The 144,179-nt window shown below is 39.5% G+C and overlaps 5 protein-coding genes across 7 annotated transcripts; 2 read left to right on the top strand and 3 right to left on the bottom strand.

Moving 5' to 3' along the window:
- Window positions 1–34,521: 34,521 nt before the first annotated feature.
- On the bottom strand, window positions 34,522–51,709 carry LOC128508860 (macrophage mannose receptor 1-like). The gene is made up of 6 exons (XM_053480349.1): window positions 51,642–51,709; window positions 38,707–38,764; window positions 36,246–36,620; window positions 35,134–35,466; window positions 34,900–34,991; window positions 34,522–34,635 (listed from the first exon to the last, which is right to left on the bottom strand). The coding sequence occupies exons 2-6, from the start codon at window positions 38,741–38,743 to the stop codon at window positions 34,528–34,530; spliced, it is 945 nt and encodes a 314-aa protein (XP_053336324.1). The 5' UTR covers window positions 38,744–38,764; window positions 51,642–51,709; the 3' UTR covers window positions 34,522–34,527.
- Window positions 51,710–77,813: 26,104 nt separating this feature from the next.
- On the bottom strand, window positions 77,814–86,545 carry si:cabz01076231.1 (calcium-binding protein 2). Its single transcript, XM_053480163.1, has 8 exons — window positions 86,472–86,545; window positions 85,723–85,761; window positions 85,012–85,147; window positions 81,144–81,174; window positions 79,976–80,119; window positions 79,729–79,838; window positions 79,140–79,287; window positions 77,814–77,842 (listed from the first exon to the last, which is right to left on the bottom strand). Exons 2-8 carry the CDS (start codon window positions 85,758–85,760, stop codon window positions 77,814–77,816), a joined length of 636 nt encoding a protein of 211 aa, XP_053336138.1. The 5' UTR covers window position 85,761; window positions 86,472–86,545.
- A 2,105-nt stretch (window positions 86,546–88,650) lies between these two features.
- Window positions 88,651–100,703, top strand: LOC128508572 (butyrophilin subfamily 1 member A1-like). Its single transcript, XM_053479935.1, has 6 exons — window positions 88,651–88,811; window positions 88,940–88,996; window positions 99,180–99,542; window positions 99,669–99,965; window positions 100,332–100,439; window positions 100,538–100,703. The coding sequence occupies exons 1-6, from the start codon at window positions 88,805–88,807 to the stop codon at window positions 100,588–100,590; spliced, it is 885 nt and encodes a 294-aa protein (XP_053335910.1). The 5' UTR covers window positions 88,651–88,804; the 3' UTR covers window positions 100,591–100,703.
- LOC128508573 (E3 ubiquitin-protein ligase TRIM11-like) lies at window positions 100,586–105,766 on the top strand. The gene is made up of 3 exons (XM_053479937.1): window positions 100,586–100,714; window positions 101,737–101,784; window positions 102,011–105,766. Exons 1-3 carry the CDS (start codon window positions 100,687–100,689, stop codon window positions 102,613–102,615), a joined length of 681 nt encoding a protein of 226 aa, XP_053335912.1. The 5' UTR covers window positions 100,586–100,686; the 3' UTR covers window positions 102,616–105,766.
- Window positions 105,767–108,409: 2,643 nt separating this feature from the next.
- Window positions 108,410–120,089, bottom strand: LOC128508823 (uncharacterized). 3 transcript variants are annotated; one of them, XM_053480297.1, is made up of 9 exons: window positions 119,971–120,089; window positions 118,300–118,406; window positions 116,241–116,325; window positions 115,388–115,586; window positions 115,203–115,271; window positions 113,528–114,489; window positions 112,501–113,339; window positions 112,216–112,416; window positions 108,410–109,386 (listed from the first exon to the last, which is right to left on the bottom strand). In XM_053480297.1, the coding sequence occupies exons 1-9, from the start codon at window positions 120,060–120,062 to the stop codon at window positions 109,163–109,165; spliced, it is 2,778 nt and encodes a 925-aa protein (XP_053336272.1). In that variant the 5' UTR covers window positions 120,063–120,089; the 3' UTR covers window positions 108,410–109,162. The 3 variants fall into 3 exon arrangements, with proteins under 3 accessions (XP_053336272.1, XP_053336273.1, XP_053336274.1); XM_053480298.1 differs by having other exon boundaries at window positions 112,567–113,339; XM_053480299.1 differs by lacking the exon at window positions 115,203–115,271.
- Between the last annotated feature and the right edge of the window lie 24,090 nt (window positions 120,090–144,179).

The following is a 144,179-nucleotide window of genomic DNA, read 5'->3' as shown; positions in this document are numbered from 1 at the left end:
TGCTGCTTGTAAAAATGCAGCATTTAAGGCAAAGTGTGGGAACTCTTTGTATTGATCTCTTCCAATCACGGGTGGGGACGAACAGGAGTGAACCCAATAGCAGACAGCTCATTCTTAAAAGGGTTTATTCCAAAGATGTTTAACGTATGGATGAGTAAATGAATGACCAGACAGAGTGGGAAAATCCTTAGTGATCATTAGAGGGAATCACCACAAATCTGGATGTAGAGTGCGAGCTACAAAAGATCGTGAATATGTGAATGAAGGCAGAGTCTGCGTGATCGCGACACCTGATCTTTGGTCAGTTAATCGAAAAGAAGAAAAAAAAATCCTGAGCGGTTGCGATCTGCTTGACGTGTAAACAGAGAGATTGAGTTGCGAAATCTAGCTCTCGTCTGTAGCCAGGCCCTTACCTAACCAGTCTTCTGATACGCTATAATCCACCACGCTCCTAAAGATCGCAAAACTCTGGACTTCTTGTAATTCCCAGAAAGGGGGTAGGGCTTTTTTATATTTAGCTCCAAAGCTTTGGAATAGCCTTCCAGACAGTGTTCAGGGCTCAGACACAGTTTCCCAGTTTAAAAGTAGACTCAAGACGGATCTCTTTAATCTGGTAACTTTCAGCTGCATAACACACATGATGTTATATCATTTCTATCCGTTATCACCCAAATGAGGATGGGTTCCCTGTTGAGTCTGGTTCCTCTCAAGGTTTCTTCCTATTGCCATCTCAGGGAGTTTTTCCTTGCCATTGTCGCCGTCACCCTTGGGTTGCTCATTAGAGACATTTCATTCATTCATTCTATTATTATCTAGACACATATTTCTTACACATACAAAAAAAAATTTATTATTATTTTTTAATTAATTTCTTTTATTTTTGTGAAACTGCTTTGAGTCAATGACCATTGTTAAAGGCGCTATATAAATAAAATTGAATTGAAATTGAATTGAATTTTACAACAGCGCACAAAAGCTTGAGCCGAGGGAACCACCACCTCCTCCTCTTGGGGTGGAAATAAGGGAGGCTGGTAGCCCAGACTGCATTGGAAAGGTAAGAGACCCGTGGATGCTGTGGGTAGGGAATTGTGAGCATACTCTATCTATGGTGGCATTCAGTTTCAGGAGCATGGGTCCTTGAAGGTCATACAACGAATTGCAGTCTCCAGGTCATTGGCTCTTTTGGTCTGGGTGTTAGTCTGAGGATAATAACCAGAGGACAGGCTGGTAGTGGCTCTGACTAGTTTGCAGAATGGCATCCAGAACTGGGCAGAAAACTGGGGTCTGCGATCAGAGACTATATCTACAGGGATGCCATGAAGGTGAAAGATGCGTAAAATGAGCAGCTCGGCTGTTTTTTTGGCAAAGGGAAGTTTAACCAGGGGAGCAAAGTGGATCAATATGGGAGCCCTGTGATGAAGTCTTAGGCAATGTGGGACCTGCTGATGGATTACTGCTGGTCTTGTGGCAAGCACAGACGTCGAAGATGAGCACAAACCAGCAAGTGTCATCTCTGATGGAGGGCCACCAAAGCATTGCTGTACCAGGGCGAGAGTGCAAGCTCCGCCAGGGTGGCAGGCTAATCGTGAGATATGCCCTCATTCTAGGACTTCGGGGCGAGCTACTGGTGGTACAAAGAGTTTGCCTAGCTGCTACTTGCCATCGGATAGAGACCTCTGGGGGAGCACAGCTCCCACCCTGGAGTCTGAAGCGTCTACCTCCACTATGAACTGGAGAGCTAGATCTGGCTGTGTAAGAATGTGTGATGAAGTGAACTGATTCTTTAATTTGGTAAATGAATCCTCCACCTGATTAGACCAATGAAAAGGGGTCTTAGTAGAGGTCAAAGCGATGAGTGTACCTGCTATGGTCCTGTAATTTTTAATAAACCAGCAGTAGAAGCGCTGAAGATCCTTTCGCGTGGATGGGTGGGGCGTTGGCCAGAATCAACGGCAAGACTAAATATTTATAGTGACCTGATGGGGTGTTAAAGGCTGTCTTGCACTCATCTCAGGCATTACGGAGGTCGAATTTACTAAGGGTGAATACATTGGCTCCCTGCAGGTGGTCAAAGGCTGGTGACATTATGGCAAGAGAGTAACAATTCTTGATGGTTATCTTGTTTAGCTGACTTGAGACAGGACTACAGACACAAAGGACTCCATTCTTGAATGGTGTTCTTGACCTAGTTGATGCGGAGGTTGTGACGTGTCAACCAGGGTTTTTCCAGAACCAAGGGCAAGTGGGCATTTCTCATGATCAGGAAGGACGTCTGACATCTCAGGTGCACTAAGGTAATCAACTCTGGAAGCGTGGAAAACCTTGGGTGGAGTTATGACCTGGATGTACTGGGTTGGTTGTGCTGGCTCATGGAAGTAAGAACCTCAGGACCTTTCCTTTCCTTCTTTAGCAGAATTCTCCAACCTGTCATCTGATGAGATTCAACAGATCATCTCGTCATCTAACCCCACCACATGTTCATTAGACCCAATCCCTTCCACAATGCTCCAGGCCATCTCACGGGACCTCCTTCCCTTCACCACAGCCATCATCAACCATTCCATATCATCTGGTCATGTTCCTGCCGCTTTTAAGAAGGCGAGGGTTATTCCCATCCTCAAGAAACCCTGCCTGGACCCATCAGAAGTTAACAACTATCGCCCGGTATCACTGCTCTCTTTTATTTCCAAAATTCTTGAAAGAGCTGTTTATAATCAAATGTCTCTTTATCTCTCACAGAACAACCTTAATGGTCCAAACCAATCTGGATTCAAAGTAGCACATTCCACAAAGACTGCCCTTCTGTTAGTCACTGAGAAGCTCCATGCTGCTAGATCTGCTAAACTGTCATCTGTCCTCATCCTCCTGGACCTGTCAGCTGCATTTGACATGGTGACTCACAAGATTCTATTATCTATTCTTACAAGCCTTGGAATTTGTGGAACAGCGTGGCAATGGTTTACTTCTTACCTAAAAGATAGGTCATATGAGGTAACATGGAGGGGATCTACATCTGCCCTACATAGACTCTCTACTGGTGTCCCGCAGGCCTCAGTACTTGGTCCTCTTCTGTTCTTCCTCTATACCCGGTCTCTTGGTAAGGCCATATCATCGCATGGATTCTCATACCACTGTTATGCAGACGACACCCAACTTGTTCTTTCCTTTCCTCTTTCTGACACTCAGGTTTCCACCCGGTTCTCAGCATGTCTGGCAGACATCTCATTCTGGATGGCTGCTCATCAGCTGAAGCTCAATCTCAGTAAAACCGAACTGTTGTTTATTCCTTGTGACTCAACCCCAGGTCAAGACCTTGTGATATCCCTGGACAACAACCAAATCACTCCTTCAGCCAACCGCCCGCAATCTTGGGGTAACCGTGGACGATCATTTGTCATTTTCCCCACACATCGCTAACCTTACTCGCTCTTGTCGATTTCTTCTTTACAATATCAGAAGAATTCGCCCATTTTTTTCTTCACAGGCTACTCAGGTGCTTGTTTAGTCCCTTGTTATTTCAAGACTGGACTACTGCAACTCACTCCTGGCAGGCCTGCCTCTGTAGATGATTCGTCCTCTGCAACTAATCCAGAATGCAGCAGCTCGCCTCGTTTTTAACCTTTCCAAGTTCTCCCACACCACCCCACTCCTCCGCTCCCTGCACTGGCTTCCTGTAGCTGCCCGCATCAAATTCAAAACACTGATGCTTGCCTACAAAGCTAAAAATGGCCCAGCACCCACTTACCTCTCTGCGCTAATTACACCACGCACTGCACCACGTTCCCTCCGATCCTCCAGCACTGCTCGCCTCATCCCACCATCTCTCAGGGATCGAGGGTGGCATTCATCCAGGCTCTTTTCTGTTCTAGCACCTAGGTGGTGAAATGAACTTCCTCTAGATGTCCGTACATCAGAGACTTTGACTATCTTTAAACGACGACTCAAGACGCATCTGTTTCTCAAATACTGGGACTAACCCCCCCCCCCCCCCCACCAAAAAAAAAAAAAAAACCCTCTTCCCTGTTAAGTACTCTTAGTAATATTATAACATGTGCAGTGTTTGTACACCCCAGCATCATCTGTACCCTGCAAATGGAAGAAGTAAAAAAAATTAAAATAGCCTAAACCAACACTGTTGAACAAAAACTGTTTTAAAACAAATATAAAAAAATTGGTTTCCCCCATTTCACCAGTTGCGCAAGCACATGCACTGCCCTTCTCTTCTTTGTAACACTGCCACATGTGTGCTACAACGCAAAACATAACTGTCTCCTTGTCATTACTATATGACATGAATTATGAAATATTAATGTAAAGGAGGAGCTTTACTTTCATATGTGTACTACTATTGTGTTGCATGTGATAAGCGTTCCCTAATCACAAAACCAATCTACCTGCAAAGGGGAAAAAATTTCTGGTGTTATACTCTGTAAAAATCAGCACAAGAATTACCCAAACTCAAAAACCTCTGCTGTTGCACAGTACTGGGGGTACTTTCCTCACACTTGGAGGTAGTCATTTTATTATTTGTATATTGCAATTAATTACAAGTACAGCAGAGTCTTGGAATATATAGTAAATAAAGCTAACTAAGCAAAATAGTACTGTGAACAGAAACCAACAATGCCTAAGATCAACATTGTAGTACAAAAGAACTCAATGGTTTTAACAAAATTAGCAGAATATATAACATTGTCTTTTGTCTAACAAACTGTAAGACATTTTCTTGAGAATTGCGGTGACCGTAGACACTGCACCTTACAAAAAATCTTTAGGTGTGAAGAACATCTTTGATGCATTCTTTCTCGTCAAGCTGCAACTTGCCTAGAACAGTTTCAGCTTCAGACAGTAATCTTCTATAGTAAACTGGGGCATATGACAATTTAAGAAAGTAGCACTTTTCACGACACTATTACCACCGAACATTTATCAGAATGTATCAGCCAAGAAACTCTTATACAAAGTATTTACAAACAAGCACAAGCAGGTTAAGCTGTGCAGTCTCAATGGCTCTGCCACTAGCTCTTAACTCTCTCTGATGATCATCAATCCTCAGTTGGACATCACGTGAGGTCCATTCATGAATTGGTTTACACTTTAGGGCGTAAGAGATCAGGGCAATGTTTGACAAACATGAGTGCGACTTCATTATTTAAGTTCTTTGTTTTCTTTCCCTGTCTGCGTAGGCCCTCAAGTGCCAAGTCAGCTGCCTTATTCAGCCGTATCCAGTAATCAACTGGATTTTCTTTGTGTTTGGGCAGTGTAGCATAAAAGTCAGCGAGTGGGAGACACAAAGAAACCTTACTGAAATAATGAAGGAGAACATCATAGATTTTATCAGGTGTTTGTTTAAGATCAATCGCTGGATCACTACGCAAGGCAATCTTGACAACATCTCTAGCTTTGCCCATTAAATGGCTCATAATTTATTCACAGGAATCAAATGTTTTCCTGAGGTAAGATTCAGTCAAGTCAATCTAGTCCTGGACTAAATGCTTGTCAGTGATATCACTTTTAAATGTTGGGAATTCACCGCCTGATTAAACATGGACTGTCACATGAGGTGAGTATTATCTGGTAGGTTCACTATGAGTAATTTGGGCAGTGGGAGTAGACTGATGGTCACCGGCTGTGTTCACTACACCAGCTGACATAAGCTATTTAACAACGGATTTACCAATTTGAGCCCCTAACTGTCCTACCATGTCTGTGAGATGGGGAATAGTCAACATTAGTGGCTGGTGTGGAGGTGCGAAGATGCTCCCTTTTAAACCCACTAACAGGTGTACAACCCAAGCTATAACCCAAACCTGTATATAATCATCGGCTATGGGCTAAGAATGTCTCACATTCCTACTGTCAGCAACGCAATCTAACCAAATTCCCCTTCCTTTTGGTAATGGATAATTTAAATAGCTATCCATTGCCCTTTTTACAAATGGTTTTTGCGTGAAACTGTACTTGCTTTGTGTATATTAATTCTAAGATCTTAATTAAAAAACGATAGATCACTTTGAAAAACAAAAGAACATTACCAACTGAAATTAAAAGTGGCCAACTAAACGTCATAAAATTTATAACAATATACACCAAATAACTTTTTTTGTTTTTGTTTCTCTGACCCCACTTTGATCTTGAAGTGTAGACTAGAAGAGTCTGTAGACTTGTATAGCAGCACAGTATCCACGGCAGTATCCAGTAATCCAACAGTATTTTCACTGAGAAATAAAAATGAAATACAAAATGGCGGCTCCATACTCCATAAAACTGCCACAAACTTAATTTGGCAATAAAACCCGGACAAAAATATCATAATATTGTAATATAGTTTTCATGAAATGACAAACATTTACATTAAAACAAGAGAAAATTAAATATTCTCATCAGCAACTCTCCGTACAACTTACCCTCATCAATACACGGCAGCATTGTGAGGAGGGCAGGGGTAAGGCGAACTACGGGAACACAGGAGGTAGAAAAAGGGGCGATGTGCATGTTTGTAATTGCCACAGAAAATGAATCAAAATAACTGCAAAATGTGTTCTCAAAATTATGAAATTCACAAATATTAAATAAAATCTTTAAATAAATAAAAATTTCAACAAAGTGCAATTCTAACTCCGTTACACATGTTTGCCGGTACCTGACCCAGGATGGACAGTTTCCTGTTCAGTCTGCTGTAATACATGGAAAAAAGAATTGAACAAGATCCCAAAGAAGGAGTGGAGAAACTTGAGGAGCGATCTAGTGGACTGGCATCCACAGCATCTCAGAGGAACCAAGGAGTTCATCATGATGGCTGATGTGGTGACAAGGGACTGCAAATGGATCAAGACAAAGTAGCAAGACACTTTTGCTCTTGACGTTGACCGAGAACTTTGCTTGTTAACAACTTTAAATTATCTTGAAAGACACCTGGAACTAGACCACTTTGTAGTGGTACTGGTCTCGATAATTATTAAATATGATTTTTGTGGGACAGTTGAGTTTGACAATGTCTACATGGAAGCATCTAAGACCATAACTATGGTCATGTTGGGGGATGACATTTTATGGACAGATACACTGACAACCCTGCAATGTGCGCTGGATGCTCTTCCTGAAGCTGAACTATGGCTAGATTTTTCTTGTCTTGGTATGGGCAGGCCAAACTGAATTCCAATATCAATGCTGTTAAACTGTGAGGACCTGTATGTACTCGAATTCACTCACAAGGATCAAAAGACATTGACTGAAGAAGGGACTGAAAGACTTGACACACTATCCTTATTCTATAGGGACCGTAACACACTGTTTAAATGGCATAGATGTCTACAAATGTCTTTACTGTATATGTATCATGTAGGGGTTGAGTTCTGTTCATGAATGCACTGTCAAGCACAAAAAAGCTGGCAAGATGGAAATTTTTTCATTCTGAATTAGCCATACTGATTTTTGCCCATCTCTGGACTCATCATATTATACCCATTATAAACAGATGTGGCCATTAAGAATGCGCATGTTTTCCTGCGAGATGCCGCAATTTGATGTGCGACATGCCGCGACTTGCCGCAAGCAACATTTGGGAATTTAAATAAATGTGTTGTGCTTCACTGAATATCCGCCAAATGGTGCATGGAAGGACTTTATCTAACCGCCAGACCAGGTACAACGAAGAATTGTGTATAATTAGGTAGCCTAAAACAATATTTTTTCCAATGCTGAAGCAAACATTAATTTTATTTTGTGATAAATGTGTATATGTGCTACATATTATTTTTATTATAATTATCTGAGATGCCCAAAATCGTGCTTTAAAAGTTTCTTATATAGTTTTTGTAATGTCTTAACAGGAACAAAACAATGAAAGACATGGCAATGCCTCAGTTTAAGTGGTCTTACAAATTAATTTATTTTCCTGCTATTCCTGATACAGTATATCTGATAGTGTTAACAATGCGAATGTCCTGATTTGTGAATATGCCAACATATCTTATTTAAAACGTAAAAGTGTGTTGACACCATCAGAAAACATGAATGAACTATATATATATATATATATATATATATATATATATATATAAATTCATATTAAGGAAATATTATTTTATGAACACGAAGTGCTTCGGGCTTTTTATAATAATAATCAGCATGTTTTTAGCTGTTTGTGTCCAGCATTGAATAATTATTTTATCCATTATTTGACCAGGGCGGAAAAGAATAGCTGGAATGTGATTGTGAATTTATGACCGAAATAAAGCTGTTCGTCTTTTGTAAAGTACTTTCACCTTACAAAAGGCAGCGTTTTTATCAAAAGGCTGATAAACTTGTGTTGTACACTATATACAGTTACTGTAATCCCTCTTCTCACCTTTCATGTAGGTCTGCTCTGTCTTGTTAAATCGTTTTAAATCCCACAATTTTGCGTATTCTCCCATCAGCGAAAACAGTTTAATAACTTCACACCTACCATAAATGAAAGGTGGGAAGAGGGATTAAAGTAACTGGGTTATGTGGGTGTTCACCTCAGAGCGTGCTGTCGTGTTGTATTCGGCGAATAGTCTAAAACAAAATCATGTTTGCTTTAGCATTGGAAACAATATTGTATTAGGCTAACTTTATTGAAGATTATACACTTATACGGTTTGTTGTACTTTGTCTTTTTGCACACATGTGCAGGCATCTTTAAATTTGAACAGAAAATAATAGTGGGCTGGTAGGCACGTTATTTTTTCATGTAACTTAAACGGCTGAATGAAGATAAATATACATGGTACATTGATAATTGTGATGCTTTACATTTGAGCACTCATGTGTACATCAGAGGGACAACCCATGTTACATGTTTTGGAGATAAAGTCAGAGAGGCTAGATTGAGGTGGCTTGGACATGTTCAGAGGAGAGATGGCGAATATATCAGTTAAAGAATCCTGAGGTTGGAACTGCCAGGCAGGAGGTCTAGAGGAAGACCAAAGAGGCGATTTATGGATGCAGTGAGAGAGGACATGAAGTTAGTTGGTGTGAGAGAAGAGGATACAGAGGAGAGGGTTAGATGGAGGCAGATGACCCCTGAAACGGAACAGCCGATAGACAAAGAAGATATTATATGCCGATGCAGCAATCATTGACCATTAAAATGTTGAATTTGTATTAAAATGCCACTTATATATATATTCGTGTTTAATTAATTTGTTAAATCATCATGTTCATCCATGGGTTTACTGCATAAACACAGAAAATTTTTTTGTTATTTACATTGAGTTTATTTATGCAGCACTTTTAGTATTCATAGCAAAAGCAACCCAACAGTGTGATTAAAGTACTCAACATAACACAGAACTTTGACCCAGCATAAACAATCAAATAATGTGTTTACAGAAACCCAGCATGTTTTAGTGTACTACTACTAATGAATGGAGAAAGCGCAGTTAAAGCCCAGGAATTCTGTGTACTGTTGCGTTGTATTCAGCGAGTAGCATATTTTAGTGTTTGTTTAATTTCATGTCTGTATTTTTATCGATCAATCTGCTCATACCTGCGTACGCGTTTATCAGCCTTTTGATCAAAAAGCCGCACGTGCAACTCACTTTCACTTTACAAAAGCAGTGTTTATTGTTTAGTGTACTGTATATTTAAAGCGCATGTACACAATAAAACAATTATGTTTAAGGCTAACATATCATAAATTTTTGTATTCTTGGTGTGTTACAATAATAATAGGAATAATAACAATAATAATAAATTAGGAGCACTAATAGTAATAATAATAATACTGAATGGAGAAAGCGCAGTTAAAGAAGTATCATCATTAAAGGAGAGAAGAAAATGAAGAATAAATATATATCAGTATTTACAGTTTAGCTCGACACGTTTATGAGCTCTGTCACTTGCTGTCAAGAGATAACACATTTTCGGCTTCAGTAGACACACAATACTTCAGACTGAAACACGACTGCCCCTACAGGTAATAAAGGGCATTTTCACAGCTTGCCGCTGCGGCAAGTTGCGGGATTCCTTTTCTCGAAACGTGCGTTCCTAATGGCCAGATCTGTATTCATTATATTTGCATATTTTCAGGGGCGGGCGTGAAAAGAGAAACAACCCAATAGCAGAAACGGATTCTTTAAAATAGGTTTTTATTTTATGCACCAGGATTAAATGAACACAGGCTGGAAGAGCAGTGTGAGTGTGTAAGTGAGCATGTGTGTATGCGAGAGAAAGCTGGGACGTATGTGAAAGAGATCTGGCGTGTGTGGTCGGCAACGGGCATGAATACATTGAATACACTAGAAAAGAAAATATCGGGCACACGAGCGAGACACTGCGGCGCTGAGTGACGCCCTCTGCGTGCTTATCAAGCAGAGGGATGATTACGTGATAAGATACAGGCAGTGGCGGACTGGGACAATAATTCAGGCCGGGAATTTGACTCCACTCCCAGGCCACCTCTGCTGCTGCAGTCACCACCACCCTATTCATGTAATCTACTGGACTGATAAACTTGTAGGCTAACCCTATTATTGTAACAGGTAGACTACCAGATGCAATATAAATGAATAAAAAAAATAGCCCTTAACAACTCACTAGGAATACACCATTTATACTACCAAACCAATGACAAATAGAAAATTGGCTTTTTAAAAGAGATAATAAGAGACACATTCACATGTTGAAATATTTACATTTTATGTATTTTCAGTGCTCAACTCTAGTATATCAAATGCATCAGAAACACAATCACAAATAAACTTAACAAAACCTATGACAGCATAAGTAACAGATAATGTTTACTCAATTATGGCATTATGTGGAACAGACCAGTAAGAGTAAACAGTAAGTAATTAGCACTACTAGTACACCAGTAGGCATTTGAATTGGGTGATACTTAAAAAAAAATTCTAAATCCTTAGACTGTGGACAGGCAAAATAATCAAAAGAGATATCAAGGCTTTCACTGTCTCCTTAATCTTTCCCTGAATCCTTCTCTCTCTCACTCTGCACATGTAGTTGCTCTGCAATATGAAATAAGCGTGTTCAATAATCTGTACTTATAATTGTGCAGCCATCAGTTGTATGTCCCCAAAATCACAGTCCTACTACTGATCTTATAAACCATAAAAAAGCACATGTTGTTTAAAAAGTATAGCCTGCTGCCTGCATGTTTAGTTTTGCTTATCTTTAACTTTACCTGAAGGTCCCTGCTCTGACTCAAACGCTGAACTGTCCACCACCTCTAGCTCAACAGCAGGAGCATTTGCAGCACTAGTGTTACTGCTGCTTCCTTCATCACCTTTTCAGACGAAACGAGACTTGACACAGCACAGCAGCACTTACATATTGTTGCTCGTTTGTTGGTTTAGTTTTATCGATTGTGATGATCTACGTAAGTGATTTGGATGAAAGTGTTCGTCTGCCAAATTATTATAAATCTAATGTAAATGTAATCTTGACCGACCTGCCTGATTTGTAGATTGAGAGATCCGTCAATTAATTCGTAGTTATACACCAGTCTATCACATGCCAGGCTGATCGTCTGCACAGCAGCAGCCGGCAGGCCAGAACGACCGTCAGGCCACCAGGAAATGTCCCGGTGCTCCCGATGGCCAGTCCGCCCCTGGATACAGGTGTGCTGCGATTAAAAGCGGAGCGCGTAGGGGGAAATCCCTGGAATGGATTTAAGCTTGTGAGTCTAGCTAGCTCGTGACAGTATGCTACCTGGAGTTCTGGCTGCTGCGTTGGGGTGTCTCCGGTGGAAATTGTCAATAAGAGGAGACTGAGACCTCCGCCTCCTAAGAGGGAAACAGGGGAGGCTGGTAACCGAGGAAACATTGGAAGGGAGAGAGACTGTGAGGGATCGGGAGAGGTCTGAGGGAACCAGCGGGGTCTTTTTTGCTGGCCTTATTCCTGGTACAATAATTGCAAGCATTTACAAAACGGCGTGTGTCTTCACCAGGATTAAATGAACACAGGCTGGAAGAGCAGTGTGAGTGTGTGAGTGAGCGTGTGTATGCGAGAGAAAAATGGGACGTATGTGAGAGAGATCTGGTGTGTGTGTGTATGAGAGAAATAGCTGGTGTGTATGTGTGTGCGTGCGAACGGTCCAGGAAGTAATAGAGGAATGCCCTATCACACAATGAGGGGACACGGCGATGACGTCGGGGGATCCTCCACGACCCCGGAAGAAGCACGCGCGAAAGGATCCTCTCTCAGCTCTAGCTGTTCTTTTTCCCGGCGCTGTTTTACTGCGCAAACTGAGAGAAGATGCCTAAGTCTTTCTATTTTCCTTTGCTGGGGCGTAGGAGGCTGGCAAGTGGCGTGAGTGTTGTACCGCGAAGGCAGAAGTGTGTGGGGAATGCGTTTGTAGCTGTGGAGCGACGGGAAGAAGCCGTTGTGGGTCCCAGGTGAGTGTCGTTGGGCTGCAGTGCAGCTGCGAGCACAAACACATCCATAGCGCTAGCTTACGTAATCCAAAACACAGTCAGGGTCATACACGAAGATCAATCCAAAATCGGGCAAGGTAACCAGGAGCGAAGACGAGCGAATTATCCAGAGCGAGTAAGCAGAATACACTGAAAACACTAGCAAAGAAAATACGGGGCACACGAGCGAGATACTGCGGCGCTAAGTGACGCCCTCGGCGTGCTCATAAAGCAGAGGGATGATTATGTGATTAGACACAGGTGTGCTGCAATTGAAAGCAAAGCGAGTAGGGGGAAATCTCTGAAATGGATTTAGGCCTGTGAGTCTAGCTAGCTCAGGACACATACACTCATTTATGACCTTCTTTATACTCATGTTACATATACTCGTTTATACTTATCTTTCTTAGGCTCACTTTGGGCATGATATACTTTTTGTATTTATCCTTCCGTATTATCCTCTTGTGTTATGCCCTGTGTTGGCAGTGTAGTATGGGTAGGGGGAAATATGTAAGAGGTAATCAGGCCTATATGGTTGAGTGGCCAGACGGAAGCCACTCCTTAGTAAAAGGCACATGGCAGCCCGCCTGGAGTTTGCCAAAGGCACCTGAAGGACTCTCAGACCATGAGAAACACAATTCTGAGGTCTGATAATGCTCTCTGGCACTCTACTATATGGGCCTGATTGGTGGATTGCTGCAATGATAGTTGTCCTTCTGGAAGGTTCTCCTTCCTTGGGAAAAGTTTGCCTATAATAGGTAAATAATTTGGTAAGGAAGGAAACAAGAGAACTAAGGGAGGGGTCAAGGTGTGCATTCCTCCCCTTGAAAATTGTATATAATGAGCCTGCATGTAGCTGTCAGACAGTCTGCTCTTGATAATGCTTGGATTTATGACCTAAGCATTACAAGTGCAGCACTTTTTTTGCTGCAATAAATCCTGCTTACTTCATCCAGATCTTCGCAGAGTTCTGAGTCGTTCTTTGGTTCTTTTTGACTAGAGATACAGTGTTTGTTTAATATTTTTAATTAAGGTAACATTAGCAAGTGGAAGATAACAATCTTCCACGTAATATATGTGACAAATAATGAGTTAGCATAGGTTATGAGCAAAAGTTTTTCACAATTGACCAGACTGCCAGAAATAAAAGACTAAAAAGAGAGTAAGGCAGTTCTTGGAGTTGCAAAGTTGCATGCAAATTGAGTTTTTTTGCAAGGTAAATGTAACCTTTGTTGTGCTTTGTGGTGCTGTAATGTCCACCCATCCATCGCAAACAACTTGGTGCACTGATTTTCATGTAGGTTCACAATTCTTTTTAATTATCTGCTGTAACTTCTTGTTGTTTTTCAGGAGGCATAATCTATTTTTGTTGATTTAGAGTTATTTCTGTAAGAAATCGTGATGTGGCCTGAACAGTACTGTAAAACAAAATTTAAATTAGGTGAAGCACTTTCTAGGTAAAGTTTCAATTTAACTGTCTAACCTGCTTTATTTTCAATCTCAACCAGACTCTGCTGGAGGCTTGTGCTGTTCTTCATGCCGAGGGACTCTTAATTTATCATTAAAAATGTATCATAATGGAATTAAGTAGAAGATAGAAATAGTTTATTTTCTTAAGGAGTCGTGTGGGTGTGTGATTCAGGAGCACTAACTGTGTTTACAGCGTACTGTAAGTATTTTAGCATAACTGTCACATCTCTGAAAGCAAGACACATAGGATTAATTCCATGTTTATTTTTCATATGTGTTATATGAGGGATCAAAATTTTTTTCAAATAAATAAGCAATTGGATTGAAAAATGGTAATGCTCGAACAAGCCCCTGATTAATAAACCTGACATGTCAGATCATGGTCCATCTCAACTGTCCAGCTATAGGTCAATATCCAATTTCCCCTCAAATTTCTTTAAGATCCTAGAAAAACACTGTGGCACAACAGCTTTGTACTGTATATGAACTATGTATATGAACTTCATACTGTATATGAACTATGTATATGAACTTCACCAAAAAAGGACTTACATTCATAAATTGTATGGATTTATATAAGGCGCCGTATAGGGCTTAAATCAAACTTCACTTATGCACACACATATGAAGCACTTGCATACACATACTGTAAAACACTCACTCATACATATATACTACTAACTGCTCAAACAACTACATATAAATGCACACACACACATACATACTGTACTTTCCGCGCACACACATATTGGAATTTTGTAGAGTGAAGGTCCCTCATCAGACATTTCCTGCGCAGGGTGTAGGGTGTAGGGAGTAGTAATTTCAATGTATATGAACTTCATTCTCCTTGATTAGTAGCGTTTCTTAAATAGACTGTTAATGGGCAGTTTAGAAGACGAGTGATTTATTTATCACCACAAAACTGGGTGATATGGAGGGTCGAAACAATGTTTGGGATTCCTTTGAGTTAGTTATTGTTCATATTAGCGAAGGCGAGGAAACACATTTCACAAAACAGTAATTGTTTCTGTTGTAGTATCCGACATATTAGCCACAGATTCCGGTGTTCCGGGAAATTCAGTTTCCCTACGTTTCCCCGGTCGCGGGCAGTGCGCGCGCAGATTCGAATCATGACGTCACACGCTACCAAACGCTGAGAAGGCGAACGAGGATTTTAACAGTTTTTCTCTCGTTTTAAAGTGTTTTTACGAACTTTGTGAATTAAACAGATAACCTATACAAAATAATCGAGTGTCTTTTCGCTTTTTTTTGTATATTCGAAGATAATTCAGACGTTTTAAGCCGCTGCAAAAGGCTGGTTTGCTGGGCAAGTACTGACATCACGACTACTTTTATTACACGTACATTGGCTGTGTGATGATAGATGTGATCCTGATTCATTCTAAATATATTTAAGGTTATACTTTAATTTATTATACTCAAGGGTAGAGTGTCTACTCTTTTTTTTACCCACTCAAACATCCAGTTATATGGTGTACAAACAACCAGGTACAGCGATTATAGGAAACCACACTTATAGTTATTCATCTTATTCACATCTATCTATCTATCTATCTATCTATCTATCTATCTATCTATCTATCTATCTATCTCAGCACCCACATATGATGGGGAAACATGATATCCTGAAATCCATGATATACTGTATGGATATCCATGATAAAACAGACATACATAATTGGCACAGCACTTATTAAAATAGCATTTTTACATTAAATAATGTATCTGAATTGGTTATTTTTCTTTAATTTAAAATTTTAAATTTTTCTTTAATTAAAAACTTGAAGTTTATTACAAATGTTAACTGGGTGAATTGATTTCCAGGAGTCTCTTGTTAAAAAATGTGTTTTAAAAAAAAACATCATCTCACTGTATTACCTAAGCACACCTGGGCATCAGGAAAATGGGTTTCCCTCCTCCTACTGGCTTTCGAAGTATCATGTATGTCTGAAATTACCTCAGAGACATGTGTGCCCGTAGCAAAGATAAAATAGTGATCAGAATGGTTTAAAAAACACTGTCTTTTCAACTAAAGTATGGGAAACAAATTTTCCTGGGCATCAGAAAAATCTGTTTCCCTATTCCTACTGGCCGTAGAAGTATCAGGGATGTCTGAAATTGCCTCAGAGACATGTGTACATGGGGCACAGGTAAGACAATGCACAAAATAAAAAAACCAAAAAAAAAAAAACCACTTTCTTTCAATTGAAGTATGGGAAACATATTTTCCTGATCATCAGGAAAATCTGTTTCCCCCTCCCTACTAACTGTGAAAGTATCAGGGATGTCTGAAATTGCTTCAAAGACATGTATACATGGGGCACAGGTAACACATTATGCACAAAATGTTTAAAAAACACTGTCTTTTAATTTAGGTATGGGAAACATATTTTCCTGGGAATCAGAAAAATCTGTTTCCCTCCTCCTACTGGCTGTGGAAGTATCATGGATGTCTGAAATTGCCTTAGAGACATGTGTGCTTAGGTAATACAGTGAGATGATGTTTTTTTAAAAACACTATTTTTAACAAGAGACTCCTGGAAATCAATTCACCCAGTTAACATTTGTAATAAACTTCAAGTTTTCATATTTTGTGAAATTAAAGAAAAATAACCAATTCAGATACATTATTTAATGTAAAAATGCTATTATAATAAGTGCTGTGCCAATTATGTAAGTCTGTTTTATCATGGATATCCATACAGTATATCATGGATTTCAGGATATCATGTTTCCCCATCATATGTGGGTGCTGAGATAGATAGATAGATAGATAGATAGATAGATAGATAGATAGATGTGAATAAGATGAATAACTATAAGTGTGGTGTCCTATAATCGCTGTACCTGTGTGTTTGTACACCATAGAACTGGATGTTTGAGTGGGTAAAAAAAAAAAAAGAGTATGGTGGTTATCTATGGAGTTAATTATGTGCCAAAATTTAACAAACAAACACAATCTGCTTTGCAAAGAAAAAAACGACTTTCTCACGAATGCAGCGTTTTGCAAACAAACACAATCCGATTTGCAAAGAAAAAAATTCAACTTTCTCACAAATGCACCCTCCATATTTTCTTACAAATGCACCCTCCGTATTTTCTCACAAATGCATCCATCCGTATTTTCTCACAAATGCACCCTCCATATTTTCTTACAAATGCACCCTCCGTATTTTCTCACAAATGCATCCATCCGTATTTTCTCACAAATGCACCCTCCGTATTTTCTCACAAATGCATCCATCCGTATTTTCTCACACGCGCCCAACCTATTTTCTCACAAATGCAATGGAGCAACTTCCTCTTCCAAAACAGCAGATGGCGCTATCGGTCAATTTACTCTTTTCTCCCGAGACCTCAAACAACGTGTTTATATGGTTTACCCTTATGTTCCAGAGGAATATGAGTGGGGAACAGTTTTGAGGTGTCCATTATATATCCAGACAGCCAGACATATTAACACTCCACTATCTTTAGGATAGAGCCCTGTAGGGGGATACAGTTATATCAAACCACAGCTGCATTTTAATTAACTATTGAAGGCTGAAAGAACTGCCATCATGTTTGGCTTTTTATATCCATACCAGACGTATGCGACATGATGCATCAAAATCTTTTATAATTAGTGATTATATCTACATTTAAATAATCTTTAACAAAGTTATAAGGGGGGAAAAAGCTATAAATGAACAGTAAACATACTGAATTACAGACAGAATTCTATTACAAACCTGCTTGTAAAAAGATTCATAAATTTCATGCAGTCTAATACAATGATTCTTGCATCTTACTGTATTTACACCTCGCGCTGCAACAGCTGTTTACAATGTATGATTGTACCACAGACACAGATTATTTAAATGTAGATATGATCACTAATTATAGTTAATAATTCAATAGTTAATTAAAATGCAACTGTGGTTTGATATAACTGTATTATTCCCCTACAGGGCTCTATCCTAAAGATAGTGGAGTGTTAATATGTCTGGCTGTCTGGATATATAATGGACACCTCAAAACTGTTCCCCACTCATATTCCTCTGGGACATAGGGGTAAACCATATAAACACGTTGTTTGAGGTCTCGGGAGAAAAGAGTAAATTGACCGATAGCGCCATCTGCTGTTTTGGAAGAGGAAGTTGCTCCATTGCATTTGTGAGAAAATAGGTTGGGCGCGTGTGAGAAAATACGGATGGATGCATTTGTGAGAAAATACGGAGGGTGCATTTGTGAGAAAATACGGATGGATGCATTTGTGAGAAAATACGGAGGGTGCATTTGTGAGAAAATACGGATGGATGCATTTGTGAGAAAATACGGAGGGTGCATTTGTGAGAAAATACGGAGGGTGCATTTGTGAGAAAATACGGATGGATGCATTTGTGAGAAAGTTGAATTTTTTTCTTTGCAAATCGGATTGTGTTTGTTTGCAAAACGCTGCATTTGTGAGAAAGTCGTTTTTTTCTTTGCAAAGCAGATTGTGTTTGTTTGTTACATTTTGGCACATAATTAACTCCATAGTTATCGCGAGTAGACACTCTACCCTTGAGTATAATAAATTAAAGTATAACCTTAAATATATTTAGAATGAATCAGGATCACATCTTTCATCACACAGCCAATGTACGTGTAATAAAAGTAGTCGTGATGTCAGTACTTGCCCAGCAAACCAGCCTTTTGCAGCGGCTTAAAACGTCTGAATTATCTTCAAATATACAAAAAAAACCCGAAAATTACACTCGATTATTTTGTATAGGTTATCTGTTTAATTCACAAAGTTCGTAAAAACACTTTAAAACGAGAGACAAACTGTTAAAATCCTCGTTCGCCTTCTCAGCGTTTGGTAGCGAGTGACGTCATGATTCGAATCTGCGCGCGCAATGCGCGCGACCGGGGAAACGTAGGGAAGTAGGGAAACTGAATTTCCCGGAACACCATGCTTCAGTTTTCTTTTCGCAAATCATCACCTGCGTTTTCTGCCGCTGCAATATTCAGACATTATGTGGACAGTTCTGAATACGCCATGTGATTGAGCAGTGATGATCATTATACTGTCCTACTCCATCTTCTAAACTGTCCAACAGCAGGCTGATTACAAAACAGTACTACCGTTCAGGGAGAATGAAGCGAAAAGTCCGTCTACACCGAAATAACTTCCTCTTAAACTGAAATGCCTTCGGGTTACACTAAGAATCCCACAGGTGAATGTGCGTGAAAAGTTTGTGTGTGTGCGCGCACGGAAAGTATGTATGTGTGTGTGTGCATGGAAAATCTATATGTGTGTGTGTGTGTGTGTGTGCGCGCGCGGAGAGTATGTATGTGTGTGTGCGCGCGGGAAGTATGTATGTGTGTGTGTGTGTGCGCGCGCGAAAAGTATTTGTGTGTGTGCGCATTTCATATGTAGTTGTTTGAACAGTTAGTCGCATATATGTATGTGTGAGTGTTTCATACAAAGTGAAGAGAAGAAAATACAAACCTTTTCTCTCTTCTATCATCAGCGCCAGTTCTTAGATTATACACCTGACTGCATTCATGTACTGTGTATCAATTTTTTTTAGGTATTATCTTTTGTAAATTAACATTTTAATTTTTTTCTTTTGTAGTGACTTTAATGTTACCTTAGCCCTATTATTTCACCATGTTTGATTGTTTGTATCCTTATTTAGTATAATCCATGAACTGGGTGCTGTAAGATTAAAATGACTTTTTGGGATTAATAAAGTACTCCATCCATCCGTCCGTAAAATTATTCATTAGCCACAGTAACTGAGTCAACTGTTGGTATACTATGATTTGTCATTTATACTTTCGTCTTTTTTTCCCTCAAGTATGGAATAGCTTTCCAAGTAACATTCAGGTCATAGACACATTCTCAGTATTTATGTCTAGGCTGAAAACCTATTTGTTTACTCAAGCCTTTTGTGAATAACTGACAGCTTAACTCACTTAGGCTTGCTTCTAATTTGCCCGAAGGTGATCTTGATCTCTTCTGCCCTCTAGACCTCCAAGATCAATTCTGATGCCCTCCTTCTGGTCAGAGTTCTTATCATGCATGGGTACCACTCACTGCTGAGATACATGTGATAATTGTGGACATTTCCATTTAAAAACAGTTTTGCTATGCTTAATGCAAATTATCTAATAGTTTTAAGACTAAATTTATCATGACTAGTTTTGTACCCAAGTCTACATTAGTCAAAATTTTATAATTCTTTAAGGCAAGTATACAGAGTTTCGGTTAATTTTTTTTTTTTTGAAGTTTGCTTTCTTTATTATATAAAACCATAACATTTTGTCATCATTGTTAGTGCACTTAAATAAAAGTAGAGTCTTATAAAGGTTATGTAGCTTATATTGGTTTATTCTATAGTTTTTAACATTAATCTGACAATAAATGTGGCACACCCACTTTTTCTGATGCACACCCAGAGGCTGTTTTCTGGCTACGGTAATCATACACATAATAAAAATCTATAAGATATAAGATAATAAAAAAATTCTATATTTAATTTAAATTTTAAATTTGTACTGTAATTTTAGTACTGTGATTATGAATTTGTTTAATGACATGAATTTATCTGTGACCACATGAGCTGCAGCTCATTAATTCTTGAAAAGATGAACTAAGTCTATAGTTATAGCACCCCTTGCAGTAAAGCCAGCAATTGCACACCCCTTAAAGAAAAGATAAAGACAGGAATGCTTTCTGTTCTCCACATGAAGAAAAATAATATAAAATTTGGACTGTTATTAAAATGTATGTTTTTTTTTTTAAATATGCACAAATATTCCAAACAGTACCTTACATATAGAAAATATTTTACAAATACACACAAGTTCTATGTAAAGTTTAAACAAATAAAAGAAGAAAAAAAACTATGATTTTGTAGCAAACATTGGTATGATGCAACGTCCTGTCCCTGGTCGTTGTAGGATGGCCTAAACTGGTAGAAATATGTGACAGAATATGTATTCAAATGCATTTTTATACGTCTACAGTTGTCTGGGGATGCCTGTATACTTTTATACTCATTATATTCCCCCTCCCCCAGCAAACATTTGGACAATTGATGACCATTAATGACCGCTGCTGTAAATCAGATAGTGTCAAACGGGTCCATTCAACTTTCATTTTGCTTTGCGGCAATGAAAATTGCTAAAAGCGCTATACAAATAAAATTGAATTGAATTGAATTGAATTTTGGAACTATTTTTCAACCTTGACGGGAAATGTCGGAAGAATGCCATTTTAACGGTCATCAAACGTCCAAATGTTTGCCGGGTTATGTCAGCAGGTATTTCCCAGGTGAATTATTTAATTTGAAATATTTTCATGCACACAACATTGCAAAAAAAAATAAAAAATCTTTAGGATTAAGTTTAACATTGTGCGTAGTGGGAGGGTGTTTGACTTCTGTTAATTTTATTTTCCCTTCTGGGAACTAAAGCTGTTAAATCTTAAAGTTGTGACAATGTCTGTCATTGAAAGTAATAATTTTACTTTTACATGGAAATGTGTTATGACTACATTATAGAAATTCGTTTCTTGTAAATGACATTTTCATCTGTCTGCAAACTCCAGGTTACATTTGTGTCCTTTGTAAGGCCATGATCCTTTAGTTTCTGCACAACCTGAAAAACAAATCAAGATTTCGTTGCTGTACAATACAACATGGCTAATTTATTCTACACTACAGTATGGTTGAATTCTGAATTCTGGTCATGCATAAAAGCAAGATGGAAACTTAGTGACTTACAACCTGTCTATTGGGGGCTTTTTTGTGGATTTTTGCTTGTGGTTGTGCTTTAAAATTTGAAGTATATTTAAGCTAAAAAGGTGTGTCTATGGTCATAAAGACTACAATACAGCCATCACAAGCAACTTCATTCAAACTGTAAACTTGCTATCCCGGGTTTACTTGCTAGGCTAAGAAAATAGTACATATTCTTTTTAGGTCCTGTACACTTCAGCCAGACCAACAAAAAATGCTAGTGCAACCTACTGCTATGGCGAAATGCTCTGAAAGGACACAGGTGCAAGTAAAAACTGTTTAATGACTGTAACCCTGCAAAACAAGCATGGGAATCAAAATTGACAACGAGAAACAGACAACAGACCCTAGATCTGCAAACAATATTTAAATTACCAAGATAAATTAATAATTTGAACAGCAATACAAGGTCATACCAGATGTAAGAAATTAATAATCCTAAAGGCTTGTTAACATCAGAAGAAACTCACTGGAGCATATACTCTGAGCCGATCATTTGCAACTGAATTAACCTTTGGTATAATTTGTTACAGGTGCATCTTGTTAAAACTTTAGCATGTGTGCTGGGAAGTGTAGTTTGTGACCTCCTGATTTGTAAGCTGTATTCTCTATTCTGTTTTGGTGTGGGGATTCTGCTGACACACTTGTTCTGACACCTTTCCTTTCATTCCCGCTGATACTCTTTTATCACACAACACACCTGAGACTTTTCTCCACCCTTTCTAACCTGCCTGTACCCGCTGCTTCAACTCCTTTCCACATTCTTCATTGCTCTGGACCGTTGACCCTAAGTACTGTATTTAAAGTCCTGCGCCTTCTTTACCTTTGCTTCCTGAAGCCTCACCGTTCCTCATGGGTTCCTCTCATTCACACACATTTATTCCGTCTTGCTGCGGTTAACCTTTATTCCTCTGCTTTACAGAGCATACCTCCACCTCTCCAAATTCTTCTCGTCCTGTTCCCTGCTCTCGCTACAAAGCACAACGTCATCTGCAAACATCATAGTGCATGGAGACTCCTGTCTAACCTAATCTGTCAACCTGTCCATCACCAAAGCAAACAAAAAGGTGCTCAGAGCCGATCCTTGATGCAGACCCACCTCCACCTTAAACTCTTCTGTCACACCTACACATTTCACGGTCTTACAGCTCTCATACATGTCCTGCACCACTCTAACATACTTCTATGCCACTCCAGACTTCCTCATACAACACCACAGCTCCTCTCTCTTTGCAGTCACTGATCTCTTTTAGATTACAACGTCGACACAAGATGTAATCCACCTGAGTGCTTCTGCCTCCACTCTTACATGTCACCCTATGTTCCTGCCTCTTCTGGAAGAAAGTATTTACTACTGCCATTTCCATCATCTTTGCAAAGTCCACCACCATCTGTCCTTCTACATTTCTCTACAAGAACAAGCACACATTACTGTATATGTTAATTGAAAATGCCACTTTATACTAATCTTCATGCCTTTGGACTTTTTTTGCAGTTTCAACAAGAGGACTCCATGCACACAAACCCGAGGCAGGAATCAGACCTTTGACCATGGAGGTGTGAGGCCACAGATCTTTTTTTTTTAACCTGAGCAATGAAAAGCAATGAAATACTTGTTGTATAGTGTATTCTTCATTTATTACTGTTCCAAGGAAGTGAATACTGGGGTATGTTTTTTTTTCTATTTAATTGCAAAGAAGAAAGTTTTAACCTAATAATAACCAAAATCTTTTCCATGGCTTATGAATTTGCTGAAGAAGTGAATTGTGCATGAGCAGACTGGAGTGTTACTTTGTCAGAGATTGTATTTTGTTTTGAAACCAGTGACTTATTTTTACATTTAGTGACTTACCTTCTGTAAAATGGCAGACTGAACAGTAGGATTAAACACACTTTCATCTCCATTAATCTGCAGTTTCAGTACTTGATTTCTTACTATAGATTCTGTAGAAGAAATGTTTATCGGAAAAAAGGCAAAACATAAGCTTGCAGAATACTTTGGAGGAATTTAAGTCTTCCACAGACATGATGCTTTATGACTCTTTCAAAGGACTTATGAGAGTTACCAAAATATTTAAAGACTCACTCGATTGACAGAAGAAATTGTAGAGGCTGTTGCATGGTCTATCTACAAACATGCTGTTATTGACAGAAGCACAGTTGTCATTGCGATCAGCATTATTTGGGAAACCAGGTTTCCACTGAAGTCCCACAGCATTGGTCCCATCAGACCAAATCCATGTTTTCCTAAATAGGCCAAACCAAGAAGTGCCCTGGAGTAATGCTATTTCTTGTAACTGGGTATTTTCTGTGTTATTGGCTACAGTAGCCAAATCTTTGTGATATTTGGTGCAGTAAGTCCGGCCTCCCCACCAGCTCATTGTAGGAGAAGAGACAGGAACATGTGCTCCTGAGCTAGCTGTGGAATAGTAAATTGTTAAATGTATCTAAACAGTAAAAGACAGCATGAATTTGACAAATAGAACCATAGTTAAACACGTAACCCTATATTTTGCAGGGCATGAGTGGGCTTCTGTGAGCACTCATCATCTCTTATCAGAATGTGGATAACACCACACAAACTCATGGCAAATGCAAAATGCAGTTTAATCCGCTGCATGAATACAGTACATACAGACAGATGCAGAGATAAAATTGGCTAATACAAATTAAGTAATAATAACAAACTAAGATCTACTGTATAAGAGACTGTATAAGGTACAGAACATGGCGAGGGGAACTTTGATTTGTAAATGACATTCTTAGGTTAACAGAATATATAAATAAAGATCTCACACAAAAAACAAAAATCAAATTTCGGATATTGGCTTACCATTGTAACATATGAAGGGTTTCAAATCTGTGCAGGCATAATCTTCCCAGTATCCGTTTGAGTTTATGGCAACACAGGTTTGATTCCCACCAGCATTATCTGGCTGTCCAGGGGCAAAGTGGCTTAAAAGGTAAGTACATGTAGCACAGGTCCAGTACCATTCGTTATATCTATTGTAAAGTCCGATCCAGCCGGTTGTCGTCAAAGCATTTCTTGCTGCCTCAGCATCCAACTTTTGCCAGTCATAATTAGTCTGCACAGTAGCCAAGTCAAGATAGTGTGCCCTGCAGTAAAGCTGTGCGTTCGACCATGTTGATGGTTTTGTGATCAGGACATAGTCATTACTGACTGCTTGCAAGGCAATTTGGATAATACCTGTAGCAATATGTTATTTTAGAATGCATACGTATTGTAAAATTTACATTTATTTAATTATACAAAATAATTAAACAAATCAAAGTTTTTTTACAGTGTATATATTATTTATTTATTATTACTTATATAAGTTTTAAAATAAATAAATAAATAGTCACTGTTAACTTTTATGATTATTATTTATTATTTTTAAACGAAAACCCCCTTAAATGAAAGAATGTGAAAAAATTTCTAAACATTTTTGACATATTTAAAACTAACTAAAGCTGGAGATTTGCATAATGTTTGTGATATTGTAACATACTTTCTATTAATAAGTAAAAATATTTCTTTTATATATTCAGAATAAATCTAATCAATTGACATAGAATGTAATTCAAGCTATAGAATGACTCACACAAAAAACATTGAACATGACCACAAAAACATGAGCTCAAATCTTATTAATAAAAATCCTCTCACCAGTAATATGCAGTAGCAGAAGAAGACTCCGCTTCATGATGGATGGGATTTGGAAGCACTGAAATAAATAAATTAAAAATAACTCATGTTCAACCACTTGGAATTTGTCCAGAAATTACATTTAAATGCTTATTTTTATTTGCATTTTAAAAAACACATATAAGGGCCATATTAAGGTCTTGCTATTTGTTTTTGTTAATATTTTCTGTAATCTGCTGAGCAGAAATGAAAAATCTCAAAAAACAAAACATTCTGCCCAGTATTGTGTAGGTTTCTCTTGTGCCACCTGGGCAGCTATGGACCCTCTCTGCGCATTACTTCACAATACCTCTGTGGGTGCTGAGGTGTCTGGCACCAGGACATTGGGAGAAAATCCTTTGCGTTCTGCGGGTTGCGTGGGTGGGCCCTATGTAGATCAGACTTGTTTGCCTGGTGCATTCCAAGGCTGCTCAATGCAAAATTTGGAGGCTGGGTCCCCAGTCTTAGGCTTTACCTGCCAGGCCCTGGGCATGGTGGGCTGTGGTGCACAGGTCCTGGCACATTTTCACATTTTTTAACCAGGCAGTTTATAATCGATAAGCACTGTTGTTCTGTTAATGTCATGTGGTGGTGTTGAACCATGGTTGGAACATTTTGTCCTGGGAAAATTTGTAGTGACGTAGGAATATATGTTTGACAAAAAATGAATCATGTAAAACGGTTTGTCGAAATACAGAAAGTCATGTAAAATTGCATTGCAAATAATGCATTTATATAATTTTGTTTGCCAGTTTGATCTTTTTAAGAACAGGCTCTTCATAACAGCTTTGGAACAAGCTGTGTCTTGTTCATTAGACTTAATTGCACACATTTGAATTAAGTTATGAAAAATTAAATGAATTATGTGTATGACAGCAGTTTGCATTGGATTTGGGTAAACATTAGAATGTGTAAAATTATGACACTGCCGTGTTTATTTGCTTGGTATTAACAGACAAAAGATAGTTAGCTATTGGATTTGCAGAATTGTGGTTTCACCCAGAGTTCAAACAGTCAAAAGGGAAAATGGATATGCGGTCTTCCATACACAATGTTTTTTGGTTATTTATGTTTGTTGTGATGCATTCTTAAAATTTTGTGCCTCAATTCTACTGTAAATAATTTCATGTTTTACATAACAAGCACAACAATCTCACAGTGATGAATAGTTAGAGAAAAGGAAATGGTGTGAAGTACTCTAAAGTAATGATCATTGTAAAGAATTTGCTCAGTTGCTCATGCCTGACTTTATCTTACTTACCTTACTTTTTCTCATATCTCAATATGTTACTGTATATATTTAACCCTGTTCTGTTCTCTGGTATTTGGATTTTGTGATTCCTAGTTTTCTCATTGGCTGACCTTCTGTCTGTCCCTGTTTATGACTCAGTGTTACACCTTGGATGAATTTGCCTGTGGTGTTTAATGTAAATAAATGCTAATCTGCATTTGCATCTTCCAAAGCTTTTCCTAGTCTTGGACTATCACTTAAACCTTAGTGTATTCTGGCTTGCACAGTGATTGTAAACATTGCAAACATTTTCCTTAATGGACATTGGAACTCAATCCAGCTACTGGGTGGTGTGTTAGGCCTATACATACAGAAAGAGAATAAAATAATGACAAGCTTGCCATAAAGCCAGTCAAATCCGGTTTTAGTCTCTTTGTGTTCTAAATAACAGTTGGTTTACATTTTACTCCTAGGCTTTCATTCGCCATGTACTATAAGAAACATTATGTCATCTTTTTCTTTTTTTTTTGTGCTGCCATTAGGGATCACCACATCGGTCCATTTGTCTCCATCTAACTTTGTTTACTACAAAGAAGATGTGTCGTACCACACCTTCCCTTGTCACTCTAACATCCTTCCTGTCTTCCCTCATCATATACATAAAACTCCTCTTCCTCTCTTCCTCCTGTCTGACAACTACATCTCTAACATTCTCTTCCTGATATACCCTTCATTCCTCCTCTGCACTTGTCCAGCTTAATCTGCCTCTCTAACTTTGTCCTCAAACCATCCTACCTGCACTGTCTCACTAATATACTTATTCCTAATACTGTCTATTCTTGTCACTCTCAAGCAAATTGCATCATCTTCAGTTCACTCATATCTAAGTCATAGTGTGCTCACACAAAATTAGAAAGTGTTCAGCAACCATGTCACCTGTTTTACAGTAGTCATATATATATATATATATATATATATATATATATATATATATATTAGTCATATATATATATATATATATATATATATATATATAGGATAACCAGTGTCCTACCTTAAGCCAGTGTATTTTGACATCCTGCTGTTGTATGTAAGAAGTTATCACTTACAGTATCAACAGTATCCACTGTCTGTACAAATCTTTAGTGGCTCCTTGCTTAATGTTTCTGCCAGATCTAGAATGTTCTTTTATTTGCTGTGTCAGATTTTTAAATCTTACCTCTTTATAGTTATAAACGTATAGCATATACTGTAATATAATACTGTATATATTGCATAATGGTTAAATCCTTTTTTATGCGCCCCGGCCTGCTTCTGTGTGATATTTACATTTACAATTGTGATTATTGCTAATGATAAGAAACTTGCTTAGATTTTTCAATTACAATTAAAATGTAAATTTTTCCATGTGTTTTTAGATTTCACAGCAAGTTTGTGAGAGTGAATCTTCCTTTGTTAAAGCTCAATAGTCTAAATATTTCATTGTGTTTTTCCTTTTAGGATCGTACTGTAATGCAATAATCAATCTTATAAGATTCAATAAAACTGAATCTTTTCGTTTTATTTTGTATCATGCTTATACTATACTGTGTCACAGTTTTTCAGGTCATTTTACATATGTTATTACAATCTTGAGTTTGAGTTAACACTTTATTGACCATGTGTATTCATAGTGATTCATGGAAAATGTGTGAAATATCAGGATTTTTTTTTTTTTTTAAACTTGTGTTGTTGCTTTATTTGAAGGTGTTTAACCTTATAGATTAAGGAAAAATCTGAAAATAAGTGTTTCTCTGCTAAATGTTAAATTCTGTTGTTTTATTAAAGTTGTTTGTAATAATTTAGATTGTAAAATAAAAGCATTTTGCTGCTGAACATCTAGTGCCGTTGTAACAACTGTTGCCGTAATTTGTTAAATTGTATAAATTTGTAAAAAAAATCTGTAAAAAAACAGTGTTTTACTGCTAAAATTCTAGTGCTGTTTGTTTAATAAAGGTGTTTAATCGTATAAACTTAGGAAACATTTGGTAAATCACCATAATTTCAGCAAAAAAAAAAAAAGCAAAAAGTTTTACAGTGTTCATTTATTTAAAGTGTACCCAAGACACTGACTTGTTACCAGAACAAAGTGGATGATCAGGTTTTCCTGACGAATAAGCAAACCGGATTGTAACATTCTATTGGTTCTAGGTTTCTTGCATTTAGGGCATACCACCAATAAAATTCAGAATATTGTCACCAGCTAAAAAATTCATAAATGAAAGGAAAAGAAATACATCATGAAAAACAAAACCAAACAAGCATCATCAACAGTAAAGGCAAAAGTATAACGTCAAATCATACCTGAAGTTTAATATTTTGAAAATTGCTGTTTCTTTAATGGCTCAGGAATGGTTAGGTCTTGGTCGCAGCCTTTAACTTTTTGCGAAGCTTAACTGACTGCTGAGCTTTTATAATAACAGATGTGGCATGCAAACTAGTTCTCTCCTTGAACACACATGACCGTGACTGATTTCCATTTCAACTTTTTCTGAAACTGTGCTTTAATCAGTCTCAAAATCAAAGAGCATGTACATGATTTTTTTTTGTACATGCAAAAAATCCTTGTGCATTTTTTAAGTTCAAAGCCACAAGGAGATTTATAAGCAATGTAGTTCAGAATGCAAATAAAATTTTTCCAAGAAAAGTTTGCAGTCAAAGTTTTATGATAAACGAGTTTGGGAAGCCAGGCAGTGAACCACGAACCTATTTTTGGTATAGCTTTATTTTTAAAGCTGATTAATAGTGAAATAAAAAACTAAAGAAATAACCCTATAGTTGGAATTTACTTTGGACATTAGGTTAAGTTATGCAAGTGTGCACACAGCTGATTTCATTGTATTTTATTTTCATAGAAATAAATGTATATCATTTTATATTTTATCACTAATTCGCTGGCGTGAGATGCAAGTTTAACTAGACAGTTATTAGAATTCTGTTGATGTACTAGATATGGATAAAATTTTGTGAGTAATACAGTAGGTACCCAATTGGAATATTGTTTTTACCACCGGTTTGCTGGCTTTTACCGCTGAGTGGCGCTATATAACTACAGACTGATGCCGCAGGCCTTAATTCATTCTCTTAAGGGTTAAGGAGCCGCAGCTCCTTTAGAGCCGCACGTAGTAGCAGATAAAATCAAGTGAAATATTGTAGTTAAACGAATTCATAATCACAGTACTAAAATTACGCTTGTGTTTTTGCGTTATTATAAGAATAAAATGCAGTAAGCTGTTATGATCATCATAATTTTCTTCAATAAATAATGACTCCCGCTACGCTGTACCACCGCTGGCAAAACATTATGAAATGCAAGTAAAACATTAAACGAATTTACAACCACAGTACTAAAAACATAGTAATAAATATAAGCTTTTCTTATTTGAATCGAACTTAAATAAAGTAAATGTTTACCTTTATATCTAGTCTTTAGATTATATCATGTGTAACACTAGCGTATAGCCAGAAAACAGACTCCGGGTGTGCATCAGAAAAGTTTGGCCAGATTAATGTTCAAAAACGGTATAGTAAAACTATATAAGCTACATAGCCTTTATAAGACACTGCTTTTTTTTAAGCGCACTCACAATGATGCAAAAACATTTTAATTTTGTAAAATAATGAAAGCAAACAGGGTGCGCTATTCTGTATTGTTTTCGGTGAACTTGAGCGCGTCAGAAAATGAACTGAAACTCTGTGTATACTCGCCTCACATACATGAAAAATATACAGAGTATCATGTATCATGCATGCGCTTCTTGTTTTGATCACAACTGAGCCAATGGTTTTATTCTCTCTTGTGCTGCGGTATTGTGGGTAATCGTCTCCCCTGCTGGGTCTTAGTGCGCGTCTTTTACTGGTATAATCAACATCTGTGCACGCGTGTACTGTTTACTTTAACACTGTGACCACATGTGTGTGTGTGTGTGTAAAACATCTTTTAGTTGCGCGTGTACTGTTTCTAATAACAAACGTGTGTGCGTGCATGTAAAGCAAACACACTCTCTTTCTTTCTCTGTGTGTTTGTGTGTGTTTGTGTGTGTGTGAAGCACCCCCTCTCTGCTTCACACACACTCTGCGCTTCACAAAAAACTGCTCTGTCACAATTCTTTTCAAAGTTAAAGTGCGGGTTAATTTTTTAAATTTTTTTTTTTACTTTACAGCAGTGATTCCATTAGTATGCGCTCACACGAGTGTCATTAGCGATGTTCCTTTTGCTTATTTTTTTCGACAAAACAGCCTTCCTGTTAATGTGTTTATGTGAAATCCAAATAAGAGAGGTTTACTGTGTAAGAAAGTCTCATTAGAGGGTTAAAATCCATATTCTCCCTCAGCCTCTCTTATGTGTGTGCACGCGCGTAATTTGACCCCATGCCGGTTCACACTCTCTCTCAGGACGGGAGGGACACACACACACACACACACACACACACACACAGCGCCTGCGTGCATAAACGAAAATGCATATCTGTCGGAATTTATTTTTACTTTTTTAAAAGGTAAAGTGCAGGTTAATTTGTTTTATTTTTTTAACTATTTTTAGGTATTTATTTTTTTAAGCTGTGGAACAAATAAAATTGAGTTTCTATTACTTCTTATGGGACAATTAAATTTGGTTTACGAGTGTTTTGGAATACATGCCCGCTTTCGGAACTAATTATGCTCATAATCCAAGGTTCCACTGTAAAATTAAAACAAGAAAAACTTTTTAAAATATTGTTGATTTCATTTGGGCTGTAAAAACTGTTGTCCTCAATAATGTAACGGATGAGGACTCATGTCCATCGAACTGATATACAGTATGCTGGAGAAACTTCCAGGTGGGAAAAGACACTGCTTTGTGTAGTTCAAAGACAAAAAACAGTCTTCACCAAAGTGTCTAATGCCGAGTGCAGGATGCGTCAGACAGCTGCGTTATATTATAGTATAAGCGTATTATACTAAAGAACACCAGTTAAAAATAACCAAAATAAAAAACCTCTGCTGTTTTAACCATTACAGAGACATTACAGCCAGCTGTAGTTTTTAGACCATAAAAACTACCACTACAGATAATTTACAAGGTGAGGCTGCGTTGGGCCGGTGTTATGGGTAGAGCCCCTGAGAGTTTCCTTAAGATTAAATTATAAAAAATATATAAGAATTGAAAGCAGAAGAGTTTTTTTATTTGCATCAAATTTAAGCAAAGTAAATGTATACCTTTATATCTAGCCTTTCATAAAACTATATAATAAAACTTTATAAGACTACATAGCCTTTATAAGACTTTACTTTTATTTTAGTGCACTCACGATGATGCAAAAATGTTAGAATTTTGTAAATGTTTGAAAGAAAACAGGGTGCGTTGTTCTGTATTGTTTTTGGTGGACTTGAGCGCATCAGAAAATGAACGGAAACTCTGTGTATACTCGCCTCACAGAGGCGAGTATACACGTAAAAAAGAAAATACTTATAGAAAGCGAAATATCTGCTTTTATATAAACTAATGTAAAAAAAAATAGACGAATTTAGATTTGTATGAAAAGTGGATTTTTGGCGCATCCACTACTGCGCAGACTACGAGATGACATGATTACCTTCATCATCACAGCCGAAACCAAAGACATCACTAATTTATCAATGAATTTTTAAAATGGTCCGAGTCAGTCATCATTAGTCTACTTCTTCCAGTGTGCTCTGGAAAACTTTATGCGTGAGCGCTAATTAGACTACGTAGAGAAGGATCACAATGCCGAATCAAAACTCCAAGCCCAAACCTCATTTAAATTAAATAAACAAATTTTATAAGTAAAAAACAACAGCCCACGTTTAGAAAACGTTTAGAAATTCTTTCCGACATGAGGCTGGGTTGGCCAGGTGTTATGTGCAGAGCGCCGGGGAATTTCCTGAAGCTCAAATCTCCAAAATCGTTGGGGCATCTTTAATAACGGATGGAGGTTTTAAGCTGTATATACTTGCTGTATGTTCTTAAACAACTCTTCAAACTACACTTATGACACAATAACAGTAATATTTCGAACATTTTGCAGGCTGCTATTTGGAGAAACGAGAGAATAATAAATAAACCAGTTATTGGCTCAAACTAACCCCAACCAGGTGTTCATTTGTAAATGACCCACTACATGTCATATGACTCAACATGAGCAACACAACGTGTTTTAAGTACTCGAAATAACCCAGAACTTAAATATCAATAAACAAATACAGAGATACGTTATATAACAGTTTGTTCTTTGTACAAATAAAATTGTGAGCTAGTGAACTTGATCATCTGTCTAAACAACATTTACCCAATTTTTTTTGATGCATTATTATACAGTAAATATCAACAGCTCTGGTTTAGATTTGTCATGTTTGTTGTATAAAGGACTCATATGGAAATTACCATTATTATTGTATTTCTTCCCAAAAAAATTTTTGACTTAATTATATTTTAAAACTGTGGTGAGTGAAAATGTCACTTTGCGCCACCTGGCGGTCATTCATAATAGGTAATAGGCATTCCGATTGGGTACCTACTGTACATAGTATGAACTGAGACAGCTGTAGAATTGTCATTGATGGTTGATATGATGCCCAACGTTAAACAAGTCTTATATGACCAGTTATGGCAGTTGTAGCATCACTGGTAGCATAATTTTTTTTTCTGTAAGTTCACCTTACTTAACTACTGTAAGGTTTTTTTCTTTCAACAATATTTTTATTGATTTTTAACAGAAACATAATATACAAAGCGAACAAGTAGTTTGCATTTCAAGGCACTCTTGTACAATAACATGAATTTATCTGTTACCACATGAGCTGCAGCTCATTAATCCTTGAAAGAATAAACCAAGTCTATAGTCTATAGTTATAGCACCACTTAACAGTAAAGCCAGCAATTGCACACCCCTAATGCCATTGGCGCAGGGCAAACGGTGGTAAAACCATTATTCTGGTTAAGTACCATCTGTACAGGCACTACAGATAAAGACAGGAATGCTTTCTGTACTCCACATAAAGGAAAATAATATAAAATATGGACTATCATTAAATTGTATAGATTTTTTTTTAAATACACAAATATTCCAAACAGTAACTTAAATATAGCAATTATTTTACTAATACAATTTCTATATAAAATTTTAACAAATAAAAAAGAACAAAAGACTACATTTTAATTATATATATGTAATGATTTTGTAGCAAACATTGGTATGATGGCAACGTCGTGTCCCTGGCCAAAAACGTGTCCCTGGTTGTGGTAGGATGGCCTAAACTGGTAAAAATATGTGACAAAATATTTTCTAAAAATGCATTCAGATGCATTTTTATATGTCTACAGTTGTCTGGAATGCATGTATAGCTGTTACTTTGACTTTTAGCTAAATATTGTTCATTATACACCCCACCCAGTTTCAGACATTGCAAAAAAATATATATAATAAATAAAGATAGTATTCAAGTTCAACATTGTGCGTAGTGGTATCTAAAAAAATAGAGAATTTTGTACAGAAACCTTTGGACAGTTAACCCTAAACCATATCTAATAGGTATTAGTTGTTTTGCATCCAAAACTGCAATGTATGTAATGCATTAATGTTAAATGAATATGACAATTGCTATATGAAAAATATGTGAGCAATGGGAAATTCAGGAAAGCAAGTTATAGACAAAGTGTATGTAATATACTCCTTCACATCATGAAAATATCTTCTTAACTTAATTTATGTATAAATTGAGTTTAAGTTCACAGATAGTTTCTTAAATTTTATCCTCATGCCATCCTCCTCATATTGTCTCAGGGAGTTTGACCTCTGTTAATTTTAACTACCCCTTCTGGGAACTACAGTACGTAAATCTGTTAAATCTTAAAGTTGTCCGTCATTAAAAGTAATAATTTTACTTTTACATGGAAATGTGTTATGGCTACATTATAGAAATGCGTTTCTTGTAAATGACATTCTCATCTGACTGCAACCTCCAGGTTACATTTGTGTCCTTTGTAAGGCCATGATCCTTTAGTTTCTGCACAACCTGAAAAACAAATCAAGATTTTGTTGCTGTACAATACAACATGGCTAATTTATTCTACACTACAGTATGGTTGAATTCTGAAATTTAACTGGTCATGCATAAAAGCAAGATGGAAACTGAGTGAATTACAGTGAGTGAAGTCTATTGGGGGCTTTTTTGTGGATTTCTGCTTGTGGCTGTGGCAGTCTGGAGTGTTACTTCATCAGAAAGTGTATTATTATTATTTTTTAAACCAGTGACTTATTTTTACATTTAGTGACTTACCTTCTGTAAAATGGCAGACTGAACAGTAGGATTAAACACACTTTCATCTCCATTAATCTGCAGTTTCAGTACTTGATTCCTTACTATAGATTCTGTAGAAGAAATGTTTATCAGAAAAAAGGCAAAACATAAGCTTGCAAAATACTTTGGAGGAATTTAAGTCTTCCACAGACATGATGCTTTATGACTCTTTCAAAGGACTTATGAAAGTAACCAAAATATTTAAAGACTCACTCGATTGACAGAAGAAATTGTAGAGGCTGTTGCATGGTCTATCTACAAACATGCTGTTATTGACAGAAGCACAGTTGTCATTGCGATCAGCATTATTTGGGAAACCAGGTTTCCACTGGAGTCCCACAGCATTGGTCCCATCAGACCAAATCCATGTTTTCCTAAATAGGCCAAACCAAGAAGTGCCCTGGAGTAATGCTATTTCTTGTAACTGGGTATTCTCTGTGTTATTGGCTACAGTAGCCAAATCTTTGTGATATTTGGCGCAGTAAGTCCGGCCTCCCCACCAGCTCATTGTAGGAGAAGAGACAGGAACATGTGCTCCTGAGCTAGCTGTGGAATAGTAAAATGTTAAATGTATCTAAACAGTAAAAGACAGCATGAATTTGACAAATAGAACCATAGTTAAACACGTAACCCTATAGTTTCTAATTGGGATGAAACATATGTTGTACGTATACTGTACACAGTCAAAGGCAATTGCAAATTTTAGGGAAAACATATTTGATCACATATGTACAGTACCAAATATAATCTCATTACTCACGTATAAAATACAATCATACAAACTAAGGTTTGCTTAAAAAAATTTAAAACTCATATGGATGAAATGAAAGGCCCAGGAAAGCGAGGTGCTTTCTCGCATAAGACCAGTGAGCACAACACCTACATGATAGGCAGAGATTGACCTTGGCCCAGATAAGCAATACACAAACAACGAACAATGGGCTTTCACCATGAGGTACTTTCAACAAGGAGGAAGCCAGGCTGGAATGTGATGGTGTGAGAGGCTACTGTAGAGATGCAGGGCATGAGTGGGCTTCTGTGTAGCACTCATCATCTCTTATCAGAATGTGGATAACACCACACAAACTCATGGCAAATGCAAAATGCAGTTTAATCCGCTGCATGAATACAGTACATACAGACAGATGCAGAGATAAAATTGGCTAATACAAATTAAGTAATAATAACAAACCAAAAATAAGAGACTGTATAAGGTACAGAACATGGCAAGGGAAACTTTGATTTGTAAATGACATTCTTAGGTTAACAGAATATATAAATAAAAATCTTACACAAAATAAATCAAATTTCGGATATTGGCTTACCATTGTAACATATGAAGGGTTTCAAATCTGTGCAGGCATAATCTTCCCAGTATCCGTTTGAGTTTATGGCAACACAGGTTTGATTCCCACCAGCATTATCTGGCTGTCCAGGGGCCCAGTGGTTTAAAAGGTAAGTACATGTAGCACAGGTCCAGTACCATTCGTTATATCTATTGTAAAGTCCGATCCAGCCGGTTGTCGTCAAAGCATTTCTTGCTGCCTCAGCATCCAACTTTTGCCAGTCATAATTAGTCTGCACAGTAGCCAAGTCAAGATAGTGTGCCCTGCAGTAAAGCTGTGCGTTCGACCATGTTGATGGTTTTGTGATCAGGACATAGTCATTACTGACTGCTTGCAAGGCAATTTGGATAATACCTGTAGCAATATGTTATTTTAGAATGCATACATAACATTAAATTGACATTTATTTAATTATACAAAACTTATTCTACAGTGTATATATTATTTAAAGTTGTATGTATTATATGTATTATATTAATTAATAAATAAATAGTTACTCTTAACCAATAATGATTATTATTCATTATTTTTAAACAAAAACCCCCTTAAATGAACTTTTTTGACATATTTAAAACTAACTAAAGCATGAGATTTGCATAATGTTTGTGATATTGTAACATACTTTTTATTAATAAGTAAAATATTTCTTTTATATTGTGGCGTGGGCGGGGCGGCGGCTGACGACCAGCATGCCTTGCGGGGATGTCGGTGTGTGTTCACCATGTTGGGGAAAGGTGTTTGGGTTGGTGGCTTCGGCCCTGTTTGTGTGAGGGGGGTGTGACGTGTGAAATGTGCTCCAGTTCAAGCTAGTGGTGAATTGGATGTAGGCTCCTGAGTAAAGGTGCTGCTCATGCCTTACATGCTGTGTGCTTAATAAAGTACTCCCAGCCATTGCATTGGGTAGCAAATAAGCTCACTCGTCTCTCCAGCATTCTTCCCGGCGTAAAAACGCTACATTGGTGTCAGAAGTGGGATGGAGAATAACGGGTTCGAGCGCACAAAGGAGGACCTTCGGAAGCAGAAAATCCCGGCGCTGGATCTCGGGGCGGAGGCTGGCACTGCGCAAGCGGCGGAGCAAAATACAGCTCCGTGCGCTGTTAGCCGGCAAAGCGAACTGCCGCTGCGCGAGGCCGAGCGCGCTGAGCCCATATTGGTGGCACATCGCGGCGGAAGAGCCGACCGACCGCCCGCAGCTCAGTGGCGTTCGGTTCGTGAACCTAGCCGGGGACAGGGCTACCCGTCGCGGCTAGGCAACGAGCAGCTCTCTGACGTTTCGCGGCGAGGCGACGGCGCGGGTGATCGTAAGGTGGCTGGCGCCATATCGGCGGCACATCGCGGCGGAAGAGCCGAGCGACCGCCCGCAGCTCAGTGGCGCTTGGTAGGTGAACCTAGCCCGGGACAGGGCTACCCGTCGCGGCTAGGCCTCGACCCCGCTTCCAAGATTCCGCGACGACGCCGAGGCCAGGGACCGCTGCAAGGTTCTCAGGCCTGAGGGACAGCGTACACCAGCAGCCGCTAAACTAGCGCCGGGTGGACGGTTGGGGAGCCCCGCGGGGCTTTACATCGACTGTGTGCCGGACGGCGTCTTACTGCGGGCGATCGTGGACACCGGCTCCACTGTTTCCCACGGGTTGTGGAACTGTGAACCGCTCATCGCCAGGCAGAAGGGGCGAATGGGCGTGGACACTCACGGCCAGCTCGGCTCTCCGATGTCATCTATCGGGTGCGGTTGGCAGGGCGGGCACGAGTTTTGCCCCACCGGGACCGTCTTGCGCCTCCACAGCCGCACGCCGGGGAACCCTCGAACACTGGAGGCCGGACCGCCTCAGGACTACATTCGCGTTCACCCCTCACCTGCCAAAGGACGCCGGCGTTCCCACCGCCAGCGCCGACCGCCTCCACGCCTCCGAAACGGAGTTCTTCATGGTGACCAGGGACGGTCACAGCTCGGGTGGGGGCAGTGTGGCGTGGGCGGGGCGGCGGCTGACGACCAGCATGCCTTGCGGGGATGTCGGTGTGTGTTCACCATGTTGGGGAAAGGTGTTTGGGTTGGTGGCTTCGGCCCTGTTTGTGTGAGGGGGGTGTGACGTGTGAAATGTGCTCCAGTTCAAGCTAGTGGTGAATTGGATGTAGGCTCCTGAGTGAAGGTGCTGCTCATGCCTTACATGCTGTGTGCTTAATAAAGTACTCCCAGCCATTGCATTGGGTAGCAAATAAGCTCACTCCTCTCTCCAGCATTCTTCCCGGCGTAAAAACGCTACAATATATTCAGAATAAATCTAATCAATTGACATAAAATGTAATTCAAGCTATAGAATGACTCTGTGTACTTACACACCTGACCAACACTCACTATAAAACATACTAAATCTCAGACGAAAAACATTGAACATGACCACAAAAACATGAGCTCAAATCTTATTAATAAAAATCCTCTCACCAGTAATATGCAGTAGCAGATGAAGACTTCGCTTCATGATGGATGGGATTTGGAAGCACTGAAATAAATAAATTAGAAATAACTTATGTTCAACCACTTGAAATTTGTTCAGAAATTAAATTTAAATGCTTATTTTTATTTGCATTTTAAAGAACATATATAAGGGCCATATTAAGGTCTTGCTATTTGTTTTTGTTAATATTTTTTTGTAATCTGCTGAACAGAAATTAAAAATCTCAAAACACAAAACATTATGTCCATTATTGTGTAGGTTTCCCTTGGTACCTGGGCAGCTCTGGACCCTCTCTGAGCATCACTTTACAATACCTCTGTGGGTGCTGTGGTGTCTGGCACCAGGACATTGGGAGCAGATCCTTTGCATTCTGAGGGTTGCGTGGGTGGGCCCTGTGTAGATCAGACTTGTTTGCCTGGTGCATTTCAATGCTGCTTAATCAGACAAGGATATGTGGAATTTGGACGCTGGGTCCCCAGTCTTACGCTTTACCTGCCAGTGTCACACACACCCGTTCCGCGTAAGTCTTCTGATCATCCCGGGTTAGTTCGTGATAGAATGACTGAGCCACGAGCGGTAAACCCAGCGGATTTTGCACACCTTTGCGATGTGGTAGATCGGCATGCCGAGCTAATCAACCAGCTAAATGAGATGGCAGAGCTTCGACAGGAAAACTCTTCTCGAGGCTGTTGATAGCACGGCTAACCGGCCTCTCGTTACGGCGGCCGCAGCTCCGACTTCTGAAGTTTGCCTCGTTTTACCGGATAAATGGGATGGCACAGACGGGAGATGTAGTGTTTTTCTAACTGCATTAGATCTGGTGTTTGAGTTTAATGCCACCAAATACTCCACCGATCGATTGTGCATTGCTCTTCTCGTCTCGCTGCTATCAGGGCCACGGCAGTCCTTGGCTCTGATTTAGACACCGCCCATTCAAAGAACGAGTTCCCTTTCAAAGGCTACACTCGATGCTGCGTGAAAACGCTATGGGAATATCTTTTCGTGTTGCCGGTTGTGAAGCATGTGTGTACCAAACACGCCAAATTTTGGCTTATATAACCTCGGTCAGGTGACGTCATCTGATTAGATGCACCTGCAGGTTATAAATAGGAGTGAGCCGGCAACATTCCTCAGATCTTTTTCTTCACTGCATTGTGCGCGTGTGTGTCAGCAAGCATAACAAAAATACAAAATAAGCAGAATTAAATCTATAAAACTCACCAGTTAGTATGGCGGAGTTTAGAACTAGATGTCCCCCTCCTTGTAAAAATTTCCTTTCGGAGGGCGATATGCACACATTCTGCTTCGAATGTTTGGGTGAAGGGCTTAATGGAGAGTGTGAGCACTGTGATCTTCTCCCCATGAAGCTGCTTCGCGCGCGTCTCGCGTTCTTTAGGGAACCACGAGCCGTGCTGCACTCATGGGGATCACAAGCAGATCTGGCCGAGGAGCGAGAGACGGAGTCCCTCCTTTCTCTTGCCCTCTCCCCCGATCCCGATGTCTCTCCTTCCACTTCACGAGCGCACTCCGGTGCTGTGTTGAAGAGACTCGTTCTCCTGCTTCTGTGGAAATGGAAGTTGCTTCCTCAGAACGCTCCTCAAAAGATAAAAGAGAATATGAGGAATTGCTTGAAGTTATAACGCGTGCAGTCGAACGACTGCATATTGACTGGCCACAGGAGCAGGCTCACCCAAAACAATCTAAATTAGATGACAGATTTCTGTCGGGTGGCCAGGAGATGGAACCAAAACACCGCTCTCTCCCATTTTTTGATGACCTCCACAACGAGCTATCTCGTTCTTGGAGAAATCCTTTTTCTTCCCGTATTTTTGTACCATCGACTTCGAACATCGTTGATGCAAAAGCACGAGGTTATGTGGTGATGCCCCAGATAGAAGAGACGCTTGCGGGCTATCTCTCTCCTGGAACATCATCCTCATTAAAGAAACCAACACTTCCCTCCAAGCCGTGTAGAACTTCTTCTACCCTGGTAGGGAAAGCGTTCCAAGCAGCAGGTCAGGCCGGCGCTTCCTTGCACACCATGGCGGTTTTGCAGGCGTATCAGGCTGATCTGCTGAAAGATTTGAGCACGAGCGGCACACTGAATCATGACGCATTCAATGTATTACGCCGGGCTACTGATTTATCCCTGTGTGCGACTTAACAGACAGCCCGTGCAATCGGCCGTTCCATGGCCTCCTTGGTGACCGCTGAAAGGCACCTGTGGTTAAACCTGACAGGCATCAAGGACAAGGATAGAAGATTCCTCCTTGATGCCCCTGTCTCACCTTTCAGCCTATTTGAATTCCGTCGCCACTAGGTTCCGAGAAGCTAAATTGTATGAACAGGCTTTTGGGAAATTTCTCCCACGCCGTGCTCAAGAGTCGAGGCCCTCGGCCACCCAGCCTCGGCCAGATCTGAATCTCACCAGGCGAGAAGCACAGAAAGAGAGCGTCAGCAGCCGGGCACCGCCCCGTAAGGACTGGGGTACAGCTCGTCGCCCCCAACAGGCTGCCTCCAAAAGATCAGATTGCCGCACTGTCTTCTTTTCAAAGACTAAGTCCTGAAGCCTACGTGCCCAGGACTGTGGGGGTGATTCCCCCTTGGGGAACGGCACTCAACTCTCTTTCCTATAAGAGCATGCCCCCCCGGACACCCCCAGGGGGTCGGTGTTCAGTTTCCGCCGACCTCCAGAGATATGTTAGTGCCTCGGTTTTATCCTGCTATATTCCAGGATGCCGAACCACTAACACCCCCCCGCGCACTAAAACTGGTGCCCCTTTCGGAGAAACTGGCAGCGTGGAAGCTACTGCCAGGCATATCTCCCTGGGTGCTAAAGACTGTAGAGAAAGGCTACAGGATTCAGTTTGCTCATCGCCCTCCGCATTTCAACGGCGTGGTCTACACTTCCGTGATACGGGAGAGAGCGCATCTGCTAAACTACGAACTCCAGGCGTTGCTGAAGAAGAGAGCCATAGAACAGGTTCCTCCTCCAGACAGGGAGTCAGGCTACTACAGTCGCTACTTTCTGGTTCCCAAGAAAGGCGGGGGGCTGCGTCCGATTTTGGATCTTCGCGGGTTGAACCGCTATCTCAAAAAGTACAGATTCAAGATGTTAACCATCAATATGATTGTCTCGCAAATCCAACCAGAGGATTGGTTCGTGACGATAGATTTAAAGGACGCATACTTCCACATAAAAGTTTTGCCACAACACAGGAAGTTCCTGAGGTTCGCTTTCGGGGGAGAAGCTTACCAGTATCAGGTCCTTCCATTCGGTCTAGCTCTGTCACCCCGCACATATACAAAATGTATGGATGCTGTCCTGGCTCCCTTGCGACTCCAGGGCATCCGTATTCTCAATTACATAGACGACTGGCTAATCCTGGCCCAGGTGTGTGACGCGGCGGGCTGGTCCTCTCCGCACACATTTATTAGATTTTATAGTCTGGATGTTCCTGTCACTCCGGGCTCACGAGTCCTCGAGTCAGCTTCCCAGACATAGTTCTGAGACCTCTCAGCTTTGTGCGCACACGCTACACAATGCGGGGTCCAGACACTCGCAGTGCGGCGACATTGGTACTCTCGTTTCCATAGCGTTTTCACGCAGCATCGGATGTAGCCTTTGAAAGGGAACGTCTCGGGTTACTTTGTTGTAACCCTGTTCCCTGAAAAGGCGGGAACGAGATGCTGCGTCCCAATGCCGCACTGCCCACGTGACCGGACGTCCGTTCAGACAATCAATCTGAGGAATGTTGCCGGCTCACTCCTATTTATAACCTGCAGGTGCATCTAATCAGATGACGTCACCTGACCGAGGTTATATAAGCCAAAATTTGGCGTGTTTGGTACACACATGCTTCATAACCGGCAACACGAAAAGATATTCCCATAGCGTTTTCACGCAGCATCTCGTTCCCGCCTTTTCAGGGAACAGGGTTACAACAAAGTAACCCGAGACTTTCACCCATCAGTTAAAACTTTGAACATCCTGCAGGCGAGGTGGAGACTGACACAGAGCTGTACCATCTGCGGCAGGGCAGATCATCCGTGAGTCGCTACACCGCCGACTTCCGTACTCTCGCAGTGCAGACCTCCTGGGGAGACGCCATGCTTTGGACATCCTACTGGGAGGGACTGGCTTCTAGGATTAAAGACGAGCTAGCCAGAAGAGAGCTTCCCGCCACACTGGAGGGATTGATTTAGCTTGCCCACAGATTGACCAGCGCCTCCTCCCTCGCCTGAAGCCAGCCCCGAGAACCCTGCCGCCAGCACCCACTTTTGCCTACACCACTCCACGAACATCGACCACCTTCACTCCCACCACCCACGGAAACGTGGGATCTCCACCTCCTGCCGTGGTTGACACCGGAGCTAGGGCACCCATGCAATTAGGACGCGCCTCCCTAACGCCGCTTCCGAGAGGGGCTGTGGGCCTATTGTGGGTCAGCGGCGCACCACAGAGCAATCTGTCCCCTCCGTCCGGGAAACGCCCAGACCTGGTAAGGAGGGAGAAAAACTCACTGGGCCCTCTCCAACTCTCCACCACGGTCACCAACACCAGCCCTCGTCTCACGGTTCAGGTATCCAATTTGGTCAAAAACGGGTCAGAAGTACTGCGTTCATCTATTCGGTGTTATCCCAGCCTGTTCGTATTACATCTGTAGACGGTCGGCCCCTTTCATCTAGCCCCATCACCAGCCAGACACAACCGATCATCCTTACCATCAATCAACATCAAGAACAGATTTAATTTAATCTAACCTCCATTTAATTACCACCATCATCCTTGGAAACTCCTGGCTTCTGCAGCATGACCCTCTGATATCCTGCAGTGGGGGCTGGCCTGCAACGTACTTTGCCTACCGGCATCGGCTGGGACGTGCTCTAGGAAGTCCGAGGCCCCCGACGTCGACACCAACGCCATCCCTCCCGCCTACCGAGACCTGGCTAAGGAGTTTCTGTAAAAGACTCATCGCCCCTATGACCTGGCGATCAACCTTCAGCCAGGCTCGGTTCCACCCCACGGCCATCTCTACTCCCTCACACCCACTGAGACACGGGCAATTGAGGACCTCATGTCGAGCGTCCTCCGCCAAAGTACCATCCAGCCCTTCTCTTCGCCTGCCGCTGCGGGGTTCTTTTTTGTAAAGAAAAAGGGTGGTCATATTCATCCATGTGTCAACTATTGGGGGCTAAACAACATTACCATCAAGAACCAACACCCACTGCCTCTTACCAACTCTGCCCTGGACGTTCTCTCTGGTGCCACCATGTTCAATAAGTTGGACCTTCGGTGCACCTACAACTTGGTGCGTATCAGAGAGGGTGATGAGTGAAAGACGGCCTTCATCACCCCCACTGGACACTATGAAAGCCTAGTCATTCCATTCGGACTCTGCAATGCCCCCGCCACCTTTCAAAGTTTCATCAATGATGTGCTTCGGGACATGTTTGGGCGGTGGGCATGTACCTGGACGACATACTATAATATATTCACGGACAGTTGAAGAACATACCCAACATGTCAGGGCGGTTCTTAAGAGATTGCTCGCCCATCAAGAATTGTGGTTTCACCCAGAGTTCAAACAGTTAAAGGGAAAAAATGGATATGAGGTCTTCCATACACAATTTTTTGTAAATGTATGTTTGTTGTATTGCATTCTTAAAATTTTGTGCTTGAATCCTACTGTAAATGATTTAATGTTTTAACACGCACAACAATCTCACAGTAATGCATAGTTAGAGAAAATGGAAAGGAAATGCCCTAATAAATGCAAAAGATGTGACGAAAGACTAGTCATTGTGTTATTGTTTTGCTGTACATTATAGTTCTCTGCAGTCTGCAATGTTCATTGTGAAGAATTTGCTCAGTTGCTCATGCCTGACTTTGAGTGCAATTTGAGTGCAGGGTATTTTGAGTGAAAACCTCCTTCCATCAGCAAGGACATTAAAGATAAAATGTGTCTGGATCTTTCAGCATGACAATGATCCCAAACACTCTGACTGGGTAATGAAGTAGTGGCTTCGTAAGAAGCATGTCAAGGTCCTGGAGTGGCCTAGCCAGTCTCCAAATCTCAACCCCATAGAAAATCTTCGGAGGGAGTTGAAAGTCCGTGTTGCCCAGTGACAGCCCCAAAACATCACTGCTCTAGAGGAGATCTACATAGAGGAATGAGCCAAAACACCAGCAACAGTGTGTGAAAACCTGGTGAAGACTTACAGAAAACGTTTGACCTCTGTCATTCCCAACAGAGGGTATATAACAAAGTACTGAGATGAAATTTTGTTATTGACCAAATACATATTTTCCAACATAATTTGCAAATAAATTCTTTAATAATCCTACAATGTGATTTTCTGGATTTCTTATTTCTTATTTTGTCTCTCATAGTTGAGGTATACCTATGATAAAAATTACAGGCCTCTCTCATCTTGGTAAGTGGAAGAACTTGCACAATTTGTGGCTGACTAAATACTTTTTTGCCCCATGTATATTTAACCCTGTTCTGTTCTCTGGTATTTGGATTTTGTGATACCTAGTTTTCTCATTGGCTGACCTTCTGTCTGTCCCTGTTTATGACTCAGTGTTACACCTTGGATGAATTTGCCTGTGGTGTTTAATGTAAATAAATGCTACTCAGCATTTGCATCTTTCTAAGCATTTCTCAGTCTCTGACTATCAATAAAACTTTAAGGTATTCTGGCTTGCACAGTGATTGTAAACATTGCAAACATTTTCCTTAATGGACATTGGAACTCAATCCAGCTACTGGGTGGTGTGTTAGGCATCTAAATACAGAAAGAGAATACAATAATGACAAGCTTGCCATAAAGCCAGTCAAATTATTTTTTAGTCTCTTTGTGTTCTAAATATCAGTTGGTTTACATTTTACTTCTAGGCTTTCATTCGCCATGTACTATAAGAAACATTATCCTCTTTTTGCTTCCATGAGGAATCACCACATCGGTCCATTTGTCTCCATCTAACTCTGTCTACCACAAAGAAGATGTGTCGTATTACATCTTCCTTTGTTACTCTAACATCCCTTCTGTCTTCCCTTACCATATCCATAAAACAACTTAAGCAACTTGCAACATAAGCAACTACATCTCCAACATTCTCTTCCTGATATACCCTTCGTTCCTCCTCTGCACTAGTCCAGCTTAATCTGCCTCTCTAACTTTGTCCCCAAACCATCCTACCTGCACTGTCTCACTAATATACCTATTCCTAATTCTGTCTATTCTTGTCACTCTCAAAGCAAATTTATTCTTTAGCACACTCGTATCTGTCATAGTGTGCTCACACCAAATTTTAACCGGTTTTACAGTAGTCATGAAAAAACATGTATATATATTGGATAACCAGTGTCCTACCTTAAATCAGTGTATTTTAAAATCCTGCTGTTGTATATAAAAAGTTATCACTTATCAACAGTGCCACTGTTGTCCACTGTCTGTACAAATCCAAATTCAGCAAGACAGTCTATCTAGTGGCTCTTTGCTTGGTGTTTCTGCCAGATCTAGAATGTTCTTTAATTTGCTGTGTCAGATTTAAATATTGTAAAAATAAGAGAAATTCATTAAAAAAAAAAAAATAAATAAATAATAATAATAATAAATTGTGTATGTGTGAGAAAAATGTGTCTAGATAATAATGAGATAAATGAATAAAATGTCTCTGATGAGCAAGCCAAGGATGATGGCGACAGTGGCAAGGAAAAACTCCCTGAGATAGCGATAGGAAGAAACCTTGAGAGGAACCAGACTCAACAGGGAACCCACTACCTACTGTAATACCGCATATTGGTTAAATCCTTTTTTTTTTATGTGCCTCGGCTTGCTTCTGTGTGATATTTACATTTACAGCTGTGATTATTGCTAATGATAAGAAACTTGCTTCCATTTTTTGATTGGAACATTGAAACGTGGGAGAAGAGGCATCCAGTAGAGAGACAAGTCCATCACTATTAAGTATGGAGTGTAAAATAAGGCTATTTGAATCCTATTATTATCCTATAGTCATATTATTGTGATTAACAAGGGAACTCCTTAAACTTTGGATCATTTTGAGTCCAAGTTTTTGCTATGTAGAGATTCTACAGTATTGTCTCAGTTATAACCTTTATGAGCCTGTCAGTGGTAAAAATAAGTTGTTTACACTGATGTACTGTACATGCTTGTCCTATTGGATAACCCTGCCAAGCCATTTTATAAATGCTGGTTGTAGTGGTTAAACTTGATACTAGACTGACTACGAATTTAATCTCACTTAGTAAAATAATTTTTTTTTTCCTTGAGTTTCCCTTTAACATATGCAGTATTGAATATGATTTTAAATACTTTTATCTATTCTCAATACAGCTGTCAAACTGTTTTTCGGGCAACAGTGAAAAAGAATTTAATATCTCTGTGTGTTCTTATCTTCTTTCTTCCAATCCACCCTATTGCACCAAGGATCCAGTTGTTTACTGCTGATTTGGAACAGGATTGCTCTTTCTTGGATACAGTGGACTGTCCATTTTGCTGCAAATTTATTTACATTTAGTGGTATGTTTTAGATTTTACTTACCTATCCGACAGGTTGAAATGTGTTTATATTTTGTTACAAATTATAGAGGCATTGTAAATCCAGATAGCATTATAAGTGTCGCAATCTGTCATAGCATTAATCTTCGTCTCGGGGTACTTTGCTGTAACCCTGTTCCCTGAAAAAGCGGGAACGAGATGGACCCCCAGGGTTGTGTCGTGTGCGCACAGTACCCCCCAGGAGTCCTAGACATAATCCTGGGATGCTGACTCGAGGACCCGCGAGCCTGGCATCCCCCTATGAAGCCTGACCGATGTCTTGCGAAAAGGCAGCCTGCCGCATGCCATGCTTGGAAGCCCCTCTTGCCGGAGCAATAGATGAGGCAAGCTTCCTGGTCGAACAGCCCTAATCACTAGAGGCGAGGTATGCCACGCGCCTCATAGGTTAGAGCACTAGCTTTTTTAACCCGTCATGTCTAATGGCGCCGCCCTTGGGCCACAGTCGCACGAAGCTAACGGCGAAGGACAGAAGGCTACGACTGTGGGAGATAGTTGGGTAAGAATGCAGAATTTATTATTTTTTTGCAGAAACTTCCAGTACTGGAACAGTTTGGCAGTGGACTGGGTCTACATGTTTTATGTCCTGGAATGTAAAAGATTCTGAAGGACAGAATTTGTCCTGTCCTCCTAGGCTAGGGCACTAGCATCTCCAACCCAACTCGTCTAATGGCGGCTGCCCTTCGGCCGCGGCCCCAAGACGTATGAAACCCTGCTCTAAATTTACGGCCCTGGCTAATGCGGAGGAGCACTGTAAATTAAAGAGCATGAGTTGAGCACAGCGAATGAAGTCTTACTGCTCTGGAGCTAACAGCGGAGGACAGAAGGCTTCAACTGTGGAAAATAGTTGGGTAAGAATGCAGAACAGCTTTTCCTAGCCAGTTGGTAAAGCCTAAGCACACTAAGGGGTGCTTTCCACCAGCCCCATCAGTCAGGACGTAGGCAAGAAGCGGCTACGTATGTTCTGAGTGTACTAGGGCAAAAGCCTGAGATCAACTTTCTTGCAGAAGCTCCAGCACTGAAGCGGTTGGGCAGTGGACTGGGTCTGCATGTTTCGCCATGTGCTAGTATGTAAATGATCCTGAGGGACAGAATTTGTCCTGTCCTCAAAGCAGAACCTAGTGCGCTAGTCTTTTTAGCGGTGCGAGCTTAGTCTGCCCAGGCAATATTTACAAGTCTGCCGTAGTGTCCGCGTTAGGACATCATAACCTCTTGATTGCTGGAGGGAGTATTTCAGGGCCAGAAATAGAGTCATCGTTTCGGGGCAATTGATGTGCCACACGAGAAGATGACCTCTCCAGTTCCTTTGGGCTGGGCGGCCATCTAAGGCCGCACTCCGGCCCCTATGGGAAAAACGTCTGATGTTAGCAACTTGCGACGACAGGACGGACCTAGAGTGGGACCCAGGGTCAAGGACGAGGGTCTGAACCACATAAAAAGGGTACGAAGCTTCCGGCGCGTAACCCTTATTACCTCTGGGGATTGGCCGTTGGATGAAATCCCCAGGCACTAAGCCACCACTGAAACCACTCTGGGAGTGGTGACGTTACCACCTCACCTAGATTATACTCCTTTAAAGTATGCTATAATGAATTCGGCGCGACAGTGTTCGGTGTCCTGAAACACGGCAGGAGGAACCCGAGCACCTAACACTTTGTCATGAGGATACTGGTTTTCCACAGTGCTTCGTGCTTAAGAGACTTAGCTGGCAGTAGGTTCCCCGCTGCCAGCCTATCTAAAGGTGCACGAACTTTGACACCTCGGCTAGATGGGTGTGATAGATGTTCGGCATCCTGAACTTAGAAGAAAGGGACCGAACACCTAATGATTCACTGGAGACCGTTGCTCTCCGAAACACCCGGGGTGGCGGAGATTGAACCACAGCCTCCTAAGGATGCTGGTCATCCTTATTGCTTCGTACCTAAAGAGACATAGCTGGCAGTAGGTTTCCCGCTGCCAGCCCTATCTAAAAGGTGCAGCTCTCAGTAGGTCAGTCTGGTATGCCTGCAAAGCCATTGTGTGCAGGGCTGCACCAGGCTCTCCCACCAACGAAGATGTTAGTCTACACGCTTGGTGGGGAGTGTGGATTTTTCCCAAGAGGATGAGCTCCCAGGAAAGAGATAGCCCGTGAGCGTCTCTCTGATCTGGGAGATCATCTTAAAGGACCGCGCTTTCATCCATGAGATTGGAACAAATCAAATGTCAATAGCACAAAAACACAGGATAAATACGGCTTATTCCATGAAAGAGTTAAACTCCAGCCGCGCTGGAGAAGTGGAAGGTAAAAGACTCATGATCCGGCGAGAGAGCGAGAGAAAAGGAAAATACTGTCTCGTGCGCCTGCCAGATTTGCACGCAAGAAATGCGCTGCGGGTCGCGGTTTCGCTTTAAGACAGCGAACCCGAGCGTGCGGGACTTTAATAGGGAGAAAATCGCAATACTTACCTGCTCCCTAAAGCCCGAAGATAGCTTGGTCTTCCCCCAAACACTTACAAGTTTTTTTCTCGATTGTTATATATATATATATATATCTTTTTTTTGTGGATTTTTATATTTTTAAATACTCATTGCAGTAAACCTACTGTTGAGGAAACATCACATATCACTCTTGTGATTATTTCTCCCCATTTCTAGTTATGTTGCCAGTAGTTAATGCCACTAAATGAATGTAATTGCTTGCTAACAGGTTTGGAGTGTTTAAAGTATTTTAAAGGAAATGTTAGCTACATTGTGTATAGTAATGCTTGTGTGTGTGGGGGTAAAGTGGAGTGCATGCATGACAATAAAGCTAAACTCAGCCATCACGTTTTTATTTGCAAATACGTTAATGTTTTTACTATTGTGCATGCAGTATGTGCTGTGCACTTTAGTATAGTTTTCTATGAGTTCATATAGTTAAATTTACTTTATAGTTTACTGAGAAAGCTAAAAAAAATGTGAATTGTGCTTATTGACGATAACTAAAATGTCTCAGGGAAATATAGTGTGTATATGAGTATGTATTCTCCTACAACAATAGTAACCCTGTTAAGTGCATTTTTGTGTATTGTTACATTTTTGAATACTCATTGCAGTAAACCTACTGTTGAGGAAACATCATGTTATTTCACCCAATTTCTAGGGGCGAAACACCTGCACTGTATAATTAGGGTTCTGAACTAAAGGGTAAAGTTATTTGTTCACCTACATTATTCAAACTATTATCGGCCTTTCGGTTTGCTTCCAACAAGGGGTCTTCACAGCAGACCATCTAGTCCTGCACAGGATTTACAACAGATACCCTGCCTGACGCAACCTACCTATTTTTTCTGGGCTTGGGCTCGGCACTGCATCAAGTGGCTGGGAATTGAACCGGGGTCTATCGCATGGCCAGCAAAACACCTACCATTGATCACCAGTGCCCCATACCTATATTATTAGAACTATACAGTGTAAAAACAAGTAAAAACAAATCACCACATTGTACTTTATTTGTAATAAAGTTCCCAATCCAACTTGAATTAAAATATTAGGAAACTTGTTTGAGAATGTAAATTTTTCCATATGTTTTTGTGAGTATAAGTTTGTGAGAGCGAATCTTCCTTTGTTAAAGCTTAATAGTCTAAATATTTCATTTTGCTTTTCCTTTTAGGATCGTACTGTAATGCAATAATTAATCTTATAAGATTCAATAAAACTGAATCTTTTTGTTTTATTTTGTATCATACTTATACTATACTGTGTCACAGTTCTTCAGGTTATTTTACATATGTTATTACAATCTTGAGTTTGAGTTAACACTTTATTGAACATGTGTATTCATAGGGATTTATGGAAAATGTGTGAAATATCAGAATTTCTTTTAGAACTTGTGTTGTTGCTTTATTTGAAGGTGTTTGATTTTATAAATTAAAGGAAAATCTGTAAAATAACGTTTTTTATCTGCTAAACTTCTAGTGCTGTTTGTTTAATAAAGGTGTTAAATCATATAAACTTAGGAAACCTCTGTTAAATAACACTGTTTCTTAAAAAAAAAAAAATTAAATTAGTAAAAAGTTACAAGTCTTTTAATAGTTTTAACGGTGTTTATTTAGTTAGTTTAAGTGTATCCATGACATGGACTTGTTACCAGAACAATGTGGATGATCAGGTTTTCCTGACCGAATAAGCAGACCAGATTGTAACACTCTATTGGTTCTAGGTTTCTTGCATTCAGGGCATACCAAAAATTTTATTTAGAATATTGTCACCAGCTCAAAAACTCATAAATGAAAGAGAAATCCATACATCATGAAAAACAAAACCAAACAAGCATCATCAACAGCAAAGGCAAAAGTATAACATTAAATCATACCTGAAGTTTAATATTTCGAAAATTGCTGTTTCTTTAATAGCTCAAGAATGGTTAGGTCTTGGTCGCAGCCTTTAACTTTTTGTGAAGCTTAACTGACTGCTGAGCTTTTATAATAACAGATGTGGCATGCAAACTAGTTCTCCCCTTGAACACAGATGACCGTGACTGATTTCCATTTCAACTTTTTTTGAAACTGTGCTTTAATCAGTCTTCTTATTTGAACAAAAATCAAAGAGCATGTACAGTAGATGATTTTTTTTTACATGCAAAAAATTCTTGTGCATTTTCAAAGTTTATAAGAAAAAAGCCACAAGTGGATTTATAAGCAATGTAGTTCAGATAGCAAATAAAATGTTCCCAGGAAAACTTTCAGTCAAAATTTTATGATAAATGAGTTTGGGAAGCAAGGCAGTGAACCACGAACCTATCTTTGGTATAGCTTTGTTATTTTTAAAAGATTTTTAAAAGTTTACTTTTTTATTTAAGCTGATTATCAGTGAAATAAAATGTTAAAGAAATAACCTTATAATTGGAATTTACCTTGAGCATTAGGTTATGTAATTAATGTGGAGTCTTGTAAGTGTGCACACAGCTGATTTCATTTTATTTAATGTTTATATTAATAAATTTATAATATTTTATATTTTTGTTATGGCAGTTGCTGGTAGCATAAAAAGATTTTCTGTTGACCATACTTAACTACTGTAAGGTTTTTTTCTTTCAACATTATTTTCATTGATTTTTAACAGAAACATAATATACACAATGAACATGTAGTGTGCCTTGAATTGTACAAGCTAGATTTGTAAACACTTTACATATACCCCTGCCTTTTTGTCTAGGAGCTGGAAGTCTAGGTTTTATATGCAAAGGAGAGAAAAAAAACATTGAAAATATACAGGTGAAAACAAACCAATAATATAAAAAGGCAGATTAAACTATAAATGTAACTTGAGACAATGAGAAAAATCAAGAAAGGGCCTGAATTACAGCATGTAGTGGAGGGGGCAGGGGAAGCAAAGGACACCAATTGACATTTAGCTGAGGTTAAACACTTATTAAATGATGCAACTAGGGGGTGTGTTTCAAGATTGTAATTCAGTATGTGAGGCATGGTTTGGAAAATGTCTTGGGTTACTTTGCTGTAACCCTGTTCCCTGAAAAGCCAAGAACGAGATGCTGTGTGAAAACGCTATGGGAACGAGAATACCAACGCCGCCGCACTGCAAGTGTCTGGACCCCAAGGTTGTGAAGCGTGTGCGCACAAAGGCTGAGGAGGTCTCAGAACTATCTCTGGGAGGCTGACTCGAGGACCTGTGAGCCCGGAGTAGCATGAACATCTAGACTATAGAATCTCACAAATGTGTGCGGAGAGGACCAACCTGCCGCATTACACACTGCAGGAGAAACCCTCTTGCCAGCGCCATAGATGAGGCAATCCCCCTGGTCGGATGAGCCCTGATTCCTCGAGGCGAAGTGAGACTACGCGCCTCGTAGGCTAGGGCAATAGCATCTCTTACTGATGTGATGAAAAATGGCTGCTCTGACTTACGCCACTGGCTAGTGTGGTGGACGTAAATCTGAAGAGTGCGTACTGAAGATAGTAGGTGAAACCTATCCTGCTCCGGAGCTGTAAAAGGCTGAGGACAGAAGTCTTCGAGGAAAACTGGGTGCATGGTCAAGAATGAAAATAGTTCAGGTGAGGATGCTGAATAGCTCTGACTAGTCCAGGGGCAAAGTCTAGGCAGAAAGGGAAGCCTGCAGATCTCTCAAAAGTGATTAAAAGAAAAAACATCTTGACGGTTAAAAGCCAGACAGGCGCCGACTCTAGTGGTTTGGGAGGGGTATCAGCCAGACCCCATCCGTCAGAACATGACAAGCCGAAATAGCGGCTACGTACATTCCGAGGTTACTAGAGCATAAGCCCTTGAAGAACTCCTGCACTGAAACAATTCGGCAGTGGACTGGGTCTTCATGTTCCGCCATGCACCACTTTCAAATACCCTCTCCTTGAGGGCATACGTTCTTCTAGTGCATTGAAAGTACCAGGGCTCCCAACTCCATATGCCCTGGAGTGTAAATCGCCTTGAGGGACAGAAACTCGTCCTGTGCCCAAAGCAGAAACTGGTGCGCTAGCTTATTGAAGCAGCGCAGCACAGTGCGCTCTGGCGATTATGAGGCAAAATGTACATCGCCCTGGGGTCCAAGGACTCGCCCTGTGCCCAAAGCAGAAACTAGTGCGCTAGCTCATTCAAGCGGCGTGAGCACAGTTTGGCGATTATGTACGAGACTACCCTAGTGTCGTCCACTCGCACTAGGGCATGGTAGCCTCTCAACTGCTGGAGGAGGTGTTTTAGGGCCAAAATAAAGCCATCAGTTTGGGGCAATTGATGTGCCACGCGAGAAGATGGCCTCTCCAGCTCCCTTGGGCTGGACGGCCATCTAAGACCGCACCCCAGCCCGTGAGGGAAGCGTCTGTCGTTAGCATCTGCGACGACAAAAAGACGCACGTAGAGTGGGACCCAAAGTCAGAAACCAGGGTCTGAACCACATAGAAAGGGTATGAAGCCACCTGGCGCGTATCCTGTATTTGCCTCTGGGGATTGGCCCTGTAGAATCCCCTGGCTTTTAGCTATAATGTACATCGCCCTGCGGGACAGGAACTTGTCCTGTGCCCCCAAGGGGAACCTGGTGCACTAGCTATTCAAGTGGCGTGAGCACAGTCCGCCCTGGCGATTATGTACAAGACTACCATAGTGTTGTCCACCCGCACTAGGACATGGTAGCCTCAACTGCTGGGGGAGGTGTTTCAGGGCAAAATAAAGATCGATTGTTACAACCAATTCCTTGAGAGCAATCACTTTGACAGTCAACATTTTAAACCTGTCTTATTTTGGATAGCAGTTCAGCCCGTGAAGATCCAAAATCGGACGCACTACCGACTGTAGAAGCCTGATTCTGTGCCTGGTAGGGAAACATGTTCTATGGCTCCTATACCCAGGAACATCTTGTAACTCCAGATGCGCCCTTTCCGGTTTGCCGGAAGTGGAGACCACGCCGTTGAAACGCAGAAGGCGATGTGAGAACTGGATCCTGTGGCTCTCACTACAGTGTTCAGTACCCAAGGAGATATACTTGGCAGTAGCTTTCACGCTGCCAGTTTTTCCAAAAGGGGCGTCTTAGCGGTTAAAGGGGGGGGGGGGGGATGTTGCAGGGGTGTTAGCTCTTCGGCATCCTGAACATGGCAGGGAAAAAACGAAAAACTAACATTTCTTGGAGACCGGTGTTGAGCAAGAACACCAACCTCCAGAGGTACCAGGGAGAACACTTTATCCCTGAGAGGAATTCTACGTGCCCCTCCCTGGGCAGAGCCACCCCCACGGTCCTGGACGACCTCAGGACTTCTTCTTCGTGAAGGAGACAGTACTCCTGATTTGCTGATTGCAAAGCGTGGCGCGCTGTACCCCAATCTTACCCCAATCGTACCCCAATCTTACGAGGGGGTCCCCAGCACATAACGCTCTATTTCGCTCTATTTCTATTTCTATTTTAGTGCCTTGCGAAAGTCAGACCCTTGCAAATGGCCAGAGTGCGAGATGGGACATCGATGGGACATCCTTCATTCCCCCGTGAGATTTAGCCATAAAAACAGCCAATAGCACGGACCGTCTGCTTTGTTGCACAAAGAGACAGGTCTGTGGCTCAGCGTAATTCCAGGAACGACGTTGTGGGGCCCACCAGTGCTCAAGTCTTTCAGCAAATCAGCCTAGTAAGCCTGCAAAACCGCCATGGTGTGCAGTAGAGCACCAGGCTGATCAGCTGCCTGAAGCTCTTCCCCACCAGGGAAGATGTCAGTCTACACGGCTTTTCAGGGAGGATAATGTCCCAGGAAAGAGATAGCCCAAGCATCTCTTCTAACTGGGACATCATCATATAACCACGCCTTCGCATCAACAACATTCAAATAAATCGAAGATGATGGCACGAAAACACGGGATGAATAAGGCTATTCCATGAAAGAGTTAACTCGTTATGAAGGTTGCCAAGAAAGAAGGGAGAAAGAGAGCGCCGTTCATCCGAGGCTCCTCCCCCCGGCCACCCGACAGCAATCTGTTGTCTTTTTTTTTTCCCGAACACTTGGGGAAATCCCGCCAAGTATGAAACGCGATCGCGTGATCCTACCTGCAGAAGCGAGAGTGTGTCTTTCCTAGACATTCACAAGAAGCTTAAGAAGTGGACGGAAAATTTTCTGATCCTGCGAGGACGCGAGAGAAAAGGGGATTCCTGTCTCGTGCACGTCTGCCAGATTGCGCTGTTTAACCCAGGAATGCGCCGAAACAATGGTGTGGAAATCACGCTCCGAAATAGCGGAGGGATGGATCTCCTAACAAACTTCACCATATCGGTGAGTTAATACTTTTAAATTCGCTTGCACACATCACACACAAACACAATATTTGGTCCTTTGAAGACAAAAATGTTTCCGGTTCACTTCTATTTATAACCTTCAGGTGCGCTTCATCAGATGATGTCATCTGACCGAGGTTATATATGCCAAAATTTGGCGTGTTTGATACACACATGCTTCACAAGCGGCAACACAGAAAGATGTTCCCATAGCGTTTTCACGCAGCATCGAGTGTAGCCTTTGAAAGGGAACTGTTAATATATTGCATCTCACCTGCACTATTTACCCCAGCGTAGGTGCTTCCGGTGAAAGTCGGGAGGCGGGTATGCAGGTACAGTTGTTCTTTGTTTAGTGTGTGTTGTGTATCACAAGAAGGGCACCTCAAATAAAGTAAGTTAACCATGAAATGCTAAGTGTCGTGTTTATTTCGTTTATAATGGTAGCAGAAGATGGTTGATAAGGATGGCAGCTAGGCATTATGTCCCGCCGAAGTTTAAAGAAGCCAGACTGTACAAGTGCTGGAAATCAATATCTGGACATGAGTTACCAACCTGGGCAAAAGAAAAGGAGCCATTGCAGTTGCTTTGGGGCTTGAAGAAAGAGCCCATGAAATTGCGATGAAAATACCTGCAGAAGATTTGGACAGTGATATCGGTATGGTGACATTAATGGCAAAGCTTGCCGCTGTGTTTCTAAAAGAGGAAAAGAATCGGTCATATGAAGCGTATTCTATTTTGATGGCATAACGAAGAACAGTTTAGTTTCCATGGCGGACTACATAATTGACTTTGAACAGTGTTACAAAAAGTATAATATGATGCATCCTGATGCTTGCCTCGACAAAAAAGCAGACAGCTAGCTACTAAGTTAACGTTCTCATTCATGAAGTCAGCTCTCAAAAGGATTTTTGGAGGGAAATCTACAGGATCATTAAATGGAATACAGGTGAACCAAGAATCTGCATTTTTCACAGAACAAAGACCGCAAGGCAGAGGGAAATGGAATGTACGATGTCGCAAAGTGGACTACAAAAGCAGCCATTACAGGGGACTAATCCACTGGATAAGTTTAATAAGAGATCTAGATGTGCTATTTGCCATTATACATTTCATAATAAACTAAACAAGTGCGAATAACTGAAGAAGCAAATGTAGAAGAATGCAGCATCACATTTTTCACAAAGGCCTCCATGTCAGACGCTAAGATATTCATGACTGAATCACTGGGATCAGCGATTATTGACATGGCTTGTACTCATACTGTACTGTGTGTGGGGCGAAATGATTAGAAAACTATATTGACGGCTCTACCCCAAAACAAGTGAACTAACCGATGTAAACAGAAGCTCCAAATTACAGACCACTCCGGTTCAGAGATGGGAATCTGGTGTATTTCACAAGAAATGTGAAACTACCAGCTAAATTAGGATTGGCAAATTGCTGAACCTGTCAAGGTTGACATTCCACTCCTGCTGATTAAAACGTCATTGAAGAAGACAGGAACCATTCTGGACATGAAAAATGATGTGCAGTGATGTTCAAACAACCCATTCCTCTTGAGTTTACTAGTTCTGGATATTACTGTGTAGACATCAGAGACAAAGAAGCTGAAAAAGGTCAAAATGAAGAGGAGGTCCTTACAGTGACAGAAAATATGTCTACAGATGAGAAACGCAGAGTCCTTCTGAAGCTTCATAAGCAGTTTGGTCATGCTTCAGCAGACCGACTACAGACTACAGTTCAGGAAATAAGGAAAAAGAAATAGTAAATATCTATGAAATATGCAAGAAGTACAAAAGGACAAAGCCAAAGCCTGCAGTGGGGTTATCTTTAGCTTCGGAGTATAACGAGACTGTGGCGGTGGATCTACATGAGCTAGAGCCAGAAGTGTGTGGTATCTTCATATAATCTATCACTTTGCACGGTTCAGCGCAGGAAACATCGTGACTAAAAAGAAGTAATCTGAAATTGTAAACCCCTTTATTCACACTTGGATTAGTGTTCATGGAGCCCCCCAGAGGCTGTACAGCGACAATGGAGGTGAATTCAACAGTGAAGAGATCGGAGACATAGCTGAGAACTTTAACATCGAGACAAGAACAAAAAGCGGGATAAAGTCCATTTAGCAACTGACTACTCAAGAGACATAATTAGACACTGACAAATCATGCTAAAGATCAAACAAGAGAATGGATGTGACTGGCACACTGCCCTTGACTGGTCCCTCATGACTAAGAACAGTATGTTGAACGTTCATGGCTACAGTCCATATCAGTTGGTGTTTGGACAAAATTATAACCTTCCTTCTGTGTTAGTTGATAAACGACCTGCTTTAGAAGGCACTACTATGAGTGCTAGAGTGGGAGAACACATTTTTGCCTTACATGCTTCCAGGAAAGCATTTACAGAAGCCGAGTCTTCTAGAGAGGATAAGAAGGGCAATACGAAAACAGCTCAGTCCCACTGAATACATGTATGTGACAGGAGACAAGGTTTATTACAAAATAGGTGATTGTCCAGAGTGGAAGGGCCCAGGGGTAGTTATTGGTCAGGGTGGAGCTGTTGTGTTTATAAGACATGGGGGGATTTTTGTAAAAGTGCATTAATCAGGGCTCTGTAAGTAAAACACACAGAATCAGGAATCTCAGGATGAGCAAACTGTGGCAGCAGGCAGACAGTAAAAACAAACAAACAGCTTAAGCAATGTAGCAGAAAGCTCAGATAATGAAGAAAACACAGAAACAAATGGGAACAGATCAGGGACAGGGAGAAGAAGTGGTTCATCCTAGAATGACACAAATGGAAACAGATCACAATGTTGGTGATAACCTTGTCTTTTCCACTGGTATAAAGATTAAGAAAGGATAAACTGTGACCTTTATGAAGTAGGATGGTGGTGGTCTACAGAAAGCCAGGGTTTTAGGTAGAGCAGTAAAAGCTTCTGGAAAATACAAAAGCTGGTTTAATTTGCAGCATAGTGAACCTGATGGCAGTGATGGGCAAAAGGAACCAGTAGATGTGTCATGTGTTCATAATCTTAACATCACCTGATAGGGAGATATGTTTGTAACAAAAGAGATTTTATTTGATGCGGCTAAGCGGGATGAAATCATGAATTGGTACAAAAACAATGTTTTTGAAGAAGTTGAATGTAGGTCAAAAGTGTATCTTTACCAGATGGGTCTGTAGTCTCAAAGAAACTCCCAATGGCATTGTGGCTAAAGCATGACTTGTAGTTAGAGTTTTTGAAGAGCTTAATATTTACAAGCTGCAAAAAGATTCTTCAACCTATGCTTCTGAGTCTCTTAGGCTATTGTTAGCAGTGATCTGTAAAAACAAATGGCAAGTCCATTCCATGGACATTAAATCTGCTTTCCTACCAGGCATGCAGTTATCGAAAGAAATCTATAACCGCTGAAGCAGAAAAGGAAAATACTCCATGGAAACTCAAAATGTGTGTTTACAAGTGTGGCCTTGCTGATGCATCACTGTACTAGTAGAACAAGGTAAAAGGAATCATGCTGAGTACAGGTGGTAAAATGTCCAAAGTAGATCCAGCAGTATTCCACTGGTTGGATAAGCAGCGTAAAGTTATTGGAGTACTTGCATGTCATGTTGATTTTTTTTGGGCAGGCTCAGAAAACTTCTCAAAAGATGCGATTCCTACACTTAAGTCTGCATTTCAGGTGGGACATAAAGAACATGAAAATTTTTGCTATGTGGGAATCAGTGGTGTAAAGTATTTGAGTAAATGGACTTCGTTACTGTACTTAAGTTTTTTGGGGGCTACTTTGTACTTGTACTGAGTATCAAAAATATAAGCACAATAATTACATTTTGATTGTGTGCGACAAGTCGGCATCTTTATCTGCCATGGCTAATTGCTTGGGTGAAAGAGGCCATATCACTCCTCTACCTTCATCTGCTGTTTGCGAGTGACTTTTTAGCAGTGCTGGCTTCATTTTCAGTCCAAAAAGAGTTAGAATAAGTTCCAAGAACTTCGAGAACCAGCTTTTGTTAAAGTTAAATAAAAATATTGTCCCCCTCTGAAACTGGGAGGTAAATGAAATCAAAGTCCGGTCTTTATTTTTTATTTTTTGTCCATTGTAGACTGAAAATACCTTTTTTTTTTTTTTTAGGAAAAATAAATCCTTTACTTGTGCCTTTTTTGAACATTTGAGTTTGACTGAGACTGACTTTTGTTCTGCTATTTTAAAATATTGAAGTGTTCAATTTCATTTTTATATTAGGAAATAAAACCTCATAAATAAATGGTTTCTTGTTTTTCACATTTCTTGGAGTTCTTTGAGCCTACATTCAGAACGAGTAAAATAGTAAAAAAAGTTTTTTTTAAATCCCATACTTTAAGACTTTTACTCAAGTCTCATTGGAATTGGTGACTTGTAACTTGTAATAGAGTTATTTTTACAGTATGGTATCTGTAACTTTACTCAAGTATGGTTTTCAGGTACTCTTAACACCTCTGGTGGGAATGGACTTGGTTACTTTTAATGGTGTAATTTATGTACATCAGCATAGTTACATTGAAAACTTATAGCCAATTCACCTACAGGCAGTGCGTGCCCTGCAGAGAGTTACCTCTATTAATGAGACTGAAAAAGAGCAGCTCAGGTCAAAAATTGGACAGATACTGTGGGTTGCAAAACAAATCAGATGGACATCATGTTTGATATAAGCAGATTGGGGTCAAATATAAAAGATGCCACAGATATATAGCAGTATAAATTATCCTTCCTTACTCCTCTGCTTTAAGAAGTTTACCTTAAAGTTAAATTCACCTTGTTCTAGCAGTTTAACAGGCCTTGGTCAGCATTTTCATACACTCTGGTCAACATTTCCATAATCTCTGGTCAACATTTACATAATCTCTGGTCAACATTTCTATATTTGGAAAGAAACCCTGGTGAAGAAAACATCACCTATCCACATCACCAGAATTATCTGGCTTCTTCATTGCATAAAAAAATAGGGTGAACTCAGGCCATGCAAAAATTATCATGGAATTAAACTGTCAAGTATTATTTGGGTCACTATCAAGTATTATTCTTCCACTTAACCTCACTGCCCTAGAACTATTTCTAAAAGCCAAGTTTTTCTACTGTCACAAAGGCATAACATTGTTGCATCACAACACTCTTTTGGGGATCTTTCTTGAAGAAAAAAGAAATCCACTGATGTTTCATTCATAACAGCACATTATTGCTAACAGTTGCTCATTTAGTAAGAAAAGGTGACCAAGTTTTCCAAACTGTGCACAGAAATATTAGAGAAAAGAAAAACAAAAAAACAACAATTTACAAATAACTATATATAAAATGTACAAGCGTTCAACTCAGCTCTTTACTTTCGTTTTCAAAACCTCCTAAAAACAGGCGTCAGCAGAGGGCCTTATACAGCATGTAGGGTTCCACCGTGAAATGTACCACAAAACACAGATTCTGATAAAATATTCTTCACACTCCTATACTATTTTTAAACCTAATATACAGCTATTAGACTAAAACAGTGCGATTAACTTATCATAGTTAAACCTTATTTGAGGAAAATTATACATTATTAATAAACAAAAATATATATTAATATAAAGAAAGTACATAAATGGGGATACATGCACCCCTTGTCACGGAAACACCAGGCTCCAACCTCAGTCTCCGTTCCCAATCACCCGAGTTCTGAGCACACACCTGAATCACATCAACACCAAACCTTAAATACACCTCACTTCCCCTCACTCAGCGTCTGACCTCGCATATGAAAACAGACTCTACAACATACCTGATTACGTCTCGTTCCCAGTTTTCGATTCTTTTTGTCTCCTGGTCCCGCGTCTTGTTTCCTGGTTCATGTCTGTTCCATGTTCTATGTCTCCACTGTTCATCTCCATGCTTCCACCAGCTCCATTATCTTCACAAATAAGAATTTCCGGTTTCCTTGCTTACTATTTTTCACTTATCATATAATAAAACACCTGTTCGGGTTCTCTAACGATCATTGTCTTTTGAGTATGTATTTCCGTAGCACCCCTCCTGTTACAACCAGAATAGTTTCTATCAGACTCAGCAGCACTGCACATGCTTAGGGTGGGAAAACCACAAATAACTACTAAAGATTTCTCCTGTCTTAGTTCCCTGTATTGCCCTTGTCATGAGGCATTCTGGTGCACCATCCCACATGAAGGTACTGGAGGTTAGTGTCCGGTAAAAGCCAGTACCACTTTGCACTTGTTGTGTTTTGTGTTTGTGTTTGTTGTGTTTATGGATAGTGACTGATATAAATATGATACATGTATATAAATGCCATGTGTATGTGGCGCAGGTGCATGCACCCAACTACATTTGTTTTTTGAATGTATTAAACATTGTTATGTGAGCATGCTACTGTTGACCAAGATTCGCTCATTGCATCTTCAAACTGGACACTGATCAAACTGAATTTCATATGCGTATAAAAGGGTGATTAATGGAAAACAGCATTTGGTACTACTTTTTAGCACTATTAAGTAAGTACCTAAGGATGATATATGGCAGTCTGTCAGGGATGGCCACTGAAGGGCGTTTAGCACCCATGAACTATGTGGTGCACATTGGTGGTGGAACTTCTATGTTGACATTCGCTCCTGAACTTCAGTTCCCAAAGTATACTTTGGTTCCCAGAGTACACTTTACTGTCCTGATTGGCCTCACTGGGGCTGTGACATGTGACAACAACAGTGATGCTGGAAACAATGTGCAGTACATGGGAGAGAGGAGCAAGATCTAGCATAAGAGAGAAACATTAAGGCTGTCCGAGGTGAGGAGAACCCCAGACCGAGTGTCGAGCTGGCCAAAAGAAAGGAGATATGCTGTACTATGCTTCTGGAATTGATTGTCTGCAAAACAATGCTGGAGGAAGGAACATTGCTTAACAGACAACTCTCTTAGCTCAAAATGGAGGTGACTTTATCAAGTAGACCTCCAGCACCCAGTCTTAATCCAGTTGCGGCTGTTAGCACAGTTTGCATGGTTAGCCTCGGAGGTCCTGTTAGCTCTGTTATCCCCTTTGAAGGTCCTGTTTGCTCTGTTAGACCTGTTAAAGGCTCTGTCTGCTTTGTTAGCCTTGTTGGAGACCTTGTCTTCTCTGTTTGCCTGGAAACAGTAAACTCCCAGTTAATTTTAAATTTGTTGGATGTATACAGGTAAAAACTCACCCAGGTTACAAAAAAATGTAACCTGTTTTAATAAAGTTATGGCTACTAATCTTTTATCTAATGTGTATTGTAACATAATCATGTCTGGGATTCTTCTCTTAACAGAGTAAATTTCCCCCACAATCAAATGGTGACCTTACAGTTTTGCTGATGTTGACCCAGAGGTTTTCAAAGGTATTTTAAATGTTTTAAATAAATTGTAGACATTGAATTATACATTTAATGAAGTGTTCAGCATCCTGCAAGACATATTATGGAACCCTAAGGAGAAAATATTAAATGGACCAGCCGGAACAAACAGAACTGAGGGAATCATTAAAAGCTTTGGCCAAAAAACAAGGAAATAAAAGAGTAAGTTTAGGATTTTAATAAATGTTGTTTTTGTATTTTATTTTACTTTCTATCCCTTTTTTTTCTATTGCTATTTAAAAATGCAATTAGCTGTTTCAGTGCGTAGATTTTTGTTATATTTTAAAGTTGCTGGAGTCTAGGTGTAAGGTCCTTCAGACAAAGGTAGAACGGCATCTCTGGAATTTGGCAACTCCTAATTACTGTCTGATTAAGGAGATGGTATGATCGATGAGAGAACATCCTGGGTTGTTAAACCACACCTGACAGAAGCCAACAACAGTCAGCTCTGTGCCAGGAGTTACAGAAAAGACTGGAAGCAGACCCACATTTCACCTGATACCATTATCTAACTTACCCACAGCCTATCTGACAGTCGAACTAATATTCCACTATGTTTTCAAATACTTTGGTATTCCAGAGGATATTATTAGGCGCACAGTTTATGTCCAATTTATTGAAGAGCTTCATAGAGAAATTAGTCATTTAGAGTCCACAACCTCAGCCAGGAAGTTGGGTAATTCCTGAGAACCTTCGTGCTAACAATCAGGAGGACTAGACTCGGTTTATTCCTTGGGCTAAATATGCATATGCATAATTTACTGTTTCACAGACACACAGCTAATGCCATTTTATTGAGTTTTAGGCTAACGACAACTGCTGTTTTGCTGCAACATCAACCCCACAGACTCACCAGTAGTGATGAAAAGTTCAAATCATTTTTGTGACTCGTTTCTTTGAATCTTGTACATCAAAATGAACGAATCTTTTTTTGAGTCATTTCGTTCATTTAATCCAAAATAAATTAAAATTTTCAATAAAAAATCCCCCCAATACATCTACATACACAAATTTTGGCTATAGTTCCAGTTATGAAAACATTACAATGCAACCAAGGACAAATTATAATAAACAGAATACATTTACATTTTACATTTAGGCATTTGGCAGACGATCTTATCCAGAGCGACTTACATTTTTTTTTTTTTTTTTTTTTTACATCTGAGCAGGGAGGGTTAAGGGCCTTGCTCAAGGGCCCAACAGTGGCAACTTGGTGGTTGTGGGGTTTAACCCTAGGATCTCCTGAACCGTAGTCCAATGCCTTAACCACTGAGCTACCCCTGGCCCCAAGCAGCCCACTTTTAAATCTATTGCGCCGCATAGCATCTATGGAGTCACATGTCAAAAGAACGAACGACTCGAGACTCGAAGACTCATGGCTGAAAATTGTTCAATACTGTTTTTTGTGTACTGCACTGCATAGCGCCTATGGGAGTCACGTATCAAAAGAACGAACGACTCGAGACTTGAAGACTCATTGCTGAGAATCGTTCAATACTGTTTCCTGTATATAACATACGGAGGTTTTGCGATACTTTGCACATGCGCGCCCAATAGAAAATTAACGAATCACTCTCTGAGACAACTCGTTCATCTGAGTCATGTTAAAGAATCATGTAAAAAGAACAAATCATTTATGAACAACCCATCACTACTCACCAGCGGTGGACACATGGATCACGTGCATACATACTGATCTAAAACCATCTAGCAATTTCACACAACAAACTGAAATAGTTTTTTTTTCACAATATTTTTATTATTAGATATTATTTGCAAAATTACTCTTTCCTGTTTTTGCTGCTACCTTTACAAGAAATGTTTACTGGTTTTTATCTCTCATGTCACAGACTTGCACTAGCTCAATTCACTAAAACAGTTCATTGTGTCATGTTGTTGTGTTGCTGCTCTTGTTTGCAAATTTGCACATGCACTTTATGTTGTCTTTTTGTTGTATTTTGTATAGTATTTTAAAATTTCAAATTAAAATTTTATTTGTCACATACACAGTCATACACAGTACGATATGCAGTAAAATGCTTAGAATAAATGCTTAATAATTTTGTTAATTAATGGTGCCAACTTGGTTTGGCTTTGCTACTGTAGTCAGCTCATTAGCTGTCATGGTTGGTTCTGTTAATTTAAGTTTTCTGTATGTAGCACCTTGGTCCTTTAGGAACACTGTTTTGTTTCACTGTGTACTGAACTGTATTTGGTTGAAATGACAATAAAAGCCTACTTGGCTTGACTTGACTTAAACACAGACTATAATCCATGTAGAGGTGCATCAATCAAGGTTGGGGAAACACCAAAATGTATAAGCCAGTTGATCGATTATGACTCTCCACAAGGGACATGAGACTATCAAAGAGATGCAAAACACTGACTCACAAGATCATTGGCCCATTTAAGGTGATTTAAAGAGTAAACAAAGTAATGTATAAATGGCACATACCATAGTCATTGCCACCTTATCAAGAGCTGTCAGGAATAAGTCTAAACAGGCACCTACAAGCCCACTGAGAACTAGAAATCCCAACTGAGCCATTCCAGATCCACAAATTTTACAAATTTTGCCCTGTGTTTTCCCTGTCAATCATAGTTATTGATTCTGTCTGTTTATTTTTATAAATTGTGTTCTAACTCTGTGTTCATGGAGTTTGCATGTTCTCCCCGTTCTTGGTGGGTTTCAAACCATAGTTCGTCAGGGAGAACCACATTAATAACAACATAGCCTCAAACCAAATGTTTGAATGGCTATTACACTCAATGTAGAGTATGCTGTATGCCAGAGTATGATGGCTTGCGATATAATACGTTTGTAAGATATTGCTTAGGTCCTCACCTTCATACTAGTAAATGAAGTAAAAAAAAAAAAAAAACTCCCCCTTGTGTCACAGAATATGAACTTCTTCCAGTGATTAGTTCCCTGAGGCCATGTTTAGTTGAGGACAGAAATCTGCTTGCACCTATCATGTACATGAAATTGATGACAGAAGTGGATTACTCTAAACTAAATAGCTAAACTAAACATCTCAGAATCACCCGGAGGAATCTGACTCAAAGGTTATTTAGGACTAAAAATATCCATAACTGTTTCAAAACCCTATGATAGAGCTGTGTAGGACTGTCATAATCTGATACAATAATATAATATATATTATTTTAATTTTGTACGAACATCTAGAGGAAGTTTATTCCACCATAATTTACTTAAATATAAGTATAGTATATTTTAAATATATATATTATATATACTGTATATATACTGTATATATATATATATATATATATATATATATATATATATATATATATATACAGTGGAACCTTGGACTGCAAATCACCTGGTTTGCGAGTGTTCCACAAGACAGGCAATTTATTATTTTTTTTTTGCAGTCAATTTTATGTCTCTCAGTATTGTAAAAAAGTGACGGCACCAGTTTAACTTGATGCTGTCTCAATTCTCCCAAGAAATTTTATGTTTATGTTAATTATCTTTGAGCCCGATTCTTATATGTTCATGTATTAACTAAGCGTCTCAGAATCACGCATAGAAGTCTATAAATCACTCGTAGGAATCGTTACTAACTTTGAGTGACATCGAGCTTATGTTTAAACAAAAATTTAACACCTTATTTTTTTAACACATTGCATGCAGTATTCAACTAGTCCATAAATAAACATTTGGTATGCTGTCTCCACAAGTGCTTGCCACTCTGCAAAGATGCAGCTTTAAACCGGAAATTATTTGGGTTTGGCAAAGCCGACATTGTCATCCTTGTCTTTGGGCTGGGAAGTTTTCTGTATATTTATATATACATTTTATATCTTCATGTTAAATTATTTGAGTGTACACAACTGTTTTTTATATTCTGTTTTTTCTTAGTTCATTTACATTTAGATGCCTGCAGAGAGTACTCCACAACATTTTAGTAGTGAAGACTTTATGGACTTTAATAAAACAATCAATAGCATCGGGAAGAAAATAACGGAGGTTCAACCTCTAATAGCATCTCATGATCTAGTTCAGCCTAAAGTTTCACATTTAGTTTTTCAGTGCTTTACAGATATAGGACAGGAAGAGCTTTATAAACTTATCACCTCAGCTAAATCAATAACGTACCTGTTAGACCCAATCCCAACCAGATTTTTAAAAGAAGTGATGCATACGGTTGGAGATCCACTTTAAAATATTATTAATTCCTCATTATATCTAGGTCACTTTCACCTTTCAAGTTGCCAGTTATTAAACCGCTTCTTAAAAAAATCTGACTTGGACGCGAATGAAATAACAAATTATAGACCGATTTCAAACCTCCCCTTTATATCAAGAATATTAGAAAAAGTAGTATCAGCTCAAATATGCACATTCTTGCAGGAAAACAACATCCTTGAAGAATTTCAGTCAGGTTTCAGGCCCCATCATAGTACAGAAACTGCACTAGTTAAGATTGCAAACGACTTGTTTTTAGCTTCGGACCAAGGCTGCATCTCAATACTAGTCTTGCTTAATCTTAGTGCTGCATTCGACACTACAGATCATAATATTCTCATAGATCGCTTACAAAATCACATAGGTATTCAGGGACAGGCATTAAAATGGTTTAGATCATACCTGTCTGATCGATACCATTTTGTAGATCTAAATGGAGAACTGTCTGGTGTAATGCCAGTGAAATATGGGGTCCCACAAGGGTCAGTATTAGGACCTCTGCTGTTCTCAATATACATACTTCCCTTGGGTAACATCTTTAGAAGACATGGGATTAGTTTCCATTGTTATGCAGATGATACCCAATTATATATATCAACAAAACCAGACGAAATACCTAAGTTGTCTAGATTAACCGAGTGTGTCCAAGACATAAAAGATTGGATGACCAATAACTTTTTTTTACTAAACTCATACAAGACAGAGATATTTCTTATCGGCTCAAAAACCAGCACACAACAGCTTTCAAAATTCAGCCTGCGTTTAGAAGGATGTACTGTTACTACTAGCTCAACAGTAAAAGACCTGTGCAAAATATTAGACAGTAACTTGTCCTTTCAAAATCATATTTCCAATATCATAAAAAGAGCCTTTTTCCACCTTTTTTTCCACCAAATATTGCCAAACTTAGGAGCATCTTATCCGTATCTGATGCAGAAAAGCTAGTTCATGCATTCATGACCTCCAGACTGGACTATTGTAATGCATTACTAGATGGTTGTCCTGCATCCTCAATAAACAAGCTTCAGTTAGTCCAAAATGCAGCCGCCAGGGTTCTCACTAGATCCAGAAAATATGATCATATAACCCCAATATTATCATCCCTGCACTGGCTACCTGTTCAGTTTAAAATTAATTACAAAATAGTATTACTTACATACAAGGCTTTAAATGGTTTAGCTCCCACATACCTAACCAGTCTTCTGATACGCTATAATCCACCACGCTTCTTAAGATCACAAAACTCTGGACTTCTTGTAAGATTCTTGGAGATTTGAGGGACCAGATACAAAAAATACAAATGTAAACAGTACACCACTCAAAAATACAATAAGTGTTTACCATTATTGGCTACTCCATGATTTTATTTAATTTTTTTAATTTCCATCTGAAAAGAGGAGTTTGGATCACTGTGTAACAGTCTAGTTCTTTGTCTCCTTAGCCCAGCTAAAATGATTCTGACATTGTCTCTGGTTCAGTAGCTTAATATTGGGATTCAATAGTGATACCACATTTCTTGAAGATGTTTGTGCATCATGGCACATGATGCCTTTCCACTCCTTGTGTAGTTCATGAATCAGCTTTGCTTGATGTGTTAAGGCCAAGGTTATCCCTGTTGCTTGTACACCTTTTTCTACCTTACTTTATCTTCTTTGATACTTTGATATAAGCAGCTTTGTTACAGCAGTCTGTGAACAGCCAGCCTTTACAGGTAATGACCTGTTGTGACTTTCCCTCCTTGGCCTTGAGAGCCATCATACAGTATTTACTTTGTCTGGCTATGGAAATGTTTACCAGAATTTATGGAAATGTTTACCAGAGACTATGAAAATGCTGACCAGAGCCTGTTAAACTGCTAGATCAAGGTGAGTTCAGATCACGCTGCCTTAGTATAATAAGCAAAATCTTGTCCAGACACCTTGAGTTAGACAAGGAGGATAATTGTGCTGCAACTTGTTTAGGAATGGAAACCTGCAAAACACTCTTTTAAACAAACTTTATAGTAGTTACAGAAAACTTTATATATTCTACATCAACACCCATAGCTGGTCACCTAAGATTTATAACCTTGGCCATCATATCACTGGAACTGTCAACAATCTCAGTTCATGAGTGTTGCTCATGTATTTCATTGAACAAGCAGGGTGTCCATGGCAAAACACCATGGAGGAAGCCGTTGCTCTCCAAAAATAAATAAATAAAATAAAAATTATTGCTGCACATCTAAAGTTTGCCAAACAGGACCTTGGCAATCCATAATGCTAATGGAAAAATGTCTTGTGGACTGATGAAAGAAAAGTTAAATTGCTCAGGGTGAATACACAGCACTATGTTTGGTGCAAAAAGGATTTTCATATTTACCAAAATATCCCACAGGATAATGTCAGGGTGGGTGATTTGTAGCAGTTGGGTGATGCAGCAGAACAATGACCCCAAGCATTAAAGTAAATGTACCAAAGAATGACTTCAGAAAAAGAAAATGCACCTTTTGGAGTGGCCCAGTCAGAGCCAAGACCATAACCACAAAGAGATGCTGTGGAATGCCCTCAAAGAGAACCAGACACCAGACAGCCTACATTTGTGTCTGAGGTGAAGTAGTTCTGCAAAGAGGAATGGTTGTGCAGGTCTGATCCAGAGCTACCGAAAGCACTTGACTAAAGTGATTGCTACAAAGAAGGTTTGACCAGTTATTAACTCCAAGGGCTTACTCATTTCTTCTTCCAGCACTGTGAATGTTCAATGGGTGCATTAATTCAATTCAATTCAATTTCAATTCAATTTTATTTATATAGCGCTTTTAACAATGGTCATTGTCCCAAAGCAGCTTCACAAAAAAAAATTAAAGATTTTTTTTTTTTTTTTTAGAAAAGAAAAGAAAAGAAAATATTTGGAAGTGTGTATGTGTGAGAAAAATCTGTCCAGATAATAATGAAATGAATGAATGATGAATGAAATGTCTCTGATGAGCAAGCCAAGGGTGACGGCGACAGTGGCAAGGAAAAACTCCCTGAGATGGCAATAGGAAGAAACCTTGAGAGGAACCAGACTCAACAGGGAACCCATCCTCATCTGGGTGATAACAGATAGAAATAACATCAAGTGTGTTGTGCAGGTGAAAGTTCAATATATCAGAAGTTGTGTAGATTCAGTTCAGCAGTAGGTGCAGAGGGCAGATGGGGTCAGATCACTGGAAGCACAGGAGCAGGATGTGTAGCTCCAGCCATCATAAAGCAGAATCTAGCTGGAGCAGGTCCTTCTCAAGATGCCTTAGAAACCTCGCAGGGTTGGCCTTTGTCTACTGAAGCTGGCACAATCTCCAGATGTCTCAGGATGGGTAGAAAAATACAGAAAAGATGGAGAGAATTAGCGTAGTTGCCATTTAGGATAGGTGTACTGGAGTATGAGGTTATGGGATGAGTTACGCGTATGCCAGATTAAAGAGATGCATCTTGAGCCTACTTTTGAATTGGGAAACCGTGTCTGCTCCCCGAACAGTGTCTGGAAGGCTATTCCAAAGCTTTGGAGCCAAATATGAAAATGCCCTGCCCCCTTTTGTAGATTTTATAATAAAATTATATAAAAATTCCTGAAATTATATATGTTATAAAATAAATATATCACACACCTATGTACTTTTTTGCACTACTGCAGGAGGGGCATTGCCCCAGTGGCTGAAATATGTCACTACATGAGACCAAAATTGATCCAAATAAAACATTTGTTGTGCATATATAAGCGCAAAAAATGTTAATGTTAGCAATAAACAGGAACTGTTTAATACATAAAAAAAATATTAACACTGTTAATGCAATGTCCATTTTTCCTTTACCAACGCTTTGCTGTTGTGGTTAAAATAAAATTGATCACCATATTTTTTCTGTGTGGTAGAACCAGCACTGACCGTCTTGTGTACTAATCCCATCTAGGCAGGCAGTAGCTCTAGTAGCTCGCTGTTCAGCATTTCTGCCATATCTAAAATGTTAACTAATCTGCTTTTTATTCTTTTGTTTTAAAATCTTTTGGGGTTATTGGAATTCATTTTGAACTTGCTCAAGTGGTATTTCCAGTGCAGGGGCAGTGCATAGTCCAGTGAAAAGGAAGTTGTGTTGTTGAGTTGGAAATGGGTCTCTCGGCGGAGGAAAAAGTATTCATATTGAGTATTATTTCCACTTATACGAAAATGGTCATGAATAGGAGCCGAGATTGAAAAAGGTGTCAGAACATTTCCCTCCCTTCCCCGTCCCATTCCCTCCATCGTCCACCACCCAATGCCTACTCATGGAGAACATTAAATGAAAATGTGTTCAACTGTGAGGATCCACCAAGAACTGAATTACGTGAGCAAATCGTCTACTTTTTCAGGAGTCTGCAGTGACCTTTTAAAAATCTGTGTGAATCATATGAACAATGTCTACGGCGAGACGGTGTACACACACTAAATGTACATTATGCACACCATGGTAAATCAACACACTAATAGTGTGTATGTTAGTTTCTTTCAGGAGAAATTAACTCACAGATGACAACAAGGTAATATTGTTTGTCATTACATTTCAGTACTGTATATTTGGGCACAGTACTGTATAAGTTAGGACAGTGGTTATCTATTTATATGACTACTGTAAATGAGTTAAATGAGTGACTATGCATACTTTATAATTTTTAGTCCAACACAAAATTATTTATTGTGTACACTAAATGTTTTAAGAGTACATGGACATGTACATGGTTTTTAAGAGTACATCGCTCACTTAATTGGCTCCCTACGCAGGCGTTGGATCAGGCCAGCTGGCGATAATGGACCTTGGACTCTCTCCACATTATAAAAGCGAAGCGCTGAGTTTAATCTGGGGTCCGGAAGCAAAGCAAAAGCGACAAGCAGTGGATTTTATTAGAGACTGACACACGAGCGGGGGGATGTTATGCGCCCCAGAAACTTTAAAGAAGAGACCTGAATGCTGCCCCTTGTTCTCCATGAGAGGAGCTGCTCAAGCTCCCGCGGCAGCTTCACTCCCGCATAGAGCTTGCCTTCACATCACCCCCACAAACCGCCTAGACGACAGACGTACAGAAGAGACTGGCTTAGTGGTTAGCACTGTCATCTTGCACCTTCAGGGTCTGGGTTAGATTGCTGCCTCCGTGTGCATGGACTTTACATTTACTTGTGCATGGACTCCCTTTGCTGTCCAGGGTGTTTCCTGGGATAGGCTCCAGGCTCCCCGTGGCTTTGTATATAGGATTAAGTGGTATACACGATGAGTGAGAGTTATTTATATTTATTTACTTATTCATTTATTCTATATTCATGTGGGTTCTAAAAATATGGGTTTAGTTGTAACAACCAAGTCCTTTTTTTTATATATTTCTGTAAATTTTGCCTGATGCAAATTTCTTCATTTTTTCCTTATGGCAAGATGGTTTATTATATTGGAAAAAGCATTGTTCATCCCCATCAGTGGTTGGAGGAAGTAGTTGCTCTCAAAGGAATTTTTTTTTCTTAAACATTCTTTGTGTTCCTAGGCAAAATTGAGAGATTGTCAGTGAGCCCACTCTTTTGGTTGAGAAACAAGCTCTGAATTAATATTTGTGCCATTTTCAAAACTTTTGTTCCTTATTGTATATGATTTGAGATTCATTTCAGGTTGTTACCAAGCATGGTGTTTCCTGTTTGCTGTGTTTGTCCTTGTTTTGTCCAGTGGTTTTCCATGCTTGTTTGCATAGTCTCAACCTTGCCTGTCTATTATTTTCCCACATCTATTGTCTTCTTTTTTTTCGGAACAAAATTTGTGTATCCAGGAACATTGTGCATCACACAACACTGAGATGTTCAGAACAATAAATAAACAGAACACACAGGAGACAATAAAAGACTATAACTATAAACTATAATAACTATATATATTTAACTATAAACTACTAATTGGATAACTACTAACAGCAATAGATTTACTGTTTACTGTACCGAGGGTGGGAAGAGGGGGTTTGGCATTTTTCAGCCTCCGTAGAAGATGAACATGCTACTTGGCCTTCTTGGCTGTGCAGGCAGAGTTGAGAGTCTGGGAGAGTTCCTCAATAATGTGCACACCAAGAAGGTTTTGAGTTTATCCACAATTACAAACACCTGCTACATGAGTGGGTGTGTCATGGTGGTAAGCTGCAATTGGGTAATAAATATTTTAATAGTCTGTAGATATAATAAAATAATAGTCTGTAGATGGTGATATTTGTGATTGTATAAAGTATTGCAACACCAGGCAGAAACGTGAAAATCTTGCTCATCCTAGCTCCTTAATGAGATGAGCACCTGATGTGAGGTCTTGGCATTACTTCATCCAAATGCTTGCAAATTTAGACTTTCCTGCTGTAGCCAGTAAGTGATGTATAAACCAAACTTCAGATCTTTGAAAAGCATCGTCCATATCCATAAATAATGGTATAATATACTGTATAAAGCATGCGACAGTAGCACCTTGTCAACCTCTTTTATATTGTTCCAAAGTAAAAAAAAATAAAAATAAAAAGTTAATTGTTTCCTAATTTCAGCTCACAGCAACAAAATGAGCGCTTCTTCAGAAAAGAGATCTGTCTGATAAAGTAATTTTCTGTCAGGGTTGCCCCCTAATGGCTCAGTCCCATCTCACATGTTCACAGTTCAGTACCATCAAAGGTGTTTATTTTTCTTTTGATGAGCAGGTAATAAAAAAAAATTCTGTCAACTCTAAGTCAAGTTTACCTTGAGTAAACTGTATGCATGAAGCGATAAAAGACCCTCAGCATGGGAATGCAAATATTACGAGTCACCATGGAAACAGGCAAAAAAGCCCCATACTGCTCCCTGGTGCCGTTAGAAATAATAATGAATGCATAAGAAAAACATAAGTGTATGATTGCCCATAGTGTTTTATGCGCATGTAAATGTTGGAAATTGGAATTAATACAATTGGCCTCCATGATCCCTGGTTGGACTATAGAGGTTCCTGGATGGATGGATGGATGGATGGATGGGTTAGACAATTAAAGCGTGTTTAAATGCAAAAAAAATAGCTTTTAGGTCTGGTGATAAGGAAGCAGTGAAGAGGGCTCAAAGAATGCTAACTGGTAAAATCAAGGAAGGGAAAGAGTCATACAGGAGAAAACTGGAACAAAGGCTGAAACAAAACAACATGAGAGAGGTGTGGAGGGGCATAAGGAGCATCACTGGCTATACAGGTGGCCAGGCTATTGAGGGGAATGTGGAACACGCAAACGACCTCAACACTTTCTTTAATAGATTTGATGTCCCTATGTCTCACACTTCCCCCGGCTTCAGCCTCAATCCACACTTTCCTGCTCCCATGTCCTCCCCTACACAGAGAACAGTCATGCATTGTACCGGTCCCCAAAACACCACGTCCTTGTGCCCAGAATGACTACAGGCCTGTTGCTTTGACATCGCACATTATGAAGGTGTTTGAGAGACTGATCCTGGATACACTTCGTCCCCTGGTGAAGTCCTCTCTGGACCCTCTTCAGTTTGCCTATCAGCCTTTCATGGGAGTTGAGGACGCCTTAATACACCTGCTACATCGAACCTACTCTTACCTTGACAAGCCTAGGACCACCGTAAGGATGGTGTTCTTTGACTTCTCCAGTGCCTTCAACAGCATCCAACTGGCAGTACTGGGGAAGAAACTAATGAACATAAACATTGACTTCCGCTTGGTTTCCTGGATCATGGACTATCTGACCTGCCGTCCCCAGTACTACAGAACTGTGTGTCCGAGACTTTAATCTGCAGCACTGGAGCTCCCCAGGGGACTGTACTGTCTCCAATTCTTTTCACCCTCTATACATCTGACTTTAGATATAACTCAGAGTCATGCCATCTGCAGAAGTTCTCTGACGACTCTGTGGTTGTTGGGTGTATAAAGGAGGGTGACACCTCGGAGTACCAGTCTGTAGTGGATGACTTCATTTTCTGGTGTGAGCGTAACCACCTACAACTGAACATCAGGAAAACAAAGAAGATGGTTGTAGACTTTAGGAAAAGCAAGACCCTTGTGACTCCTATATCTGTCAAGGGGGAGATAGTGGACATGGTCTCTGAATACAAATATCTGGGAGTCCATCTGGATAACAAGCTTGACTGGTCACTCAACACAACAGCACTCTACAAGAAAGGACAAAGCAAGTTGTACTTACTTTGAAGGCTCAGGTCTCTTAACGTCTATAAATCCATTCTATGGATGTTCTATGAAACCTTTGGGGTGGTAACATGAAAGTGTCAGATAAGAACAAACTGGACAAAGCAATTAAGAAGGCTGGATCTGTGCTAGGCATGGAGCTTGACTCTGTGGATGTAGTAGCAAAGAGGAGGATTCTGTCCAACAATTTTTAAACAATCCTTCTTACCCGCTATATAGTGTTTTCGCTGTACAAAGGAGCAGTTTCAGTCACTGATTACCATCAAGTGTTCCACAGAGCGCCACAGGAGATCCTTTCTCCCAACAGCCATAAAAGTTTACAACTCTTCTCTGTAACTCATACACACATGTATGTGGATATTCACTGACTGTAACAAAACAGGACATTAATACTTACCCTTATTAATAATATGATAACTGCAATACTACTTCCCAATAAAATATAAAATACATGATTACATGTAATAATAACATATTACATACATATACTAGATTACTTTGCAATGCTTACAGATGCGCTTGGGTCATATTTCTTGGTACTTACTGTTTTAAGAACTTTTTAAGAACTTTTTTTATTATTATTTATTACTTTTCCTTAGATAACAACTGTGAGCAACTGTAACCTAGCATAAGCAATTTTCCTCTGGGATTTATAAAGTTCTTTGAATCTTGAATCGTGTGTGCTCTGCGATGGATTGGCACCCTGTCCAGGGTGTACCCTGCCCGCGACCTAAGCCTTCTGGGAGTGTTTGCTGCTATAAAAATGGACTTTGAATTGCCGTAAACGAAATTGGCACTAATGGCTTGCAATAAAATAAATTTGTTTGCTAGATAGTGCTTACAAGTTAGATAGTGCTTCAAAGAGTCCAACCACCTCTAGAGATGGATGAAACTAGCAAGTTAAAGAAAATGCCTCGCCCTGGTGTCACAGAATATGGACGTTACTCCCGTGATCACCATAGCTTACATGCTTAACGTAGCTAGTTTCACCTTCAGGAGAGGCTTTGGGTAACCCTTAACAAATATCTGGTAGAATTCTGGTTAGATTTTTGTCAATTCTTCTTGGCAGAATTAATAGTGTTCAATTAAATTTGCTGACCTAAAAGTGCCTGACACTAATTTAAATACAAAAAAATTATCTTTGCTTAAATTGCAAAAATTTTGCTTGGTTTATCTGTCTCAGGCACAAGTCCCCGTTAGTGGCTTTCCTGACTGGGAACAGGGGCCTTGACAGCAAAAGCAGCGGCCTTTTCTTCTTCGGTGGCTGGATGGCAAAGGACTCGCGACGACCTTTTTGCTGCTGTCTCCTATGTAATGTTCAAATGGCAAGGCTCAGTCCACCTGGCTTTAAAGTCCCTAAGATGAGTGATATCGTCATACATCATGCTTTAGCATCTCCTGCACATTTTTTCCTTACTCCCAAGCTATGCTCCCTAACTTAATTTTATCTGGGATCCATTAACACTTATCCTTTGCCAGCCATGAATGATCTACGTAAAAAAAAATACCTAAATAAAAAAATATATATTTAGGTGCATGCTGTCACTTATGCACGCTGTGGCCCCTGCAAAGGAGTGATCATGTCCAGGGTGTACCCAGCCTCATGCCCTAAGTGTCCTGGGATAGGCTTTAGGCCTCCATGACCCAATATACAGTATAGAAAGGTATAGAAGATGAACTACTGAATGAACAGAAAATTTTAAGAGGCAGAACATCAGGCAACACAACACGCGGGATTTAAAGGTTTTTAATACAATTTCATAGTTTATCTTGTCCGGTATGATTAACAATACATCTTTCTTGATTTTAAAGTTCAGTGTGCAGTTGTACACAAATTATAAACAGGCATAATTTTGTAGATCTTTTGAAGACATTTTTCACTGATATGTCATCACAAAATAGGTCAATGGTAGATAGATCTCTTTGACTTGTAAGAGAAGATTCAACAATCCAACGTTCCAAAGTGAGAGCTACTGGGCTGACAGCATCATAACAAACTCTATAAGATAAAACACACACACACACACACACACACACACACACACATTTAATTGACCAACTCGTAATAGTTGATAAAACTAGCATGATATTGATTGCATCATGAGATCATATTGCTATACAAATATGGTGACAGAAACCTGCAATAATTTGGCTATACAGTATATTTTAATGTAAAATGAAAGACCGGAGACTCAAGTTCCTTACACATATAACTTGATGTAAATACTTCTATTCTTTTATTGACTTTTTTTTCTATTAAATGCCAACTTGACGTTTTGATGTTTGTTGGTTGACTGACCTTGTTTACATGCATTTTTAACAGTATTTTGGATCATTAAATTTCTATTCACATATAAAGTTCACCTACAATTGCACCAATTGGCAAAACCATGAATGATTGCTTTGTGGGACACATAAATACAGGATGGGAACCACACTGGCATTAAGCCATGTCTTTGTGAAGAACAGCAGCAGCACAAGTCGAATTCAAGCTCAATGTGATTCTACTGTTGCTGCATACCGCACCCACTAATGCCTTCAAGTTTGGTGATTTCACAACCAGATAAGTATGCTAGGGAAACTTCTCCTTGCAAATGTTTCTATCTTTAATACTGTGGGTATTTTTACAATCACAGAGAAAACAAAGAACAAAATATTGACCGACTCTTCAGGATCCTGTTACTCATTAATAGGGGAAGGGAAGTATCTTCTTATGAGTGCTTTATAGAACACTTCCAAGGCTCAATGCTCCAATGATCAATCATGCATCCAAAAGTGAAGAACCAGGAGAGCTGTCAATCATGTTTTTCTAGGGTCTATGTAGAGTAGTGGACTATGCAGTGCAATTCTGCACCCTCACAATGGGCAGTTGCTAGAATTTTAATATTATATAATAGCCCCCCTCCATCAGGGGTTCTATAGATTTTTTTAAGGAGATGGGGAGCCAAGTGGAGGCTATACTGTTCTGTGTCAACACTTTGGGTGTAGATACAGTCTTCAGCCTGTTGAATTCTTTGATAGCAGCTGTGTGGATCTACAATTTTGGTAACTAGGAGATGCTTGCAGAAAAGATCGCATTAAAGGAGTGCAAGGACTAGCTGACAAGGGCTCATTGTCCATTTAGTACTGTATCAAGACTGACCACAAAAATCCTGAATACCCAAACACCTCAAAGCAACTTCGTCCCCAATAAGTCATCATCATTTTTGCGTAGTTTGGAGTGTTTTGTGTGTGTATGTATGTGTGTTTGTGAGAGAGAGAGAGAGAGAGAGAGAGAGAGAGAGAGAAAGAGATACCATCAAAGTCCACAGAGCCGTCTCCATTCAGGTCCATTTCTTTCAGAATCTCCTCCAACTCGCCTTTCTTCAATTTCTCACCCAATAATGTTTTTAATGCCTCTTTCATCTCATCTGGAGTGATCTTTCCATCCCCATCTGTATCAAACTAACAGAATCAAAATGATTTAAAAAAATTTATCTAATAAATACCAGATATTATTTAGTAAAATATTGCTAAATATTGTTTCTTTGTTTTCTGAATCAATGAGTCAGCAGAATCAGTTTTGTCTAACATCTACAAAACAAAACAAAAAAATCTTCAATTCAGGTGTGTGTGTGTGTGTGTGTGTTGTCACCCATCCATTATAATATAGGATCATCATGAACTGACCAGTGTAATGTTGCTTTTTACCCTGAGTATAAGAGATGGTGAGTCATCCTTCATTTCCATACTTATAAGTAACCTATTATTTATGCGCTATTCATTTTGGATACATTTTATTAATTTGTTGTAAAAATTAATAACTGATAGAGAAAAAAAATTAGGACTTACTACTGTTGTAAGTATTTTGGGAAGGTGGCAACACAACACATAGTAGCAACTCACCTGTTTGAAGGAGCACTTAAGTTCTTTAAGTCCCAGCATATGAGCCGTCTCAACCATCATCCTCGGCCCCATCAACTCACAGAAATCATCGAAATCCATCAGTCCACCCACTGCGTGCACACACACACACACACACACACACACACAAGACTATGGTCAATCAAACAGGGAGTTGCATGGTTCAATAGCATAGGTTTTACACAGACACACACACACACACACACACACACACAAACTGGACACTCACACCTCATTTTGATCTGCTGGATGATCTCCAGGAGTTCCATCTCAGTTGGCATGTAGCCCATTGTCCTCATGCACTTGGCCAGGTCTTTGTAGTTTAGATATCCATCCTGATCATAGTCAAACTCCTTAAATGCCTCAGCCAGCTCTACACAATAAAAAACTACTTTAGAAATATATTATAACAAACAAGTGTTTGTGGATAAGTATTTGCAAAGTGACAATTTATGTATTTTGGCTTTTTAACTCCACCACCAGGTGGCATTGTAGTTTAATATTTAACATTGTTGACAGACACCTTCAGAAGAGGGTTCCAAAATCCACCTCCTGTCTGTGTGTGGAGTTTGCATGTTATCACCATGCTGGGTAAACGGAAATGGCATGCATTGTAGACTATTCGCTTTTTCCAAATTGGCCACAATTATTGTAACACTAAAAACATGAAAGATTTTCCTTTATTAAACAACCATTTCAGAAGATCGTCTGCCGTAGTTATGGAAAGTTGTTGAGACTTTGAAAATGAAGGGAATCGCAATAAATGTAATTCCTACTTTTTTTTGTTAAACTATTGAATTAAAGCCAAAATAAAAAAAAAATTATGAAAACAGTGTCATTGTTCAAATAGTTTGGGACATGACTGTATATGGAGTAATCAATATAATGTTTCTTAGTAAATAAGTAAATGCCTGGTTATAGTGTAGGAGCTATAGTGTAAGTAATAACAGGTACTGTACAGTATAAACATTTTTGTGGACATTCCACTCCTAAATTAAATTAAATGTTTATATTAATATATAAATATTTATTTCGTTTTTATTTCGTTCCATAATTTACATAAATTGTAATTAATTAATGAAAATGTATTAATTTGGACTTTTCTGTGGTATATAAGGGAATAAAATGCTTTAAGTTTTACATTTTGCTTCAACTAAAATGATTAATTTCGGTGTAGTAACAATAAGTTTGTTACACTTTACATGTTACTTCCTGTAACAGTATGCTTCCAAATGCTTTTGCCAAATATTCCCTATACTTGTCAACGTTGGATAGGGATATAAAAATTCTCTCACTTTAAGGAAAATAGTCATGTTAACATTAACAGTTGATCATTACTTTAATTTCAAGAGTCAAGAGTCAACAATTTAATGATGTGATGAATGAAGGATACTCACCATCTAATTCGAGTTGGGATAATTCCCTCTCCTAATAAAAGAACAGCAAGGGAAGAAAAGACTGCTGTATTCTGGCCAACATTTGTCAGACACTTAGGCCATGTCCACGCGTAGCTGGGTGTGTTTAAAAACCGAGATTTTATTCTGCGTTTTTTGGCCTTTTGTCCACATGCAAACGCAATTTTGGTCGTTGAAAACAGACCTTTTTTCCCAGAAGTACGTTTTCAGTGGTGTTGTGCTGAGATGTTGGATAGTGTGCCGATGATGTCATTGTCTGTGTGCTTATCTTCTTGATTTGACATCTGTTTTCTTTATGAGGATATTCTATGCACTGGGAAACAAAATATAAAATGTACCGTAAACTATTTACTCACTCAACATCTATACCGCCTTATCCTGTATTCAGGGTCATGGGGGGCCAGGAGCCAATCCCAAGAGACTTAGGGCACGAGGTGGGGTACACCCTGGACAGGGTGCCAGTCCATCCCAGGACACACACACTCACAAACTATAGGCAATTTGTAAATGTCAATTAGCCTAATCTTTGGACTGTGGAAGGAAGAACGGGGAGAACATGCAAACTACATGCACACAAAGACAAGAATCGAGTCTGGCCAAGAATCGAACCCTGACCCTGGAAGAGCAAGTTAACAGTGCTAACCACTACACCGCCGTGCTGCCTTTACAGTAAACTAGTGATAGTGTAACCGTTGCTTAGTAGACTTTTTACAAGCGTGTACATACAAACAGAATTCTACAAAGCGCACCGGTAATGACATTTTGTCTAGGCTTCTGATTGGCCCCCTGTTGATTAGGGATGCTTCTAACAGCACTTACCAGGGCTTTTTGCGTTTTCATGCAGACAAAGAATTTTTTTACCACGCAGGTCATGTGAACAGATTTTTTTTTTTTTTTTTTTAAAGAAGAAGTAGAAAAATCTCAGTTTTTACAAATACCTGGCTATATGTGGACATGGCCTTAGACACAAGCAAACAATGCATCAGGCAGGCTGGAGTCACACACTCCAAGTCATTAATGCAAACTTTACTTTTGACTTTGCTCTGACTTCTTAAACCATGTTGAGCCTAATTAACAGAGGCATTAAGCCATGCTAATGAGCTGTTCTAAACAGCCGTTTAAAATACATTACAAGCAGATTAACCTCTTTTATCCTGTTCACAGCCTGTTACATATATACATACTGTGTAACTTCAGACAGACATCATCAGCTTTATATGAAACCAAATGCTTGCATAAGACCTGCAACCATCCTTTTTTTAGCCCATAAATCTACACAAAACAGTGATGAATTAAAATATAGGTTGAGTTTGACTGTGATTAAGTAAACCAGTTTTGATTACATAAGTAATGTGAAACACTGTTTTACGACTTTAGGTCTGGTGGAATGGCTTTCCATTAGAAGTTACATAATAAGCTGAATGGAATTCACATGTGTGATATCAGTATGAACGCACCAATAGAAGTTTATTAGAAATCAAACCTAAACAAACACCATCATAAAGACAAAAGAGGTATTTAAATAAATAAATAAATCATCGCAATGAAACACTATTCCCACAGTGAGGCATGGTGGTGGAAGCATTAAGATGTGTGTTGTTTATATTATCATGTTTATAATTGTCACGATCTGGGTGTATTGGCAGGTGTTGAACGCCGTGGGCGGAAGGAGCAGGCATAGAGGCAGAGGGGTGGTGTAATCAAAAAAGAGTCCTTTTAATAATAATTAAACAAAATATAAATAAAGATACAAACAAAGAAACAAACAAACTTAAACGATACTTAACTTTGTGCTGACAGGGGCTCTCTGGTAAGACACAGACAGGGCGAGACACTTAACACGCCCTGCGGCGAGACACTTAACACGCCCTGCGGCGAGACACTTAACACGCCCTGCGGCGAGACACTTAACACGCCCTGCGGCGAGACACTTAACACGCCCTGCGGCGAGACACTTAACACGCCCTGCGGCGAGACACTTAACACGCCCTGCGGCGAGACACTTAACACGCCCTGCGGCGAGACACTTAACACGCCCTGCGGCGAGACACTTAACACGCCCTGCGGCGAGACACTTAACACGCCCTGCGGCGAGACACTTAACACGCCCTGCGGCGAGACACTTAACACGCCCTGCGGCGAGACACTTAACACGCCCTGCGGCGAGACACTTAACACGCCCTGCGGCGAGACACTTAACACGCCCTGCGGCGAGACACTTAACACGCCCTGCGGCGAGACACTTAACACGCCCTGCGGCGAGACACTTAACACGCCCTGCGGCGAGACACTTAACACGCCCTGCGGCGAGACACTTAACACGCCCTGCGGCGAGACACTTAACACGCCCTGCGGCGAGACACATAACAGGGGGACAAACACAACAGGACATAAACGAGGTGTGGAGCTGAAACTAGACACTAGAGAGGGACGGGAGACACTAGAGAGGGACGGGAGACACTAAAGAGGGACGGGAGACACTAAAGAGGAACGGGAGACACTAGAGAGGAACGGGAGACACTAGAGAGGAACGGGAGACACACTTAAAGACGAGACGAGAGACCAAGAGAGGGACAGGACAAGGGCTAAAGACATGGCAATCAGCTAGGCATGGCTTTTAGCTAAACATGGTTAAGCTAAGCTTAACCATGGCAGTCAGCTACACATACACCTAGCTAAGCATGTCTTTAGCCCCAACATGCACTAAGCTATACTTACCTAATAGCTAAAACACACTAGGGAATAGGGGCTCAGAAACACAGACAAGGATACCCAGTGGCTAGGCGAGGCAGCCCTCCAAGACTAAGGGAGGCAGCACTCACAAGCTAGTCGTTACTCCCAAGCCAGGAGGGACAGCACTCTAAACCTAGGCACACTGGAACACTAGGGGTAGAGGAAACACAGGACAGCTAGAGACACAAAGGGGTTAAGGCTAGAAGCATGCTAGTTACTGTAACACAATATAGATCTTAGCTAAGCACGCTCCTAGCCCCACACACACCTAACTACTTACCTGCTCTAGCTAACCACAAGAACACAGGAGGACAGGACTGAATCAGCTCCACTAACACAGACACACAAAACATACACAGAGACATTGCCGGTAAGAGAGCCCAAGTCAACACAACTAAAATCAAAGTACAAACTAAACATAAAACTAAACAGAACAAAAGCCCACACATGTGACAGTGGTAATACCCAAAAATGCTCGACCCAGTTTCCCAGTCTAAACAGCTATTTATAGATTGGTTGATGGCTACCTCGGTTCAGGTGTGCACTGCATCACCTGACCGAGGTGCCTGCTGGGAAACTGAGTCGGCCAACAAAAACTACAAACTAAAAACAGTGACCTCTAGTGGAGGACCCTTACAATAATTGTGTTTTTATGATATAAGTTTTATGTTAGGTTCGTAGTTTTTTTCCATTAGCTTTACTGTTTTGATTTATTTTTTTCTTTTTATTTTATTTTAGTTTGTTAGCTTTTATCCTCTTGTTATATTATTTTATATTTTTATACTTTTATGAAAATGCTTACTTCGTGGCACTTTGAGATTATCTTAAATGTGAAGTGCGATACAAAAAAAATATATTATTATTATTATTATGTACTGCCAAAGTGGTCAAGGTAAAGACAAACATGGCTGAACACAGGGAAATGCTATTAGACACTAAACACTCTGTACATACAACATTTTGATAATCGACATACTGAATACATAAAAAAAAATCCCAAGTCAGATCATTTAAGTTCCACTCCTAAATTTTCAAACACATTATTCACTGTGTGTGTGTGTGTGTGTGTGTGTGTGTGTGTGTGTGTGTGTGTGTGTGTGTGTGTGTGTTAATATACCTGTCCAAACACATTATTGAGAAGGTTTATATACATTTTGTTTATGGCTTCTTCGTTTGATTTCTTCACTGTGGCTGGTGGTGGTGGCGGCTTTCGGAGGCTGGGTTTAAAGCCAATGTGAGCTTCAGCTTGAGCACTATGACAGATGAAGAGAGGGAAAGTAAGAATATGATTAGAAGAAAAAGCATGTATCCAATTTAATACATTTTATTAGGTATTTTAACCATGCTGCAACGTTACATTTCTAGAAAAACAACAAGCACTTCTTAATGCAAATCAATTTTCCTTCATAAACTTTAATTAATTCGAAACTACCATTTCCTTCATTCAATTCAATTACTGTACATTTTATTTGTATAATGCTTTTAACCGTGGACATTGTGGCGAAGCAACTTTATAGAAATAGAAAATTATGGATAAATAATAAAAAAAATGTAAGGAAAAGTACCCAAAAAAGTACAAGTTATAACTATCAGTTTGTCTCTGATGAGGAAACTGGGGTGACCGTGGCAAGGAAAACTCCCTAAGATGACTATAGGAAAAAAAAACCAGAATCAACAGGGTGATATCAGATATTATGACCATAGATCAGTCCATAGTATAATATGCGTGCTATAAGGTTTAAAGTTTAATATAACAGAAAAGATGTTTAAATGAATAGAAAGTCCCCTTTCCCTAATAGAGAATCTTTTGAACATTCTTTATTTGTACCTGTCTGTGGATGCTGCTCTCTCGCCCTTTTGTGCCATTCTACAGGACAGTCAAGGACACACAAGGATTTAATATTTGTATTTTTGCAATTTTTCTATAAAGCAGAGATGTTTTTTTTTTCAGATCACAAATATAGTATGAGTATTTTCTGCTACATAATAAATGAGCACATAGACAACTGTTAAAAAAAGTTTCAAAAAGTTAATGAAGAACACTTTTCATACTTTAACATGCAGCTCAGGCAGTTCATTACTCATAAAAAGATGCACAAATAAATACACCCACATAAGCCTGCAAAAATAATTACATTCAGTATAAAAACTTTCAAAATTCATGATCAGTTATCATTCTGCCACTTTATAAATTATATGGTGCATGAAGCATGGTTTAAAAAAAAAGGATGAAAGAAGTGTTTTTTTCCTTTTTTTGGTTGCAAAAGAATAATATATTAAACATTAACTGGAAACACATCTCAAATCTGTACAAATTTCATTGAAAAATTGCAATAAAAATTTTTAGCTTCAAAAAAGGAACAAATAACCTGTCCATTTTCATTTTAAATAGACATTCTCCTGGCTTCTAGCTATTCTAGCTATCATTATGCATTCTGTTGATAATAAAAGCTAGAAAGAAAAGAAAAACTTGTGGTAATTTGACTACAAAAATCCTAGAAAACAACTTTATAATACATTGTGTCATAAATACACAGCTGATCTGTGATCTGTGATCTTTTTTTTCGCATGCCCTACCTTCAGGTAACGAGTCAGGTCCAAGAAATTGGGCAACAATGGATGAAGGCTAAAAGACTCAGTGTGAGCTTCCGTTTGCAACCACACAAAAAAATTAGACTAACATGTATTAACCCCCAAAGTCATTACACTTTGATCCCTATCTTTTCTTTATTCCATCTTCTCCTACTGTCCTTCATCCGTCTTCCATCTAAAGGATAAGAGGTGATTAACAGGGTAAATGTGGTCAGATTAGTGTGCAAACATGGAAGTGTGTGTGTGTGTGTGTGAGAGAGAGAGAGCGAGAAAGAGAGAGAGAGAGATAGAGAGAGAGAGAGAGAGAAAACTAAGTTCAAAGTTGTATTGTATTGTGAATGATACTACTCCTGATAATAATAATAATAATAATAATAATAATATTTTCTATCAGACTCTTAATTAAAACTGTTAATTAAGATTGACTATAATAAATACTTCAAAGTTCAAGCTACTCTGTGAAAGGCAGAGATACTTCCATAAATACAAAATGTGTGTTTTTTTATTCGATTCACCATTGAAAAAAAGATAACAAGGTCACCAACTAGTGGACTCTGGTCTGAATCTGGACAATGTGAGGCATTCATCTGGACTATCTAAAAATATGACAAATTTTATTTACTAATGCAATCAAATTTCTATCAAGATCAGCTCAGCAGAGCCACCTGGAGGTACAATGTAACAGGTTGCAGCAGCAGATTGGTTGCTTCACAACAGAAGTTCTTTTGTCCACTTGGAATCTGTGGCAGTAGAGACGGGGAGAATCATCCGGGTCATATTGCTCATCTGACTGATGCTCCGGTGGCCATTTAAAGCTGACCAATGCCTGAAGGACGGTGGGTAGAAATAGCTGCCTGCCGAGGGGAATTTTGTCACCCTACCCCTTGAGCTTTACTAGTCGAGAGGATTGCACACTGGCTGTATACATTTCACATTCCATATACTTTATAAAGTTTATACTTTCTACCTTATTTATTGTAGATTTTATATTTTACATTCTTCTCTATTGGCATTTTGCTTCTCTATTTTTTTTCTTTTCTTTTCTTTTTAGGTCACAAACAGTCGTGTAAGCATTTTACTGCATATCATACTGTGTATGGTTGTGAATGTGATGAATAAACATTTGTTCCTCTATATATATGGGCCGGGGGTTAGGTTTAAACAAGCCTTCAGTGCCAACGAGCCCCATGCAGACCAAAGGAAAGGAATCTATATCGCCTGTGGCCATTGTAATAATATAAACCTAAAGGTGTCATGTCCTTGAAGAGCTGCCGTAGTTGTTAGAGCAGGCGTGGTATACGTATGTATAAAACATGTGGAGCTAGCAGAAGCATGACAACAATGACTGTCTAGTTAATAAAGAGCTTCCCTTTAAGTGTTTAATGAAGAAACCCAACGCAAATCATGACAGTGGCTCTAAAGGCTGGCTTTTCACTGTCATCAACTTTTAATTGGCTTTCAATCTCGACAAAGCCGCTTTACACAATCAAAAGAGAATTATGGAAATGTGTATGAAATGTCACAGAATGTGTATGAATCAAAATGGGAAATCAGAAAGTCATATTTGATGCACAAGTCACTTTAAATATGGGGATATGTGAATCATTACACTTTCAGGCACATTTGCACAACCCCTGGACATTTCTATTTATATTGAATTTTATTCCCAGCCAAAAATTTCATAGATTCTATATTTCTATATTATACAGCTGTTTTTCTTATTTTTCTATATTTTTCATAGATTTTTCTATATTGTATAGTTTGTACTGTACATTTATTTTATTTTATTTAATATTTCATATTCGATTTTATTCTTTCTTAGTTAAATTTACCTTCTATTTTCTCTTTTATATTTATTTCCTATTTAGTCTTTTATTTTAAGGTCACGGGCAGTTGTCTAAGCATTTTACTGCATATCGTACTATGTAATTTGAATTTGAATTTGAAAGGTCCCTGATGAGCAAGGCAGACTCAACAAGAAACCCATCCTTATTTGTGTGTTTTGCAGTCATACTGTGTGTTAGGCAGCTGAAATTTCCATATAATAGATGATGTCTTTAAGTTAATATCGAGTCCAGTTTCTTTATCGGAGCTATTGAGCAGCTGCAGTCACTTTGACCTTTAGGGGGCGCTTTAAGAGACATTTTGAAAGTGAAAGCAAAGCTTTCCCACACTGTGTCACTTCCTGGTTTTCTCGGACGATTAAAAATAAAACTGCCCGTATTATTTTGGCGGTTCTTTATTAATAGCGGCTTTTAATAAAACTTTGTGATTATAACAAGCCTCTACCAGACTGATTCGAGGACAGTGTGGACAAAATGAAGGGTAAGCTCGCGGGCAGATCTGCATTTATAGAAGAACAGAATGAAAAAAAGAAAATGAGGCCACACGTTTATAGTCACTGCGTGAATACACGGTTTTTAATGTGTCTTGTTTGTTTGTTATTATTTCAGAAGTACTCGTGTGTTTCGGCGTCGTGTTTCTGTGCTCAGGCTTCCTCATGGCGTCAGGTAAGAATGTTTAGAGGAAATAAAGAAAGAAATCGTCCTCCAGGAACAGATAGGGAGTGTCTGAGGACAGGAGAGACGCCACGTCCATACAGAGAGCTGGCTAAAAATACAGCAGTGAAAATGTGTCAGCTTGTGCACTGAAATGCTGATATTTTCAATAAACAACCTCAGTGTTGAGTAAGTGATAGCACAAACTGGAAGGTTAATTATGGCGCGAGCGACCCAACAACAAGTAGTGTAAGTGCACTCAGCCAAGATATGTGCTAAAAAAAAAAAAAAGGGTTTCACCTAAGTGAAAATGTGAATTTATCCCATTCAGATAGGATCACATAACCCTGCTTTTTTATAAAACTGAACGCTTCATATCCGTTTGTTGTTTGTTTTGTAATTACGCCCGCGCGTGTCCGTTACTTTTTTGAATTCAAATCTTTCAACGAACTTAACCGTCATTCAGATGATACTTGGCCTACTTATGAAAAGTCATAAACCTGAAAAAAGTTTATTATTTTAAAAAGATAAGATTTTAAGATATTTCAACGTGGATTTGACATCACTACAGATTTTTAGCTTATTAAGCTTTTACCAAAAACCACTTTATGCAAAACCTTTTCAGATCATATGCTTCTGGAAGCTTACACCCAATTTAGTATCAATATTTTAAAAATAATGAATAATTAGCATTTTAAATCATTATTGTTTAAACTGAGACTGAGATTTTTTTTTTTTTTGGGGGGGGGGGGTGCTTGTACTTTTCAGTGTTGCAGGTGCTGTGCGTGGGCTTTTAGAAAGGTAGCTATATTGGCAGAGGTGATCATGTGGGAAAAGTCTTTTAATAAAGGAAAACCGAACACAAATAGACATCTACAAAAGGGAACTAAGGAATAGCAACACAGGGCATAAGAGAAACCAAAGGCTAAGCAAAACAGGATCTAAACTATACACTAACTAAGCTAAACAAGAGCTAGGCTAAACCTAGATGCCAGACAAAGAGAAACGGAACAAAAGACTATTTGTAGCTGCCGTTCAGTATCAATAAAAACGGGACACAGAGTGCTTCAGACGGGTGCTTATCTCTCTTTTATTTCGTCCTTGCAGAGCGCCATTGAGCTTTAGTTGCGTAGCACCGTGAAACTACACAAAGAAACAATAATCAAATAAATATCATAAATAAAGTGCACATTTACAAAGAACCATAAAAAATACAAAAAAAAAAAAATGAATGACAAATTGAAACAACGTATTAACAAGTAGAGCTCATGACATACAAAGCGAGCCCATATAACTTTGAAACAAAAAATGCAACATATGTCAGCTTCACAAACCTCGCTCCGCTTTACCAAAGGGTACCAAGTTTAAATTGAGCTGCATCAAACTGCATTCACCAAAAAACTCTTTTTCTCCATGTCCTTCGAAGAAAAAAAAAATCTTCTAAAGCTTCTCCATGATATTCTGATTACTTTTTATTACCCCACCCCTCACAGCGTAATGCACATAACACGTACAATTAATTTAAAGAGACACAACAATTTTGCGGTCATTTACACTATTTATAACTAAACTTAATTAGCTACCTCGGTTCAGGTGTGCTCCCATCACCTGACCGAGGTGCACTCTGGGAAATGAAGTTCAAATAAAAATACAAAAAACACCATCTGGTGTTTAATCGTGACACATATGTATATACACTCACCTAAAGGATTATTAGGAACACCTGTTCAATTTCTCATTAATGCAATTATCTAATCAACCACATGGCAGTTGCTTCAATGCATTTAGGGGTGTGGTCCTGGTCAAGACAATCTCCTGAACTCCAAACTGAATGTCAGAATGGGAAAGAAAGGTGATTTAAGCAATTTTGAGCGTAGTATGGTTGTTGGTGACAGACAGGCTGGTCTAAGTATTTCACAATCTGCTCAGTTACTGGGATTTTCACGCACAACTATTTTGTAGGGTTTACAAAGAATGGTGTGAAAAGGAAAAAAAATCCAGTATGCGTTAGTCCTGTGGGCGAAAATGCCCTGTTGATGCTAGAGGTCAGAGGAGAATGGGCCGACTGATTCAAGCTAATAGAAGAGCAACTTTGACTAAAATAACCACTCGTTACAACCGAGGTATGCAGCAAAACATTTGTGAAGCCACAACACGCACAACCTTAAGGCGGATGGGCTGCAACAGCAGAAGACCCCACGGGGTACCACTCATCTCCACTACAAATAGGAAAAAGAGGCTACAATTTGCACGAGCTCACCAAAATTGGACAGTTAAAGAATGGAAAAATGTTGCCTGGTCTAATGAGTCTCGATTTCTGATGAGACATTTAAATGGTAGAGTCGGAATTTGGCATAAACAGAACGAGAACCTGGATCCATCATGCCTTGTTACCACTGTGCAGGCTGGTGGTGGTGGTGTAATGGTGTGGGGGATGTTTTCTTGGCACACTTTAGGCCCCTTAGTGCCAATTGGGCATTGTTTATATGCCACGGGCTACCTGAGCATTGTTTCTGACCAGGTCCATGCTTTTATGACCTCCATGTACCCATCCTCTGATGGCTACTTCCAGCAGGATAATGCACCATGTCACAAAGCTCGAATCATTTCAAATTGGTTTCTTGAACATGACAATGAGTTCACTGTACTAAAATGGCCCCCACAGTCACAAGATCTCAACCCAATAGAGCATCTTTGGGATGTGGTGGAACGGGAGCTTCGTGCCCTGGATGTGCATCCCACAAATCTCCATCAACTGCAAGATGCTATCCTATCAATATGGGCCAACTTTTCTAAAGAATGCTTTCAGCACCTTGTGGAATAAATGCCACGTAGAATTAAGGCAGTTCTGAAGGCGAAAGGGGGTCAAACACGTATTAGAATGGTGTTCCTTATAATCCTTTAGGTGAGTATATATATATATATATATATATATATATATATATATATATATATACACATATATATATATATATATATATATATACTGTATATAACATGGGGAATATTACGGAAGCATTCACAAAAAAAAACACAGGAAATATCTACATTATATAATTATGACTTTATATCTCATAATTTTAAGATCCTGATCTTATAATTATGAGATAAGGGGAGGCAGTTTGTGGCAGGGGGCATTTTAGCGCATGGCATCTGAAACGAAAGTTACTGCATCCTGTTGCTCGGAAGCGAGGATCCAGAATTTTGAGCAGGTGCCAGATAGTTCTCTGAGATACCACAAAGCCAGCTTGGATGCATTTCAAATGCATATTTTTGTATCCATGAAGCATTTCATATTGGTTTTGTTACGTGGGGTGGTATGGGTTAGGGTTGCCTCTGTCTCCGAACAGCACATTTTATCTGTCTGTTTTTTTTCTGCGGATCTGCCCGTTTAGAATATTGCAGAGTATTTAGGTTTAACAGTCCTAAGCTCTTTAGATACCTGTGCAGTGTTGACATACTAATGATAATATCATCCAAATTACTCAATAACATCAATATTTACCAGTGGGTAGTACCAACAGGATCTCATAATTATGAGATATTAAGTCATAATTACAAGTTAGTAAGTCATAATTATGAGAATATCTCACAATTATGAGATAATTTCTGTGATCTATTATTTTATTTTTTTTTGTGAATGCAAGGCGCTTCCGTAGTATATAACATGGGGGGGGGGGGGGAAATCAGCACCAATACTGTGTTTTGGCTGACTGTTTTGGCCAAACCTGTTAATTATAGAATTCAGGTATTTCATCAAATCAGGGACCGCCTACCTTATCAGCATACAGCGATTATAAATAAATAAAGAAATGTGACAACACAAAAATAAATAAATGAAGAAATGTGGAAATTCAGAAATAAATAAATCTTGAAATATGTTAATAAACAAAAGTAGAAATGCATTTAGCAATTTTCCAGGGTATATTGTATTTATGTGTGTCATGAACGGGGTGTTGTGGCAGGTGTTGTACGCCGTGGGCGGAAGGAGCAGGCATAGAGGCAGAGGGGTGGTGTTAACCAAAAAAGAGTCTTTAAATAAAGGTTAAACAAAGTATAAATAAAAAGACAAACTAAGGAACAAACAAACTCAAACCATACTTAACTTTGGGCTAACAGGGGCTCTCTGGCAAGACACAGACAGGGGAACAAACACACGCCCTGTGGCGAGACACAGGCAAAGGGAGACACGTAACACGCCCTGGGGCGAGACACAGGCAAAGGGAGACACGTAACACGCCCTGTGGCGAGACACAGGCAAAGGGAGACACGTAACACGCCCTGTGGCGAGACACAGGCAAAGGGAGACACGTAACACGCCCTGTGGCGAGACACAGGCAAAGGGAGACACGTAACACGCTCTGTGGCGAGACACAGACAGGAGGAGACACAAAACACGTCCTGTGACGAGACACAGGCAGGGGGACAAACATAACAGGACATAAACGAGGCGTGGAGCTGAAACTAGACACTAGGGAGAACGGGAGACACTAGAGACACGGGAGACACTAGAGACACGGGAGACACTAGAGACGAGAGACCAAGAGAGGGACTGGACGAGGGCTAAAGACATGGCAATCAGCTAGGCATGGCTTTTAGCTAAACATGGTTAAGCTAAGCTTAACCATGGCAGTCAGCTACACATACACCTAGCTAAGCATGTCTTTAGCCCCAACATGCACTAAGCTATACTTACCTAATAGCTTAAACACACTAGGGAATAGGGGCACAGAAACACAGACAAAGGATACCCAGTGGCTAGGCGAGGCAGCCCTCCAAGACTAAGCGAGGCGGCACTCACAAGCTAGTCGTTACTCCCCAGTCAGGAGAGACAGCACTCTAAAACTAGGCGCACTGGGACAATAGGGGGAGAGGAAACACAGGACAAGGGTTACCCAGTGGCTAGGCCAGGCGACACTCAAAGGCTAGGCCAGGCGACACTCAAAGGCTAGGCCAGGCGACACTCAAAGGCTAGGCCAGGCGACACTCAAAGGCTAGGCCAGGCGACACTCAAAGGCTAGGCCAGGCGACACTCAAAGGCTAGGCCAGGCGACACTCAAAGGCTAGGCCAGGCGACACTCAAAGGCTAGGCTCACTGGGCATCTAGGGAGGTAGGAAACACAGGACAGCTAGAGACACAGAGGGGCTATGGCTAGAAGCATGTTAGTACTGTAACTGTACTCTAACTCAACATAAACTTTAGCTAATCATGCTCCTAGCCCCACACACACACCTAACTGCTTACCTGCTCTAGCTAACCACACGAACACAGGAGGACAGGACTGAATCAGCTCCACAAACACAGACACACAAAACATACACAGAGACATTGCCAATAAGAGAGCCCAAGTCAACACAACTAAAATCAAGGTACAAATTAAACAGATAACAAAACAAACCAAAATGCCCACATAACTGACAGTGGTATTACCAAAAATGCTCGACCCAGTTTCCCAGTCTAAACAGCTATTTATAGATTGATTGATGGCTACCTCGGTTCAGGTGTGCACTGCATCACCTGACCGAGGTGCCTGCTGGGAAACTGAGTCGGCCAACAAAAACTACAAAATAAAAACAGTGACCTCTAGTGGAGGACCCTTACAGTACCCCCCCCCTTAAACCGCTCCTCCGGAGCGCTATTGGTGGTCCCAAGGCACTTCCCTGGTGTCCCTTCACCCGACCCCGACGGGCTAGCTCCCGTAGTCAACTGTGTGGCGGAGGCAGCACCGGATCGCTGTTGTAGGCCGGGCGGAGGGGGCAGCACTGTATTGCTCTGAGAAGTAGAGCCCCTGAAGACAGTGCTGTGTTGTCCCCCAATCCGGGCGGCCGATGCAGTACTGGCTTTTCCTCCGCCGTGCAGTGGTGGGTGCCCGACATCGAAGCCGGGTGCTGGACGCTGTGCTGGGGTGTCGCTCCGAAGGCGGCGAGCCTTGAATAAGGGCTACTGGACGAAGGTGGGGGCCTCCACATGAGGCCTGCTGGTGTTGCTGGGACCTCCTCGAGGCGCTCGGCGGCTGCTGCTGCTGGGACCTCCTCGAGGCGCTCGGCGGCTGCTGCTGCTGGGACCTCCACGTGAGGCTCGGCGGCTGCTGCTGCTGGGACCTCCACGTGAGGCTCGGCGGCTGCTGCTGCTGGGACCTCCTCGAGGCGCTCGGCGGCTGCTGCAGCGGTGGCCTCCACGTGAGGCGCTCGGCGGCTGCTGCAGCGGTGGCCTCCACGTGAGGCGCTCGGCGGCTGCTGCAGCGGTGGCCTCCACGTGAGGCGCTCGGCGGCTGCTGCAGCGGTGGCCTCCACGTGAGGCGCTCGGCGGCTGCTGCAGCGGTGGCCTCCACGTGAGGCGCTCGGCGGCTGCTGCAGCGGTGGCCTCCACGTGAGGCGCTCGGCGGCTGCTGCAGCGGTGGCCTCCACGTGAGGCGCGAAGCGTGCTGCAGCGGTGGCCTCCACGTGAGGCGCGAAGCGTGCTGCAGCGGTGGCCTCCACGTGAGGCTGCCGCTTTAAAGTCCCAGCCCCCTCTGCTATGCCTTGGTGGGTCGAGCATTCTGTCATGAACGGGGTGTTGTGGCAGGTGTTGTACGCCGTGGGCGGAAGGAGCAGGCATAGAGGCAGAGGGGTGGTGTTAACCAAAAAAAGAGTCTTTTAATAAAGGTTAAACAAAGTATAAATAAAGAGACAAACTAAGGAACAAACAAACTCAAACCATACTTAACTTTGGGCTAACAGGGGCTCTCTGGCAAGACACAGACAGGGGAACAAACACACGCCCTGTGGCGAGACACAGGCAAAGGGAGACACGTAACACGCCCTGTGGCGAGACACAGGCAAAGGGAGACACGTAACACGCCCTGTGGCGAGACACAGGCAAAGGGAGACACGTAACACGCCCTGTGGCGAGACACAGGCAAAGGGAGACACGTAACACGCCCTGTGGCGAGACACAGGCAAAGGGAGACACGTAACACGCCCTGTGGCGAGACACAGGCAAAGGGAGACACGTAACACGCCCTGTGGCGAGACACAGGCAGGGGGACAAACATAACAGGACATAAACGAGGCGTGGAGCTGAAACTAGACACTAGGAAGAACGGGAGACACTAGAGAGAACGGGAGACACGGGAGACACTAGAGACACGGGAGACACTAGAGACACGGGAGACACTAGAGACACGGGAGACACGGGAGACACTAGAGACCAAGAGAGGGACTGGACGAGGGCTAAAGACATGGCAATCAGCTAGGCATGGCTTTTAGCTAAACATGGTTAAGCTAAGCTTAACCATGGCAGTCAGCTACACATACACCTAGCTAAGCATGTCTTTAGCCCCAACATGCACTAAGCTATACTTACCTAATAGCTTAAACACACTAGGGAATAGGGGCACAGAAACACAGACAAAGGATACCCAGTGGCTAGGCGAGGCAGCCCTCCAAGACTAAGCGAGGCGGCACTCACAAGCTAGTCGTTACTCCCCAGTCAGGAGGGACAGCACTCTAAAACTAGGCGCACTGGGACAATAGGGGGAAAGGAAACACAGGACAAGGGATACCCAGTGGCTAGGCCAGGCGACACTCAAAGGCTAGGCCAGGCGACACTCAAAGGCTAGGCCAGGCGACACTCAAAGGCTAGGCCAGGCGACACTCAAAGGCTAGGCCAGGCGACACTCAAAGGCTAGGCCAGGCGACACTCAAAGGCTAGGCCAGGCGACACTCAAAGGCTAGGCCAGGCGACACTCAAAGGCTAGGCCAGGCGACACTCAAAGGCTAGGCCAGGCGACACTCAAAGGCTAGGCCAGGGGACACTCAAAGGCTAGGCCAGGGGACACTCAAAGGCTAGGCCAGGGGACACTCAAAGGCTAGGCCAGGGGACACTCAAAGGCTAGGCCAGGGGACACTCAAAGGCTAGGCCAGGGGACACTCAAAGGCTAGGCCAGGGGACACTCAAAGGCTAGGCCAGGGGACACTCAAAGGCTAGGCCAGGGGACACTCAAAGGCTAGGCTAGGGGACACTCAAAGGCTAGGCTCACTGGGCATCTAGGGAGGTAGGAAACACAGGACAGCTAGAGACACAGAGGGGCTATGGCTAGAAGCATGCTAGTACTGTAACTGTACTCTAACTCAACATAAACTTTAGCTAATCATGCTCCTAGCCACACACACACCTAACTGCTTACCTGCTCTAGCTAACCACACGAAGGACAGGAGGACAGGACTGAATCAGCTCCACAAACACAAAACATACACAGAGACATTGCCAATAAGAGAGCCCAAGTCAACACAACTAAAATCAAAGTACAAATTAAACAGATAACAAAACAAACCAAAATGCCCACATAACTGACAGTGGTATTACCAAAAATGCTCGACCCAGTTTCCCAGTCTAAACAGCTATTTATAGATTGATTGATGGCTACCTCGGTTCAGGTGTGCACTGCATCACCTGACCGAGGTGCCTGCTGGGAAACTGAGTCGGCCAACAAAAACTACAAAATAAAAACAGTGACCTCTAGTGGAGGACCCTTACAATGTGTTTATTTATTTTATTTCTATATTTACTTATTTATTCACAGATTTATTTATTTATAATTATGTTATGTTTAGTCCTCCATACCTTATCCCCAGTGAGGGGCAATTCTAATGTTTCAGCATACCAAGACATCTTGGACAATGCTACGCTTTTAACTTTCTGACAACAGTTTGAGGAAGGCACTTCTCTATTTCAACATGACTGTAGCCCAGTACACAAAGAAGGACTATAACACCCATTTTATCATGCAGCCTAATTTACAGGGCTATTTTCAGTTCTAAAAGAAATTTGAGCAGGATTCCTATGAGTGATTCTGAGATGCTTAGTAAATACAGCCCCTGGGCTTAATCTTATAACATGGTAAAAAACCTGCTTAAAATTTAATACCATTGCTTTTTTCTAAAGAATAAATTAAGGGGTTTTTTAGCAATGAGGGTAAATGTTTATGGGCTATATTTCGTATTAGTCTTGCACACATTACATCGGACAAAGTGTGTAAGGCTGTTTATTTGATAACGGGTCAAAGATAAGCCACAACTAACAAACACATTATGACTTATAACTGTATTTCGAATGAAATGCACGAAAAAGATGGAGATTAAACCACTGATAGAACAAACAACCCAGAAGACTATAATGTTGGAGAGTTATGTTATATAGTAGTAATTAGGTTGCAAAGTCATCCATACAAAACACAACATTGAGACAAAATTGTTTTTGACTTTGAAGGCCATGTGGTAAAAATAAAGTTTTTCACAGAGTATGTGGTTTAATAAACTGTATTAATAACACGGAGTGCGCGGAATACCAAACTGAGCGCTTGGATTAATGAAACTGAGCGCGTGGATTCATAAAACTGAGCGCACGAATTAATAAACCGATGCGTGTTTCTTGGCCCCACCCCCGTGAAAACAGCGTCTTTAGAGAAATGCTTGCCCGCAAAAGGTAGTGCACGTACCACTGAGCTTCTGTGGATTCTAAAATTTATATTGTTACCGTTTTTAATCTCTGGAATGGAATAGACAGAGAATTTCCTTATCATAACATGTTTTTCATTTTCCTCTTACTGCTACAAATCCATCAAGTACTGACTAACTCTGATTGTTTAGGTCTGCTGCTTGTTCTATTTTTTCCTGCTTTGTACTGCTTAATTAGATGGTTTGGTAAATTACAGTTATGTAGTATTTTCTTTACTCTCTTAAAAGCAGTTTACTTAGTGGACTAGTGGTTAGCACTCAGTGGTACAAAAGCTACTATAGCAGTGTAAGTGTTTCATGTATAGTAGAGTATGTATTTACACTGGGAGATAAAAATAAATGCTGTTATTCACTAAAGCTTTGTGTTCATGTTTAAAGTCATTGTATTGGGTTTTCATTTCAAGGTAATCCCAACCTCAACATTTGTCGGATAATAGTTCATTAAAGTATTTCCAACATAACAAAACAACCGAATGTTAATGGTATCCCAACGTCCAGGACATTGGTACAATTATATGACAACCACAAACTCTAGTTGAAATGTGTTAGATGTGTTAAACCAAAGGAAGATGTAACATTTGATACATCAAATGGTACACCAGTAGAGCAAAATGGAAGATCAAACATTAAAACGTCTGATAGTTCAGACACAATTTTAAGGCAAAATTTTAACCCTTCTTTTCTTTCTCTTTTTTAGACGTGTTCACTTTAAACTGTGCCGAGTCCGTAATCATGGGGAAATTTGGATCCTCTGTGATTCTCCCATGTTGGCTTACCCCTGAGATCAATGCGGAAACTTTGGAGATTCGTTGGTATCGACCAGAGAAGTTCCAAGCTCCATTTCAGTTTTATCAGAGTGGTAAATTCATCACGGATAATCAGGGGTCATACAGGAATCGGAGCTCATTGAGTCCAAGAAACCCTCAGTCCACTGGGCTGAATCAAGGGGACGTCTCCTTAAGGTTGGACAACCTCGGTATGTCAGATATAGGTATTTTTCACTGCTACGTGAGCGGAGACAAATCATATCAGGACAAGTCTGTAAACCTCAGTTTAACTGGTGAGTAGATGTTTGAGGTTTGATTGATGGATATATTAATGGATCTATGGACGGAACTTGATTTAAGTTCTCATTCTCCCTATACAATCCCTCTTTTTTCTGTCTCGACTATGTCCCCCCTCTCAGCTCTAGGCTCTCCGGCTCACCTTTCTCTGCAGCACCTGCAGGACTCTGTGAACCTCAGCTGTTCTTCCTGTGGCTGGTTTCCTCAACCAAGGCTCCTGTGGAACTCTCCAAATGAAAAAGGAGATGCTCTTTCTAATACCCAATCTCCCGTTTACCGTCAACAAGAGAATGGACTGTTTTGTGCTTACGGCTGGGTCATCCTCTCATCTTCATTCTCTAAATCAATCTCTTGTTCTGTCAGTCTATCAGAAGATGAGAAGAGGGATATGAGCTTCGATTTAGATGCTCGTCCATCAGGTTTGCTATGAAAACATTACAGATGTAGAAGTGTAGTACATGCAATTTGTCAGAGGGTGTTGATTAATTGTACAGTATACTGTATAACAGTAACTCTGATATTAGTACACCTTTAAAGTTCCTGTAGTAACAGCCCGTACAGAGGCACCCGACACCCCATAACTAAGACTTATAATAAACATTAATTTAATTAAAAAAAGCAAATGTGTAATTGTTGATATCACGCAGGTAAATGTTTAACGTGATATTGCAGTCTCAGCGATTTGTAATAGCACATTTTGAGGTATTTGACAACATTAATTGTCTTATTATGTTGATCAGATTAGGTAGACCTAATTACTGCTTAACCTCTTTTACCTCTTTTAGATGATACTAGTGGATTGTGGAAAATACTTTTCGGTCTATTGCTGTTTTTACTGGCAGCACTGATCGGCGTTGGGCTCTACAAAATATACTCAGCACGAAAAAAACATGGTCAATATTCTATTATTTAAATACAGTTTTTTAATACATTTTATGAAATACACTGTTGTAATTTTTGTCTTTTTCATAATTGTGTATTTGTGTTGTAGATTACATGCCAGGTAAGACTTTTTCTCATCATTCTTTCCATATTATTGCTTGATTTCATTTTCCTAATGACTTAAAGTCTAATGTGCTGCAGGAAATAGTTATATGTTTGTTCTGTAATTGATTTATTACTGTTCTATTTTCAGTTGAGATGAAAGTCTTGGTAGACTTGACTCAAGGTATGATTAAATTTTTTTTCTAGTACAAAAGAATGGTGGAATTGTGTATGTTTTTTAAAATAGTCTCTAGATCAGTGGTTCTCCACCTTATTCTTGGAGGACTGCTGCCCTGTTTATTTTAGTGTTTTTTAAAATATGCTCTGGCGGCATGGTCGCTTAGTAGTTAGCACTGTCACCTTGCACTTTCAAGTCCTGGGTTCGATCCCTGTATTGGGTCAGTGTGCATGGAGTTTGCAAGGTTTTCCCATGCGTGGTGTTTCCAAATTGCCTGTAGTGTGTGAATGCACATGTAAATGTTGCCAGGAGGTCCTACTAAGGTCGTGCAAAAGGGAATAATTACAGTGGTCACAATTGGCCGCCATTGTACCTAGATGGATAAATGGATGGATGGAAATTATGCTTTACCCCACCCACTTCAAATATACTGCATTTCAGGCCCTCTCTTTGCTGATCCCAGTTTTTTAAGCCTAGTTTCTGAACAAGGCAAAACAAACAAATAAAATATGTCAGTCAGTTTTTTCCTGTTACAGTGTAACAGACATCTGCTGTCAGTGAGTCCTCTTAGCCTTGATTAGTATACTGTAGATTATTTCCAGTACTGTGGTATGTTTTAAGTACCGGTATACCAGGCAACACTACTGAAGACCCATCTGAATGTCTAAAATGAGAATTCTGCATAATACATCTTCTTTTAACTTGATATCAGGATAATGATTCCAAACATACTAGCAAATCAACAACTGACTGGATAAAAAAGAGGGGGAAAAAATCTGTAGACCTCATCCACATTGAGATGCTGCAGTAGGATCTTAAGAGAGCTGTGCTTAAATAAATGCCCTAAAACATCAATAAACTAAAGCAATGTTTAAGAGTGGGCCCACATTTTAAATTTCATTGTGATCTGTGTTTTTTTTGCTGTTGTCCGAGCAAATTAACGGAGTGGGGACTTGTAATATGTAATATGAGAGAAATGTTAAGTTATATGCTGTTTGTATTTACCCATTTGCCTTTTTTTTTACCAGATGAGGTATCTGCTACAAACTTGGCGGACCTGAAGGAAGATGAGAAAGGTGCGTCTCCTTTGTATAAAATACTAGCATACTCGGGTGCAGGAGTTTTATATTAGGGATGCTGGGATTTTTTTAAAGCAGCAAATGTCTAAGCCTATTTTAGTAGTTGCACATCAAGGTCACTTCCCACTTCCTTGTTAGTATATTGTATAAGTATTACAATGAGCCTATTTGACCCATGATAAAATGTGACTTTTAAAGTAATTATGTTTTTCTTACTTCACAGTGACCATCACATTAGATAAGGAGAAGTGTGAGAAAAACTACCTACGATTTAATGATACAGGTGATCTGGTGAGAGAAACCCCGGAGGCTGTTGAGAAGTATGCAAAAAAAGGTTTTCCTTATGAATTGTGTGTACAGGGAAGTAAAACACTTAAATCCAGTCGTGGCTATTGGGTAGTTGAATTAAAACAAACTAATGTCCAAACTAAAAAGTCATGGCTGATTGGAGTGGCCAGATTACCATGTACCATAGGTGCCAACAAGAGTGATTTTACACAATCAGAAGGGTTTTGGTTTCTGTATTCAGACCCAGAAAAAGGTGTTCGTGTAAATTCTGAACCAGAAGTTACACTTGTGGTAAAAACACCACCAGAGCGCATTGGAGTTTTGCTAGATTTTGACAAAGGTCAGCTTGCATTTTACAACCTTACAAATGGTGTGTGTCTCTTAACAATGCTAAACAATGTGAAAGGTGAGCTTGTCCCTCTGTTTAATCCAGGTATAGGTGATGAGTCTCCACTTAAAATAATTAACCCACAGGTCCAAACCCAAAACCAACCTAAAGAGAGTGGTGGTGTTCAAGCTAGCAATGCAAATCAACATTAAACTATCGAACCTAACTCTAATTAAGAATGACTGGGCGTTACTTATTAAACTGGGTATACGAGGGTGAGTCAAAAATTATCAGCACTCCTTATATTAAAACTTCTGTTGGCTGCACTCACTGTCTCATTACGGCTTTTTGTTCAAGGGTACTGTTTCCCCGTCACGGCTGTGCTGGTGTGAACGTGTTACTCAATTCATTTGTAACTGCAGTGCGAGCAAAATTGGATGCCCTGCTTGTGATTTGCACGAAAGAAGAGCAGTGTACAGCATTTTTTTTGCGGTCTGATGTTACACCTGGTGCCAAAACTCACGAAAAAGCATAAACAGAAGCGTTTGGATATCTGCAAACCAATTTAGGAACGATACTCTAAGTAAGGTGAAAGTTTCTTAAAAAGAATCATGCTTATTGAAAAGCTGAAGCCTAAGCATCGGATTAAATGTTGAGGGCCACACTGTCGACGCTCTGCAGAATCTTTGGTTTAAAGTGTTAAAGCATCCACTCTATAGTCCTGATCTTGCTTCATCAGACTTTCACCTGTTTGGTCCCCTGAAAGCAGCCCTACGAGGACGGAGATTCACTTGAAACATTTTTAAGTAAACGAATAAGAAAGCTTGTTGACAGATGGACAAAGTGTATTAAAAAAAATAAGGAGATTATATCCCAAAATTATGTACAGTGGAACCTTGGATTGCGAGCATAATTCGTTCAAGAAGCTTGCTTGTTTATCAAAGCACTCATATATTAAAGCAAATTTCACCCATAGGAAATAATGGAAACTCATATTTGATTTTGTTTCACAAACCAAAAATATTAATATAAAAATAATCCATACAAAATGTAAAGGAAAAATAAAACAAATTAACCTGCACTTTACCTTTGAAAAGAATCGTGACTGGTGTTAGATGAAACTTTTACACACTCACGCATGTCATTACATTTGGACACAAAATAAAAGTCATTGACTATACTAGTGACGCACATGCACTGACACTGAGCATGGGAGACGATTACCCGCAATCCCACAGTACGAGAGAGAAGAACCATTGGCTCAATTTGTGATCACGGCGCTTGGCAAAAAAGGGCATGCGGACTACAGTACCTAAAAACTACCCGCTTAACAAATGAAAATGTATTAAAAAAATTCTTGCAAAACACTCACAGATTAAGTTGCTCGCAATCCAAGGTTTTACTGTACTTGTCTTTTCTAAAAGTTAATTAAAAATAAATTCTAAACCCCGAGTGCGGGTAATTTTTGACTCACCCCCGTAATTGTTTAGTTCATAAACAGTATGAAGGAGCATTAAAAAAGGAAAAAAGAAAGTAGTATTAAGTAACTTTAAACGTTTTACATTTTAAAATTAGACTCTACAAATGTTTCTGAATTTGTGTGTATATTTAAGTTTATCACTTCTTAAATTGAACATGATGAAATTTCATAAAACCGTATATAATGATACTAATGGTACTTTGTCAAAAGATTGTTACTTGTAATACATCCATGTTGATATTCCTTCCTTGCAAGTTTAAGGGCCATGACACTGAACAGAAGGGCCAGAACAGAATCTCCTGACATATTTGTAATTTTTACTTAATACAGTGGGCCTGTAAAAGAAGCACCTATTCACTACATTTTTACAACTTTTTCTAGATTGTTGCTTTTATGTGTTAACTTAGTTTTTCTAGACCACTTCAAAATAAGCTAATTTAGGTTCTACTGTCCTTTTGTGCTCTGATTCAAGTTTGAGTTGCTCCTCTTCAATTCTAGTGAAACATTCTTAAGAGTATATTTTAGGTATTAAAGGTATTGTTTAAAAAATGTTCAAATAAGCAAAACATTTCTACACTACAAATAGTTATGACCTGTAAAGGTGATAAATCTCTTGTTAACTTGTATTTTTATTTTTATATGTGTATTGTTTATATCTCTCATCAGGGATAATGCTTAGTGTATCTAGACCATAGTTATCATTTGTGAAAATGAGAATCATGTTGTTCAAATTCTCTAAAGCATTCACTATTTTTGCCACTACAATAAACCTTTTGAAGCTACCACACACACACAATTCACTTACAGTAAATGTACAAGTTGTATGTCTTTTTTTTTTCCTTCCAAGATCCGTTCTTCCTAAGAAGTAGCAACATACATGCATTTCGTTATCATATTCATTAACTGTACAGTAAGCTATTTGGGATACCTTATATTTATATTGTGTGTGTGTGTAATTTTTTTTGGTTTGGTTTGGTGGAGGGGTTTGATGATAAAAACTAAACCTAACTCTGAATCTAGAGGACTGATTGTAAAAGACTGGGCAATTTAAGGAGCTAGTTATGTTATAGGGCATTCAAAAATTTTTATTGTTATCTAAAAATGACACTAGACAAATATAATTTTTTGAGAAATTGTGATGTAGGGGTTCTTACTTATATCAGAGGAACCGTAGGTGCTAGGGCTTTGGTTCTTGGATTTTCTCAGAGAGGCCTTTAAACTGAGTACAGGATGGCAATTTTTCAGAAGCATTTTTAGTGTCACTCCTGAACACTCCACAAACCCCATTAAGGTCTAAGGAGTGATTCTGCATTGATTTCAGTGCCATCTTTGAAGCTGCGGATTATTTTTGATTGACATGATTTTTACCAAAGTATTAGTTTCAAGAGGATACAGGACAGCAAAATAGAAGTATTATTTTATTGCACTCGGGAGACCTGGTTCTGTGGTGGTGCAGGCAAATTCCAGGGCGATAGAGCTGCCTGGTCCTGAATCAGAAATACAGGAATTTTGGGAAAACCACATCCGATCCCTTAGAAAAGTAATAGCTTAAGCAGCCCTAAGGGGCATTCCCACTAAACTGTTTTACTTCCTGAACTTTTTATAGATAATACTGCTAGGTCACACACAATTTTTTAAATATAATCTGGCTTCTTTATTGTCCAGTTTTGGAGCATGATTATCTGATGTAATATGGACGACAGAAGTAGTGCAGCTATGTGAATTAACTTTGCTTTTACTTTATATAACGGATTGTTGATGCAAATGTGATAGAAACACACACTCATAAATACCTGTTTGCATTTATATGTGTAACTTTCTCTACTCACAAATAAATTATGTAAATATTTGTTTGGAAATAAACAGCGTTTTTTTGAAGTTGGGATTATTTTTTTTGTTGTTGCATGAACTCAAATACAAATATAATATTTATTCTCGCTACAGTGCTGTTGGATGCTTATTAATTCATATAAGAATTGGAATCACTACCATTTTGCAGTGGTATGAATTTGAACATGTGCCACTGTAGTCTCTGTTAATCATGTGGTTTTTCCTTACTTAACCTGACAGATCCATTACCAATAGGCATCATACTCCCCTTAAGTGACTGACTACATTTAAAGCAAGTACAAATTGTAAAAAAGGATCTCTTTATTTTATTCTTCTTTTTTGTTGTTGCAAACTTGGTGGATGGTAGCCAGTATGTGGCACTCTCACCTCCACCACTCATGGAATCACCTCAACCATTTGGGGGTTGCACAAGTCAGTGAACCCCCCTAGTGCTCATCCCAAGCCCTGAAAAAGTGGGAAGGTTTGCATAAGGAAGGTCATCCAGCGTAAAAACCGGTCCCGCATACAATCTGCAGACCTGGTGATTTGCTGTGGTGGCCGCCTCAAAAATGTGGAGCAGCCAAAACAGTTGGTTGACTCCCCCTAGTGGTAGAAATTATCACAGGTTCAAAAGTAGTTCGACTTTTTTTTACATCCCTCCATCCAATACAAAAGCTGAAATTAAGCACACAGTACAAGCTACAAAATGCAAATAAATGTGTTATTTCTTGCAGTGACATACATTAGTCTGTGTCTCTAAACAGCCTTTCTTCTAAAATCTTTACAATGCCATTTAAGAAAACACAGAAAAAAGAAAAAAATCCCAAAATGTAGCACTTTTATATAAGTCGATATTTACAGAATGTACACCTTCACAAATCTAGCTAGCAAGCTAATACGAGTTCATTGTTTTATACTATAAATCAACATACAGTCAATGGTCTGGGGACGGAGGACATAAAAAAATCATAAAAATCCTAATGGATAAAATAACATTCAAGTATGTGTGTGTTTGTGGAAAAAAAAAAAAAAACAGGAAAAAGAACAGTGTAAAAAGGAGGAACTGATCACACTGAGGGGTTTTTAGCTTATATAAAATACTGCTGAAGTATAACCGTAAAAACAAACTCTAAAAATTCATCTTGCTGTAAGATAATTATCGGGTGAAAAAAAACAAAAAATAATTCTACAGGGATTCATCCCTTTCATGGCCGATGGAAAAAATCAGCACTAACAGCAGAGACAAGACAAAGACCAGGCTTAAACAATGTCTGAAAAAAAAAGGAGAACAGGAAATCCTTGGCTAGCTTAATTAATTATTAAGATGTTAAGTTCATGTTTATAAGTTTATAATACAGGTTCGCATCTACACAGCCTTTTTCAGGTGAGAAAAAAAAAATCTGTTTTGGTTGAGGTTTTTCATATTCCTTCAGTTTAATTTATTGATAATCAGTTCCAGTCCTTTGGGGTGTGTTTTAAATCAGTTTGTTTTGAATAAATATATTATTACAAATCTTCCTGGTGGATTCTTTCTAATATTTTGCTTTCTTCAGACATGTACATGGCTTAATTTATTAATACCTTATATTTCTAGCAGTAAACGGTGGGGTTGTCATTGCAGTACCGAAAATAAATCGCTAGCTAGCTAGCTAGATACTTTGGTAGTTAGCAATTAATTGATTTATATAATAAAGATATTAATAATACACAATAAGTTATTTAAAAATAGCCAGCTGGATAGAAAACTTGGTGGTTAATGACATAAATACAGCTGGTTTGAGGTACAATGGGCACTTAGGGGTTGTCCATGAAATAAAGTGTTATAGACAATAAACAGTACATTGATTTGATAGCAATAGGCTAAGATGGTGAAAATAGATAGGCTGCTAGGTTGTTAATTAGCCACAACCACTTTTATAAACATGTAATATGTACTTAAATATAAAAAGTTACTGGGTAGATTTTTAAGGAAAAAAAGTAAGCTAGCTAACATTGTGGTTAGCACCTGTGAGTAATATCTGAGGTAAAATAAATGAAAGTAAACTGAGGGGTTGTCCTTGGAGTACCTAAAAAGTTAGCAGGATATTTTTAACTCTGTGAAGTACAGTACTACATTGCTTTGCTAGCACTTCACCGATAGGTGGTTCGTGTAATATTTTGTATAAATAACATGCTAGGTCATTAGTTAGCTAAGATTACTCCACAAAAACCGGTATTTAAAATAGCTAGATAGTTTTTAATGATGAAAGTTTGTCAAAGTGTGTAGCTTTTTCTCTTCATAAATTAAAACGTAAACGACAGTAGCTAGATAGTGGTATACTGAGGGGGTTGAATACTGAGGGAGTAGCTAAAATAAATAGTTTGCTAGCTAGCTACTATAGCTAATTTTATTCTACTTTACTTCATACCTTAGGTAAAATAAAAGCTTATTAGATAGCTGCTATTATTTATTTAGTTCATACCGTAAATACAGTAGCTGGTTAGCGTTACACTGCTCGCTTGTCCTTGTATCGGTAACTGGCTTGGTAATTAGCTACTACCGCTCCATAGACATTACATGAGCTGGTGTTTAAGTAAACATTCTAGATGACTGCCTCTACCTTTGTAACAGCATTTTGCAATGTAGTTGTCGCTTGATAGCGGATATTGGTACTAGTACGTCACCTCAAGAAGGACTGGAACCGAGAACCACCTCAACTAGACATATTAGACTTACATAGTAGACTTACTGTAAATGTTCCTCTGGAACATGAAGATAATATGGTCCCAAAATAATTGCTTGCCAAATGCGGGTACAGAAATTTCAGATCTTTATATAGAAGTCTATCACAATCGGTCCAACAGCCAGACTCCACTGGACAAACATGATTAGCATCGTCGTATAAAAGAAAAAAAAAAAAAAAGGAAAAAAGTTTGTAGAGGAATAATTACATCCTTTGCTGCGGTTCAGCTGCTTTTGTCAGGTTTGAGAGATTTCGGGGCATGAAGCAGTGCTTTCCACACACACACGCCTCAGTCTCAACACCGTGATGTGGATAAGAGGTCAGTTTATAGGCTTATACTGACTTATAACACTATGTATGTGTGTGAGCAGAAATGTGTGAGGACACAAAAATGTGTGTGAGGGGGCAATTACTTAGTCCATCGTTCCGGAGTGTGTGTGAGAAATTAACGGACACACTCATATACAGCCACTTACAATGTACACAGGATGTGTGTGTGTGTGTATATGTATGTATGTATGTATGTATGTATGTATGTGTGTGTGTGTGTGTGTGTGTGTCGTCAATGAAAACACTGATGCTCAGCAATCCAAAAAAGTGTGTGCGATCTCTTATCCAACCCATCGTTCAGGGACTGAATGTGCGACTAAGAGTCTCTCCCTCGGTATACTCATGTATGTGTGTGCGTGCGTGTGTATGTGCGTGTGTTGAGCTAACAGGCGGCCCTCAGCCGCGTCCCTGTTTCTTCAGTAGTTGAATCCGGTTGTGGCAGTAGAATTTAATGGCTCTCCAGTCACGCTGGTTGCTCACCAATAGGGGGCAGTGCTGCAAACATCGCTCGCAGTCTGCCTTGGCCGGAACACGCAGCTCCATGATGTTTCGCTTCAGGTGCGTTTCCACAGCAACCCGTTCCGCTTCTGTCCACGGCCTCTTTAGCACACCGCGCTTGCCTGTAAGGTGGGGAGAAAATTATTTGCCTGAATGCCATACCATGACCATTTTAAAATGTTTTTTTTTTTTGTAAAAAAGCTTAAATTCAATCTTCACTTCATGCGTAAAGTAACATTTCTGAGGTTGCATGTGGTCACAGTTTGCCATCGTCGACTATTAGGTCATTTTCACATGCTCAGGAACGATTGCTCCCCCCCTCCCTCACTGGCGGGCGTTTACACTTGTCTTCTGTGCACTTTGCTCAAGGCACAATTGTGTATTTACACTTCTCCCCAATACATCAGGGGTCCGTTCTTCGTACGTCGCTTGACACATCCGAGATGAATTGACACATCTAAGATAAGATCATCGTGTTCCGGCTAAATTGGTTCTTCGCGCACACCTGTTGTTAATGATTAGTATAGCTGGATTGAGTTGTCTAAGATTATTGCTCGTTCGTGTGTTGGTTTAAAAGGCGATATGCATCGACAGTAAAACCATTGATCACAACCCCTTTGATTGGTTGATGAAATGAAAAAGGGGGAGCTCAATTGTTTTTGCAACACGTGTTATGCGCTGAAATGCTCCCCCCCCCACATAATCACTATCAAATATTATATTAGAACATAAATTTATAGGTTTACAAATTACATAAATAGAGACAATAAAATAAACCATATGAAAATGAATGTTGTATATGAAAAAATAGAAATATTAATTTTTATTTAAAATAACGCGTACTTTTATATTGTTTATATTATAATAAAATTTCGTCCAATTTTTCATTATAAAAAATATTTATTTGCATATTCATGACAAATCCCTAAAAAAATAAATGTGTTACAAAATTAACATTATACAAGAAATTATATTAATGGTCTTGACGGCTGTCCCATGCCTAGGGTTTATTAAAATAGTAATATCATATTTGATAATAATAAACCTATAAATGTATGTTCTGATATAATATTTGATAGCGATTATGTGTGTGTGTGTGTGTGTGTGTGTGTATATATATATATATATATATATATATATATATATATATATATATATATGCAAGATACTTTTCCTTTCCCACGTGAGTCAGTCCGCATCAGTCGTGCTCTTCAACCAATCAGATGTCACCTCGCCATTTCAACCAATCACAACCTGCCCTAAATCCCGTTTACATAAAATAAACCTGCTCCCGAGCCGGTTTAAGCTTACGGACATGTTGCTATGACAGCAAATGCGAGAAGCGCATCGAAGAACGAAACAATCCAAGATCAGGACAAATCCACAAGAAACAAATCCAACTGAGTTAGCGACGTACGAAAAACGGACCCCAGGTGGCAGTATGCACCTACTTGTTTTGTTTGTTTGTTTGTATTAGGATTTATTCCCATATTATCTTTCCAGGCTATTTCATGGCAGAGTCATATCAAATATTAAGCTCGTTTATTTGAACCTATTTATATTATGTTATAATGCACGTGATTTAAAGAGTTGTGGGAAAGTAAAAAAAAAAAAAGAAAAAAAAGGATATAATATTAATAGATAAAAATAAATAAATATCACATTACAGCATGGTCTTGGCCAGAAGAACAAGATTTCACATTAGATTCTTTAGGCACTTTAGACAGAAATTGTAAACGTTTTTCTGCTTTTCTCTTGCAGAATATGTTTTTTAAATCTTGTTCTAGTAGAAATTGTTTTCTTATAGTATTAAACCTTGAGCAGTCCAAATGTATGTGCTTTATAATTAGGGTAGTTCTACAGCGCTGACATTTTGGAGCTTCTTCATCCTTTAACAAATACGCATGGGTTAAATTTGTATAGCCTATACGGCACCTTGTATAACGACCTGGTCGTGTCTTGATTTGAAGGGGTGATACTTGTTTTGTAAGCCATATTAAGCAAAAGAGAAGAGATAAAGGAAGTAAACTTTCACGCTATGCTTAATATCATTAATATTTATAAAAAAAAAAACTTTAAAACCAATGCTTTCTTTAGCCTTCCTACTTCGTCAGCTATGGATTTAAGGAGACAGGCACTAAACAGTGATCTATTTCTGTTCTTGGGTCTGTTCACATCCATATTTAATTTAAGGTATGTCCGACCAAAGTCTGGTTCATTTTGATCAGTGAGAATGCAATCATTCTGTGCTCTGGAACCATTCCAGTGTACGCTAGAAAAGGTGGTCTCAGGAACGGTTCCTGAGCACAGAACGATTGTATTCTCCCTGATCAAAACGAACCAGGTCGGACATGAATTAAATCAAATTCTCTCCTTAAACACGTAAGGGAGTAAGTAAGTAAGTTGTAAGATGGTTGGTGCCGCTTGTGAATGTTCCAGCGAAGCTAGCACACGCCATTTCTGAAGGATACAATTATTGCGCTGCATCAAACAAAGGGAACAACTAATGTGATTCGAAATGACTGAAATTAGGTTAAGAATCCTTTAACTGGTGTTACATTATTATTAAAACCTGGAAGTGCTAAAACTTGTGGTGATAAAAAAGGCAAAAGGTCATGTGGTCTGATGAGTCCAGATTCCAGAGCGATGGACGCAGCAGGGTAAGAAGGGAAGCGAATGAAGCGATCGTTTATAGCAGCGACTGGACAAGCCTCTGGAGACAGCGTTATGATCTGGGGTTTCTTCAGTTGCTCAAGTCTCGACTCGGCAAAAAATGAAGTCAGCTGACGACCTGAATGTACTGAGGTGACCAGGTTTATCACATCTTTGGAGTTTTTCTTCCCTGCTGAACATGAACTGGACTCTCCACACTGCACCGTTATCAAAGCTAAACACAGTCAAAAGGAATCTTAGTGTATAATAATTGTACCTAAACCCTGAGCCACTTTTACCTGATTTTATTTGTGAGCTCCGCCTCTTGTGGGAACCCGAGGGGGAGGGAGTAGTGGGTGAGGGGACGGGACTGGCGCTGGTTTTAGGAGGCGCTCGGCCGTTCACTCCCGCTGTCTTTGCCACCTCTATTCTCTCATTACTCTTCTCACCCTCTCCATCCGACTCCTCTGAGAAAGAATCTGCCGAATTACCGGACATTACTGAAAGAAAAAAAATTATACAAAAATAAAAATCAGCAGTCAAACAACTGAGTAAAATCTATAAATAAACAACAGAATCCCCACTTAGTGATTTTTCTGACTGGATGCATTCATGGTGCACATTTTCCCCTTCTGGCTTTCGACTCTCACCGTCCAGCTCGAGGCAGATGTGCTTGAGGCTCATCCCTCTGAACAGCACGCCGTCTCTCTCCCCGTACAGCACGACGCGTCCCACTCGGCCCATCAGCGCCGGGTCCTGGCCGATCCGCGCGCAGCTCTGGGTGACATGATACTCGCTGTGCAGGAAGTGCTCGAGCCTTTCCTTCTCTCCCTCGTCCATCAGCAGGAGCTGGGTGAGGATGGCGACTTGCCTTCGGGTGCGCGGCGACGTCAGCGCCGCGGGGTTCTTGGCCCCGCTGGCACGCGCTAATCCGCGCAGAAGGTCCGTGCCGCGCAGAGGAGTTGCGGGCGAGTGATACGGCCGGGAAAAAACGTAAGGGCTTTCGGGATCCACGTTCACGTCCGTGGAAGTTTTCAGAAGCAAATCGAGGCAGGATTCAGAGTGAGGGGGAAGGATGAGCGGCTGGACCCGTCCGCGCTTTCCTAAGACGCCGACGCGTGGCCTGTGGCACAGGACCTGTCGCTCAAAAGGGGACAGGGACGCCTCGAGAGGGGAGCTGGAGTTCGAGGACGGAGTGACGCGGCTGCGGTAGTCGTTTATGGTCAGCTTCGCCATCTCGCACTCGCGATGCCGGTTGTAGATGATGAGCAGCGCCAGGCTGGAATGGCAGAGCAGGCGCCAGGCCTCCGCTGAACTGCTCGAACGTGAGAGGGAGAGGAAGGAGGAGTGCTGCTGACGTCGGAGGTACAAAACCAGGGTGGAGAGAGAGGACAGGAGGGGAGACACGTGGGAGCGGTGAGAGCTGAAGAAGAGAAAAGTTTATACAATAAGGCAGAGATATAAAGCTTAGAGGAAAACAGGGGAACTAATCCATTAGTTCATTTATTTTTTTTTATCTTGGGCCAAGTACTAGGTGCTTGAGACCCATTTTAATTTTCATTAAACCAAGTATAACCCTTAAAATTTTACTGAACCATCACTACTGAATACCTTGCACCGTTCTTCTCTTCTCCACTGTCGTCGTCTCTCATTTCCGTCAGATCCAGCTCCTCGTCTTCTATCTCGTCCCTCTCCTCCTCTTCGTTCCGGCCTGGAGTGGGCGGAGCTTCCTCTTTCGCTTGTTCCACCTCCTCCTGTTTCTTTTGCTTCTCTTCCTTCTCCTTTTTCGGCCGTCTCCCCCTTTTGGCTGGAGGACTGGGGGACTTTTTCACTGCTACTGCTGTCGAGGCTGCGTTCTTTCGCGGTGGGGTGGGAAGAGAGGCGGGGCTCTTTTTGGAGGCAGCGCGGCGCGAAGGAGGAGAGAGCGATAGTGAGAACGACATGGCCGCCGAACCGGAGCCGGACGAGTCTCGAGAGAAGAGGTTGGGGGTGGCTGAGGAGGAGGAGGAGGATGCAGAGGGCTGCGGCGAGGTGAACGGATGCGAGCCGCGCGTGTGTGCTGTGGACGGCGTGTGCGCGGATCGCGGGCCGTGTGACAGTTCCATGGCGTTCCGGATTTCGGGTTGCTGATCGTGGTGCTTCTCGAGATGCCGCGCTAGGGAGCGGAAATGGCGGCCGCAGTGAGGACAGTGCTGCTTCCTGCTCGTGCTGCGGCCGATGTTTATGTTTATGTTATTATTTATGTTTGTGGTGGGCGGGGCTAAGGGTGATTGAAAAGGTGAGGAGGACGGAGGGAAAGTAAGAGGGCTGGGTTGAGACTTTTTCTTAGCCACATTATTGGTCGTTTTCCGCTTCTTGCGTCTTCGCATCATGCGGCCTCTCAGCTCTTCGAGGTCCTCCTCTTCTTCGTCGTCCTCTTCCTCGTCTTCCTCCTCTTCTTCGTCCTCGTCTCGGTCCGAATCACTGGCCTCGGAGCGAGACAGCGGGGAGGATGAAGGGGAGAGAGACCACGAAGGAGTGAGGTAGTCTGAAACCGTGAGGGAGAGCGGGAGAGATGGCGCCGCCTCTTCTTCCTACCAAGAGACAAGAATGTTGGGAAATTACCACACAGCAACGTTACACACATTTATATCTATATCACCGTTTATGTTTATTATTGATAATAAACACTACAACACAAACAAAAGATGCAGACACGGAGCAAAACTACATAACTTCCCATCATCAAAATAATAATTAAGCAATAATCACACGAGATATTCAGCACTGCATCACGACCTCGAGATCACCTTCATACAAGTTTCACAAAAACCATTTATCATAAACAAACAAACCATAATCTGTTGATTTAAACAGTTATTTTGCGCCACCAACAGATATCCCTCCGCGACTGGCGGAACTAGCTAACTGCGACTATCAGAGCTGAAGACTGACCATTAGTGTAATTAAGGGGTGAAAGTAGTTTTAAACTCTTACGGTACTTTGCAGCCAGAAGTACTTTCCAGTACCGCCGAACTACTTTCACCCATGACTCGACCGGCAGTTAGTGTAATTAACATGAAGTGAAACATACAGTTAAACATCCCAGTGCCGTTACGCTCTATATCACCACTGGTGGAATGCCTCTCGTCCAATCAGACTACTCGGTCGGAACCGAGTGTTGTATAATTTACAATAAAAAAATGGCTTCTTAATTAATTCCGCTGCGTGGCGAAAGCAGGTTACGTATGTGTTGTTTGGTTGTACGTACCTATGTATATGTATATATGTATGTATGCCTCATCACCTTTTTAATATTGCTGTCTGGATTAAAGGCGCATTCAAATCCACGTGGTGATACAGAGCGATGGAAAGCCTGGAAAAGTTGTAACACACAGAAATTAGATATACAATTAAAAGAAAAGAAAGAAAAAAAAAGAAAGAAAAAAAATCCTTGAAATCCTTAATAAATAAATAGCTGGGTTTGATTACCAGTGCGTTTTCTCCCCACTCGGCCAAGTTGTAGTCCACCGTGATTTCCTCGCCCTTGGCGATGTCTCTGATCGCTATGACGACCAGACGTACCTGGCTCCCACAATGCACCTCTCTGATCCTGCAGTTAGGCGGCAGAGGGGGAAAGAGCACAGGGCCACGAACACCACTGGCCCCTTCTTCACCCAGTTCCGGTACACTGGGAACACAGGCACGTCCACCAACAGTATCTCAATTACAGGAATATTAGAAATTCTGAATTAATATTATCCATATAAATAAAATAACTGGTCAGAACTCGCTCTCTTTATAATGTCTTTATGTTTCATATACTGGAGGAACCAAAACCAGTCTTAGAAAATGTTCTGTCTGTATTTTAATTAAATGTTATGAACAGATTTTTAAAAATCTGCTTTAAAAAATTTATAATGCGCTACTTGCTCAATGTAAACAAACACCTGCACCAATAAATATTAATTAGAAGCTAAACTGGATATTTTTACTGGGATTAGTTCATATTTAGTCTGTTAAAATAATAGCGCTGAAGTGGTATAAGTGACCTTTATCCAATCTCATCTGCGATTCACTCTTTGATTTCCGAAACAGGGTGTGTATTTGGCTGGGGGTTTTAGAGTAACTCAACCTTACAAAATTTTATTTCTTAGTATTAATAAGTTCGGCCGTACAGAAAAACAGACAGACAGACAGAGACAGACATGTACGTGGGCTTTAACCTAAAATAATAATATCACTGATTACATTAAAGCTGATGGGCTTATTTTTAGCTTTAACCTTTTAACTATTTCTACAAACCTATTTTGACCACTCACGCTAGTTAGGAATAAAAGCTCACCAAAGCTGAGACGGATCAGCGAGATAGTATGGACTGCCAGGAGGGGGAATCCGATCTTCGGCTTCATCTGGGTACTGCCCTTCACCTGTAAAACCAATGGGGATAGAGTTTATCATCACAAATTAAATATATATATATATATATATATATATATATATATATATATATTTTTTTTTTTTATTATTTTTTTTTTTATTATTATTATTTTATTTTTTTTACGGATTTATAATCTCACTGGTCAGGTGTTGTTTAACTTCCACCTGCTATAATTAACATTACAGAATTACACTGAAAAAAATTTGTCCAATAAACAGTAACGATAACCACTTTTCTGCCAATTCTAACATACAGTTGTAAGAATTTGCCCTTTTAGGCACAAGAGCATTCCAACTGGAAAGAAAGCTCCGATATCGGGTTAAAAGACCATCAAGCATGTAAGTCAGGTGAGTTCCAGGTGATCCACAAGGTCTTCAGTATGGTTCAGGACACTCGAGCTCTTACACACCAACCTTCGCGAACCACGTATTTATTATAGCTGAGGGAAATTGTAATGCTATGGTATTTTGTTTAAAATATTTTTTAAGAAACTTTGTGACAGCATATCCACAAGAGAAGGTCAAAATATGGGATGGATGGTCAGGTTCAGGAGGTCTGATCGGTCACTGGAATGTTTTTTTTTTTCTGTCACTTAGTAATTTCAATAGAGAAAACATTCCTGTCATAACTTGTTTCAATTTTAATCGAAGTGTTCCAAAACATTAAAGTCAACTATAAATGGATAAACAGAACATGTAGTTCTTTAATAAATTACCAACTGTAAGTCACTGCCAAGTGGTAGAAGTAAACTCAATGTGCAGTACTGTACAGTATATTAACAGTAACCCTATCATTTCTAAATACATATTTTACGCAATAACAGCACAACCAAAGCTCTTTAATTCTTACAGTGCTGTAAAGTTATTTGAAAGAAACTGCGGCATCCATGGGAGAGTTATGAGGTGAAAGCCACTGCTGCCCAAAAACATATCACCACCACTTTTTGATAAATATCCTGTGGACCGATGAGACAAATGTTGACTAAGACAGCATTTCATAAAAAGATCATCATACAAACAATGAAACATGGTGCTGGTAGCGTGATGGTCTGGGGTTTGCTTTGTAGCTTCAGGACCTGGACGACTTGCAGTAATTGATGAAACCATAAATTCTGCGTTCTACCAGTAAATCCTTCTGAAGGAGAACCTCCAGCTTTCAGTCCATGACCCCAACCTCAAGCGCACTTGGGTTACGCGGCTGGACAATGACTCGAAACACACCAGCAAGTCCACCTCTGAATGTTTCCTGGATGTTCATGCTTGAAAACCATCCAACGTGGCTGAATTGAAACTATTCTGCAAAGAAGGGTGGGCATCAATTCCTCCACAGCGATGTGAAGGACTCGTTGCCAGTTATCACAAGCACTTGAGGGCAGTGGTTGTTGCCAAGGGTGGCACAACCAGTTATTAGTTTTGGACGGCAATTATTTTTTCACATAGAGCCAGGCAGGTTTGGACAGCTTTTTTTCCCCTTAACAAATAAAACCATTAATGACAAACTGCATTTTGAATTTACTCAGGTTATATTTGTGTAATATTAAAGTTTGTTAAAGTGTGAAAAAGAAGGGGGAAAAAATAGCAAGGGGCAAATACTTTCTCACAGCACTGTAAAATATACTTGGCGTCTACGATAAATAAATATCACACTGAAAAGGAGGGGGAAAAAATTTTACCAATCAGGATAAACCTTGGTTAATGATGTTCTGATTCAAGTGGCAAGTTATGTAAAGTGCATTATGCTTAAACATAAATACCAAATTAAAACAATGAGAATTCTTTTCTTTCTCCGTTTCTTAAACTTATGCGTCTGCTGGACTACAAATTCGTCCACGAATAACGTTTCTTCTTCTTTTTCTAGTCAATGATTTAAACCTTCAGAACAAAAAAAATACAATGAACCAGTCACTGAAAAGAATAGCATCGGTTTTGGAAGTGTGTGTGTGTGTGAGTGTGTGTGGATGTACCTGGGCTGTAACTGTGTTCGGACAAACTTTCCTCTTCATCTTCCGTCACATACGCACGGTCACACACCTTCACAGGAGTCCCCTTTCTCTTTCGGCCACACACTCGCCTGCGAGAAGAGAACCCAGGTATCACAATTACTGACTGCACCAGTTTACACTGACATGGATCTAAGTCTCGCATCAAGGCCCATGAATACATGGTCAAGCTTTCTGCATTTTGTGCCGTAATCATGTGTGACTAATGTGACACAGATCTTACACAGGACATAAAGCAGGTCTCACAACACACAATAGCTAGGGGGAAAATCGATTTAGTTATCCATACTCCAAAATCATTTATATATATATATATATATATATATATATTTTTACATTTATAATAGAGGTGAACCAGTTTATCAGTCAGTGACCAGAAATATTTGGTTTTCAGTTTGATTGACTGTGACCGGTGATTAGCCTCAGATATCTCCATCTTAAATCCACTTATTGCACAAGTCTCAAAACACAGCAAGCGCAAATAAATTGAAAATCGCATGAGTTAGAAGCCAAGACACACGCACACTCATTATCAAGTTGAGTTTAGAGACTTTTGCAGGAGTTTGGAGCAGTGTCATCGTTTATTTATAATCCCACAGGTAGCGTGCTCAGAACTATTTAAACAAATCTTCATCCCGTGTGGTCGAAGTAAACTATTTGCCAAGTTTGCTTCAAAATAATAATAATTATGGTGGATGATATAAAAGAGATAAAAGTATGCGCCGCTCAGTTAAATGTTGTATTTGAAGTCAGGTTGTATTGTTTAAATGCTGCGCTTGGTTTTTCAGTGAGAAAACTAATGTTATAAGGGAAAAGGCTATATTTAATTAATGTTAAGGTTTAAAATAGTAGCAAAATCAGGGGGAAATGTAATATCGAATCGGGATGATTGTAAAAACGTGATACTTATAGAGGTATCGCAATATTATATCAGTGACTGCTGATTCCATTCCCTTTTATTTAGATAGATAGATAGATAGATAGATAGATATCGATATACATACACACTTCAGGAAAAGAAAAACTTGTATAAATGTTTTAATACTAAATGTATTGCTATATATTATATATACTGTAGAGATATATATGATAATTTTATGATAATATGAAATTATTATATTAATATAATATACATCATATTATTTCCATTCCTTAAGTCTGTATACTTAAATACAGTATTCCTATATAAATCTATGAACAGTGAGGCTGGAGAAGGCTGTGTTTTCTGCAGGAGCAGTCTGTGCTGTAATAAACACTGATTTGATGAGGATATAAACACTGTCCATGCACATCTCCAGCTAGCATAGCCACAGGTACAGACACTCAGCTAAAACAACCCATTCAATGTGCTTTCTGCTCGTCAATATCGCGCTGTGTTTTAACGCGTTCCGTCTGGACAAATCCAGGATTTACGGTCAGAAAATTTTTCGAAAATGATGAACTGAAATTAAATCTGTCCTCTCGTTTAATCCGCACCGCTCCTGCTATATGTGGACAGAGAAACAAACAAGTTAGCTTAGCAGGCTAGCTAATTGTACTGAAACCCGACGGCTGGTTTAACGACGGAGCGCCGCGGATTCCGGAACATTAACCTAGCGCCTAGTTTCGGACAACGACGCCGGAGTGTTCACTAACCCCCGGGGTGGCGGAGGCTTGCCGCCGTCTCCATCGCTGTCGAGAGTCGGTGGCTCCCGATAGTCGAAAGGCGACCGTACGTTCTCCGCCATTAGGGCTCCGGTACAGACTCCACTGCGCATGCGTACTCCACCATTACTGCTGGTACTGTACTACCTAGCGGCTCCGGTAAAGGCTTTCTCCAGCGCATGCGCAGACAAGAATCAGGAGTGACATTTAGCAATAAGCATTATCTCCCTCCAACCTGTGAAAAGCTTGACGTCTGCAGCCTTTCGACAAAAGTTCTCCCAAGCAGAACCAGTACAGAGAGTTAGAACTAGTGATGGGAAGTTTGAATCATTTTTAGTGACTCGGTTCTTTTAATCTTGTTCATCAAAATGAACCAATCTTTTTGAGTCATTTAGTTCATTTCGTTGTTTTGATCAGATATAAAATAAAATGTTGCATTTTTTATATATAAAAAAAAGACCCCCAACACATCTACATACATAAATTTTGGCTATTGTTCCAGTGACGAAAATATTACAATAAGGACGTATTATAATAAACAGAATGAGTAGCTCACCTCTCATATCTTCCATTCTGAGTCGTTCGTTCTTTTAAATCTATTGCACCGCATAGCCTCTACGGGAGTCACGTGACAAAAGAACAAACTACTCTGAGTAGAGAAGTCATTGAGAAAGAATTGCTCCATTGTTTCCTGTACATAACTTTTGCGATGATTTACGCATGCGCGCCCAGTAGAAAATGAACAAATCACTTTCCCAGAGTACTCGTTCTTCTAAGTCACGTTAAAGATTCGTTTAAAATGAACGACCGATCACTAGTTAGAACCAGTTACCATTTAAATAACCCTCGAGGAACCCTTTCTCCTGTAGCACCACACCACTAGCATCACTACTGTAGGTGAACCAGCCCATGCCTCTATACCCATAACACACTTCCTGCAATTATTCCATTGATTATCAGTACAGGTATTTTTTTTTTATCAATCAGGTTTCCCTTGATGGTAACCCTTATCCCAAGTAAAGGACAATCTTAATGCTTCAGCATACGAAGACATCTTGGACAATACTACGCTTCCAGCTTTGTGGCAACAGTTTGGGGAAGGCCCGTTCCTATTCCAACATGACTGTGCCCCAAGCACTACAGTATAAACACATGGTTTGGTGAGTTGGGCGTGAAAGAACTTGACCGGCCCAAACATAGAGCCCTGAACTCACCCCAATCAAGCACTTTTAGAATGAACTGGAATGGAGACTGAAAGCCAGGTCTTCTTTAGGTCGTCCAACATCAGTGTCTGACCTTATAAATGCTCTACAGAATGAACAGGACACAAAATCTTATCTTTCTTCTTGTTCTTTTGATGTATGGAGCATACGTGACACAGGCCCCCTGGCCAAAAGTTTAAATATGCTCTTTTTGCTCATAATAAACAAGGGATCATCAGACATATATAACTTATATTATACTAAAGTATAATAAACATATAATAAAGTTAAACTGTATATAACATATAAAAGTTACTGACTTATGTAAACTATTGTGTGCCATATTTAATTCTATTTTGACTTTTATTTATTGTTATTTTTCTTTAAATTTTTACTTTCTTAAATTTTTTTCCCTGTCTAACCTATTTTTTTTCTTTTTTCCCTGTAAATTAATCAAAACAACTGTATAACCAGGACAAAGCAATTTACCTCTGAGATTAGTAAAGTTCTTTGAATCTTGAATCTTGGTGTACGTTTCTCCCTCTCTTTCACTTCGGACCTGCATGGTGAGCATATCGAGGTATGGCAGGCACAACAAGCAATAATTCCTCTTCTTTTTATTTATCTTAGAACTAATAAGATAGTTGCATATGGTGCTCCTGACCGCCCAGTGATCCAGACACCCTCTGCCCTCTGGACCTGTCCGACTCACCCTGCTGCCCCGCTTCTGTTGGAGATCCCGTTGCATAGAGGCCCTGTGTGGTCTGATTGAGATGCTGCCACTCAATAGATCAGGATTGAAAATCATACAAGAGCCTCCAATAACAAAAGTGAACACCTCTTCTGTTATACTTAACCTACAGCTTCCCAACAATTAGTATGACTGTAGGCCTTATTACGTCTAAAAATAACATACACCATGTCAAACCATACACTTTTAGAAAGAAAAGTTTCATTTACAAGCCTAAGCCATTCTTCTGTTTTTGCTTCTATGACATGAACTTAAAAAATCTTCTATAAACAGCCTTAGGACTATTGCAATTACATTTTGATCTCCAAAATAGGCATTTTTAAAGAAGGGAAATTATTTACATTTGCATAGTCTAGTCACCCCTTTGATAAAAGGGTTACCTTTTGAGCTTGGTTCTTCTTAAGGTTTTTTCCTCATGTCCTCTCAGGGAGTTTTTCTGCCACCATCACATCTTGTGTAAAGTTGCTTTTTAACAATGTCCATTACAAAAATAAAAATAAAAAAGCAAATATATAAACAAAATGCAATTGAACCAGATACGCGATTTGACGAGGTCAAGGAACCTATGAGGAACTACTGGTTCTTTTTTAAGTTTATTAGATGACCATTAGAAGAACCACTATTAAACCTTTGGGCTGTGATCAAATGCATTTTCCTTTTCCTAGGGTGAACTTCATAAATATGAAAATGCACAAAAATAAATTATACAAATCTATAATATTAATAGTTGGTATACTAGAATTGGAGTTCACATACCAGACAAAAGCATCTGAGTTGTGGGGGGAAAAATCTGCTCCTAAGTACACACTACAAAATTAATTCCTGAATGGAATTGATGAACGAGTGAAGAAAGTGAGCATGCACCGACTTGTTTCTTTTTTCTTTCATGACAGCCCTCAGAGCTGGAGGACAGGACTGACAGTCAAGCGTAAGATAGATGAATTAACTCAAAGTATTCACACCCATTATTGAGGGTGCACTACTAAGCACTATACAAGCAGATCACTCACATTTTAAAAAATTCACATCATCAAACGAGCTTCAGGTGAAACCATGTACAAACAAAAATCGCCACGAAAAAAATAAAAATAGGGAAAATACTGTAAAATTTGAAAATTGTTTTGTTGCTTGTAAAGCGGTTTTGTTGATGATGGCTAAGGTCAATAATAGCGTATGTCAAATGTCAACACATGATGAATGGATCTTTAAAAAAAGAACATAAAACATGTATTACTACTAACATATGTAACTGTATCTCTTTAAGCAGTAAGTAAACATTAAGTAATGTATCATATTACATTCTGCAAGGTGGTAGCAAAAGAGGTGGTAGACTTGTTTTGTAACAACAGTCACAGAGAGCACTGACCAGCATAATCACATCAGAAGCTGTGCAAAGTTACGGCAATACTGCAGTGAGTCGTCCGAGGAGTTTTGATGTTGGAGGAACATCACTGGAAGACGACGAGAGATCAGGAAGAATTTTATTTCTGAAAATGTCAAAACCATTCAGGAACTTGTACATAATAATCATCAGAGAACAATCCACAAAGTTGCTGCCATTGTTGGTATGTCACAAGGAACAGTCTAGGCGATCCTCACGTGGGATCTGAACATGTGCCGGTTTGCTGCCAAGTTTCTCCCCAAGGTGCTGACTCAGGAGCAAATAGAAGATCGCGGCGAAGACTGAGAAGAACTCTGGCAGCATCATTACCGGTGACAAAACTTCGGTGTATGGGTATGACCCTGAGACGAAGCAACTGTCTTCACAGTAGGAGAGCCCATCATCTTCACGACCGAATGCATGCTCATCATCTTGTGGGAGATTTTTATCTTCCATTTGTTGTCGCTTAATTTTACTATATATATATATATATATATATATATATATATATACACTGGTTTTCCCTGGTTTATTCTACAGTTTTCAACAGACAGACCATGGGTTTGAGACCATCTCTTTTGCACTATTAAAATTTGTCTTGTTTTACCAATTTGTCGTACTCACGTATTTTATTTTAATCTTATAGCTGATTGTTCTTGCCCAAGTGACTATTGCATCCCTCTATAGCCCCCCATAGCATGGGCAGCACGGATTACAAATCTACTGAACCTGCCATAGACAAGGTCTCTGTGGCCCTCATCCAGGCTGAGTGTCAGCCATCTGTCATTGATGCAATTTCTACAGGATAGAGGGCTTACGTATTTCAGGAAGGATGACTCCAATCCTGGTCCTTGTAAGAGACTTCACCTGGAGGTAAACAGCCCCTCTTCTCATGCCTTTAGGCACTCCAGCTCCTTCTGTTCTAAGTCCTGTTTGTCATGTAGGTCACTCAGACCGATTTTAAGGTGTCCGTTAGTACACAAACTTAATGAGAGTGCAACTGTTGGTACCCAAACAGATTTACTTCCAGCACCTGCACCAATTCTAAACCACGCCATTTCTGCTTTTGTCCCCTTACTGACCTTTCTGTGGGTGTTGTTCTGGCTCAGAGAAGGTTAATGTTTGATTTGTGATTACTTATGTATTTTATTTTGCTATTGATGCTTACCCCCTATGCCTTATATTTTTTGTATTTTTATATCGAATTTTTCATGTATTCTCTTGTTTGTCATTATGTAAACGCACATGCTATTTTGTGTTGTCTTTACTTCTTATTAAATTCAGTATTCCATCTCTGTTTCAATCCTGAAACTCTATTTCAATCCTTTCATTAAGTGTGCTTGTGTCTCTGCCAAATTCGGCACCTGGCGTCTTATCTTGTCTATTTATCATACACATGACAGCTAATTATAAAATAAGTACAGTTCATGTCTGGGTCACTCTGTTTTTTTCCCATGTACTTTGGTTACACACTGTACACTCAGTATGACTACCCATCCCCTTACTGTTTACGGTTTATGAACCGTCTCATAGTCGTCTGCTTTTCTTGTCTCACCTCTGAGTGAACCCATTATGTTTTATGACCTGTCATACTCTGTCCGCTTTTCTCACCTTTAAGTGAACCCAGTATGTTTTTTGACTAGTCATACTCTCAACCTACTTCCATATTATTTCACTAAAATTAATATTATGTTGATTGATATTATCATATTGTTACATTGCTGCTTCCACAAGTATATTTTACTAAAATATGCTTACAGTCCTTTTCGACATTCGCAACAGTAACCCCCATGTTTTAAGGCGTTTAGGGTGGATGTATGGTGGCTCGGTGGCACGCAAATCTTGAAACCTTTTGATACTGAAACTTGTCAAGATGGTAAGAAAGTGACCCAAACACATATTACTAACACATGCAACTGTCACTTTAAGCAGTCAATAACCAGGAGGCATGAAAATGTTAACTAATGTTTCATGTTACATTCCAGCAATACAAGTGATCCATCGTTGTTTGAAAAGAAAATCAAACCAAACTATTTCAAGTCATTTTTTTATTGATTCATTAAGCTTTACATCATCCTCTAATAAATAAAAATACAAAATAAATGTAATAGTCTCTACATTCTACTACTTTTTTCTTCAGTTAAGCAGTTAATAGTGTATCTGTCACCTTTGTTTACATGTATGATGTGTTCAAAATGGTTAACAGGTATGCAACAAGTCTGCTACAATACACTGCAAAAAATTAGCATCAGTAATTTGTTAGTTTTTCACAGCATCTTTAAATGTAGTTGTTGGTACCATTTCTGGCACAAATTCGTAAAGTATTTAGTATAAAAATAAAGTAAATAAATAAATACAGAAAGATTTTGATCAAATATTAAAATCAAGAAAGAAAGTAAACTAATATTCAGGGTAAAATATTTAGTAACGTCTTTGCAACAATGCTAAAATAGCGTCACAATTCACAAACTTTGTACGTTTCACAGTCACGGTTGCAGAGGAATGCTACACAGAAGCTGTTAGGGCAGTGCCTAGTGTTGGTAGTGTTCACATGCTAGGTCATCTGGATTTAGTACTGTGTTTATTTCACCCCTACTGACTTGCCATCAGGACCTACACTAGGAGCATTTGCTAATGGAGTGTATAGGTTACTAGCACATTTTTCATCAGGAACACACACAATAATAGCAGCAAGGACAATATAGTTTACATGATTTTCTTGGATTTTATAAACCAAGTTGCCTAAAACTGGCTGCCAAATTATTACAGCTTGATCAGTAACTTGCATCTTACTCAGCTAACCTGTTAACCATCCAGTACGCCAATCAGGTAGCATGCTAACTAGTTAGCAAAATAAAATAAAGTCTTCTTTTAAACAATGCTTGATATGGCAAATTAAAACTGAAAATTTTATTTATTATTCTCAGTATTTTACCTGCTTAAAAAAAAAATTGCTTAAATATTTTGTGGTGAATTTTAGATGGAGGGATAATTATCTGGGATTTTATGATGCTGATTGGGAAGAGAACCAATAAACAGAAGTCTACAAGAATGCCTTTTAGATCCACTTATAAATAGTGAAGCTTAAAACTTTAAAATTGTATGATCAATGTATTCCTGAACTACATAAAGCTTTAAAACTGCAAGGAATGCGAACATAAGTCTTTGTGAAAATTTTTCTTACAACTTATGTACCAATGCCACAAAGCTCCAATGCCCATGATGGTGAACTTTTTCACGCGATAACCACAAATAACTAAGCTTTGTTGTTATGTACATTATAAGGACCATTTTGGTCACTTGGCATATGTGCTAGCAACTGGCAACTGTAGATTTGACAAATTTATATTTAGCTGGAATTTATGAAATTTGGCCCAATAAATGCTTATAAATATTGCATTGTATCCTGTCTAGCTAGATTATTTGTAATTAGGTATATAATATTAAAGATACCTAGCTAGGAATATAGGAGTTTTGTCCAAATTGTTTGAAATGTATGTGTAAAAAGTCAAAGGTAATCGCACTATATATAATTAATAGCTAATTTAACACTGTGTTTCCCGTTAACAATTACAATTCTAACTTTATCTTAATTTATAAAGTGACACCAGATGAGGTAAGCTATAGCTTAAATTAAATAAATGATAAAAATAAGTGGAAAAAATATGTGGGAGAGCCCGATATAAACCGATATAAAACATGGTCACTGCTTTTCCTTATGACTCCATGTTGGAATTATTAATAAAACTGTTGACACACAGCAATGTACTGTATTTGAGCTCATGTCAAACCTGCCAGCTCCCAGATCTTCAGTCTATTACTGTAAGTTATTGGCAAATTACCTTGTAATATTATAGTTGTATCAACTCGAGCGTCTGTGTGACCCTATTGACACGACTCTGCGAGCACTTTCTTGACCCTGGACACCAGCCTGAACTATGATGATGCTACATTTCACAACTGCGACCTAGCCATTGCGGGCCAGTAAAGCGTCACATGATAAACTCTCTGTAGCGCACGAGCAGTGTCAGACATTTTCAACGTGACCTCGGAATTACTGAGCTATGTCCGATTTGTGTTTGGTCATGACTTGTAAAAACATTATTTATTACTCAACATCCTGCAAGAACCAGCACATTTGGTGCATCAAAATGTTAACCCTGCTAATTTATGACACTATGTGAAACAGAGCACTGTTCCCAAACGTTTATGCTGGACGTGCGAGAGAAACCGAGCGATATCTGCTAAACCTGATCTCAGCTATGGGGATGGGAGTAGGACCTCTAGAGATGGGGGAAATTAATACAGTTATATGTCACAATTCTTTTTATTCATACATGTTTTTAATTGAGGTGGTGAAATGTCGCTGTTCCTCTATGATCCTACAGGTGGCGTGCTCTTGACTATCCACAAATTGGCAGGAAGCAAATTATCTGCCAAGTTTGAATAAAACTGTAACAAAATGTAAAAAGAATTAAACACTAATGAATATTTCTAAAATCTAACACAATACAAATGGAATCTGCACCACCTGTATTGTGATAATATTGTATCGGATGGTCCCTGGTGATTCTCATCCCAAATTATGCATCATACAATCTGAAATAATTATACAATTTCTGACACGTTTTTAAAGACATTTTTCCAGTGGGGAAAAGAAATCCAGTGAAACAGAAAAACAACTTTAAGAAAATATTCCTTAACTAAAGAACTAAACCCTTAATTTTGCCACCCAATCAGTATTAAATGTTCTTAAACATCAAAACTGCAAATATATATATATTCAACAACTAGCATACAGCCAGGAGGTTTTCCTTTTAGGTTAGCTAACCTTAGGTATGCAATTTTAATCCAACATTAATAGGAAAACCCAATTAAAATCCAACATGTTGTGAAGAAATGCAAATCTGTATAGCAACTTGTGGCGTATCATTGAACTCTGCCCAGGATATTGCTATCTTTTCATAAGAAGCAGCAGGGGACATGATTTTTAACATCATTAAGTTACGTCATGGTGAATAATTTCATTATAATTCCCTCTTGAATAGGATTTTAATCATTAGTATATCTGTAACACAATTCATCATTTCGACTTTTTTCTCTTGTTCTCGGTTACATACAGAAACAATAAAATAAACATTAATTTACTAATCTCCACCGAATACATGCTGGCTCTACTCCTAACTGGAGGCAGATATTGAAATGTTGTTTTTTTATATTATAAAAATAAATAAATAAACGGAAAAAAAAACATCACAGATTTTACAATTCAGAAGGTCTTAATTTTCAGGACTGCATTATTAAATGCCCTTATTTTTAAATCTTATCTTGTCTGGAGTTACAGCTAATAAAGAACCTGATATTGTGGACACACAATTTAAACAAATTTAGGATGAAACATGTTTTAACTTATGATATAGTGATTTTTGTTTTTGAGTGTCAACGGAAGGAGTCTCCAGTGTCAGAGGTGAAATTTGTAACCAAAATTTTCTGACACATGAAACAAGTCTTAAAAGGCAAGTTGTTGCATTTTTATGATTGCAGAGCACGCCGGTTACAATTTTTTGTTTATTAATTAAAGTATGATTTGCGGTTTATAATAACATGATATCCTTTTTCCATCTCTTGTCTGGTCCACAACTTTAAATGTACATAAAGTATAATACGTCAAATAAATGTTTTTTTTTTTACCCAGCCAAAAAAAGAAAGTCATACACTAATATTTCATCTGGCCGCGTTTTGCTTTGATAACGGCTGTAAAATCATTCTGATAAGCTTATGAAATTCCACGACATTTATTTCCATCCAAAGTCCCATTAATTTCTTTCCAACATCTTATATTGATGATAAAAAATTATGCCTCATGCTCCCCTTTTTCACAATTTAAGCCCGATTAATTCTGGCATTCAACATCTTGGATGATGCCCATGCCATCAGGAAAGAAAAAAATTGGATGAAAAAAATTTTATATACTGACTTTATTTTTTTGAATTTCATTGCTGAACTTATACCTGACCAAGAGAAGCAACGCCAGCTAATAACACTGCGCCCATAGGCTTGTACAGTGGGCCCATAGGCTTGCCTACAGTAGGCGTGATCCACCTTGATACGCCCATCACTCTGAAACAAAGTAAATCTAAAATCATTAGACCTTTTTACATCGTTCCACAGTCTGTTCTTTCTTTCTTTTTAAACCTACGCAGCTGTTTAGTCCTGATCCCTTGAGTTCTCTTCGTACTGTGCGTTTGAAACGCTCTTACTTTTAGTAAACATAGCCATGAGTTCTGTTGTTGTTTTTATGATTTGATTACACTAAGACTTTAATTTATCTCCCTTCTCACTCCTACAGTATGTTTTTAGGACATTTCTTCCTTGAAGATGATGGCTCACCACTATTCTTCCAGATTTTATCAATGGGTTTTACTTAACCCAATTTTAGTAGTTTCGGCAATCTCCTTAGTTGTTATCTTTGCTTGATGCAGGACAATAATTGGACCCTTCTGAACAGAGTAACAACCCCAGGATATGTCTTCTGACATGGTTGTTCAAGAAATGAAAAGCAACTCACTGCATCGGTTTAGGTTAAGTAAATTTTTGCAGCTTAACCAGATGAACCACTACAGTAATTATCCAATGGAAGGCACTTACCTATTCGCTTAGTTAAATCCAGGTGGTGACGTTTCTTTTTGGCTGGGCAGTGTAGCTGAGAAATAAAACATTTTATGGTGTACTGTTATGGAAAGATAATCAATCAATAAATTAAAAAGGAAGTATCTACTTTGGTCAGAGAGGTCACTTTGATTTAGTTCCCTCCGCACTCATTTCCTTTCTAATTGAAATCTTGACCAATTCTCATGCACCAGTTAGGTCTCATGTATATGACGGCTATCTACCAAGAAGGGTTGACTGCTGTCATATGCCTACTTTAAAAAACGTGAAGGCAGCCAAGCGCATCTTATCAAAACTGTCGCTCATGCCGAATTACAGGGTGGCGCAGCAAACTTAGAGGAAAAAGCTATCCACCACATTCCACATGCATGGGCTCACAGATGCTCGGGATTGGCTACCATCACATTCAATGAAAATATAAAGAAATTATGACACCACTTACACCCACTGGCCGTGAACAACCGTGGCATCACTGGGATTTAAACTCTCCAGATGACTTTAAAATCTCCGGATGACCAGGTAAAAAGAATTTGCGTCTTTTTCTTTTTTTTTAAACAGTAATTGATCATAATGCACATTGTCATGTCCTGATTTTGTAAAAGTCATTATTGGGGCAGTCAACAAGGACAGGGCTTGATTTTAAGTAAATGAATCTTGCTTGTGCACCTGACTACTGTACATGACATTAGATGCCTGGTGCCAGAGAGGTAGCATTAATTAAAGTGATTAGTTAGCTGGCTCACATTAGCGCAGTGCAGCATTTAATGAGATAGCTAGCTTAGCTGATGTTTTATCTCTACCGTTATATTGTTTTGTTAAAACCAGACTTTATTAAGCGAGTCAGCTTGACAAGTCAAAGAAATGCAAAGAAATAAAAGTAAGAAATTAAATTCTTATGCCTCGCCCCTGCTGACTCCATTTCTCAGCAAAATCAGGACATACCCCACGCACAGACAATGTAATCGTCTAGAGTTCTTGCTCGTTCGCTTGCTCAGAGTGGAGGAGTCGGAGGGCGTTAGCGGCTGAGTCGCTCCAGTGTATCAGCTCCAGCAGAACCCTGTAGGTCCAGAGCTTAGCAGCAAAGCTGCCTGAACCCTCAACCTCATCCAAACCCTGCAAGAAAGACACACACACATGTGAGGTCAAAAATAATAATTAGTATTTAAGGTTAACAATGCCAAGCATACACATAAACCTCAGTAACCAAAACATAACCTTTTGTCTTTTTTAGTTTCGTAAGATGAAACAAGACAACTATGCCTAGTCATCATCTACAGTGGCGTTTTTTGCTTATTTGTCACACTTAAACAATTCAGAAAATCAAAAAAATTTAATATAATATAAATCTTGCGTGTTTTTTTTTTTTTGGTATGCGTTTGCTCTCGCCTTGAAACTCTCCCATGGATGCCATTTGTCCCTCAGTCTCTTTCTTAATGTTGAATCATGAACACTGACCTTAACTTAGGCAAGTGTGAACTGAAGTTCTATAGATGTTGTTCTGGGTTCTTTTATGAGCTCCTGGATGATTCGTCGCATAATTTTGGTAGGAGGCCACTCCTGGGAATGTTCACTACTGTTCCAAGTTTTTATCCATTTGAGGATGATGGCTCTCACCGCGGTGCGCCGGAGTCCCAAAGTATTAGCAATGGCTTTGTAACCCTTTTTAGATTGATGTCAAATACTGTCTAAGAGGTTCTATCTAAGTAATTTGCTTGATTCAATTGGTCTGGCAGTAATCAGACCTGGGTGTGGCAAATAAAACTTACCTCAGCTTGCCGAAAATCTTACTTAAAGTTACTTTTTAAAGTTTACATAGGGCCAGGACAGATTTTCCCCTTAATAAACCTGTGACCGGGTTATGGGCGGCCAAGGCTCAGTGATGCACATGGGGAGTGAAGGCTGGCCCAATAGAAGTCTGATCCAATAGAAGAGCTACTGTAGCTCATGTTGCTAAAAAAAGATGATGCTGGTTCCGATTAGAGCTGAAACGATTCCTTGAGTAATCCGATTACAAAATGTCACACACGAAGCGGAAAGAGACGCAAACAGTTAGCTGTGTATTGATTTGAGGGAGCGTAATTATTTGCATAATTATTTATTTGAATGTGTGTTATGCGCTAAAATGTCCCCCTGTCACGGATTGACCCCCCCCCCCACCCCCCCACCCCCCCACCCCCCCACGTAATCTCTATCAAATATCTTAGGACACCACAATCAAAAATTTATATTATTATTATTATTAAATATATTACTATTATAATTAACTCTAGGCACATGAAAAATGAATACAAAATTAATTAATAGAAAAATAAAGACATAATAAAAATTCTCATATAATGTTTATTTTGTGGCACAATTATTTTGCAGGGTTTTGTCATGTAATACAAAAAATGTTTGCACTAAATAAACACTGTTTATGATGAAAAATTACACAAAATGATTTTGATTATAAATTTAGCAATATAAAAATATACGTTGTACATAAAAATATATAATTTAAATATTTTTTCCATATAAAACATGTCTTTTTTATATTGCTTATTTTATAATCAAATTCGTCTGGTGCAATTTGTAATTTGTAAATCATAAACATATGGATTTATGTTCTAATATAATATTTGATAGAGATTTTGTGTGGTTGTGGGGGGGGGCATAAACAGCGCATAAAAGTGTGCCTTAGTTTTTTTGATACTTAAAGTCATTTGTAAATTTGTAATACCTTTTTTTAGTTTTTGTATCTACCTGTAAAAAGGCTTTAAAATGAGAATGTCTAACTCAAAATGATGACTTATTAAAATACTAGTCATGATGTTCCAGCTGATCAGAGTGTCTCTGGTAATACTTAATGTTTGCTAGCTTTAAGGTAACAGGATTGAAATTCAGCTATCTGGAGTCCTGGAGACAGTGAGACAGTGAGTCAGTAAGCAAAAATGCCTGCCAGGCAGTCCAGCAGAAAGAGTTACTGAATGTGCTTCATTTTATTGAGTACGTCAGTTCCACTTGAATGAACTGCATTCCATTAGCGGAATTTCTGATACAGATACAATTCCCATTTGGGATTTTAAAAGTCTTTCTTTCTCTCTCTATCTTTCAATTTGTTTTCATACATTTATTTTTATCCGTTCATGTGTTTTCAAATGCCTGAATAAATAAGCACACCCCTGAAACAGGGTCGAACCCCTGGAAGATCTTGGGTGATGTTTCGCACTGCACTATTCTACTGTACATGTTTTCATTCTACAGAGTTCTCCCTGTTTTTCTTTTTGGGGATCAGGCAAATGTCTCTACAAATTCAAAACCATTAGACTTTCCCACGACTGTCCGGCCACAAGGGTACCAATAAGGATTTAGCAGAAATAGCAGTTCGAAAAACAGACAAAAATACAAGATATGAATAGGAGAAGGACTGATGTTTTTATTATTATTATTATTATTATTATTATTTAAATCTAAAGACATGACCAAACACACACACACACTAAAGATTGAGGGAAAGGAGATGTCTGTGGTTTCTCTTTCTCTCTCAGACAGTCCCAGGGGGAGAGTGAGACAGACTGGTATGTGAGACACAGGGAATAATAGAGGTTACTTGTCTGAGTGTGTGTGTGTGTGTGTGAGTGTGTGTTTTTACAACTGTGTTTAATAAGAAAATAAAGTGTGTACAAGGACACTGCACAGAGAGAGACACATTCCACTGCGGTCAGCATACACACCTATAGAACACTTTTAGAGAATTTGTTTTTATCTCATTTAAAACATTACAATTCTATACTATAGTTTACTAAAAGCTCAAAAAACACATTTTCCAGTATACTGTATATGAAAAGGCAACTTTATGATACTCTCCTTTTGGGCGCGTCCATTACAGCATGTATGTAGTAGTAGTAGTAGTACAGTATGTAAGACTTACTGTATATTCTAGCAAGCACATTCATGAAAGCGTAATGGCATCTCCTCACCATGTGATCTGCTGGTAGCTGTTATATTCATTATGTGTGTGCTTTGTGTGTGTGGTGGGGGGATACTTACTGTAAAGGGGGATTTACTGACACAACATGGCAAAGCTCCAGCCTGAGCTAGAGTTCTCACTACTGCCACAGTATTACACTGATTCATCGTACAGGGGAATGAGAACGAATGAAATAAAACAACCTTGCAACGATAAATTAATTTCCACGGTCCTCTTCCAGCTCAAACCTCTTATTTTAAAAAACAGCGGGTTAGTACAATCAATATAAAATCAATATGAAATGGCTTCCTAGTCGCTCCATACATCAATGTCTTTCCTTCTCAACCCCAAAATCAGAGTGATGCTTAATCTTTTTTCCAATTTTTTTGCTCTAATTTAGTCGTAGCTAATTCCCACCCGTCGTTAGCGCTCTCCCCTATCAAGCCTACAATCAGGCAGGACGGAGAGTATCACGTTTCCTCCGAGATACAAGATTAGCGAGCTAGCCGCTGTACTGTAGGTATTGAAAACGGCAACATGATTAACGAAAGCCTTTAGTTTGCTCTTATCGATGGAGAAGTCACAACAGTATTGAAAGGCTCCCTGTGTCTTAAGTGGCAACACGTTTTCACATTTAAAGGGACGGCACCTCAAGAATGTGCTCGGCACATAACCTCATGCAAGTTTCAACCTTCTCAAACCTTTAATCATTTTCCCTAAGCAATGATTGGACGAGATGAGCCGCACAACCAACAAATTACGTTCGGTCATTATGGCAGAACAAAATCCGTCACCACGGATGGGAATATATGGTACTAGAAAGCATACGACTGAGGACCCATAAAGATCTCCACAAATTGGACAAATAGGTCCAAATTAATATCAGTGCCATTAACATTAAGGCATCAAAAAAAGCTTGGGTCGGTATTTGTTTGGGAGGTTGGTTCTCTAGTGCACCTGAGCATGCTGGACTTCAGTTTGCTTAAAGTGGACGCTGGCGGTGTTTTATTAAGGCAATATGATCCTGGGGCCAGGCAGTGAATAATTAGTTAAACTTGTCATGTGACTTTCTGCATCAGATTTCACAAGGATGGGAAAAGGCATGTAGCGTTCTGTATTGGAAATATTATGCCTTTTCAGTATGTTTAGTGAAGAAAGCATGCACATGGAATGCAGAATTATTATAAACTTAGAAGGTTTGATCTAAAAGGATTCTAAACCACTGATCAGTGTAAAAAAATAAAAAAATCTAGTCCGAATCAATAAAATAAAAATCTTCACTAATCAATTTAACATACAGAAGCGACCAATCGATTTGCACTACAAAGTCATGAGCACTCGAGTCAAATGTAGACATTATTATTATGTGCATCCTGCTTGCAGCTTCACTCGAACCATTTTACTGAAGAACAACACGTGTGTTTTTGCTGAAAAATTTGCAACACATTTCTTCTTTTGTGCTAGAGGTATACACTTTTGTACTGTAGGATGCACATTCCTATGAAGCATGAAGGAAAATCCCTTTCACTGTCTCGTTACCCACCTGGTTACACTGAAACTCGGGCAATGGCGCGCATGCGTCCTCTCCGTTCTCCAGCAGCGCTCCAGTGCTGTGCAGCAGATGCCCGATTCGGTCCTTTACGGTTTTCCTGGCGGTTTCGTACTCGCCTTCGAAATCTTCGCCCAGCTCCTCTACCTCACGGGCAATCAGGCACTCCAGCATCTCCAGGCACCTGCTTAAGGCGGAGTGGGCGTGGCCTACCCGCTGAGCCGAGCTCGGCGTGTCGGCACAGAGGTCAAAGATCAACAAACGATCGCCCTCAGGGACGTGATGAGAGAGGAAGCTCTCTCGCTCTTTCTGAAAGAGTAACAAGAGTGTATAGAGAGCTGTGTGAACGAAAAGAAAACAAACCAGCCAAATACCACAAAGCTGTAAGTGTAAAAGTATTTGCCCCTTCCTGATTTTTTATTTTTATTTTTCTGCTTATTTGTCGCACTTAAATAATTCAGATTCAATACAAATTGCAGTTTTTCTATTAGTGCTTTCATTAATTAAGGGGAAAAAAGCTGCCCAAATCTACCTGCTCCTACTGTATATGGAAAAAAAGTCACTGCTCCCAACCATGAATGAATTGCGCTTAGCCACAGTTGTTTTTTGGAAAGCTGTGATAAATTACACGTGCCACACCCAGGTTTATTTAGTTTGATTACTGCCAGACCTATTGAATTAAGAAATCACTTAAACAAAACCTTTCTGACAAAGCATGTTAAAAGATCTCACAGTCATGGCACGATCTAAATCCAGAAACAAAGTAATTGACATGCACCAGTCTGGAAAGGATACAAGGGGACATAACCATTTCTAAGTCACCTCTGGAGTAAAACTAACACAGCATTTCAACATCATACCAACAGTCAAACATGGTGGTGGTAGATCCAAATGATCTAGAACAAACCAGCAAGTCCACCTCTAAATGGCTCCAAAAATAATCATTTTTGAAAAAGCTCCAGACTTAAATCTGACTGATCTCCTTAAACAGGTTGTTCCTGCTTAAAAAACCCTCCAACGTGCCTGAATTATAACAATATAAAAGTGTTGTCAAAGACTTAATGGCAGTTATCACCAACTCAAATGTAAGCAATTGGAGTTGTTACCGCCAAGGGTGGCACAACCAGTTATTAGGTGTCATTAGGAGGTTTGCACTGCAATTACCTTTTCAAATGGGGCCGGGCATGTTTGGACAGCATTTTTCCCTGAATAAATTAAATCATTATTGAAAGACACAACTTTTTGATCTCATTCCAATATTCTGGCAGTGGTAAAATGTACACATTATAAAAATCATGATAACGTTTGTTCTAGCTGACATATCAAAAAAACGAAATACACAGTTTTGTGTCTGAAACCTTCCTGTTAACACAGGCTGGCAAGTATTCCATATAAGCATATTTATATATAAATATATTCATATATTTTTTACTTTTGTCATTAAACTGTTGTTTTGCTGGCACAGATTGGTGACATTTCAGTTTTAAGGGTTTTTGGTTTTTCCGCTGTGCCTGTCGAGGGGTCGCCATATCAAACCTATGATCCGCACACATGACTTGGCACAGGTTTATGCTGGATGCCCCTTCTGATGCAACCCTCCCTTTTAAAAAAAAAATAATAAAATCCAAGTTAGGGAACGGCACTGCATCCAGTGGCTTGGATTTTGGGCATTTTTTGTGGTTTTGGGAATTTAACCCAGGGCCTCTGCTCTTTATTAATGTAATGGTGCATGCAATGAGCGTGACATTAATGCAGTGGTGCAAGTAATGAGCATAAAATGAGCGTGGGACGCGACTTGCACAAAGCATCATCAACTAAGTATTATTTAAAAAAAAAAAAAAAAAAGCACCACAATTATGTCAATCTTTAATGGGTAGATGTTCATCAGGGTGGAGTTTTGCATTAATATTCCAAGCTAAATCAATTTATATGGAATGCAAAAGGCAGAAATATCTATTAAGATCTCTCTCTCTCTCTCTCTCTCTCTCTCTCTATATATATATATATATATATATATATATACACAAACACACAAACAGGTGTGCAGACAACACGTGATATACAGAACTCTCAATCAATCAGACTGTACCGCATAGCGCATAACGGTGCATGTGTGTTCAGGCGCGTCGAGTTGATTAAAAATAAAATAAACACCTAAAATTTTACAATACTTACATATAGGTCTAATAGATTAGTGCACTCCTTGTGCAATAAGTGCGCGAGGGCAACAGCACGCGCAGTGTCCGACCGACCCGGCTCGAGATCTCTCTGGCCCTCCATGATGACACGCGCAAAAAGATAAAAAATAAACTGGAGCTTTTTTGTATATATTTTTTTTTAAACCCGGAGAATTTACTAACTCTTATTATTTCGTTACCAAATCGGTGCCACGATAAACCCGACGTGTTAACGTCGTGCTGCGTAGCTTTAAAACGTCAGCTGATATTTTCGGAGTCGCCCAGCGTCGTGCCTCATTCGTACAACTTCAACTGCGCAGCCAAACCGCCGTCCCGAGGGGGGCGTGGTCTCTGGAACGGGTTTTTGTCGCTTACGTCATCCGGAGCTATTTAAAATAAAGAAATAAATAAATAAATGCAGGTCCTAGCACGTGTGTGCGCTCCGCTAGACAGTCGTTGACTGCAAACTGTTTGTAGAAATAATGATAATAATAATTATTATAATAAATAAGCTGATCAGCTATTTTTATTATTATTTTAGGTTGAAGCCCAAGTACATGTCTGCCTGCAACAAAGATGGACCCCTTCATTTTTAAAAAACTGTATTTTCACCTAATTTAGTTTGGTGTGACAACATAATGTGGTATTGGTTTCCACTGGACTGGTGGATAAATATTAGGAAATTGTACAAAAATTACCTAGTTCAAGATTTTTACCTCAATCTGGCAAAAGTTTGCCTAGTTCCAGGCAAGATCTTGAATCCACAGTACTATCATTTAATCTAATTACAGTCAATAGAAAAGAGAGGATATCAAAAAGTTCATGTTTACACCTTGTTTACGCTTAGTTGTACCTCTTTCGTTGTCACCCAAATAAAGTTTTGTCCTAAAACGACTCCAACACGTTAAATTTCACTTATACCGTTTCAGCGCTGTTATTTCAGTGGTGAAAATATAACCTAATCCCAGTGAAAATATTTTTATAATTAATTTATTTTCATTTTCTAATTAATATCTGTTGGTCCAGGTGTTTGTTTAGATCGAGCAAGTAGCTTATTGGTATCTTATTTTAAAGTAGATTATTAAATCTGACACATAACATCAACATTTAGATTTTACTTATGGTGCAGGTTAAACTTCAGGCAGATATCTAAGTACTGTCAAAGTATCATTAAATTCTGATTCTGTCCAGCCAGTTTTTCACAAGTTAAAATAAAATCATTGTTTTCATTAATTTGTCCAAAAACTGAGAAGAGTTGTGGCTGATTTGTGTCAGGATTGAATTTTCTTTTTGGTGGCATGATGGTAACTGAGGAAGTAAATGAAAACTTTTTTTTGTACAATTTTTTGTACAAATTGATTTCATTGGTCAAAGACTTCAATTAAAATTATGGTCACATTTCACCAGCCTAAAACCACACTATTGTGGTTTTTAGTCAACACAACAGCCTTGAAAGATAAGAGTCACAGAGAAAACAATAAATATAAATGAAAAAAAAATATATTTATAAAAGAGATACATGGGACACACATAAAAATGTATTACTATAGACAGATAGATGGATATTTGTCTATAAACAGCAATTCTCTACAGCTTTTAGTAGCAACATTCACAGGAATGTCTATAGCAGATGATGCACATAATCTAAGCTAATAAAATTAATATTTAAATAAAAAAGCTTTTTTAATGTAACAAAAAAATCCATGCATCAATCTAGAAACCTTTGTAGTCCAACTAGTGACCATGAAGGCCATTGGTAATCATTGTATTTATTCCGACTGTACTAACTACTAACCCATCATGCTTAGAAATACTGTATATAATCGTTAACGTAATTATGCTCTCTCTTACGAGTATTGGAGGGTTTATTAAAGTATGACATATTGTTCTTAAGTATACGTGGGTGAGGCAAGCAAAAAGTTTTAAATACCAAATTTTTTCTTTCGACATAATTTCCATGCTTTTCAATACACTTTGTCCATCTTTCAACAAGCGTGGTGTAGTGGTTAGCACTGTCGCCCTGCACCTCCAGGGTCTGGGTTTGATTCCCGGCCAGGCTCGATTCCCGTCGAGTTTGCATGTTCTCCCAGTACTCTGGTTTCCTCCCACATTCCAAAGACATTGCCCCGTGTATGTGTGTGTGTGCCCTGAGATGGATTGGCACCCTGTCCAGGGCGTACCCTGCCTCGTGCCCAAAGTCTCCTGGGATAGGCTCCATTTCCCCGCGACCTTGAATACAGGATAAAGCATTATAGAAGATGAGATGAGATGCACTAGGCATGAATAAACTGCTGTCTTCACTTCTTCATCAGAATTGAATGCACTGATAAAACCATGTGGCCAACGGAAAGTGTCTTCACTTTTTTATCAGAATTGACAACAACGGACATTTTAATATAACCGTAATGCCGAAAATTTTTGATTCACCCTCATATAACAAATTGTTGTAGTATAAGTGAAATCAAACACAATAAGAAAAAAGTTTACCACAGAGCAGCTGAATGTTGGGGTTTCGTCTGCTATGTGATTTTCTTTGCATAATTATCTTCAGGGTGGTAAAAGTAAATCTGCTTCAAGTCTGGCTTCCACACGCCACCATGCTATTGATTATTTCCCTATTATGTTTCATTCTGTGCTTATTTATATTTTACATGAATATATTTATAGATCTGTATATCCTGATGGCGGCACGGTGACGTAGTGGTTATCACTGTCGCCTTGCACCCATGCTTGGTGGTTTCCTCCGGGTACTCCAGTTTCCTTCCGCAGTCCAAAGACATGCAGATTAGGCTAATTGGTGTTTCCAAATTACCTGTAGTGTGTGAACGACAATCTGGCGTCGAGCTGGCTGGCTCCCTGACTCCTTAAGTAAGTTCCACAGAAATGATGGATGCTGATAACGTATTTTAGGGCAGGGAGTATCTCTCGACCAATGTGCTGGATGGTATGTGCATGGAGCAAAAAATATATATCCTGATATCCTTTAGGACATGTTATAAATTTTTGTGTTTACTGCATATTACCTAAAAACTGAACCTTTTTCATAGCAATAGGAACAATCAGTCTCAGGTAATGCATGCTTTAAGCCAAAATCATTTTTATTATTCACTAATTTATTTATTTAGATATAAAGACTTTGGTGTTTAAAATTTGTAATATTGAAGTTTGTCCAAAATTTTGACTTTCCCTTTGGTCTATGTGCATGAACACAATACTGATCCATTCATGCCCTAAGTTGGAGCTACTGTTTTATTGGATCTGGTCTAAAATTAAGCTAATCTGTCCATCTGAGTGCATCTGTTCATCTTTTGCCAAATGCTGGTCCACCCAGATAACATCAATATAAGATCTATAATATCCATCAGGGAAGAATGAGGTAGAGTGGCTTTCCCTACGCCTTGCACAAAGTCTCAGCCAAGACTGGCCTCACTGACATCAACATATTTGCTCAAGATAACATGATGGCACATATGTCAAAAGAAGTGACGTCTACTTTCAAAGGTGTTAGCTAAGATGTAAAAAAGGTTTAGCAGGGTTCAAATGGTCTTCTTTGGTGCTACCTGGCAGAACCAGACAGCAATAGAAAAGCAGAAAGTTCCCATCTGCACTAAATGTGTACATAGCAGCCTTCAGCCCACACCACAATACCATGGTTATCATTACACTAGGGCCACAACCCCATACCAGGTCTCGGTGGATTCTTTCTCTTGTGTTTTGTGCTGAAGATTTTTTTACGCACTCTCATTATAAGCTGATATAGCATGCTGTCTCTGATCTATTTGTTTTATTTGCCCATACAGTGCTGGCCCGTCCAGGCGGTTGCCCATGCACATTATTAAAAGCACTTCTTTTTCACCACAATAGAATGTGAATACATAAACATATCATTGTCCTCGCAACACATAATACATTTACATGGACCTATTAAACATGATATAATTCACAACAACAGTGAGAAAAAATAAAATAAAAAGGATAGCTCCGTATAATTAACACGGGACAAATAGCTGAAAACGATAATAAATACAAAACAGCGTATAAATAAAAGCATAAAAGATTTGAAACATACACAGAAGCACCACATACTAATTTGCATAACACCGCCTGCGATATACTGGGAGAACTGGAGTGCCATAATGATAATACATACATAAATTCCACCATATCTCTTTAAATTGCTAACCTTCTATTTTAAATATGCCCTTACCATTTATAAAATTTTCATTGCTTATTAGGCATTTTCATGACTGCTAAGAAAAGATGCTGTCAAAAAAAGGAGCTCCCGATAAGCTTTATGGTAATATGGATTTAACTGACTTGTGTATTGCCTCTCAGCGATTGCCTGTAGTGTGTGAGTGTGTGTATATGTGTATGCCCTTCAATGGATTGGCACCCTGTTCAGGGTGTACCCCGCCTCATGCCCTAAGTCTCCTGGGATAGGCTCTAGGCCCTCCACGACCCTTAATACAGGATAAAGCGGTATAGACGATGAGTGTATTGTCCCTTACAATGTCATCCGTCTCAATGGCGTGTAGTTTATATCTGTGCAAGGTATAGGTATGTACAGTTGCGAGAGTGTGTGCACGCTGTTATTGGGTATTGCTACGTTACCTGGATGCTAGCTAGATATTTTAACATGACAATTCTTTTTAAAATTAAATATTAAACATAAATAGGTTAATGAAAAACAAATGTGTTTACAGTATGTCTGAGATTTCTTTTAGCATTGAATTCAAGCAAAAACAGAGTTTTTATACACATTCTTAATTGCAGACGCTCTAAGGTATGTAGAGTTTTTTAAAGAAAGTGAATACACATTTGTGCACATATTTTTTGGTTGCTATAGACTTCCATTGCTTGTTTTCAAGTCCAGTTCAAAATAAAACAAGAAAGTTTGTCTTGCTATGATTGCATTTATTAAAAAAAAAAATTTTTTCTGGCTTTTCCTTTTAAAAGACAGTCCCTATATATTTCCACTAGAGGGCAGAATACTAGACTTGTGGATTTCCATAGGTTTTAGGCTGTACCTCATACTACTCTGATTTGGTCATTTTTTTGTTCATCCATGAGCCATGAATACTCCCCACCCTGGAGATACTTATAGAGTTGGGTTGCCAGCTTGACAACTGAATGTATTTGAGCTATTGAGAAGTAGGACCTTGTTCAAGGGTCGAACAGTACAACTCAGATCAGTGTGTTAAAGCTAATACCAAATTCAAATTTTATTTGACACATACACAGTCATACACAGTACGATTTGCAGTGAAATGCTTGTATGACCGCCGGGGACCTTAAAAATAAAATAAAACTATATATAAGGAATAAATATTAATAAAAATAAATGAAATACGAAGGATAATAAATGTAACTAGTAAAATAAACAAACTGTACAAATAATGGCATAATAAAAATATTACAAAACATGGGAATATGGGGGATATATAAATTTTTAAGTGTTTTAAAGTGGCATAGATTAGTCAATTACCACATAATCCTTTTTACAGCATAGCATTAATGCATATATGACTTTGGTATGTGAATAAAGGTTTTTTTTTTAATATAGTTGTATATACTACAGTAGTCTGAATGTGATTAAACTATAATGTGTGAATTAGTGGGTAAAATGATGCTTTACAGCTGTGCTATATCCAGGAATACAGCACAAAATATCAGCACAACGTTTTTCTCTACCAAAAATATCCTATAATGTTTTCTAGCACTACTGTAAGTGGAGGAGCTGCTGACCGACATGTTAGTGTAATAAACGGGGGTTGAAGTATTTTTAAAATATATCCAAAAGGGGAGGAGGTTTAAAGGTGGGGGTGGACAGTCCTATAAATCTAATATAAGTTTATCTTTCTATTTCTATTTATTGCTCTTTAGAATATCAGCTCCATTAACTTCTGCCATTAACTGCCAGTTATGGCCAGGAACTGTGGAGGCATAAACGAGAATGATTTTCTTGATTATAAAATGGACGGTTCTCATGGATCTGCAATTGCCTAATTGGACTACGGTTCGGAAGATCCCAGGTTCAAACCCCACAACCACCAAGTTGCCACTGTTGGGCCCTCGAGCAAGGCCCTTAACCCTCAACTGCTCAGATGTGTAAAGAGATAAAAATGTAAGTCGCTCTGGATAAGAGCGTCTGCCAAATGCCTAAATGTAAATGTAAATGTAGACATGTCTCAGCTTCCCTCACCCTCAGCATCGGAGTACCCATGGTTGTGTTCTGAGTCCCGTGCTCTACCAACTCGGCCACCATCATCAGGTTTGATAGACACCATCGTGGTGGACCTGAACACACTAATGACATGGCCTACTTGAAGGAGAATAGAAAGTTGGACAACAGGCCGAGGAACGACCTTCTCCTGAACGTCAGCCAGACAAACGAAATGATAGTGGGCTTAAGTATATGTCAATGGAGCAGAGAACTAACAGAGGGCTCAGTGGACAGCCTTCAGAAACCTTAGTGTTCACATCACACAGTTCCTATCATGGTCCTGTCACATCAACGCGATG

This window comes from Clarias gariepinus, chromosome 20 (assembly GCF_024256425.1).
Source record: "Clarias gariepinus isolate MV-2021 ecotype Netherlands chromosome 20, CGAR_prim_01v2, whole genome shotgun sequence".
Lineage (NCBI taxonomy): Eukaryota > Metazoa > Chordata > Actinopteri > Siluriformes > Clariidae > Clarias > Clarias gariepinus.
Note: the sequence above shows the minus strand (reverse complement) of the source record. Positions and strands in the feature narration are given on the sequence as shown.

What these genes read in the sequence shown, in the direction of transcription:
- si:cabz01076231.1 (XM_053480163.1), bottom strand. Translation starts at nt 85,760, where the DNA reads ATGGCACAAAAGGGCGAGAGAGCAGCATCCACAGACAG. An exon ending in CCAGCAGATCAAAATGAGGT is followed by an intron (nt 79,839 to 79,975) that starts GTGAGTGTCCAG and finishes GTGTGCACGCAG; the next exon opens with TGGGTGGACTGATGGATTTC. An exon ending in CGGCTCTGTGGACTTTGATG is followed by an intron (nt 77,843 to 79,139) that starts GTATCTCTTTCT and finishes TTTATCTTATAG; the next exon opens with AGTTTGTTATGATGCTGTCA.
- LOC128508573 (XM_053479937.1), top strand. Translation starts at nt 100,687, where the DNA reads ATGAAAGTCTTGGTAGACTTGACTCAAG. An exon ending in CTTGGTAGACTTGACTCAAG is followed by an intron (nt 100,715 to 101,736) that starts GTATGATTAAAT and finishes TTTTTTTACCAG; the next exon opens with ATGAGGTATCTGCTACAAAC. An exon ending in CCTGAAGGAAGATGAGAAAG is followed by an intron (nt 101,785 to 102,010) that starts GTGCGTCTCCTT and finishes CTTACTTCACAG; the next exon opens with TGACCATCACATTAGATAAG.
- LOC128508572 (XM_053479935.1), top strand. An exon ending in TGTAAACCTCAGTTTAACTG is followed by an intron (nt 99,543 to 99,668) that starts GTGAGTAGATGT and finishes CCCCCCTCTCAG; the next exon opens with CTCTAGGCTCTCCGGCTCAC. An exon ending in TTTAGATGCTCGTCCATCAG is followed by an intron (nt 99,966 to 100,331) that starts GTTTGCTATGAA and finishes TACCTCTTTTAG; the next exon opens with ATGATACTAGTGGATTGTGG.
- LOC128508823 (XM_053480297.1), bottom strand. Translation starts at nt 120,062, where the DNA reads ATGGCGGAGAACGTACGGTCGCCTTTCGACTATCGGGAGCCACCGACT. An exon ending in AGTGGGGAGAAAACGCACTG is followed by an intron (nt 115,272 to 115,387) that starts GTAATCAAACCC and finishes CAACTTTTCCAG; the next exon opens with GCTTTCCATCGCTCTGTATC. An exon ending in CCAGTCAGAAAAATCACTAA is followed by an intron (nt 112,417 to 112,500) that starts GTGGGGATTCTG and finishes TTTTTCTTTCAG; the next exon opens with TAATGTCCGGTAATTCGGCA.
- LOC128508860 (XM_053480349.1), bottom strand. Translation starts at nt 38,743, where the DNA reads ATGAAGCGAAGTCTTCATCTGCTACTGCATATTACTG. An exon ending in ACCCTTCATATGTTACAATG is followed by an intron (nt 35,467 to 36,245) that starts GTAAGCCAATAT and finishes ACTATTCCACAG; the next exon opens with CTAGCTCAGGAGCACATGTT. An exon ending in CAATTTCTTCTGTCAATCGA is followed by an intron (nt 34,992 to 35,133) that starts GTGAGTCTTTAA and finishes TTTCTTCTACAG; the next exon opens with AATCTATAGTAAGGAATCAA.